This window comes from Varanus komodoensis, unplaced genomic scaffold, assembly GCF_004798865.1.
Source record: "Varanus komodoensis strain SLA01 unplaced genomic scaffold, ASM479886v1 scaffold11, whole genome shotgun sequence".
In the NCBI taxonomy this organism is placed as follows: Eukaryota; Metazoa; Chordata; class Lepidosauria; order Squamata; family Varanidae; genus Varanus; species Varanus komodoensis.
This window is the reverse complement of record NW_025335317.1, coordinates 33,865,952-34,006,646: the sequence shown is the minus strand read 5'-3', so window position 1 is coordinate 34,006,646 and position 140,695 is coordinate 33,865,952. Positions and strand designations below refer to the sequence as shown.

Genomic DNA, 140,695 nt, shown 5'->3' with positions numbered 1-140,695 from the left:
CAGATTTCCCTTGAAGTAAATTTTTCATGCATTTGTGAGTTTGTTTTTTTCATGCACAAGCAAAATGTACTTTCAGTTTTTCCTTTTGCCAGTTTAGGCTCTTTAAAATTTTATAAGAATATGAAAATTATGTTAAAGTAAAGGCAATTTGCATTTCAGCACATGCTTAGTGCCAGCTTGCCTCCTCCTAGTCAGAGCCCCTTTCCTAAAGAAAGATGGCTGCCGTCAAACAGAAGAGACTTACAACTGAAGTTAAAGGTAGGGGCATGCGAGAGTGAAGTGCTAGTGAGTTTGTATTTGTGTGTACTGCTGTGTGTGCGTTTGCAGAAGGAGTTTTTGTGAAGGGGCGAACTTGTGTGAAGTACCGATTGGCATCTGTTTGTGTGTATGCAAAAGGTGGATAGGGGCTCAGTGTTGGGGGGAGTTGTGAAGTACAGCCTGTGTGGTGTTTTTTTTGTGGTGGCGGGGGACTGGAGAGGCTTGTGCAAAGTATATGAGAAAGTGAATATTGATTTGTGTGTGTGTGTGTGTGTGTGTGTGTGTGTGAGAGAGAGAGAGAGAGAGAGAGAGAGAGAGAGAGAGAGAGAGAGAAGAAGATTCTTCTATAAAGTTAGGCCTCACATGACCAGGCCCAAATTACTCCAAGAGATCATGCTAGCAAGCGAGTAGTTGAGTAGACATAGACTGTCTAACACTTTACATATTGATTATTTATTCAAGGAAAGTTTTCCTGTAGAACATGATCTAATAGTTCATACTGGTTGCTTCTTTGGTTAATATCTACTGTACAACATACAGACTTAAAATGAAACGCCACACATATTTTGACAGAAAAAACAGTCTACAACTCCCAGCATGCTGCAACCAGCACAGGTGACTGGGGCATGCTGGGAGCTGTAGGCCTTTTTTTCCTATCTAAGCATCCTGGCCGATTTTTAAAAAATGTTTATCAGCAGTATCTTGTGACTCAACTGAGACTGGAAATGGATTTTTATCCAGATAGCTTCTGGAAAGCATGGAAAGAGTGAAATTAAAAGCTCAGGAAGCTGTCAGCATGTTGTACTGCATCTTTCCCCAGCCCAGATCCTCCAGATGTGTGCTAGACTACCACTCCCATAAATTTCCAGCCAGGCCAGACAGTGTTTAATATTCTTTCAGCTACAAGCCTCATCTGAAGATTAGGTCAGTGATACATATTTAATAATGACATGCTTTTAAATCACACACTCTTCATTCTGAGAGCCAACTTCTTTCATAGCCTATGCTAAGCTACAAAGCACAATCCTGTGGATGTTAAACTCAACTTGTCATTGTTAAACATTCTAAAACTTTAATTTGGACAACCAATCCCTTGCAATTTGCAAACATAAGTGTGTATTTCTGTGCATGCTTAGCAAAAAGTAAAGCAGAGCCATTCAAACTTTACATATCAGTCTTGCTTTGCTTATAGATGCAAAAGAATAAAAAAAATCAATTCATTTTAAGCAGAGCAAACTTATTGCAACAGCCAGTCCTATGCATATTTTGAAGTTTGGGACATATTTCCTCCTCTCTTATGCTGGCTGGGGAATGCAACGAGTTGTTGGGATTTTTTTTTTGGTATTTTAAGATTGCTGCTTTCATGATGGTTCGTACTCATATATGCCATTCCCGCTAATCCAAATAAAGCATAAAGGGAAGACAGAATTTCAGTGTACAGCTAGTCTGCCACTGCTCCAATAACTTTAGCACTCATGCAGCCTGCAATGAGAGAAAACTTAGGGAAAGTATTGCACTGAGACAGTTATATGTGAGTACATTGTGAAAGACTATATATTTACTTCTTACATGGGGCAGGTATTATGGCAGTGGTCTTAACAATGCCTAGCTAGACAAAAGACAATTACCAGTTGCATGAATGGCTCTACTGAAAGAGCCACTGTGGGTGACTTGATGTAGAGCAGAACGCTGGTGCTGGAGAAAGCGGCTTGGCACCTTTCTGCAATCCCAATCCTTACAACTTTTTTTTTTTTTTTTTTTTTTTTTTTTTTTTGGTGGCGAGGTCAATTTCAACTTTTGCAGGCTGAGGACATGAAGAAGACACTTTGGCTTGCTGGATCCGGGGAGTGGTGATTTAATTATAGCCTAAAGAGGTGGCCCTGTTGCTGTTAAGGGGAAAGTAGCATGACCACTAATGAATACACCCTCTCTAGATCCAGAGGTTTATAATAACTCCCATCTTAGGGCAAGTTAGCTACAAATGTTCTTGGAGGATTTCCATTTGGTGACAGCTACCTTCTGAAGTACATTAGGCCTTAGCACCGATGCATTTTAGGCATTTTTAAACAATGTATTTGTTTGCTTTAGTTTTCCCCCCAGCTATGAGGTGACCAACCTTATGATACTACTGTATTTGGGAAGTTTTCTGCTAGTGTTGTTCTTTATGCTTTTGGTAAGTCACTTCAGGGTTTATTTCAAACGAGCAGTATATAAAGACTTAATAAAGAAATACATTAAATTGTAAAGGAAAGCTCCCATTCATCTCAGTGCAAATTCCCTTTCCCAATACAAGCAGCATGTAAGTGTTCCCAGTGAGAACCATAGCAGGGAACAAAAAATTAAAACTTTCATAGTCCTCAATACCTGTTTACTCCCCCCTCCCCCGTAAAAGTGCCTTTTTAAAGACACATCTGCAATTAAATAAATGGAATCTAGTCTACTTCAGCCCTTCCAATTTCTGTGCTTTTTGGTGCACCAAAGTTCCTTTGGGAAGCACCTTAATTCTTAGGAATTAAGTGCTTCGATCCTAGAGTTCTTTGCTCTTCGCTGCAGACATAGAATTAAATTCCATTTCGGGGCTTATCTTTGAACCAGGATCTATACAGCCAGCAAAGCGGCACGGATCCATTCAAAGTGCTTATCTAAGTAAGGATTGGAGAGAGACGCCTCCTCCCCGCCGCACCCGCCTATTCTAACCAGGCGTGTCAGGAATTGGCACTGGTAGCAGCACATAGAACTAGCGCGCGAAAGAGGTGCAGTTTTTAAAGGCGCGCACACGCGGATGTGCGTCGATCGCTGCGCGTGCGTTCACGGGCGCGAGCGTTTCTGTCCGCTCGAGGGCCATTCCGCAGGCGCTGTAGGCTTGGTTTCTCTCGACAGCCTGATTGGCAGCCTGGTGCTGTAGGTGGGTCGCCGGGCGGGGCTGGTGGACGAAGCAGGGTTGCCGTGGAGACGAGAACGCGGTGGTTTGCTCGTGCTCCCAAGCTTTTGCAGGCACGCAGGCGGCTCCCGCGAGTTACGGGGGCGGAGCCTGTCCGGGGGCTCGGAGGAGCCTCGCGCGGATTGTCATGATGAGCAAGCCGGGGAAGAAAGACTCGCGCAACAGCAGCAAAACGCCCCCGGGTAGGGAGTGAACTGCCTATTTTAATTATGTTCGTGCACCAGTTTGGTATCCACAAAGATGCGGGGTGCTTGGAAAGCATTTTATTAAATCAATGTGCCACTGAACTGGGACGCATCGCGTTTAAAGTGGGCTCTGCACATCTTCGGATGCGACCTCTCTTGCAATTTAAAACATGTTCTAGAGTTGAATGATTTCTCTTTGCAGCTGGGGCTTTATGTTGGCAAATGTTTCAGGGAAGTTAGTACAGGGTAGATGGAGCACAGTACAGTGCGGGCAGCAACAGCAAGAGGGGAGGTGGTGAGAGCTTCACTGTGCCAGCCTGGGACAGGGGAAGAGGACAGGGGAAGTGGTGCTGGTGCCACTCTGAGGAGCCTTGGCCAGAGTGATCAGGAAAAGTGCATGCCCTTCTTGAAAATATTTGGTCGTAGGTTCAGGGTGGTCATAAAAAGCATTTCTTAATTCAAGCATCATTCACTTATGAAACTTACTGCCCCCAAATATCACTGGCTTAGATGGATTGATGAAGAGGGTAGACAAATGGGTGTCAGATAGGGCCATCCTATGTGACAATGAAATGAATCCTCCTGTTTCAGAAACAGTTTCTGAACACCAGCTGCTGAGGAGGAAGAGGGCCTTTGTCTTTATGCATGTGGTGTTGCTGGTAGCATCTGGTTGGCCACTTGGGAAGACCAGACTGGATGGTCTGATGACCCAGCAGAGTCCTTTCTTCTTTTGTTTGTTTGTTTGTTTGTTCTCTGTGAGAAGCTGTTAGCCTGAGGTGCTCAGAAGGGGGTAATTAAATTCACTGTGCCTGCAGGTCAGTTTGGAGGGGAGTTACATGAGCAACGCCCATATATTTGGCCCTTGCAACCCACATGTACTGGAGGCTTGCACGTTCCTGCCCATCCTTCTTACAAGCGGATTTGAGCCTGAAATCAACATAAGATTTTGTCATTTGTATGCCAGAATCCATGCTTTCAATAATGAGGCAGGATAGATGCAGTAGTTGTTTTTGTAAACCGTCTTGAGTGTTTGGCAGAAGGACGGGATCTAAATGCTTATAATAAATGAATGAATAAATAAATAAATATTTGATAGATCAATTTCCCATGCTGGTGGTTGTGAAGCATTGCACCAAACTGCTGCTATCAAAAACTGCTGCACAAATGTGCCCAGGGAGAGAACATGAAGCTGAAATAGCCTCGCATACTCGTTTCCTGTGGAACAGTAAACTAACTATGACCTGGTTTGCTCAGCATGACAAATCCTGAATGGGGTTGCAAATTCAAATGGTGGCTGCATGTGCCCTGCATGTGCTGGGGCCTCACTGTGGGTTAACTCACAGTGGGCTCTCATGTTATGCAAACCTCCCCCTTGTAAATACAGGCCAAATGTTAATTAATACATGGTTATGGAGAAGCTGAATTCTGGGCTTGTGAAGCAAAGAGGTGACACTGCAGTTAAATTTGATAAGAAGGGTATGCAGGTGTAGCATTGCAGATACATTATAATAAGAGGGGGGGGAGAGAAATGTTTTGATTATTAATGAGAAAGAGGGTGATGTGGGACTTATATCCAGACAGTATATGGAAAATTGTGCCTTTTTAATGCTCTGCAACAGGTACAGAAGCATAGCGCTAAACATTCAATGTCATGTAAAATTCACCATATCCTTGTTCAGAGATTGGGAACAGATTATGTGGAGGTTAGAACTGGACTTGCCTATCTGAGGGATGGTAGGTAGACCCAAAGGACATGTCAGCAGTGGCACTGACTTGTTGTGATGCCCTGTTGAAGGAAGTGTGCTTAATCCATCACAGTTTGCCTTCCAAGGTGTAGGAAAGTCATTTTGGCAGGCATTTCTTGGGATTATTTTTTTAAATTCAGAATATAATTGCTGCTGTCTGAAGGAAGCCTGATTTGATTCTGCTTTTTATTGTGATTCTTTGGTATTTATTGCTACAAATGTTCGTATAGAAAGGACCAAGTAGAAATGCTGAAATACTGGAGAGGATATAGTTTTTCTTAGTGATTTGCAACCTTTCCCAAATTTGGGTTCCCGGATGTTGTTGAGCTACAACCTATAATCTCCAGCCAGCATGACCAGTTGTCAGGGATAATGAAAGTTGTAGTCCAATAGCATCCGGAGACCTTAGGTTGGAAAAGCGACAGCTTTAGAGGATCTGGTTGTAGACAGGAAACTTGGATTCAGCAAGGGAAGTCATACATGAATGCTGCTTTCATGCTATGATTCCTTTCCTATCAAGGTATAGATTGGATCAAGAGTTGCATGTGTGAGGCAAGCAGAAGTGAGCCATCCAATACAGCCCCCATTTGTTCTATAACATCTGTGTATTTCCATCCGCCTTGTAATGCGGATAGGAACATGTGCTCAAACGTCCCATTTAAGTTGCAGATCCATTGTTGCATGCAACTATATTTGGATTGAAACCAAGCTGGTTTATGCTCAAATATTAAAAGCTGTTAGAAATCATTAGATTAATTTGTTTTAAGATATGGCATGTGCATGCTAAGACAGTATTTCTTGAGAATCCAGTGCTTTAGCTACTCTCCCAGGAAGCAAAGGATTAGTACCTTGCAGGATTTAAAATGATCAAAAGGAAAAGAAGAAGCAATTCACAACAATGAAAAAACTATGTTTCAGATAAGAAAAGAGCCAAACCATTTGAGCAGCCTTCCTCACCAGTTCAAGAGGAGCCAGAGCCTGTGAGCTGTGTACTGCAAGGAGATGAAATCCAGGCTCTAGCCATAAAGTTGGAAGACCTGGCAAAGGTGAGCATAATACATTGGCATCTTTTGCCAAAGCCAGAAAGGGCACAGGAGTCTCAAAACAAGCTTTCAGAGCAGTGGAGGCACAATCTGAGAGGGCTGCATCAGTGTGACCTTTTTTAGGATTCTTTGGAGCATTTAGATCCCACATTGGAAAGTCAGACAGTAAGTTTTGCAATCACAAGTATGTGGTTGCATTCTTGATCCCTGAATGCTTATCAACTCATTCATGAAAAGTTTCATTTGACCTCTTGGGTAAATTCTTTACCTCCTATTGTTTATCCACTTTTATCTGTAGGAAAATAAGAGATATGCTGGTAGCCTTTCTGTATGTGACTTTATTAAGAGTGTATTCTGTTTTGGTAGCTTCGTACTGCACATCTTGCTCAAGAAGAGAAAGAGAAACCTTCTGTGACCAAGAAGTTTATTGTTCGCAGATCCAGGCCCCAGGAGCATGGGAAAAAAGCACATTTCCTGGTTGCTTATCCAGCTCTCTCAGATGAATCCAAGAAAACATTGAATTATCCTGGTATAGTTATCAATAGCTTTTCCCTTACCTTTGCATGATCATGATATTCCAGAATGAGCATTCTGGATATTTAAGTCCCGTGAATAGTTTTCAAATTTTTATAATTCCTTGAGAGCTGACTTATCTAATAGGTGTGCTTTGTGATTTATTGAACTATGTTTTATTGCAGGTTTAGAAGGACCAGTAATTGATAACTATGGCTATATCCTCCCACACAGCATCTTAGGGACTCTCCAGGAATTCAAGCAAGAAGCCTTAAGAAGAGGGCACTCTCAGGTTGGTTTCATCTGCTATACGTAGTATTAATTTACAGCCACAGTTAGTGGAAGGAGATCAGCAATGCCTTTTGAAGCATATATGGTTAGGCAACAAGGGGTACTCTTGCAGGCTAGAATGCTTTGAAAATGCAGGCATGCAGTGGCCATGAAGACTGTAATCCAAACAGCCTTTTCCCCAGGAGATGCCTCCCTCTGCTGCCTGCCATCTTTATATCCTGTTTTGCTTTCTCTTAGGCTGTTGCCTCTGCGGTTAGCCATAGGCACTTCCTTTGGTTTATAGGCTGATCAGAGACACTTTCCTCTGTTTGTAGCCTCATTTTTAAAAGTGTTATTCTGGCTTACACACGCACACACACACACTTTTTTAAATGCCAGATGTTAAGTGAACATTTCTTTCACCTGCAAGGGAATGTATCCCACTCACTAGAATGTGGAGAGAAGATGAAGAAGAGCGACAGAGGTTTTTTTCCTTCCATGCTGTTCTTGTACTCCTTCCCAGTAAACTGTTTTAGAAAAGTTGCACAACAGTGTTCCACCTGAATCCCGCAAAAGGTGCAACGATACAATTAAATTTACTCATGTGTAGAATAATAAATTCGCATTTACTAATCCTGACAGGTTGCGTTGGGAATTCAGAGAGGAAATGTTGACTTGGGTCATCCAAGGAGCCTCTTTTGACTTCTCTTTTACAGTGTGGGACAGCTCTTCTAGCATGATTTAAGAAATGTCAGAAGCCCCAGGACATTACGGAGGGGGTCAACATTCCCAGACCAGAGTTGCCCCAGTTTCTGAGAAGGCAGTGCTGTGGTGGGAAAATGCCACCAGCCACAGCATGTCCTCCATGTTTCACATGGCGGGGGTCTTCTGCCATTACCCAGGTGGTGTGGGAAGAAGCTGTGCTGCATTGCAAAAAGATGTTGATGTGCTGGTGTCGCGGTGCTGCTTACTTGAGAGTAAACACAAAAGCACATTGCTGGAAGGGTGGAGGATGGATTGAAATGCTTCAATGAAGTATTAGTTTTCACTCAACAAGTGGGAGCACTAATTAGTGGCAATGCCTGTGACAGTGTAGACCGGATAAATAGAGTGAGAAATGGCTAGTGAATGCATACAGCCAGTACCTTACTGATTTGTGTTTGCCATATTCCTGAAGAGACTCCAAACCATGGTCTCTTTCAGACAGCACGACTGGTTCCTGATGAATCACAGCTGATGAGTGCGGTCCCTGTTTTCGGGAAGTATCGAGAGAAATATGAGCGAGAAAAGAAGATGGCCCAGACCCATTCATCACAGCACATGGCTCTTCAGAACTGGCATCGCAACATGGCACTCCGGAGGAAGCAGCAGAAAAAACTGTGTGGTGAATAAAGCCTGGGCAGGGCCACTGCCTCGTGGGCAGATCCGCTGTATGAGGGATGACCAGTCGTAAAATATTGGAGCAAGCACGTTGCAGGCATTTCTGCACACACTTTTATACCCAAGTGTTAGAAATGACTGACTGCACTTGCTCCAGCCAGTGTAGCTTTTGCTGAAGGGAAGATTAAGGCAAGTTTGGACGTGGAAGGTACAGTGTGTGGAGGGTAAAATGACATATATAGGTTTGATTTTCTGAGCCTCGTGGTTGCCTGTAGCACCAAACTGCACCTTGTTGGAGTCAAACTGTTTTCTTTGTTTGACCCTTTCTTTCTCAAGATTATCTTCAGAAATCAGAAAGTGAACTGCTGATGAACTTCTCAGAGAATTATAGGAGAATCCAAGAACAGCGGACTCTGATTGAGCGCAGCCTCCCAGCTCTGTATTTTGGAAAGGTGATATTTCCTCATAGTTTTGATTTACTTAAGGGAAACTTTGGGTAAGGCTTGTGCTTGGTGCCATGTTAGTGTAGATAATGTCACACATGCACCTGCATATTCACAACGGTGCTTGTTCCAAATTACACCAAGAATGGACCGCCGGTCTTGAGGCATACCACCGACTGCATGGATGCTTCTTCATAATTGAGAGCATCAGCTCTGAAAGCAGTGATGGGTTTGCAGGTTCTCGTGGGTATGGCATTGTTTGCTGTAGAAAAAGAGTCACAGAGGAAGTGTTCTTGAGAAGAATGTGGCACATTAGCAATGCTGCTCTATGCTCATGTGCCCCACTGAACTTAATGGGGCTTACGTCTAAGTATACAAGTATAGGGATACATCAGGGTGGGCAGCATGTGACTCTCCAGTGGTTTCACCTACAACTCCCATCAGCCCTAGCTAGCATAGCCAGTGCTGAAGGATGATGGGAAATGGAAGTGCACATACCTGAAGGGTCACAAGTTGCTCACCTTTGGATTACACTGTAAGGAATTATTGTCATTCACTGGACTGGTGCTAAGTACCACTGTTCTCAGGAAATTAAAGTGCTACTCTAATTACTGTCTCCTGAACATTCTTACAGTCCTGCTTTATAGGAGTATATTTAACATGGCTACTTTCAATAATTTTAAGGATATTTTAGCAATTTAATGACATACATCCTCAATTATTTAGTCTGTAGCTACTTGAAAGGAAAATGTTTGATTTTATAATTGATTTAATGAGAATTGCTCTGCTCAAATAGAGTTTACTGTCTGGCTGTGCAACTCAGAATGCTATAATGCATACAGCAGAGCTTTCAGATTGCCATTTTGTGGTGCAACCTTTTACTCATTACCAGAAGTCCTGGTCATGGTGTAGCAGTGAATCCACTGAGGATAGAATTATGGAGCCACAGAACCTTGGGGGGAAAGGGATCTGCAGAGAGACGAGTGTGAATCAGAACAAGGGTGATCTACTAGACCTTATGGGATCCAAGAATCCCTGCAGTGACAGTGCATGAGGTCATTCATGCAGCCTCCAACTGGCAGCCCCACAGGTGAGCTGGACTACAACCTCTGGAATCCCCAGCCAGGTTGGCTGCAGTTTATGAGAACTGTCATCCAACACATCTGGAGGGTGCCCAGTTGGGGAAAGCATCTTGGTGAGTTTCTCGATGGTCAGTGACTGTAGGCTGAGGGCCAGAATCAGAGGTTTTTGTTTTCTTAGACACCTTCGTGGAAGTCTGTGTGCAGCCTGAGGGTGGTCCACCTTCATTCCAATGGGAGGATTTGCTTCCTTTATTGAAATGGGTTGAATTCAATTATTAGGAAGAGATCCTTGGATAAAATCAATGATTTAAACCGAGTTTTTCATATTTTAATTTAAATTATTCCCTGAATGCCATGTATATAGTAATTGATTGTTGTAAAAATTGCAGGTCATTTTTATGAAACTATAAAGAGCCTTTGCCTAACCCTGAAGGAAATGGAAGTCTTTAGTTATATACACCCATGCCTTTTGCGCTACAGAACTTCTTTCTAGAAGTTTCTGGAAGCAAGGACTGAATGTGACTGGCAGTACAGTAGGATGGAAAGCAAATCTCCACATACTTTGGTTGGTGGCCCTAGATATTCATAATGTGAAACCTGAATCGTTTGCAAAGTCTTGAGGGAAGGCATGGAATAGGAGTACGAGATCGCTTGAGTGTCTTCAGTGGATGATATGGACAAGATACACTGGCGTCTCTTGAATCTGTAGCCTTTCACTTGGTGTGTGAACCTGCCCTATATTGAGTAGGACCAGGACTGGCCCAAAGACAAGATGGCACCTCACCACCTCCACCACAGGCCATTTACAGAAGCTGCCTGGACTAGCAGTTAAATTTTACGTCAGCACTGGCAACAGGACGGTCTCCTTCACTGTACCTGGGGGTAGCAGGCTAGCTTAGGGGGCTTTGCTCTGTCCTCCAGCAGTGGGGGTGGCTAGGACACTCAGGGAACTGCTGGGGAGCTGCTCCGTAGAATCAGCTACTTGAGGTGGTTGTCCCAGTCTGCCTAATGGCAGTGTCAGCCCCAAGCTGGATGATTCATCCATCTAGTCTTGTGATCTTTAGTGTGATTGGAAGCAGCTTTCCAAGGAAAGCCAGAGGCCTTTCCCGGTTCTGCTACCAGACATCCTTTGAACTGGAGGTGATCGGTGTGGAACCTAGGGCTTTCTGTGTGCAATACCAATGTGCTACTACTGTGCTCAGATAAAAGGTGACAGGTTCCATTTTAACAGATTACAAATGCAAACTTTTAACATGCTCATTCACAGTAAACTCAGGTTATATTTGAACCAGTTTTTATTAATGAGTAGCATTTAATTCAATGAATGAAAACAAAAACGGGAAATAAATAAACAAACCCCTTCTTTATTTTAGAATAGCCTAGCATAGCATAGAAATAGGGTTGGAAGGGGCCAGTATGGCCATTGAGTCCAACTTCCTGCTCCACTTGCACATTGTGGTCACCCCTCTGGCTGCAGGCCCATGCCTTTCCAGCTTCGCACAGGCGACTCAACATGCTAGCTCAAGGTAGCATGTGACCTGTTCGTACTAATTCAAAAGAACAAATCATTTTCATCGCTCGGGATGGGGAAACTGGCTGGAATTTTTCAGAAGGTGTGTGCAGCAGGCCCTGTTTTTTAGCTCTTCTGTCTTCACAATAAGAAGATTGGCAATAGCAAATGTGTAAGAACTAGGGAAGCTTCAAACATGTCATGAAATATATACAAAAATATATAATCGTGTAATCCTGTACATGTTTAGAGAAAAAGGTCCTAGAACTCCTGACCTGCCATAGCCAACCAAGCTGGCTGGCAGTTGCTGAAGCTGCAGGATTTTTTTTCTTTCTCGGATTGTGAGCTTAATGTTAGTCAACAATTATTCAATCATCATTTTTACATTCAACTTGATGTCTGTGTGCAGATATTTAATCTGCTATTATAGCTACACATAGCTACATAGACACTCGCAAGTAGTCTATGTTATTATTGTTGTTTAAATATTGTTTATGCACTTTTTATTTGCTTTTAATTTTGCAAGATACTTTGTTTTGAATGCTTAAAAATACCAAAGCAGAGTAATGCATACCTAGATATCAAAAAAGGGCTGGAAGAACTGGGTGAACTCTTGGTCCCATCTGTCTTCCAATGAAGCAGCCCCTGCTTCAGGGTTAGGTTCATAGAAACATTGAAACAGAGTGAGTCAGAAGGGGTCTCCCGGGCCATCTAGTCTGACCCCCGGCTCCAGCTGGCTCTGCTCACGACATGCCCGTCATGTGCATGTCCAGGTTCCATGGACTACGTCCAGCATTGTGCAAAGGATCATCTGCTCTTACAGAGGGACTGTGCCTATCCTCTCCTCCCCCCTCAGTCCTCAATCTGATCTAGAGAGTTAGTTCAAACAGAGTTTGGGGGCACATGGGGGGGTGCAAGGCTAGCTCACATGCAGCATAACATTGGATGTGGCCCATTGTGGTTACCTGCACATAGAATGGAGGAGTAAAGGGGTCATTTTCTTAAGTCCATGTTTTCTTTCTGCTCCTTGCATCATGCACCCTTACCCAATTTTATTGGATCTGCTTTATTCTGTTTCGCAAAAGCAATTGCACTCACATGAACGTTGCTTTTCGACCGCTAGGGCTTCCATGTAGGGAGTGAATTCTGGACCCAGCCTGTGCACATCGGGGATGAGCTCACTGGCCTGACGGTGACCCTGGGGCAGACCGAATGTGGCTTCCCAGAAGAAGTCACTCATGTTGGGAAACCTCGCAGCATCTGGATGGAGATGGGTGAGGCATCAAGTATGAGGCACTCCATAATGGATATGCTGAGGCTGAAGTAAAAGAGGCAAAATCACTTTCTGCTTGCTGTACACTACACACACATCTTCACAGTAAGTGGAGCATGTTTGGCAGTGGCAGGCCTTCGAAAGCTCACCTCTGCCTGCCATTGTATTTATTTAAAAGATTTTAATCCCATCTATTTCTGAAATGGATTTCAAGATGGCTCACAGAACCAAAAGCATAACATCAGATTAAACTATAATTTCAGTATATTAAAATATGCAGAACATCGATTTGATTTGATGTGCATAATGTCAGGATCCCCCATGACAACAAAAGTTAAGCCTTATTCAATACGTGCATGCAGTGGCCCTGCATCGTCCGGTTGTTTGTATGCTGCTCTTCCGCAAGAGATGGAGCCCAAGAAAGACTACCGCTTAAAATGTACTAGGAAAGAGGGTAACAATGGGAACAGCAGTGCAGAGCAACACATAAGAGTCCATCCATCAAAACTGTTAACGTTCATATGGGATCTTAAAGATACGTGTTCATTGTGAACCTCTCCACTTCACCAAAAGGCATTTTCACGTTGAATGTCCAACCAGTTATTTCTTAACTGCAGGATCGGTGTGCACCCAAGTCCAACTTGTCCCATATATTCCTTAACTTAGAAGGTCCCGCCGTACACTGGGCAGGGAGGCAAAGCAAATCCCACTGGAATCACTGCTCAGTCCGACTTGGTGTAAAAGATGTCGTCAGAAATCAGTTGTACCCTGAGCTGAAAGGAAAACCTGATCATGGGGTTGCTGCAGAACAAAACTATTTTAGTATATTTAATAGGTGTCACCACATTTAATGTCTTATTTCCAGTTCTTATTATCTCTGGTTTTTCAAACAAGGGGGTGGGATGAAAAACTGTATCCTCAAGCTGTTTAGGAGCTGGAATGTCTGTGAAGTTGAACTTAGATAACATTGAAAATGAGAGAGCTAAGCAGTATGATGTTAATGAGGGTTCTTTTGTGGAAAAATAAAGTTCTGCAAGGGACTAAAGTTACTGCACATGGTGGGAAATGCACATTTGGGTATTTTCACAGGAACGAGACCTCCGAAATACCTCCCTTTCCATCATGCATGGGAGAAGAGTCTCTTCCTTAAGCATCGTCGAAATGAGTTAAAGGAGATCTTAGAAAAGCTTGATTTTTATAACCCGGTATGATTATACACTTGTCTTTGTGCAATACTCTTATATAAAGTAAAAGCAGAGCCCTTGTAACACTTCCATCTTCCCTCCCAAAATGTTCTGGGTGATCCAAAATGGAGGGATTCTCTCACTACCAGTCCAAAGGTGTTATGCAGGAATTCTATCTACCTCCTTAAAGCATTTGTTCCCTGTTAAGAAAAAAAGATGGAAAGAGCAATAGGAGAGAGTTATGTTGTCTTTTGGACTCCCCATACAATTGTTTGAATAAATTTTGCAGTTGCCTGTTAAACGCCTCATCTGGAAGCATCCTATGATGTAACTCCAATTTAGGATGCAATCCTATGTAAGTTTGCATGAGAAAATCCTTTTTCTTTCAAACATGTGGGTCTGCACCCTTAGCCATTCTGAGTTCTCTGTTAAACAATGAAATCGCTTCAATTTCCCCTTTGAGTCCAGGACCTGGATGGGCTTGAAGTCATAGGCAGAAATCAGCCCTTCACCAGCGTGTCAGCAGAGAGGATCTCGCCCTGTGACGCAGACAAAGGAATTGTTGAAGAAGGAGAAATCCAGTAAGAAAGCTTGTGGTGGAACAAAGAATGTATTTATGAGGGAAACATGGGCTTTCCCTTGAAAGCCACTGGGAGGTATTTGTAGGGGAAATTCAGTGACTGGGACATGTGAGATGTCAGGTCATCCAACAAGGTTGTAAATTCGAAGATGGGGAAGGACTAGGAAGCCAGGGAGCCAGGGTAGTTTGAGGGTTCTGTGGGGAATGTTGTTGTGTGTGTTTTTTTCTTCTTATTAAAGTATGTGCCTTGAAAGCACTTGGGTAAGAGTCAGATCTGAGAGTGCGTGAGTTGTCTGCGGAGGTGCTTGCACATGCGCACAGACACCTTAGGTGGCCCTCTGACCTAAAGAAAGAAATGTGCACCCCTGCCTTTGATTTATTTGATAGGGACCCATTAGAAGCCTATCCAGATGTTTTCTTAGAACCAGTGTTGGGGCCATCTCTGAAGTTCTGTGGCGAACCTGCTCGCTGGATCAACACTACTTCTCATGTGGTAAGCTGGGTTTTCATGTTACGCTGTAGCCGTAAGTCTTCCTTTGCTCAGGGTGCAATCTTGTAGTGATGCCTAAGGATGGAACCAAAAGTGTCTTTCAAGGTGGCAAAAAGTAGCTTCTTTGTGTTTTGAGGATGTATGGGTATAGGAAGTTCTGTTATGCCCATTGGTCCTTTTAGCCTAGTTCTGTGGACACTGACTGGCAGCCATTGCTCTCCAGATTTTAAAGCAAGACTCTTTCTAAGTCCTGCCAGGAGAAGCTGGGGATTAAACCTGAGATTGTCTTCATCCCGAACGGGTCCTCTCCTGTTGAGCTATGACACCTTGTTCTGATGCTTTATACACTGAGTCTTGGTTTAACAAAAGAGATCTGTTGAGAATGGAAAACAGCACTATCCTTTCTCCCAGGGTCAAGGCAAAGATTTGCCATTGCACACTTGTATTTTGTTGTCTTTTATTCTTACAGGGTGAGGTTGGCATTGCTGCCCGTGTCACCTTTGAAATTCTGGTAGGTGAGAAAGCCGAATCTGTCCTCACAGTGAACAATGATGGCACAGCTGCCATCTGGTATGATTGGCGGAGGCTACCTCATCCCTTTACATTTCAAGAGAAAAAGGAGAAAAGGACACCGCATTTTTACTTTAACACCAGATCAGGTGTGTGGTGCATTTTTTTAAAAGTCAGTCCTGATTGCTTCATGTAAATACCAGATATGCCCAAGAAGGAGAACCTGCTTAGGAAACTGAATGGAATATAAAGGATCCAACCGTGAATGTACACTTAGCACTTTCATGCCCTCCCAGCACTTCCCAAATAATCTTAGGCAATCCTGCTCAGTGACATGGATCAGCTCCTTCCTTATTGCAGTTCTTTTATCAGGAGTCCAGGCAATACAGTACTGGGGGATAAATAAAAAAGAGCTGTCAGTAATAGTAGACCTGTCCTGCTGTGTTTCAACCAAATGCTTAAGATACTGTCTGGAGTAGAGTGTCAAGATGATGTGTTTTTCCAAAAGTCAGGCCATTGCTCACTGAAAAAGAGATGCTTCTGAAATCAACAAAATCTCCCACAATAACCGCCGTGAATGAGACAGAACTAATGGGGAGATGGGCCCTGAAGGGGGAAGATACGTGGAGCATGCCGGCAAAAGGAAATCAGTGCATTCCTTCCGTTCTTCCTTGGGCTGCACCACGCATTACCTGGGGACAAATGCATGCTTGCTGTATCCTCTATGCACGCCTGGCCCTGCTGGGGGCAGGGCAGTCACGACCCAGCAGGCAACTTACACAAACAGCAGATGTAAAAATAAATAAATAAAAATAAGTTGCCTTCTGGAGGGCAACAGTTCCCCCTTGCCCACCTCAGAGCAAGGCCTGCCTCTGTGCCAGGGCCTCGAGTTATGCCAGGAGTTAGATCAGGATCTGTTGGCATATTCTGGGGTAATTTCCAGTAGACTGGCAAGGGCATTTGATGCCCAAACATTCCGTATTAGCAACAACAAAATGGAATTTGCTCCCAGATTAAGCTGAAGTGCAGAATACTTGGGAGAACCAAGAAGAACCGTGAGCTCAGTTCAGATTTAGGACTGAAGACAAATTCCTAGGCTCAGAATGTGTCTGTAAGGGGCCTGTTCTTGAATTTCAAGTGCCTGTCTGTTGCACCTGCCTTTGATTGGTAGACCCGGTTTTAAAAAAGGCAAGCCCTACATGTAGTTAGTGTGGTATGTTCATCACACATGCTTCTTCATGATGGACACAGTGCAAACCATATGTATTGCAGCCCATGTTGCAGTCTTGCAAAAGCCAAGGACGTCTCCTTCACCTTCACTTTCACCTTCACCTGGAAATAAAACTAAAATAATAAGTTAAGAAAAATTGTTTCAACATTTGAAGTTGCCCCTGGAGGAGTTCTGCTGGGGGAAACGACAACATCCTTTCCCAGTATGTTCCTTCTGTCTCCCTTAGGAGTTATTCTACCTGGAGAAACCAGGAGGTTTTCCTTTATCTTCAAGTCATTGAATGCAGGCATCTTCCGGGAGTCCTGGGAGTTTGGTACCCACCCTATGTTATTAGGAGGTGCTGCCTTGCAAGTGACCCTGTGGGGAGTTGCTCTGTATGAAGATATCTCAGCTAAGATAAGGAAAGAGCTGGAGGTAATAAAACAGCTGGAGCAGGCAACTGTGAGCTTCATGCTTTAAATGAGTGACGGGGTAGAGTGGAACTCCATGTGGCTCTGAAAATGAAGGTTTGTGTGTGATGCAAACATTTCCTTGAATGCAACAGAAAAAATGAGAAAATGCCTTTCTGTTCATAGTCCACCATCCACTTCCATGATGTGAGTGAATAAATAGGTAGCACTTCAGTGGGGAGGAAACAGCTCCCCATGACATCATGCTGGCCACACTACCATGGGAACATCCTCAGGCAGCGCTGGCTCATGGTCTGAAATGGAGATGAGTGCCACCCCCGGTAGCCTTTTCAGCTAGCGGAGTAAAATCCACAGAGACGCCTTTCCTTTCCTACTTCCAAGCCATTACATTTGCATATATTTCTGCCTCATTTTTAGAACTGTTAGAGAATCAGAAAAAGAACCACAAAAAAGTGTGTGTGTGGAGGTGGGGTTGGAGTGTTGCAAAGGTGGAGGACATTGAAAATTGTCAGCTCTGCACTTAAAATTGGGTGGGTTACTTTGCTAAAGTTGGAGGTGTATCTCAGGATTTTTTCATGTACCAACTTTAGCTGCCTTTTTCTCTTTTACGGCTGCTTTTTAGTTGATAACTTGACATTTGGTCCCTGGCAGCTGTGAACAAATTAGGCTATATGTAGTCTATCTTCTCCACTTCACTGCTTCCTTTGACAGCTGAAACAAACAAGAAAATTGACTAGGCAAGACTGTTTAGGTCTGACAGTCATAACTATAAGAGCATATACATAGTGGCAAAATTGGCAAAATTGACAATAATAACTTTTAAAATTATCAATATGGTTGCACAATTTTCAGGCACTAATTTTCAAAAAGACAATGATGCTTCCAAAATAAACAAAACCATCCTCTATTGCAGGGCATTCAAGTAGTCTTCTGGGCCCTGCTAGTGGTTAAACAGGTTTTAAGATTTTTTTCAAGTTATGAGATATGTATACACACACAACACATATATCTGTTTTAAATTTGGGTTTAAATTTTGTACTGTAAACTTTTTATCATATGTTAAAATGTTTTAATATAGTGTTATTTTTAATGTGCAGTTGTGAACAGCCCAGGAAGCCTGACATGCAACCCTGCTCATTGTCTTCCAAAGTGGTTCACATCGACCAGAGAATATGATACAGGCTCTGCCCTCATGTTGACAGATCAGAAAACAAACAAACAAAAGCTAGTGGGAGGTGTGGAAAGGAAAACAGGGGAGGGAAATCCGTTTGGTGACCCAAACAGGAAGTTGTAAATTGGTCTCCAGGTGGTCCTCTTCAGAGGAAAGTAGCAGGATTGTGCACTACCTGACGTTCGTATAAGAATGCAGATACCAAACCTCACATTCAGTTTCCTTGGACTTGCAGAGAGAGCTAGAAGATCAGGAAATTGCTTTCATAGTGGAAGAGAATCTGAAGGACTTGCTTAATCGAATCCATACACCAGAGCGAGTACGGTCTCCTCTGGATGCGTATGTCACAGAGGAAGAGTTATTCTACAGAAAGAATCCAGAGGTACCATTTGTCCTTTGGAATGGAGTACTCTTGGGTCTTATGGGCCCAGAATGTGTCACTGCTGCCATTTTGGAATTCACATTCATATCTGCCACATAGAATCATAGAAGAGTAGAGTTGGAAGGGGTCCATAAGGCCATCAAGTCCAACCCCCTGCTGAATGCAGACTCCAAGTTAAAGCATCCCTGCCAGATGATTGTCCAGCTGCCTCTTGAATGCCTCAAGTGTGGGAGAGCCCATGAGCTCCTCAGCTAATTGGTTCCATTACTGTACTGCTCTAACAGTCAGGAAGTCTTTCCTGATGTCCAGCTGGGATCTGGCTTCCTCTAACTTAAGCCCATTCTGTTTTACACTCTGGGATGACTGAGAAGAAATCTCAGTACCCCTTCAAGCATTTGGAAAGTGCTATCATATCTCTTCTCCAGGCTAGACATGCCCAGTTCTTTCAATCTCTCCTCACGGGGCTTTCTTTCCAGAGCCCTGATCGTCCTTGTCACTCTCCTCTGAACCCCCTCCAGCTTGTCTACATCCTTCTTGAAGTGTGGTGCCCAGAAGTGGGCACGGTACTTTAACTGGGGTCTAACTAATGCCGAATGGAGGCAAACCAGTACCAGCGACATTACTGGAGCATCTACATGCATCAGGTTATTACTGAGAATGTAGGACCACACCAGTGTAGGACATTTAAACCAAAAAAGTGTATTTATTACTGAGAAAAATGGTACAGCTTGGAAAAGAATACAACTATTTTTGACTCCTCAATTCTGGCTCAGCACCGATGGAAATTTGTTGAGCTATGGCTGCAGACTCTGAAAGTTACTAGACTAGCAGTGCCAGCCTAAGCATGTTTATTCAGGAGTAGTGAGCTACGGACAGCACTGCACAAATCAATATTTATGTAATCATGGCTGAATTGGAGCTATGAGTGGCAGCATTTCCCCGAGATGGGTGACTTGTAGCCCTCTCCCCTTGGGCCAAAATTCCTGTTTTTTCAAAGGTACTCGCAGAGGCAGACTTTTGTTTGGGCGCTCCTGCCACGCTCGCCACGCTCAGTGGGACCGAATCCTTTGTGCAGGCTTCATCAGTCTCAGCGTCACTTAGAGATGTGGGGGCAGGCAAAGGGGAAGTCAGTTTTCATGTGCACCACATGATTGAGTTCTAGAAGCAAATGGGCACAGGAAAGGAACCGTCGTCTGGCAAGACAGGGACATTCTTCAGTGGAACCTCTGCGGTTCTGTTGCCTCGTCAGGCTAGCGAAGAGGAAATGCTCTGAGCTTGAGGAGGCAACAGCTTTTGAGTCTCTCTGTCCTCCTTGCTATTTCCTTTAAGAGACTTACCCAGCATGTTCCTCTGGGGTCCATTTTTATGTTTGGGTAGGTACTTACCCAAAAGGGGCTTTCTCCATCACAGATGTAAAAGATAGTTCCACAGATTTTGTGGAACTATCAGAAACTGTTCATTTGCCGATTTCTCATTGTGCATCTAAGTCTTCTTTGCCACCCCTTCTTATCTCCCTTTGTTGCAGTTGCACTACCATCACCAGGTGGTCAGGGGGCTGCATGAGCTGTGGAACAGACTCATGAATCCTGCTCCAGTGACGGAGTCATATGCCTTCGAGGGACTGATGAAGAGCACTGGCAGCGACTCCTCTCCGGCAAAGAGTGTTGCAGACTTGCCGAAAAGTCCTGAGGATACTAAGAATGCATACTCAACTGTTTCAGGAGAAAGAAAGTCTGTGTTAGAGGAGCTGACTGTCCAGCCAAGCAGCATAGAGGTGGAGGTGGTGACCCAAGTGGAGGACATGATCCGGGTGGAGTGGAATCTTTCCATTTGTGATTTTAAACAGGTGTGTGTCCAGTGTTCCGTTGTGTTCCTAGCCTTTGGAGCGTTCCTTTGTCCTCTTAGCAACATACCCAGAAGTTCCTGTTGGTGCAGCAGCTGGATTAAAAGGCAAATACTAGGCTCATGTTTGTGACTGAGCCCCTGGAATACATAGGTGTAAACACACTGGCTTGAGATGCTTGCATATGTACAAACTGAGTTAGAAACAGAAACAGAGCATGTCAGAAGGGGCCTCCCGGGCCACCTAGTCTGACCCCCGACTCTAGCCGGCTGCACTCATGACATGTTCAAGAGAATCACCTACCAGACCCAAAAATGCACATCTGGCCTGGAAATGCAAATGCATATTTTTACATGCACCATCTTTGAGACATGGATGCGGGCTTTGGAGTGGGTGCCATAGGAGGAGGCAAGTGTTGAGTAAATGCATAGTTAGTTCTTGCTGAAGACATTCAGTTCTCCCCATGGCAAGAAGAGTAAAGGGATGCTAGGAGCAGGGAGTATCTAAGGCTGCCTAATTTTACTAATTTTGTAGGTTGCAGTGAGGAGGGAGGCCATGTTGCCCATATTGCCTGTATAAGCCATGGTGAGATTGTACTGGCCACGGACAGCCAGGAATGTTGGAAGGTCTAAAGTGGGAAAAGGAGGTGCTTTTGTGTGTGATTTCTCTCTCAGACGGTGCTGACAGTTCCTGAGGAAGATGAACGAGAAGCTGCCCTGGCCCAGCTCAATAAAGCGGCATTGGAGCTTTGTGCCAAGCCAATGATACCTCAGGCTGACCTCCAGTACCAGATCTGGTGTGTGGTTGATGGGACTTATTTCTTATCGTTCTGGTTTGTCCAGCCACTGAAGCTCTCAGACTCACTCACAAAACAAGACTTAAAACCGTAAGATGCAAGAAAGGAAAGGAATATTTTATAAAAACCTTTAATAAATTCAAGCAACAGAGTAAAACTAGTGTAGGACCAGCAAGCACCTTACCTGGCCAGTGGGTGACATCAGTAGCACACTCTCTAAATCAAGCCCACTGCAGGTCAGGTCTGGGGCAGAGGCTTCCTGCAGATGGATGCATGCATGGGGGAGTACAGTATGAAATATTGACTCAGTCTGGGGAGCAGGAGTGATGGATTTACATCAGTAATTAGTTTTAAAATGTGCAGGGATCTTAAAAAACCAAGTAAGGTTGATTAGCCTGAAATAAAAGTGGATGTTCTTGTGTATGGTAATTTGCAGGGGAGCGTGGGAAAAGGAGCCTAGCCCCTTCTTGTGCTGGCCCTGTTAGGGTGAAGAGCTATACTTGTTTAGATAGAAAATGGTCCAGCGCCACTCGGCGTGCCCCAGCCAGTATTGCTGGCGGGCTGAGGCATGCTGGGAGTTCCTGGACTGCTTGCTGGCTAAACATGTATAGAATCGCACTGTTAGCTATTGTTGCTGGAAAGATAAAGGGAAGGCACCATTTGAGTAATATTGATTTAGCCAACATTAGGAAGAGGTGTGTGTGGGGTGTCTAGATTTCATTAACGCCCCCCGACATACACACTCCCACACAAGCACCCTTTCTGCATATGAGCTGAGCACTGAGGAACAGCCGTTCACAGAATGTGGGTGTACCAAGGGAGAATTGCTAGGCGAAGTGCTTTTATCGTGCTCTTCAGCTGGCAAGGCACAAAAATGTCATTAAAATAGCGGAATAGGAGAAGTATAAAGAAGTGAGGATGGTGGCAATGTGCTGTTTCTTCCACTCCTGCTCCTGTGGAGATGCATCTAATTGCCACCACCCAGAGGAAGCTGTTCGTTGCATCTGTGTGAGTCTCTGCTCTGGACTTGTCTCACTGTGACTCAGAGAGAGAGAGGGAGCAGGCTCCAATAAGGGCAAGTAATTCTGATTAAAAAGGCAGGGCCCAGATCATTAAAACAGGGAGCTCCATAGGGACCCAAGTCCCGTGTATTTCTTACCATGAACATAAAAAGCATGCTTTATGAGTTCAGGCTGGGGATAGTCAGACCCCTTGCTTGGGATGTCTGTATATAATATTGTTATCTTTTCCCCTTGTGTATGAAGGAATTAAATGCTTCTGGAGGGATGGGGTGAGGGATTCTGGCACTCTAAAAGTAATCCTACTCATGTGTCAAAGTACAATTTGCCTCCCATTTTAATTCAATCTAATTTTAAAAAACAGCGTCACAGACATTGGAAACGTGGGAAATACTGCCTTGGAGATTAGCTTTGCTAGATTTACTTGAAGCAGGAAAGGCTTCTGTTAGTTTTAGTCTTCCTTTGTTTATGGAGAAAAAGAATATGGTTAAAAAGGCAGATAGCAAAATTCTGGTTGCATATTTCTCCATTCCTTTCCATCCAGAAATAAAACCAGTTTTGTTTTGCATGACAGTTTTCAGCTGTGGCGTGAAGTCATAGATGGTTTGGTGAGCCGCTCACTAGGGCTCAGATCACTGCTTGGCATGCCCGAGAAGGACACTCACGTCGAGGTTATCCCAGAGGAAACAGGTAGCCTGTCATCTCAGCAGACCTTGTCTCTCTGGAGTGTTTGGGGCTTGGAAGAAGCTAGGGAGGTCGGGGCAGAGCCTGACTCATCGAGATACCAAGTCATTAGAAAATAGCCTTTTTAAATGGTATCTCAAGTTTTTCTGGCCTTTTTCCAGCTGAGTGCTGCCTACCAGTCAAAAGATGGCTTTACTGGCCAGACAGGGAAAGAATGGGCAGTTCTTTACCATAGATTGAACAGAATTCAGATGAATGGCTATGTTTTCTGTGCAGTTGAAGTAAAACCAGTTGTTGTAAAGCAAGGGAAAGAGGACCGGAAAGTTCAGAAAGAAGAAAAGAAGACTGCTCCGAGGGAAAAAGAAAAAGGGAAGGCAGTGAAAGAGGTATGTAACTGGGCTCTTCAAGACAAATCTTAGGAAATGGAGGACTTGCTTAGATAAAGTATTAATAGGATGCATTTTAAGGGTTTCTGAACTGCCCTGACTCTTTGCTGGAGAGCCTGTTGCCTTCACAAATGTTACTTGCTATGACATAATTGCAATGCTATGTGCATGATATATGTACTAGGGTACTTAGCTGACTGTCATCTCTCTTTCACATACTTGCATCTTTCTCAGCAGGAACGCCCGAACAGCAAGAAAAGCAAATTGAAAGAAGACAGAAAAACAAGAAGTATTGCAAAGGAGTCAAAGGAAGCAACACTTGTTTCAGTAGAAGTTATAGAAATAGAACCCCAAGAACTTCAGCAAGAGCAAGTGGATCCAATTTTGCAGGAAAAATACCATGAGAAACTTTATGTTGAAGTAAGTCTGTTCAGAACTGTTATCCTTGTCTGTTTGCTTATCATGTTGACTGCAGTTCTGAAGCTAAAATCACAAACCCTTCTGAATGAATGTTTCCAAGATGGAACATCCTGCTTCCATGTTGAATCCATCCACGTAGCATAAGATGGTTTATGTATCATTCTGCCCACTGTGAGATGTCAATGTCAGTTTAATCTGGACTCCTAAGACTGAAGTTACTTCTCTGGAATGAGTCCTTCCTGTATCACTTCTTACATGGGTACCTTCTCCAAGCCCGGAGGAACCCTTCAAATGGTTTAACTGCTTCCATCCAGGGCCGTCTTAACAGCATTGTGGGCCCCGGGCAAAGCAGTGTACTGGGGCCCCTACGACAACTACAACTACTGTTAATTTTGGAAGTTTTCCAATTTTCCAAGGGTTAACATACACAGATTAGTATGGGGCTCACAGGCAAGTGCCCATCAGGCCCATGCGTTAAGACGGCCCTGCTTCCATCAGTTGTGGTATGTGTGTTTTTAGTCCCAGACCACCCTAGCAAGTTTTTATTTTGCCATAATAGAGAAGCCAAACATGAGGGAAACAGAGTCTGTCTCAGTCAGTCCCTGAGTCTTGATGAACTCTGGGCAATCTCTTCTTTGCTGTGTTTCTCGGGCAGATTGGGACCCCTCAGAGACTTGAGTGATAATTACTTTCATTCTGTTAATAACACAGGACTAGATCAAGCACGGGGAGCCTGGTACCTCCAAATGTTGTAGACTTGCCAACTCCCATCAACCCCAACCAACTTGGCCAGGGAAAATAGGATTTATAGTTCATCAATATATAGAAGGCCACAAATTCCACATGCCTGGGCTAGACAGTAAGGCTGTGTAGGTGGACTCAGAATAATCTCAGCCAGAACCACATCATGTTAAAAGGAATAAGTTAAGAGGGGGAAAAGCAAAGAAAGTTAAAACATCTCTATGCAATCATTTGTATGTCAAAACTAAGTCTTGTGGAGCTCAAAGGGAGATCCTCCAGGAAAACATATTGCAGGATTGTAGCCAAATTTGCTTTGCTTCATACCCCTGATCTTTGTTAGAATGGGTGGCTGTGCTGGCACTTGATTGGCTGCATTATGGAAGGTAGCCCAGGCCCTGGCATGCCTTCTAGCAGACAAACTATCCTATCACCAGTCTCCCTCACGTAAGGGTTCCGGGGCGTCCTGGTTGCCTCTTCTTCAGCTGGCAGGTCACGCTAGGGAGCGTTCTGCTTGATGAGCCTGGGCCTACAACCTATGGAGTGCTGTGAGCAGTTTTGGGAAATGCTTACATTTACATGTCTCTTTCACTGCATCTCTAAATGCACAGCCCTCCTTTTCACTAGCATGATGCAAAGCAGTTATTCCCGTTGGTTGTCATGTCAGTCTTTTCTCTGCTCACTAAAAACAAAGATGATCATTTCACTATCATGGTGTGCCCAGTTAATATACATGTGTTTGATTATAGGCTCCTTGACTACCATGGTAATGAAGTAAAGTGGTTTTCAAAGGTATCTCAGTCACCTCAGATGAAGGGGCTCAGTAGCAGCATTGTAGAGAGACAAAAAAGGATGATGGTGATTGCAGTGGAAACGTTTTTATCCTTTAAGCACCGTTCAGCTTTGCTTGCACTGCCACAGGGAACTTGTGTAGGCCCAGGTTCCCCAGAGCCCTTGTCAGCTAACAAACAAATGATCCATGAAAATGTCTGCTTCAGAGCTACCAAAAATTTGAATTAAATAGGTGTAGTCATGTTTTCTCTGAAAGGCTTTTAAGGTATAGATTCTACAAAGTATATAAAACCTGCAAGTCCCATACACACTTACATGACCTCAGCAGAATTCGTTCCAGAGTAAAAATGGATCAGATTGTTTTATTTTTGTTATGGTTTGAAAGTTGAAATGCCTTCTCATACAGGCCAGTGTTTTGCTGCTGAAGCACATGTCACTGGACCTTAAGATCCCAACCTCAGGACGATTGACACTGGAAGAGCATTTGCATGGGATGGGCATGAGATCCCTCCTGGCCTGTTTGCATGCCATTTTGTGGGCTTAAAGGAGGCTGCTTGGCCCAGCAATGGGAGCAGATTTACATGGCTCATCCATTCTTGCAGGTGTAGCTTTCTGCTGTAGCCACAACACAGCAAACTTTCCCCCATCACCATGTCTAAAGCAGATTAAGTTTAAGTGTTTAGTCTGTACAACAAATTTGCTACCACCTCTGCCCAGACAATGCTTGTTATGGGATGCTGAAAAGATCTGGAGAAATACCTAGGCTTACTTTAGCCTTTCTCAAGCTGGTGCCCTCCGGATGGATTGGACTGAAACTTTTAGCATTCCCAGCTCACATGGTCATTGGCTATTCCCAACCATTGGCCAGGCTGACTGAGAATGAAAAATGGTTGCAGTCTGGGGCATCTGGTTTACTTGATCTTAAGAGAGCAGAAGATTTATTCATATATATAAAATAAAAATAAAATACTGAGAAGTTGATGTTCAGTTTTTGTTCTGAAAGCTTCTTTAAATTGACTCCTGCTTTTAGGTGTATGGATTGCTGAATTCAATGGTGGACAAAATGGTTTTCCTCTTTGAGGGGCTGAAGAAGGATGCTCCAGAGAAGAAGAATATAGTAGCTTTTGTTTAATTAGTACTGATTTCATAATGAAATAAAAAGCTGTATTTATATAAACCAAGTCAGAGCAGTATTCTTTTGCTTGTGGAACTGGCAATTGATAAGCAGATGGGGGCTAGCCTGTACAATTAGCTCCCAGCCTGCACCCATGTATATATCTGGCCTGTACCTTTTTTTCCTGCTGTACAACACAGCTGAGATTGTTTAGGTGTGTGATGAAGGGCAGTCATCAGCAGTGCTGCCAAGGTGTTGCTGTTATTGCTGTGTGCGATAATGCATGGCTTTCCACCACATGCCTAGCTCTGTGCCGTAACCACTACAGGGCTGGACCCATTGCTGCCGGATTTATGTTTCACTGGGATTGGTCATCAATCTGTTGGTTAAAAGAGATCTTGGTGGCTTTCTTCCACCTGCGTTACAGAGCACTAAACTAGAAATGCCAGTGCTTGTAGAGCTCCTTCTGTGTAGTGTTTACTGACCCTAACTTTTCAGAGGCTTGGAAGTGGTATTACTCAATTGAGATTGCTTGTGGTGAAAATTCTCCACTTCCCATCACAGTCTGCCATCAAATCAGCTTTGCAACATTTCAGACAAAAGCCTGAACTAGTTCCCATCCAGCCATTCTGTGAGAGATGTGTATATGTCTGCTGAAGGTATGTATGGGGGAGGGACTGAGAACATTGGTGATGATGGGCAACCCTTCCACAACCCATAAACCCACAACAGCCTATACAGACATATAAAACTGTAGTTTGCAGCATACTTCCAAGGGGGTAGTATGCCCTATGGAGTGCAATGTCGCTTCTGTGTAAGTATCCAGGACTGATTTGATACCGCTATAAAATAGGTGTGTTTGATTGCCTCTACATGAGTTCCCATGTAATTCTCTGAAAATCACAAAAACAATCAAATAAAAAATTGTACCAGGCTATTAGTTACAGCACAGCAAGTTTCAGATTTTTTAAAACTGTGTATGCCCCCTCTCCAGAACATTCATTCATTCATTCATTCGATTTGATTAAAACCACCCATTAGCATCATGCTCTCTGGGTAGCCAAATCTTCCATTTATAGTGAAATGAACTAGACTAAAATTTGTTTCTTGTGAGGGTTAGCCAATTTCATCACTCCTCTTTTGGTGAGTGTTAAGGAAGGGTAGCAGCTGGAAGCCTGGGGGTAAATCAAGCCCCCAAGGGCCTTCTGTCTGGTCCCCAGCACAGAAAACCTGTGGCCGGCCTGCCCAACACTATGAAGCATATTATCCACTGTCTTCCAAGATGAGAAATGGTGTGCCTTATCAGGTGTCCTCAGGTCTCTGGATGCTGCTTCCAAATGACTGTTGAGTCCAGAGCAAGACTTCCTTACCTCTGACTCAGTAGTGAAACAGCAGCTCAACTGGCGTGTATCAGCAAGACCTGGGTGGGCAGATGGGGAGGAGTTAGTCTCTCCTAGGTATGGCCACTGAGGTGCTTGATTCAGCATCAAGGAAGACCTGAGGACCAGGGAGGGGTAGTTGCTGTGGTCTGGAGGAATTCTCTCCCTCCCTCCAGGCTCCCCGTCTGTCTGACTCCTAGTCTGGAGTGTTTGCATCTGGTGTTGGACCAGCAGGACAGATTCGGGCTTCTGTTGATGTACTGCCCACCCTGCTGCTCAACAGATTCCCTACTTGAGCTGACAGTGGTGGTCTTGGTTGTGATGCTGGAGTTCTTGGACTCTTGGACTTGGGGGACGTTAACATCTGAACTGAGGCCACCTTATCTGCAGTAACTCAGGATTCCATGGCAAGCATGGGACGGTCCCATCATGTCACAGGCCCAGCACATGCAGTAGGACACACACCGGGTTTTTTTCAGGCGGGCATGGAGTTAATGATCTGATGGTGGAGGGCTTTGTATCAGTTCCTTTGTCATTGTCAGATCATTGCCTGCTGAGAGACCAACAGCCACTTTTCCCCTCTGGAAGGGTGGAAGCCTGATTAAGATGCTCTGTCCCTGAAGGTTCCAGAGGGTCCTTGGGGGTTTCCCTGCTGATGTGGCTGGTGGCTCTGTTGAATCCTGTGAGGTAGGTTAGGCTGAGAGGCTGTGATAGGACCAAAGTCTTCAGGCTGAGTGGGGACTAGAACCCGGATCTTCTGAGTCCCAGTCCCCCACTCTTAGCTACTATACCACACTGGCACCCAGATGGCCTCAGTTTCACGGAGTACCTTCTGTCAGCTTAGGCCGGCCGGCTGACAGCCTAGGCCCTAGGGGAAGATGGGGACAAAGAGCTATTTGCAAGTGTCTTGGCTGGCTTGCAAATGAATTAATGGGCACAGCTAGTGCTAAATGGCCCCTCAAACGTTAGCTGAAAATATGGCCTGTTAAAAATACACTGCCAGCTGGAGGGGCAAAAGGAAGCAACTCTGATGAGGAATCAGAAAAATGGAGCAAAAAGAGTTCTGCATATGGATGCCAGTGCTATGGGCTGAAGGCACTTGATGCAGCACCAAAGCCAGGCCTGGCTCTGCTAAGTGCCTGGAAAGGAACTAGGCTCCTGGGAACCCTTACTTACACTACCTGAGATCAGCTGAAATGTAGTATATGCCCACTTGCAAACCTTGCAGGGCCGTGGCTTACTGGCAGAACACCTGCTTTGCATGAAGAAGGGGCCAGATTCCATCCCCCGCTCCTGAAGGCAGGGCTGGCTGAACAACCTGTCCGAAAGCCTGCCACTCCATGTTGGCTGTATGATTTGCATCAGCGAGAGTCTATGTCCGAGTTCACTTCTGATACTTCCAAGCTCTGGAACTCCCTGCCAAGGGCTACTTGCTTGGCTTCCTCGTTGCAGTACTTTGAAATGCAAACTGGTCTGTTGCCAAAGTGGGTTCCAATGAGTTGGATGCTGTTTTTTATTTTTCTATTGTATTTTTGGATCTGTTTGTTTTTATGATTGCTTTAACCAATTTTATTTGAATCTTTCTTCATGGATGAGCAGGAATCATAAAAGAGCGGCCTCCTTCAAGGAAAGCTGTCATTTCTTATCCTCCTTCAAATAAATCCTGGAACCGCAGAGAGCTTTATTTGCACCGTCGAGCCTTCTGTGTCACATCCCACATTTCTAGCCATCCACTTAGGGGCATTCCGTCCTTTGCCAGTTTGTAGCACTGCAGGCATGATTAGGGGAAGAAAAACACAAACCACTTCCCTCTAGCAGGGCCAGCCCTTCTGGCTAGAGGAAGAGAAGCAGAAAAGATCTCCGTCGTCTTGTACAGGACGACATCCCTGTGCCCTTGAGGACTGTGAAAGTTACTCTGTAACTTGTAATGGTGTTCAAATCCCAGTTCCTGAAGTGGCTGACTCACCTTACTGCATTGAGCTATATCGGATGAACTGGATATTTGTTTGTTTAGTCCACCTAGTATTCTCTGCTTAGATGGGTAGACCCTCTCCACTGAAAGGTCACTTGCTATTTGGTGCTTTCCATAAGAGAGAATCAGCAGCTGAGAGCTGCTGTGGTATGAGGGAGACCAGAGTATGTGGCTGGGATGGAGGAGATCCATGTTAAAGTCTCCATTCAGCCATGAAGCTCATGGTATGATGTTGAGCCAGCCCCTGATACACAGCCTAACTTAACTGAGATCAGAAAACAATGTTGGAAGGAGCTGTTTAGGCAACAAGCCCAACCTCTGCTCAGTGCAGGAATCCAGTCTGAAGCATCCCTGCCCAGTCTCTGCTTGAATACCTCCAGTGATGCAGAGCCCCTCAGACCCCTGGGCAGTTGCCCGGCTGTTCTGGTTGTTGGGAAGTTTTCCCCGCTGTTCAGCTGAAATCTGCCTTCTTATAACTTAAGAACAGACAGACTGTGGCCCTCTTCTGTGTGGCAACCCTTTGGATACTTGAAACATGCCACACATCCAGAAGTTTTTCCTCAAGGCTAGACATACTTCAGTCTCTTAGCACATAGTTTCCTGATCCTTCCGTTGCATCGGAAACTGCAGTGTCCAGCACTGAGCACAGTATTTGAGTTTGACCAGTAGGGAGCAGCTACAGCGTTGTTGGGAAGATAAAATGGAGAGAAAGATGATCATGTGCACTGGCGTGGGTTACTTGGAGGAAAAGTCAGGATAGGACGGTAACCAAACTTAACCTGTTGCCTTCTGTCTGCAAAAGCCGGGCTGCGGGTCCTTCGGGCATCGCAGGGCTGCGCTGTGACACGTCCCGTCTGCATGAGCTCCTTGCAGAGAAGCCTCGTGCACTTTTCTGGCAGTGAACACAGGAGCTTTCTCAGCACCTGCTGATTTTACACAGTAGATGGGTGGGTGGTTAGTGGGAGCCAGTTCTCAGTTCCCTTCCAGCACAGAAGGAGGTGTATTTTTATTCTGAAGAACAGCAGGGCTATCAAATATAAACTCCGTGTGTGGGGTGTGTGCGTAGAATCTGTTGCCGATTCCACTATCGTACCGAGCGGCATTGGCTGGGCGAGTGGGGCTGGGCGGCAGCAACGTGGAGGGGGAGGAGAGGGAGGACAGCATGGGAGGAAAAAAGCATTCTGTCATGTCATCCGCTTGCTCACTGGCTCGCGGCTCTGTTCCCACGTGGGGCTGCTGTCCAAACCTTGCTGAAGGGACGAGTTTGGGGAAGGCATCACTAGAGGGCCCGGGCGGCGCGGGTGGGGGGAATAGATAAATAACTTGCCGCCCTGAGGCATGCACGAGTGCTGGCTATGCAAAAGCAAAACAACGGAACTCGGTGGCTTCGATCCAAAATAAGGACGCGGTGAGTGACAGACGAGCTGCGTTCTCTCCGTTTAACCCTTCCGCGCCCAGCCTGGTCACCGATCGCTCATTGCCGGCGACTGCCTCGGCGCGCTCGCTCGGTGCCCGAAGGAGTTAACGCACTGAGTCACGGCCTCTGCTTTCATAATCTCTTCTGGGCTACTACGTGAATCTCCCTCTCTGCAACTGGCATCCTAGTGAGGGCTCCGGGAGGCACGTCGGTCAGCGCGGTGGGCCTGAACCGACGAAGAGCTGTCCTCTGGTGCCCTGCTAACATTGAAGCGGACCTGCCCGGCGAGCTCGGCAACTTTTTCTCTCGCGAGCGGCTGAGGGGCAAGTTCCCCGCCTCGACCGCCCAGGCTCCACCGCAGGCGCGCATACGCGCCGCAGCAGCAGCCGCAGCCGCACCGCAGCGGGGCAACCGGGCGGCGCGGTCGCCTCTCCTCCTCTGCGCTCCGATCCGCTTGCGAGGTGGTGGCGAGGAGCAGAGGAGCAGCGGCGCGACGGTAGTACTTCGCCTTCGGACTGGATGGATTTCGGGAGCGCGGGCTTGGGCTGAGCCGGCGGCGCCTGCCTCCTCTCCGGGCTGCGGGAAACGCCGCCGCCGCCGCCGCCGCCTGCAGCCCGAGGGGCTACGAGAATGGCACCACCCGCACCAGCAGCCTGCGCCGCCGACTGCGGAAGCTGCCACTGAGACAGCAGAAGGAGACAGCAGGAATGGCCCAGGTAAGAGCCCTCCTCCTCTCCTCACCCCCGCCCCCCGTAGTGCGTGAGCTTCGCAGCATCTCTCGGGGAAACAAGCTGAGCCGTCCAGGATCACTTCCCTCCAAGGAGCAGCAGAGAAGGAGGGGGGGCGCCCGCAGCTGCAGGTATTACGAAGAAGCCTGCGAGGAGAGGCCCGGCTGGAAAGGTAGACCGTGGCGAGCTGAGCGAGGCTAGGCTCGGGGTGGTGGTGGGGGGGAGAGCTGTGGAGGAAAGTTCTGGACTCCGGGAGCTCGCCTGCCTGCAGTGAAGCCCGTTCTGATTGTCATCACTACTTTGGCAAAGCGGAGCAGGAGAAGCCGCCCCTCCCCCCATCTCCGGGCTGCCCGCAGTGCGCCGCCGGCTGAAGTTTCCCGACCCGCAGGGAGGCCGAGCGGAGGGAGGGCAGAGCTGCGGCGACCCTGCCCCGAGGTGCGTGCAAGTGCCAGACCCGTCCTTCCCGCGCCCTGCTGCCGGGTGCCGGGGCCTCGGCCAGCAGCCTCCTCCCTCCTCCCCTCCCCCCTCCCCTCCCTGCCCGCTCGGTGCCTGCCACCTGCCTGCCACGGGGCCCTGCCAAAGTCACTCAGCCGCAGCCGGCAGCGCCCGCCCCGCCCCCGCGCCGCCGAGGTTGCGATTGGATGGATCGCGCCCCTGCCGGGGAGCGGCCGCCGCTGCTGCTCCTGCCGCCGCCGCCGCCGCCGCCGCTGCCCCAACTCGGCCGGATTCCTCCGAGGTGAGCGCGTGTGCGTGTGAGCGGGAAGGCGGGCGCGTGTCTGCCGCCCGAACCCCACGCGCGGGCTCCCCCGCGCCGCCCGGTCCTTGCCGTTTGCCGGCGCCGCTCGCTCAGGTCGGGATCGCGGCGCAGCAGCAGCAGCAGCAGCAGGATTATGTAATGCCGGCTGCTCCGGCGAGCCGAGCCGAGCCGGGCTGCCTCCGGGGCGGGCGGGCGAGCGGGCGCGCGCCAGGGAGCGAGAAGCGGCGAGGGTAAGTGCTGGTTTAGTGGGGCGGGGGGGGGGGGCGCCATCAAGTTTTCTCTCCGGCGCGCCATCAAGTGCTTGGGGCTGCTCGCGGGTTCTGCCAGGGCAGGCACGGCTGTGGGTCAAAAGCCCAGAAGCAGCGCGGGGAGATGCGGGCGCCCACTGCAGCAGCGCGGGCTTCCCGCGTTTGAAAGCAAGTGCCGTGACCCGCATTCCCATCCAAGGAGGCACGTCCCCTCGCCCAGACCCGGAGCCTAGGATGACCCTTCTGCGCCGCTGGCCTTGCTTCCACCGGAAGGTGGTCGGCTTCGCTCATGCCGCCGGTGCCTGGTCGCCGGGGCGGGTGAGGGTAGCAACTCCGATTCTGGGGTAGTTTTTAAAGAAGGCGGAGAGCTGCATTAGTGCCGTGCATTCTCTGGGAAGAGCCACGAGAGTGTCCTTTTGCGTGATCCAAAACAAGAGATTCAAGAGTAAGAGAGAACAGGAACGAACAGGAAATCGGGGAGAAGTTTTGGGAGTGGGAGCATCTCTGGAAGTTTGTTCCAGATGGGGAAACTCCTCAGGAACTCAAGCCTGGGCGCAAAGAGCTATTTCACTGGGGAGGCAGCGTTAGCGAGGTCTGTTGGGGGCAGATGGCATGTACCTGCCCCCCCCCCCCGTGATGCTTTTATTTAGGGTGCTGCTCTTTGCTAGGGGTTGCATCACCTCCGCCCTCCACCCCACCTGTCTATTTGCTGCCCCGTTTTTCTTTTCTATGAGGACCAAGCAACCTAGCTTGCTTCTTTTCCTCCTTTACTTCAGGGAGCGGACAAATATGTGCCCTTCTAGATGTTGCTGGAGTGACCTCCCATCATCCTTCATCAATAGACATGCTGGAGGATGGGGATGATGGGAGTTGCAGACCAACAATACCTGGGGGGGGCACACATTTCCCACAACAAACCCTTATTTTACAGTGTTGTCAATACTTGTGCTTTATAGAGTTGCACAAGCAATTAAAAAATGCATTTGCCCTGAGGAGCTTACAGTGTTTAGACTCCCCTACTCCTGAGCAGGTGATGCAACAAAGGGGCGGGAAAAGGAAGGAAAGCAAGGGATAGACAGAGCTAATAATGGATCAGTAGGAGCAGATATTAGTGTCTTCTCCTATTTCACGTAATCCATCTTTCCTCCATTTATATTTTCCTCCCATTGTTAAATTAGTGCCAGAGCTGGGCAAGTCAGAAACAAGGGATGTTCCCTTTTGTCCTGGAGATACCAGGTAGTGGTGCATAAAGGTGTCTCATGAATGAAATCAAGGTGTTGTTTTAACCCAGAGATTATAGCAACCTCTCCCAACCCACTGCCCTTCTGATGCTTTGAACTACCACTCCCATTCCTGGCTATTGACCATGCTGGCTGGCACTCATGGTCACCAATGCCCAAAACATCTAGAGAGTACCAGGCTGGGGAAGATGGATTATGGGCACAATCCCCCAGGAAATTCTCCAGATTGTGCCCCCCCCCTTTTAAAGAGAGATGGAGTCATACAAAAGTGATGTCCTCCCTGGTTGCTGCAGGCAGTGAGTGGCCAAGGAAACGACATAGCAGTGCCTGGATCCCTGCTGCAAAGGAAGGTGGCAGCTCTTCCTTTGGACTGTGTCAGTTCACATCAAGAACTTTGGCCAGCCGCTGGCAACTGCCTCTCCGACTTGTCCTCAGTGCACCCTCTCCACCTGACAGCTCATTCCTTCAAGGTCACTGCAGTAATTTCAATATGTGGCTGGCTGGTGCCGCTGTCTTATCTACCACACAGTTTCTGTTTCCTTCTCTTTGTGTTCCTGGGGATATTAGGGTCGATAAAAACTTACTGCTTGGCAATGCTCCAGACACAAACACACTCTTCTCTCTTTTCCCTCTCCTCCTGCCCCCGCCTCCCATGCAGAAGTGAAAACTCTCGGGCTCATGCCGGCCTTGAGGGTGCCCTGCCCTGCCCTGCCCTGCCCTGGGAATGCTGCTTCCACCCATCCTTCGCCACCACATCTTGGATGTGCAGGGAGGACTGAGGGCAAGGCCCCTTTGCACATGCTCAAGGACACAAGAAGTGCTCCTAACTGCCCAGGATCAGGGCTATGCCTCGGCCTGTGTGAATCAAAAACAGGTTATTCAGCTAGGCAAGGTGAGCGGTGCCACACGAGGCCCTGCCTCCCAGCATTCGAGAAGTTTTCTTTCTTCACATGGTGAGGGAGCACCTGGGCACTTGGAAACGTGTGTCTTCCACAGCCTTAATTAACTCACTGCTGCCTGCAACTTCCTCCTGCAGGGGAAGGGCCTAGAAAGGAATTGCCTGTCCCAAGGGCCACACGTTCAGCCCCCCTGCAGTGATGCTGGGGGTTGGGGAGGTGTTTTAAGGGAGCAGAACGTTATCCCTAACCTTGTCAAAGCCTGAAGGAGAATGCCAATCTCTGGAGCGGGCACACATTTTGCTGCCTTGGGCTACGGGCCACTTGGTCACCCAGAGCTGGCTGTGCATGCCACTGGGGTTCCCTTCAGTCAGTGCCCTCCTCTTGCCAGCCCCTGCTGGCCACAGCTGTCTCTGACCCTTCCTCAGCTTGCAGCCTGGTTGCCGCTCCAACATCTTCAAGGTCCCTCGGGCTCTTTTGCTGCTCCCATCCCCGCCAGCCACTCCCCGAGCAAACTTCCCTGCCTTCCCACTTTCCTTCCTCCTTGCTTTCCCATTGTTGTTGTTATATCTTCTTGGATCCCTTAAAAAGACCAGGACTCAAGGTGACTTTCAACATAAAGCACACCAAAATTTAAACTGGCTAAACCCAGCCGTCTCCAAAATAGAATGGCTAAAGTGACACCGAGCGGAAAAAACTCTGAACCTGGCATCAAAAGAGGGCAGTGCTGGTGCCCAGTGGACTTCTGGTTCCATGATGCTCATCACGGTCCAGACACCCCACCCACATTCTACCCCAGCCCTTTGCGCCCCACTGGAGACCTCCCGGCTGCTCTGCTCGCTGTGCTTTGTTCCTTTGTTGGCAGGGAAGGGAGCTTCGGGGCGGAGCACCTGCTCTGCATGCAGGTTGTCCCAGACCCAAGAGCTGCCTCCCTGTGCTAACGGAAGGCAAAGGCGGCTGTGGGTACAGGAGACCTCTGGAGCCACTGCCAGTCAGTGCAGATTAACCTTCCCCAACGTGGTGCCCTCCAGATGGGTTGGGCTAGGCATCGGGCTGGCTGTGAGATGCCATGAGTTATAGTGCAAAACATCTAGAGGGAGCATGGCTGGATGAGGCAATCCTGGGCTAGATGGACAAATAGTTTCACAGGGTGCAAGGCAGTTTCCTGTGTAGGTGCACCTCGTGCCCAGCGATTTCCTGCCACCTTTTCGCTCTCCATGTTGCCTCCTTTTCTGGTGTGTCTTGGTCTGTTCTCTGTACCTCGCACCCATCAGCCTGGCCTGCCCCCTGGGGGTCTGTGCTTTTGCCCTGGTAGCCCCCCTGTCTTCCCTTCTTGGATTTTTTGGCCTAGCTGCAGCACTGCTTCCACCAGCATAGCTTTAGGCAGGACTGCAGTATGTTCCCGGAGGGGAACATAGGCAGTGAGCTGTAGGGCTGCCTTCTCCAACCTGGTGCCCTCCAAAAGTGGTGGACTAGCATCTTGGACCATTGGCCATGATAGCCGGGCCTGGTTAGGTGCTGAAGTGCAAAGCATCTGGAGGGCACCAGGCTGGGGAAAGCTGGGTTAAAGAGCCAGTGGGGTGCAGTGGTTAGGAGTGCGGGACTGGGGCTCAGGAGACCCGGGTTCAAGTCCCTGCTCGGCCATGGAGCCAACTGGGGGACTTTGGGCCAGGCACAGGCTCTCAGCCCAGCCTGCCTCACTGGGTGGTTGTTATGAGGATAGGATTGAAAAGCATCAGGAAGAGAATGGTTTAAGCTGCTCTGAGTTCTTTAAAAAGAAAAAGGCAGGATATGATGATGATGATGATGATGATGATGATGATGAAACGCATCTGAAAGGCTGAACAGTGGTCAGCTGAAGGTGAAGGTCAGCTTGGCCCAGGTTGCCTGAAGTGTTCTTTAGAAACCTCTTTTAAAAAGCAACAACAATGAAAGTATGCACCCGCCTGGACCCTTGTGTATGCATTTCTGTGCTTGGCTGCAGCTATTTTTCTGTGCATAACTTTGCTAGGATCCAAAAACAGTAAATGGGCTGGCTGGATTGTGTAAGAAATCAATACAGGAAATGTCTTTAGAGAAACTATGCAAGCGATGCTCATGCAGTTTCCAGGTTGTCTCCCTGACTCACTCTCAGGGATGCTTCCTGCCACCGGGTGGAGAAGGAGGCCTCATGCCACCCCTGGAAATGCAAAGGAGGTACATAGCCAGGTCATGCTCATTGCAAAGGGTGGAGTTGCCCTGGAGAGAATTAGGATCTGTGACTCATTTTGCTGGTTTGGGGAGTTGCACATTCTTCTCAGGTGCGTGTTTCATGGCCACCTCTTTCCAGTCATGAAGGAAATGAGTGGAGGTTTAATTCCAAGTCATTTAAAAAGGTAAAGGACAAAAGGATGAAGTAATGACATTTCTGGAAGAGTCCTGCAATCGCCTCTGGCGGTTTATCTTCTGGAGGTAAACAAACTTTCAACTGTACATCGGTCCATCCACACTTTACCCAGACACAATCCTTGGGAGCTTTCTTGAGTCTATTCACAAATAACTCTGTTAAACTGAGTCCATTTTCTAGATTTTCAGTACCACCTCCACCACCAGGTTTTACAAATCACTACTACTTCTTCAAATACATATTTTGGTGGCAGAATTCAAAGGCCAGTGATACAGAAGAAGGTCACACAGATGGAGGTCAGATGACATCACTTGCTATTTGGTGGCTGAAGATGCGGTTCTGCAATGAATACACTCATTATCTTCAACATCCAAATTCAGGTTGTGCTGATGGATCATAGGAGTGAAGAGAAGGTGGAGCCACCAATCAGCTGCTTGGCTTGGTTTACTTGCCGAGGACCTGATTTGTTCCCATACCTGCCTGCGACCAGGAAGGAAGTTTCCTTAGGTCCGATTGGAGATTTTGCTTTTCCTTGAGGCAAAGTGATAAGGTTTGAGTCTGTCTGTTTGAGCCAGATGGATTAGGGTTATGTCATGAATTAATATACATGTTTTTGGTATATACTTTTCCTAACATAATACATTTATATATTATTTTTGAAAATGTATGCATTTTTCTCTATTCTCTAATATACACATTTTATAGCTCCACTACAACATGTGTAGAAGTGCAAATTTCAGAGGGTAACTATGCTTCAAGTCATGTGATGGCTCAAAAGTGTGAGATTAGGTAAACTCGTCTTAAGACACAAGCAAAAATATTTCTCCTCCATCCTTAGATCTAGAGTAGCTCTGTTCATACTTCTCCTTTCAGGGGCTTATTGCCACATCAGTCTGTCCCCTGATGGCCCCCTGCACAATCTGAGGAGTCTGCCATCCAGTTGCATTGGTCTGCATGTCAACTGAGAATACACCTTGAAGACACTACAGGCTGTGCTGGGTCTGTATAATGAAGGAAAAGATTGGCAGTGGCCATCGGGTTGCATCTCAGCGAAGTTTGCCCCTCATTAACAATCTTGGCATAGAAGAGTCCCTGATAGATTCCCAAGACCTGTGTGCTTCCCTCAGATCACTGATCTCTAATCGAGGAGCCACAAAATGGAGGTTGACAAATGGTTCCACCACAAAATGGAGGAGGAGATGCTCAGTGCAGCTTTGCCTGACAGAGATCTATTTGCAGTGTGTGAAGTTGTCCCTGCAGTGGACCTAGTCGAGCTCATGTCCTCTTCCCATCGCTAGGGTTGTCTGTCTGGCAGTCTGGAGACCCATTGTCCAGACACCATGCTGTGATGGCTGACCGGGAGAGGAACGTCAAACTCTTACAAGACTGCCAGCATCCCTGGTGGATGGCCAATAGTGCCCATTGCATTCCACTAATGTCAGCAACCAGTTATCAGGCCTTGCATCAAAAGATGACATCCTTGGGCAGCTGCCAATGTCCCAGCAGAACAGGATGAGCCACCATGGATGTTTACCTGGGCTCCACTTTGAAAGCACCTGGTTTGCTGAAGACTGATCTCCATCTGGGGAACCCAGCAGGTGACTTTGGCAGCAGCAGTGCTCCAGATAGCACCAGAGCACTAACCTACCTACCTACCTACCAGAAGGGCCCCAATGTAGTGTTGCTCTGGTGCAGTGTGTGTAATGTGTGACACACACCTAGTTTGGTGCTGTTTGGAGTGCTACTCCTGCCAGCGCCTGGAAAACCTCAGATCCGCTCCCAGAGGAGATGCTCCTCCAAAGGACCTTTCTCACGCAACTGTCACTTGCTTGCCCTCCAGAAGGTATGCACCTGGGGAGAGCTAGCAGTGTGCTTCCCTGACTTCATACCCGCATAACATCTTCTTCCAATAAGGATGACGCCGCTTTCTGCTGCCGCAGCAGCAGTTTTGGAGTCCGCTGTGTCTCTGAAGGGGGAATAGAAAGTCTCCAGCAGACCCATCTGGTGGCCCTAGCTGCCTTGTGCAGGGCCTCTGAGATGAATCAGGACCGACTGTGCCTCTGCTTGAGTGAGTTAGACTCTGCTCATAAGAACTAGGCACCAAAGCGGGGTGGTGGGAATAGATGTATGTTTCTCAGGAATGCTGAGTCACAGGCAGTGATTCAGGCTTCCTTATCACTTGGATCAAATTGATATTTGCTTAAATTTCCTATAGATTTCCATAGAATTTCAGTATTATTTCCAAGCTCAGTTGACTTCAGAGAGAATTCAGTGTGCGGCGCATAACTGTGTGTGGGTTTGTGCAGGATTGTGCCTTCTCTATATACTGGGTTAGTCAGCCTTTCCCCCGCCTTCGCTGCCTTTTTTATTTATGGCTATTCATAAATCAACAAAGCAGAGAAAGAAGAAGAGGTGGGTAAGGTGAAGTCAGGTTGAAAATTGAGGGCTTGTGTTCCCATATGAAATTGGAATGAATCTCTCAAGTAGGGCACTGCTCGAGTGAAAGAGTGCTGAAGAAATAAAGGTGTAGGATGGGCAAGTTGTGACTCTGCAGATGGGTTGGCCAACAATTCCCAGCATCCTTCCCAATCTGTTATACTGCCTAGGACAGATGGGAGTTGTAGGCCAAAGCATGGGAAGGGGGTGGGGGTATTCCTGGTCAGTGCAAGCCCCTCTTTCCATCTCTTTCCTTATTCTTGCAATTATGCCAGACAGTCAAGTTAAGACTCTGGACCTTTGACAAGGAAATGTTTCTTTTGAAAAAGTCTTCTCTGTCACGTAATTATTTAGGCTCATTATAATTAAAATACAGTGATACAAATGTTGAAAAATAGCAGTTGTAATTGTATTGTATTTCAAGAAGTTCATATGAAGGTGTGGCATGATGTTCTTGCTTTTGTGGTGTACATATAAATGTAACCCATCATGAGCCTTTGAGAGAAAAACCCCTCTCATTAACTAACATTAAATACCAATTCTTTGTTTACAAGGTCGAAGCAAAGTTCTTTTAAAAACTGCACTGGAGAGATGCAATCACAAGTTTTTATTCTGGATATCTGAGACGGTTTTAGAAAGCAAAAGCAAGCTGCTGCTTATTCGATACGGAACAGTTGGGTGTGATGGATGTAGTCCAAACCTTGGTTATCAGCTATTTTGGATGCCTATCCTGTCACCTCATTCTGTAAAACTTGGAGCGGGAATCCTATCAGTTCCCATCACACTCTAGTGGTGCCTAGTGACAAAATGTGGATTTGCATCGCTGTAGCCAACCAAGGATCCAGTCAACCCAGAGGGGCTCGGAGGAGCATCGGTGCTCACCCACAACTGCGTGGCCTGCATCACACGGATGTCTACCTCTGTGCTTCGATGGGTCTTGCTGGACCAGCAGGGCAACTGTCTCCCTTTCAGGCAAGCCTGACAATAAGACCCCCCCACCCCCGGCCCACAGTAATTGTGTTGACTGTGATCTACAGACAATCCTGAACAGCTTGCCCTAAGTGGGAGCCCTCCAGAGTTTTTGGACTGCAACTCCCAGGGTTGCAATCAGATTTTCTAGCTGCTTAGCTACAGTGGCCAGTTGCAAGCCTGAAGTTGGGACCACTGATGGTGCTAGTTTTTGGACAACCTAGCCAATGAGGAGGGATGATGTGGGTTTCAGTCAAACAACATCTGGAGGGCCACACGTTACCTGCCCACCCCTGTTCCACGGGAATAATCCTAGAAAGAAACAAGCCATGGGTCTGCAGGGGAGCAAATCTAACTGGATTTTGACAAACTGGATACAGTGGAGCAGCTGAAATGCTTGAATTGATCAACAACCCTAATATATTTCTTGTCACTTGCTTTCTAGATCAATATACAAGTGGAAGAACTAGCACCCTTTTACTGATTGCACTGGAACTGTGATTCTTCTCCCAGGTTCCTGTCTGTTTTCCCTCCATTGCACCTCATTTCATTCTGCAAGGCAAAATTCCCCTGCAGGCTTCAGCCATGACCACCTCTGCCTTGCGCCGGCAGGTCAAAAACATTGTGCACAACTATTCAGAGGCAGAAATCAAGGTGCGCGAGGCCACCTCCAATGACCCCTGGGGTCCCCCAAGCTCCCTAATGTCTGAGATCGCAGACCTGACCTTCAACACAGTGGCTTTCGCGGAGGTCATGGGCATGATCTGGAGGCGGCTGAATGACAGTGGAAAGAACTGGCGACACGTCTACAAGGCGCTGACTCTTCTGGACTACCTCATCAAAACTGGCTCCGAGAAAGTGGCTCATCAGTGCCGGGAGAACTTGTACACCATCCAGACCTTAAAGGAATTCCAGTACATAGACCGCGATGGCAAGGACCAGGGCATCAACATTCGGGAGAAGGTGAAGCAGGTGATGAGCTTGCTGAAGGATGAGGAAAGGCTGAAGCAGGAGCGAGCCTACGCCCTGAAGACCAAGGAGCGGATGTCCCTGGAGGGCATGGGCATCAGCAGCAGCAACAGCCAGCAGCTGGCCTACGGGCGGCGGGCCTCGCAGTACGGCGAGGAGTACAGCAGGTCCAGGGGGTCCCCGTCGTCCTTCAACTGTGAGTAGCAGCACGGGCCGTTCTCTAACAGGTCCAGGCACGCACCTGTGCCGGGGGCCTGGATGAACACCGGATACCAGTGGTGGACACCCTCGGCTTCCCGGGGGAGGTGGGCAGGGAGGAGCTCCTCTCCTAATGTTCCACGGTCCCTTTGATCTTGTGGCTGGGGGAAGCACATGGGATGTTTTTCATTATGATGGGTTTTCAGAATGTGTTTTTGGCTCAGGGGTTTATCCACACCTCTCCCTGCAACCCCCAGTGACTGGAATAGGGGCAGGAGATGGAAGAACCCCTGCTAACAGTAGGGGTGGCAAATGGGGGGCAGGTGGGTGGGAGAGGAGGCAGTGCAAGTGGGTCTGTGTGGGAAAACAATGAGCTTCCTCTGCTTTCGAAGTTGTACGCACGATTTGCATGCAGGTTTTCAAGTTTCTTTCCATAAAGATGCAACACGAAGGGGAGAGGCAGGGGTGAAGGTGAGGGTGGAAAGGGATGAAACTGGATGGAGTGGAAGAAGGTCAGTCCTGTGTTAAAAGGCTGTAATAAGGACATTTCTTACTTGACACCTGGGTGGGCAACTTGTAGGCTGAGGCAACTGGAGGTCCACAGCCCAGAGGAGCCCTCACCATTGCTGATGCTGGCTAGGTCTGATTGTGCCTATACGTCCAACCATCTGGAGAGCCACGCTTCTTCCATTTGTGCAGTACAGAGTGCTTTAAAAGGAGGGTTTGCCATGAAAGTAACATGGAGAACTGTGTTAAATTGGATAAACACGCACACCATTCCCCACCAGCAAGTCTGCCTTGGCTTCAAGGGAGGGACAGACCATTAAGTCATAGATGCAGAGAACAGTGGAATCGGAAGGGGCCAGAAGGCCCTCCGCTCCATCCCCCTGCACGTGGGACAAGTGGGATTAGACTGCAGCTTTCCAAATGCGTACTTTGCACATGAGTAGTGGCCTTTTCAGTCTACACCATTTTAGTCTGTGCCAGCAGCATGCAACCTTTCAGGGCCTCTGGGCACAGTGGCCATCTGAGAGACTGTCCTGGGCACCATCACAATATGGCGGCATTGGGAGGCGTGGTTGGTCTCCAGAGTGCAAGGAAGGTCTGAGGGTGAGGTAGAGGTCTGGACCCCGAAACACTAAATAAAACTCAGCTGAACCCTGTTTCCAGGGCACTCCCCATGTCCTGCCCTGAAGGTGTCCTGGGTTCCCCAACTGACGTACTGCTGCCTTTGCCCAGCCATGGCTTTCCTTAGCTCGCCCCAACTTACCAGGCAGCAGTGATAAAGGATCCCTTTTGCATGCTTTCCTTCTTGGGGGCTGGACACCCCGCAGAGCAAGGCTTGGGCCTGCTGCACCCACCTCTTCATTTCCCAGGAGAGTCTCTGAGCTTTGTAGTGTAGCCCAGGGACATGTGTGGGAAACGAGGCTGGCAGCTGCCGGAGGCCCTCAGCTTGCTTCTGACCCACCCCAGAAGCGGGGCATTGAAATGGCTACTTAAAAGAATGTGGGAGGGTCAGGACACCCCAGCAAGTACCAAGAGAAGTGGCCAAGAGGGGAGGGAGCTACTGGGTGCCCTGGGACACCCAGCAGCCTAGTCCTGCTTAGTGGTTTCATGTTGATCCCTACAAACAGGTGCCTTCAGTTTAAGAATATTTAAAATTGTGAAATGGTGGCAAATGTTCCAGGGGCCAGTTGGGCAGAGGTGGAAATTCATGTGACTGGAGCACTTAATGCCATCAGCTCCTCCCTCCCTCCCTCCCTCCCTCTGTGGTGAGTTTAAGAATAAGACCAGGATAATTAGCATTTGCATTTTAATTGTCATTTGAATCAGAGTTATTGATGAGAACTCGGAGTTCTTGGAGTTTGCTGAGCTGCGGGGGGGTGGCCTTAGCTGGAATTTACTGAGCTGGATGGCTACTTAGGCCCCACAGTGTTCAGTGCTGCTTCTTCCCAGGCAGTGGATGCTGGTGGCTCTAATCTCAGTGGGTGGTGTATCCACTCTGGGCTTCAGCCTGAACTTTTAAGGAACTGACCATCATGCCGAACCCTTCTGGCATAAAGTTCAGACTGAAGCCCACCAGTCTCCACTGCCCAGAGGTAAGCTTGCTGCAGCCTCCTAAGTGTGCACTGCATTGCAGTCTTAAGGTTTGCAGTCCGAGGCACGTGCCCCTGAGCATGCTCCACTCAACATACTGGAACTCGCTTTCTGAGTAAACCTGCAGAGGATCGCATGGGAAAGTGAGTGTGAGAGAACATAGCCATCACCTCATCTTTGGGAGAAATTTCACACCACCAAGCCGCACAGGGCACTTCTCCAGGCACAGGAGTCTTATAATTTATTCAGTTCCTTGACCAAGGTTCTAGAACGCCGGGGATCTTCAGCAACGTGCTTTTGCTGGACTAGTGAACTGCAAAAAGAAAGATGTTGCTGTGGAAACACATGAGGATAGAAGTTCTTAAAATAAAATGCAATTGCACAAAATATTTTCTCTCCTCCTGCTTTTTTCCACCAACCTTCATGTGAAGACTTGGTCTAGTAGTTTAAAACTGTGGGGTGTCTCTTAAAATTAACATAAAAAGGTGAGTCAGCAGTAGGTAGGTGAAGAATGAGAAGGAGACCCCTTGATCCAGAAGATTATCGCAAAATCTTTTCCTAAGGTGGGGTGAGAATCTTCTTTTCTTCTAGGGCAACATTCCCTGGGGAGGATGCATGCCAGAAGTGGGTGCAGTCTGAGGCAGGAACGGGCTGGGGATGCCCCCTCGTGCTCTTTCTCCTATATTCTTTGCTCTCTCTCTTTCCCTCCTCTTCTCCATCGTGTGTGTGCGTGTGTGTGTGTGTGTGTGTGTGTGTGTGTGTGTGTGAAAGGCGACAAGCTGCTCTTGCCAGAGGTTTGAATTAATCTCTTACAACAAACAGGCTGTTGAAATTGGGTCCGAGAGCCACAGTGGCTCGACCCATTTTCTAGCAAATTCAGAAAGGCTGTGGGACCACAGGTGAGAGCTCCATCCCACGGGCATGGCCACAGTCATTCCTTTCTGTCTCGTGCTGCAGCTTCTTCCTCATCCCCTCGGTTCAACTCTGACCTGGAACAGGCAAGACCACAGACCACTGGAGAAGAGGAGCTGCAGCTCCAGCTTGCCCTGGCCATGAGTCGAGAAGAGGCAGAAAAGGTAATGTTTGGATTGTCTTCTAGATTTTGTAGTAGAGACCCAGTGGCTTGAAAGAGACTTCTGGACACCTTGAACAGCACCAGTACTGAGTGTGGTCCTGATTTTGTTATGGCTGCACTGTGTAAGCCTGAGTTACCCAAGATGTGATGATGGGTGGGGACTGATTGCTTTGCTGATGCACCTTTCTTATTCTGTGTGTATATAAAACCGTGATGGTAAATTTGACTATGCCTTAGATCAGTAAGGTAACCTATTGTAGACATAGCAATGGTTTACATGGACTTTCCTTCTTCATGATTAATGTTGTTGATGTTGCTCTGCAACCAAACAAGAAAGACTATGGTTAGAGGGACATAGGCAGAACTCGTGTGTGTGTGTGTGTGTGTGTGTGTGCGTGCGCGCGCGCAAGTGAAGGTCCCAGAAAACAGGATATGAAATCCAGGATTGTTCCAACTTCAAGAGTGCTCCACAGTAGAAAGTTTTCTTCCTCTCTTCCCCCTGCACCCTCCAAACACCTCCCAAAAGGGTCAGAAAGACCTACTGAACATTGTCAATTGAGTCTTACAGGGAAGGAGGAATAGGCAAAACTGAGAACCTCACTTGAGGTGTGCGGTATTCTTCCATCCAGTGTTGGGCAGTTCCACCCTGCCACTGCAGCCCTTTATGGCACAGCCAGGAATTGCTGTCAGTCTCCCGAAAGGCCTTTTGGGGAGCTGCAGGGGAAGAGGAAGTGAAGGGGCAGATCTGTTGTGGGAGCTGCTTTTCATTCATGCAGTACTGGATTTCACTCAGAGGCTGGATCCTGTTTCCGTTTGCTTGAGAGCAGAGTTGCACAGATCTCAGCAGGATGACCTCCTAAGCACGTGTAGCATTGCACTGTTCATTGGGCATCTGCATACCTGATCTGGGAGTAACACATCAGACACTGAGATGAATGGAGCCTGCGATCCTTTGGCAAATGTGGCAACACGGTGGTAGACCCGCCTCCTCTCCCCGCCCTGCATCTTTCGGAGCCGCATCTAAGAAATCACTGCTTGGTGCATTGTGCCAGTGGTCTTGTATATAAGGTTCCATTATTTTGATTTTAATAGTTTGAAATGTGCTCCAGATTGCTTCCATGGGTCCTAACAAGAAGAAACTACTTTCCATGTCATTTTAGGTTACGGTAATTGAAATAAAGCAAAGATCAGGTTCACGCGATCCAGTAATCCGCCCTAGGTGACAATGTCATGTTGTCCAGCTAGACTGTTTCTTGCAGGATGGTTTGTTTGAGAGCAATAAGCCATCTGGATAACCCATAGAATGCTCTAGGTGTTGTTTCACCCATGATGGGATGATGGGACGTGTGAACCTGGGCAACCATCTACAATGTGAGTGAAGGGAAAGAAGGGACAAGCAAGTCACTTGGCAAGAGCAGCAAAAAACGTCTCCCAAGCTTATCCCCCCGCCGCCCCCCACAACACACACACACACACACACACAAGTGCCTAGGCAGCACTCAGGGGCAGGTTTCACTGGCTTGCTGACTTTCCTGATGCAATCCTGAGCCATACGCAGACAGATATGCACTTGCGAAAGAACAGCAATGACCATAACAGTGTTTAAGCAAGTGTGAAAATATTGGCACACATTAAGGTGATGATGATGTTTGCAACCATGCACAGCCTATGCAAGGTGCTGCTTTGCCGCTCTGAGGAGGCTGTCAGTGGCTGTCAAAGGGAGGATCTCAAAAGCCAGCTGCCAAGCCAGAGATGATGAAAAGACTGAGGCGAGGCCAGGTTGTCTCACCATCGTGGCAGGGAGCAGGGAGACAAGTCCATCCTTCTGGGGTGTCCCCTGGGGTACCTGTGGGAGGACTGAAGGGAAAGGAAGGGGGTGAACAAGACATGGTGAGCCCAGTGGTCTCTTGGGCACATCATGGGTCGCTCACAGAAGATCCGAGCCAGTGTAGCTTATTACCAGGCTGGGTTGGTGTGCTGTGCAAATGAACCAGAAATGTTCTGTGTATGTTTTCTGGAGTTTAAGGGGAATCCAGGCTGCATTTTTGATGATATCAGAAAGTTTCCCACAAGTCAATATCGGAAACATCAGATGGGGAAAGAATGCCTATGCCCATGAAGTGGCACGTGTATTGCAGCATGTGTTTCTTGTTCCATGACAGAGAAAGTGAACTGAGGACTTTACAGTCCTCTGTGTCTGTGCAGCCAATCAAATGTTGTGCTTCCTCATTCAGTTTCCAGGGTGTCTTCCAATCTTCGAAGGGAAGCTTGCATAGGCTGCTTGCAGATTGTGTTCAGTGTCTGAACAAGAAGTGCTGGTAGCCAATTGTTGTAGAAAGGGTAGTTTTGGGTGTCTGAGCAGCCTTAACCCCTCTGGGCTGCTCTTGGATTTGCTTACTTTAAAATGACTTCCAGAGTCGCAGCGTAGTACTTTCTGGCCCTTGCAACATTTTCCAGCAGCAGCCTCCCTATCAGCAGATCTGCTTCTCCCTTTCCAGGTAGTTCAAGCTTTTGTTTACATGTGCAAACACAAGATTAACTTTGCCTTTCTTGTAACCAGTGACATTTGTGACATTGGAGATGCCTGAAGCCAGCACGGGAAAGAATGGCTTGTGTATTTCTATCCAAGATTTTCTTGGGTGCATTTCACCTGCATATTCTTGTGAAGGCCTGTTTCCTTCAACTAACACAGACACTTTCTTGCTATAATACCTTCTCTGTACCACACATTGATGAAAGCAGCTCACATCCTCACCCCATAAGGAGCTAACTATAACCTCCCTAGCTGCTTTACTTTGATTTTATCTTCTTCCAAGTACAAAAAAGTCGAAGGCCAGAACTGGGCTCTTCTTCAATGCTGCCTTAGCACTGCTAAGGGTAACACTTACTCCTGGATACTGGATTTCTTGTGCGAGGGGGCAGAACCTCAAGCCCAGGGACCAGATCCGGTGTTCTGGTGATCCCGGTGTGACCCTCAGAGGGTCCTATGCACTTTCCCCCACCATCTATTGTTTGATGGTACCCTGGCCTTTGCTCAGTTTTTTCCCTCTTTGTGAATGATTGAAATGCCTCCCCTAAGACTAACTTAATTCAACATTACTTTATCATGTCCTCCCTTTTAGCCACTGACATCACAGGCAGTGGCAGTGGATCCAAACAGGGTGTCCCATCCTTCATCTTGACATGAGCACGAAGGCAACCGCAGTATTTACTCCGTGCCAGGCCAAGACATTCTGCTGAGGAAGAGCTCCAAATGGACCCCCAGCATCCCCTCCTGCGACACAGTCCGTGCTATGGCCATGACAAGGTCTCCCTGCACCACTCAGGCATGGATTCGTCTCTTTCTTCTCTTTCTGCTTGCTTTGCCTTGTGGCTTGGTAGGGCCAGCCCAACTTCTCCTATTTCAAGAAAAAGAAGTCAAGTGTGCTGGGAAGCTTGGGTAGGGAACCAGAGACTGTTGGCTTATGGGCGTCCCAAGGGCATAGGCTCTCCACCCCTGTTGTGGACCAAGACTTGGGAAAGCAGACACAAGTACTGAGTGTCTCATTTGCATTCTTCAGCCATGTATCACTTAAAACTACTTTCTACTTCTTATGTCGACCAGAAAAATATCTATATCCACAGTGATCAAATTTTCCCTACTCAGGAGTCTGAAACTCCCTTCTTGGTTTAGAAACAGCGCTCCAGCCAGCCTAGATCAGAAGGACTGAATTCCAGGCAATCAGGGCATGTCTACCCCAATCACAACTATCTCAGGGAAGGTTGCTAGTGTTGGTTGCACGAAAGGAGACTTCTCAGTCCGGCTTAGGCCCCAGGAAAGCCCTTGGTTTCCTACCGTGTTCAGTGGCTCTTGAAACATATTCACTCTTATAACCAGTGCACATGACTTCAGCCTTCATGAGTGCCTTGGCTTTTATATTTGCAATATTTTCTCCAGACATTCAAACAATTTTTCAAAGCCTGGGTCACATGTAGTATTGTTTCCAGCCGTACCCATGATTGTGCATGCACAGTGGGAAGAAACAGATAACTTCCTTTAACCTGTAATTCTGCCAAGGACAAGGGTGCTTAGTAAAGAAAGAGAGAGGACTTGGCTCTCAGAAAATTCGCTACTGTAGAGAAGGCAGGTGGCAGAGGAGGGAAAGCTATTTGCGTCCTTTTAACAAACTCACATGGCCAATTGGAAGTGACAGCTTTTCGACCTACCTGGGTTGTTCTCTGTCACATGGAGTTACACTTTTCCCTGTTCCCTGGCTCAAAAGTTCTCAAGCCATGTTGAATTATGCCCAGAGCGTGCCCTTATGCTTGGATGCATCAGATGCCGCTTGTGCTTTCTGCCTTTCAGCAAAGGGCCATCTACGTACCTCTTAAAATGGGAGAAAGGTCTTCTGAGGAGGCCTGGGAATATGCTTTCCCCTCTCCAACCAGGGCAAATGCCTTCATTTGCACCCAGAGATGAGTCTCAGGGACCACAGGATACCTTATGCCAGCATCTCTTACTTCCTCCACATTGATCAGAGTTTGCTTGGCAGCCATGGTTGTAGCCCAGCAGGATGTCCACGGAGTGATACCTCACGTCATCCCCCTCTCCTTACAACATCTCACAGAAGATACTGTGTTCTGGTCTTAGTAATAACAAACAAATAAGCAAAAACTTCAGATCAGTTTCTTTATGGACTGCATAGCCAATCTGGTCTCTTAATCATTTGCCCACCCCATAGTCTATTTGTTTTTGGAAGAGGGGCAGAGAATGGCTAAAGCACCGAAAGACCCGCTGGAAGTTCTTCTGCCAAAGCAGCCGGGCATTTCTTTCAGATTTTAATCACTAAACAAACAAACAATACATGTTACATCTAAAATCCAAATAAACACCAGAACACAGTTTCTCCTCCTGACTGAAGGTCCCTTTGGGAGCAGAGTTTGCAAGCACCTCTGACCTGGGCAGCTCCTCTTCTGCCTGCCCTCAGGCACATGGGCCTTAAATAGCTTCTGTGGCCAGCTGAAGGCCTCTTCAGGAGCCTAGGGCTCTCGCTTCCTGGCCCAGGCCTTGTCTCACCTCGCCTCCCTTCTCCTCAACTTAGCAAATGAGAATAAGCCCTGCTATTTAGCAGTGCAGGGGAAGGAACAGGTCTTTGGGGGTTATTGTGGTCACAGCACAAGCTTACATATGTAGTCATATCCTTCTAATTATTTTAATTATTACATATAGAGTGGAAAACAGATCCATGATGCCTAATGATGGCTCTAGCCCTTCATTCTCCTACACAGCAATTCTATTTCCAGACTGGGTGTGACTAATTAAGCACCACTGTTTTTCTCTGCCCCTTTCCCTCTCCACTGAAGTGTACCAGTTTTGGCTCTATTTTAAGCCTTTCTGAAATAAGAACATCTCTTGTGCTTAAAAATTTGATAGGACAACAGCCAATTAGACAATTGCTTAACTTCTGAAATGGGGCTATGACATCTCTCCACTCATGGAAGGATGGCGCCATTTCCGCATGCAGGCCTGAAGAAGCCGCTTGTGCCAGGCCGAGAGAGTCAGGACAACCTGGGAAGGGAGAATGACACGATCTAGGTTTGGATGTCAACTCCTGACAGCCTCGGCTGCATGGTCAATGAGCAGGAACCCTAGCCACTCAAGTTTATATGCCCATTTTTTTTTCAAAAGCAAAATAAGAAAATCAAATCTGGCTAATGTACAACTTAAACCTTGCTGTCCTCTGACTGCTTTTCCATAGTCGACAGAAGCCAAGCTGAATTTGAGATGTTTTTCAACACATCCCACCTCAAATATTCAGGGTTTGGAAAGAGATGAGGCAATTCCCTAAATGTGAGAGGGCGGCCAAATGCAAAAGTGGGGTTTTGGGGCCTTCAACAATTGTGTAGAAAAGGCAATTTCTTGTACCCCTGCCCAGATTCTCTCTGACACAACAGTTAAAGGTGTAGCAGCCCTGTCCTCTTTGACCTCTGGCTTTCCTAATCAGTGTCCAGCTATCAGGTCAAAACAGGTGAATTAAAGTGCCATGGAGTATTCATGTCCTGGCATGATTTGTTTTCAGGACTTTTAATGGTGCCTCAAAATACAGTGTAGGCCTGCTAGAGCATCTCCTGGCAGCCCCAGTGGACATGTTAGGCAATGCCTCAGATGTCCTCCTGTCCTAGCTCTGGCTTTATCCATCTTTTCCATCTTGATTTGCTTTTTAAAAAAATATCAAAATTGTTACATGTGCATATCCAACCACTTCACCTCTCAGAGCAGTCTCTTCTCAACTTTTTAGTTTCTCCAGTTCTCAGGGTTTACACACCCCTGTGCATTTAATGGTATTTCAGTGAAGCCTTCTGAAAGGCCCATCCAGCACCCATTTTTAAAAAGCACAAAATCTGCCCCTTTCTTGCCACTAAATGGAAAAAAAGAGCTACATTGCTACAAATACAGAAAGCTCATGGCGTACTGAATTCAGGGCCGAGGCACGTAAGGCTCCCAGACTGCCTGGAAACATTCTGTGCTGAGCCCGCAATGAAACAATACATGAAAGGACGCGTTTCTAAGAATGTTTAATGGGGCAGACTTCCATCCTGTTGACACAGTCCAAGTCAGAAGGCTGGAGAACTGCAGGACTGGAGAAGGTGCCTCTTGGGATGGTCTAATAGCAATGGGGGTTTCCTCTGGGTCTCTTGAGCAAGGTTTGGATGCGATTCATCAGGGCTGGTGGGCAGTGGCAGACCTCCCCTGCCTGCATCCCTGGCCAGGATTGTACTCACATCTTTCTTTGGCATGCCCTGGACACTTCCATCCAGCCATCGCTCAGCCTGAGCTTTATGAGCTCAAGAAACGCACAGTAGCCTTCGAGCTGTTCTTGGAGCATCAGTCCAGTGGATGGAATGGTTGGCCTTTGATGATGATACATTTCCGGATGATAAAATGATGATGATTTCATTTCAGTCTTGCTCAATAGTCAAAGTTCTCTGGGAGGTTCACAACCATGTATACAAAAATTACAAATAAAACCCCAAAATAAAATAGAATCTGCAATATAAACAATTTGAAACAGGGTTTAAAACAATCTGAGCAGCTAAAAACAAATTCAGTGCTACTACACTAACATAACCCCCCCCCCCCGCTGCCCATTTTCCATTAAATGCCTTAGAGAAAAAAGTTAGTCTTAACTTGGCACTGAAATGATAATAAGGTTGGTGCCAGGTGGGCCTCACTGAAGCGATCATTTCATAATCTGGGGTCCACCACTAAGAAAGCCTTTTCCTTTGTTGGCATCCTCCGAACCTCCTTTGGAAGTGGCACTTGGGGGAAGTCCTCTGATCTTGGTTACTTACCCTGGGCAGATTCACATCTCAGGACAGGAGAGATGTCCCTCTGTTTGGCCCCACATCCTCCCTCCCAGGCACAGACTCAGGTCTAGGAGGGGACAAATCCCCTGTCAAAGTCTCTAACTGGGCAAGGTATTAGATGGAGTCTCCTGAACCCCCTGAAGAAGCTCCCCAGAAAGGGACAGCTCCCTTTGACATCTCCCTGTTTAGCACTGACACTGCTGGGGTGCCATCAACTTGTTCTGGATCCTTCCAGAGACAGACTGGCTCAAGTGGGCATTCGTCTTCCGCCCAGTGCAACTCGCTTTCCCTTGCACCGCTCTTCACCTGTAAATTGAAGAGCTCTCTGCCTCAGGGATTCTGGGGAGGCCAACCTGATGAATCTAGGAGGGGGCAGCAGCATTCGTCTGTGGTGCGCCTCACAGCTGAGGGCAAATATGGTGGCTCAGGGAGGGCATCCAGGTGCAAAGTGAACTCTGGCTCTCGCTGCTCAAACGGGTGTCAACAGGCGCCTGGAGGTGTGTCACCTTTTGCCTCAGGCTGCTGATTGGCTGGCTTGTTTGGGCATGGCGTTTGCTGCAAATGGTGATCTGCAGCAGCCTTGCCAGGAAGCACCTTTTGTGCTCAGAGGTCTAGTGGAAGCAGATCCGCAGCCGGGAAGCAGCACGCAACATTTTATGAATGGCAAGTGCAAGGTCAGTGCTGGCTACTGGTCAGAGCCCTTCCAGATGTGACCTGACGGGCAGCACATGGAAGTGTTGCTCCACTGCAATGGGGACCGTTGTTTGTCCTCCGACAAAAGTGCAGTTGTGCCTTTCCGCTATTAAGCTGACAATAAAACCGGTGCACCTGCAAGACCCACGGATTCTTTGCTTGTTGTTCAGCCTTGTTGCAGGAAACTGGGGTTGGGAACGATACTTGATAAGCTCTGGCTTGAAGAAAGGACAGGAGGGTCACCACAGCGGTCAGCTAGTCAGGCTCTCAGGTTGCATGAGCTCGGGAAGCCAGCCAGCTCACGCAAAGTGTGCAGCAAGCAAACAAACCCCCCACAGAGCCATAGGCGGGCACCAGGAAACACACAGAAAGCCACTGAGTGCAACACAACAAGGAAGTGGCAAGTTATTAACTGTAAACCATTCACTTGAAGTTGTGCTGGCTGGGGATGATGGGAGCTGCAGTCCAGCACACCTGGACAGCTCCGGGTTGGGAAGTCTGGTTACTGGATCATTGCTCACTCAGGCACCGCTGCTCTTGCTTGCTTGGATAAGCACCAGCTGTTTTCACCTGAGGAGGCAGAAAAGGTGTGTGGACAATCCTGGGAGAGAAGCAACCTTGTCTCTTCTACCCTACTGGAATAGCAGTTTGTCAGAGGCTGGCCAACGTGACGAGCAGTTTCTTAAGCACGTGGGAAAGTGTGTCCTTCTGCCTCAAAGGTTCTTCCCTGCCTAAATCCTTGGGCCTGATTTCCCCTAACTGTAGTTTAGTCTTTAATCTTGACCTATTGTAAAATTTCTTGGGAAAATTGAAGAATGTCTTTTCAAGAAGCAACAACACTATAATTTGCCATTTCTGGGCAAGGTATTGAGGAAAAGGGTGGTCAGAGAAATTCAGTTACTTTTGGAAGAAGCTGATTGTCTGGTTCAGGACAGAGATGGCCTTGGTGCCTGAGCAGAGAGCTGGCACACGTGGAATTTTACTTGGAGAAGTGACTCGGGGAACTGTCATGCTGAGCACTTGCACCTCAAAGCGTACCGACCCCCCTGCTTGCTTGCCTGGGATCCCGTCGCTCTTAGGCCATCCTCACAGGCTGTGGGCTGGAGGCATTTCCTGGTGGCTCTGCTCCTTCCTGGGGAACAGATTCCATCCTGCAGGGTTCAGTTTCAGCCCCTGTGCTTTCAAACACGAACATGAAACCACCAGGAGGTGGGATTCAGCCAAAGATCCAGGGTGAGGTGCCATCACGATGCTGATGACACTCAGCCCTTTTCTCATTTGTCTTGCATCCAGGTGAGATGGTGGATTTCCTGGTGGTAGATTAAATACGGGCAAATACATGGAATCTACATCCAGACAAGATGGAGCTGATGATGGGAGGGACTCAGTGGACAGCTGGCTGGGAAAATGTCTGCCTTGGATAGGACCACACTGACCCATAAGGGGTCAATTCAGAGTTCAGAGTTGCTCTTACAGCCAGCACTGGTCCTGGATACTTCATTTGGTGGCTGCTTGTTCATCAGCTGTACCCTTCACTGCTAGAAGACAGAGAGCTAGTAGCATCCACGCCCTGGGGTCCGTTGCATATGCTTAGATCCACAGTATTGTTCTATCATTTTATATTTGCGAGCTTGTTTATTGGGGCAGTATGGCCCATCGGTATTGTAAGCAAGTCAGGAAGAAAATGATGCATGCTAAAATTTGGGTGGATAGTAATAGAATAAAGAATAAATAAATAATAGAATAAAGGGAGAAAAAAGGTGGAAGAGTGGCAGGAGGGAGGGAGGGAGAAACTAGAAGCTTGGTGAAAGAAGAGAAAGCTTCTCTTATAGGGCAAATAGGTATATACTACGGGGCAAAAATAGTTGAATGAATACATGGCTGGATTCAAGGTCACGCAGGCCATTTGGTAATTGTCTTCATATTTTATGACTGAATTCCAATCTTGTTGAGTTTTCTCATGGTACCTGCTATGAATTGCTACAAACTGCTCAGAGAGCTTTGGCTGTTGGGGTGGTATAGAAAGGAAATAAAGAATAACACCAGCAAGAAGAAATTATGACAATTTAAAGTTATGACAGACTTGTTCTTTAATCATGAATGGGAAGAGGGGTTCAGACATTGACCCAGGATAGATGACTGCATTCAGAGCCCTGGCTTAGATTGAACTTTTACCCAATTCTCCTTCATTGTCGGCAGCCACTTCCTTCAGTCTCCAGCACAGATGAAGATCTGCAATTACAGATTGCCCTTACCTTGAGCAAACAGGAGCATGAGAAGGTATCGCACACCCCAGAGGTGAAAGGGCACAATCGCTTTCCTGTGATGGAATTCACTGTCTTTTTAACTGGGGCAGCTTTGGGCCTAGCTTTGCATCTTCTTCCTGAGGCAACCTGCTGTATCCAGGAGGGTCTAGAAATTCTGCACATCTTTTAGCTCTGGAAGTATTAATGTGGAGGAAAAATGGTCTACTCCACATAGTTATGAAGGAAACTCTGCATCATGTGGAAAGTAGTTTCGGAGACTCAGAAAGCTGAGAGTGGGTCTTACGGAGTCTCTTCCTCTCTTTCCATGACAAAACTGTGAAGTTCTGGAATTAGTTAAACAAAGTTTGACAGTCGAACCAGTGAGGCCTCTTGTGTTTTTTAGAGATCCAAGCACACCAGGCTGTTGTGTCCATTTATGACGCTCAGCTCTGTGCTCAGGAAGGCTTACCGGCTCTTTCCAGCTCTAACATATTTTCATATGTTAAACCCATCCTAGGCATATTAGCTTGACACTGAGCACAATGGAATTTGCTCCCAATAAAGTGTGCATAAGGGGCTCATTGTCCCAGAACTTGTGGGGCTCTTTTAGATGAGAGAATTCTAGACCCCCATCCTGGTCAGGACCCCCAGCTGCATCTTCTTCTTCTGCCTTCTGGTTCTCTTCTGGGTGCTAACTTTAACTCTCACAAGACTAACTATTCCTAACAGAGAGCACTTTATCATGGTTCTGTACATTTACAGCATGGGTTATATAGGTATAATCAAAAATTAAAACTGTAGTTGCCATTAAAAGTGCACACGGTGTTCCCTAAATGGTGGTCGTTGTCAGTGGGAAATGATCCTTTGTTCTTCTTGGCCTTGACTCAGACTTGGATTGTTTTTGACCGCAGGAGGTTAGGGCATGGCAGGGAGAAAACTCGCTCTTGCAGAGGGTGTTAGAAGAAAGTCACCTTGCTGTGGAGGAGGAAGATGATAAAACCAAGAAAAGTCAGGTATGTAGCACCGATTGGTCAGCTAATTGGTGGTGGACTGGGGTGGCCACTTCCAGAACACCAAAATAAGAGGAAATGCATCCTTTAAAAAAGGAGACAAAAGAGGAGACATATCTGCATAATGTTTGCACATATATAATACAGAAATTTGGAGATAATTGCTATGATTGGAATAGAAATAGTATACATCTCACCATGGTGGAGAAGACTGAGCCAGTGGCTGATGGGGCTGCTTGTCCCAGCACTAGCTGTGAGAGGGCAACTTCAAGAGCACAGCTGACTCTCCATGTAATTTGCTGACATCAAGCCAGACGTGGAGTGGGCAGCCCACTAAATACTTCAGATAAGAGAGGACTTCAGATGGACAACTGTCCTTTGTAAGAGTGGACATGCAGAAGCATCTCGCTTGGAGTGGGCAACCTTCTGTCCCTCCTTTGCTGTCTGCCCAGCCTTTCTCCGAAGTCTCCAAGACAGCTTCTACTTCAGGTGGAATTGCAGATATTGTAGCCTCATGCTGGAGGGTTCCCTGCTTACCACTGGCAATTTCTTTCCGCTTGCTCACGGAAAGATGTGTGATCTTCCCCGCTGCTTCTTTTCATGCCAGTGGCTAGGCAGAGTCTGCACTCAGGCGCAGCTTCCCCTCACCGTAGTCTCCCAGTGGTCTATGGCTGAGGATGAGTGGCTTCAGATTTCCTTTGGGTGCACAAGGGGGGCTTTTTGGAATCTCTAGCTGCAGCCCAGAGCACTGCCAGAAAAACAGCAAGAACCCTGAACTGTTTGAGCCTGCGGTGAAACTGATTTCGGGAAGACTTCACTGCTTCTCTGGACTGCATCCGCTGTATCGGCAGGTGAAATGCCAAGAGGGCGCACAGTCACCATTTCCTGGTTTCTTGGATATGTCCTTGAGTCCTAAGGGCACCACAGAGGGAGCATCAGCTGGAGGCCTGTCCCTCTCTGTATGGGGAGGTAAAGGAACCACGCATGTTCTGTTGCTCAGATTGTGTTTGTCAGAGATCCAAGCACACCTGGCATTCATGGCGCTCGACTCCTGCTATGCTCAGGATGGCTTATTGGCCCTTTCCAACTGTAACCATGTGAGCAACATCACGTGCCCATAGCCCATTCTCATATCGGTGGCCTGCATAGTGGGGTGTTGGAGGTGGAGCAAAAGACACAAATATCTGAGAATACTGGGAAGGAATATAATTATGCGTTTACATGTAACATCAATGTATAGTAATCCTGTGACATGAACATACAGCAGCAAACCAGTTGTTCAAGAAGACCTGCTTTAGATGGGTGTCTGGTATACTCCAGTTTTGAATCATCTTCTTCAAATAGTTATTCTGAATCACTTTAATTGAAAACAGCACAGGCAATGTCCATCTCTCAGAAGATTATTCAAGCCAAATGAGTGATACCAAGGACGGTATCCTACTTTCAGAAGATTTTTCAAAGTTTATGTCAAAAAACAAAAAGTTGTTGTCCTACCCATCCACTGAGACCTGGGAATGAGGTCCTTCTGAAAAAGTCATCCCGAAAGGAAGGAAAAGGGATGGCAATTAGAAGAAGGGCCTTCTCAGTGGCTGCCCCCCCACTCCTGCCACTGTGGAAGTGGCTTCTTAAAGAGGCCCACCTGGCAGCATCCCTATTTTCATTTTGACACCAGGTGAAAACTGTCCTCTTTTGAAGGTATTTCAGAACCTGATTTTAAGACCTGACTGCAAGAGCTCACTCTACCATCAGCAGGTTTCTCCTTTCCTCTCTTCCCTCCTGTACTTAGAATTGTACTGTTGGCCTGTTTTTAATGTTATAAGCCACTTAGAGGGCTATTCAGCGGCCTATAAATTTGAAAATAAATAAATAAGAATACCCCTAGTTATAATGATGTAGACAAACGGCAGCTTCAAATTGCCAAATGTGTCCATTGCATGTGTTAATTATATTTCCGGGGGGAAGATGAATCAAACAGAGGAGTTAAATACTTACAAATGTCCTGGGTGGATATTCTCTACCTTGTTAAGAAGTCTCCTGAAGCTCTGCATCACACCCACTTTACCTGCAAAGGCAAGCCAATGCAACATACAAGCATGGAGCTCAACTCAGCCAAGCACATGCAGCAGTATGCAAGGCATGGAAATTTGGCTCGAGTGTAAGCAAAATCTCCATAAGCTGCCACAGGTAACTTCTCATTGCTGGTCTTCCTCTCTCTAGATTGCACCAGGCTGAATGAGACCATGCATTATCTTATACAGGAAGGTAAACATTCTGACAGGTGGAAACTAAGACTGGGTTTATTGTGGACGACTTCTCCCGTCACCCTTGACTTTCGGCCATTCTGGCTGGGGCTGATGGGAGTTGGAGTTCAGCAACTTCTGAAGGCCACGTGCCCCCCATTCCTGCTGCAAACTATGGAATATTGTGCAGAATATTAATTCCTAAGAGTCTGAGGCTTGAGGAAGGAAGGCATTGCAACACTGTGCCTGGAGAGGGGGAAGACCCCCATCTTTGATAGCTTCCAAGCTTGTGGGTGGGTCGCGAAGCATTCACATTCCACGGATCTTGTGGACGCTAACCCATGTTGTGCCTCCGTCTCTTTCCAGTCTTCTGTGTTAGAGCTGGCAGACATTTTTGGACCCGCACCGGTCACCTCTGCCCACACTTCCGCTGATCCATGGGATATCCCAGGTGGGGGCACTCCTCAGTCTGTTGAGGTTTGGAACCAAGACACGGCCTTCTCTCCTCCTGCTCTGCCCCTGTCCAGTTCTTGGGAGCATAACAGTAAGGAGCTCTGCAGCTGCTCTCGCCTTTCTTCCATGCCGTGCACCCTTTTGGCCTGTGTGGGCAAATGTTTTGTTACTGTCTGCTGTTGCATGTTCTGCCTGTGGCTGCAGCATCTGGCTTGACTAACCAGCTTGAAGGTGCCGTCTAATGCATGTGGGGAAAGTGGGGAAAGTTCCACAATTCCCAGGGAATACGTCTGAGCCACCAAGGGATGTTCCGGGTGCCCAGACAGTGCTCAGATCTTGGAACTGGGAATTGGAACCTCAAGCCCTTCCCTCTCACAACTCTTGCAGAAAGAATGGGGCACTCGCTGCCTCTCTGAGGTCAAGGACACAACCTCAGGGAGGGAGCAACGGGGCTGCTTCTGTGGCTGGCAGAGGAACTGGGGAAGCCAGGAACTGAGCTAGTCTTGAATCTCTTCTGCTTCCTTCCCTCTCCCTTCAACATGCCCCAGTGAGAAGGGCAAATGATGCATATAGAGAAAACACAGAGTGGGAAAACAGGGACGTGAAGATCAGCTCTGCTCCTGCTCCCACCTGGCTGAGGATGGGCATAGCCTCCAAGGGATTAAAAGCATCTGGACAGAGAAAAATATGCTCTTATTAATCAGATGGGGAGTTTGTATTAATACAAAAGTAATCACAAGTGTTACATTAGAAGCACTTAGGAAAAAAATCCACGCGTGGCAGGGGCTATGCTGGGAGACCTATTTGCCCCTTAGGTCTCCCCAGAAAGGCTTATCCTGAGAGGGGTCTTTCTGGGTCATGCGATCATCTAGAAATAATTCCCCAGCCCCCTCCAGAAAGCATTCATGTGCAAACCTATGCAGTACAACCCAACAGAGATACCCATACGCCTCCCAACTCAGAGGATTATGGGCAACCTATGAAGAGCAAGAGGAGCAGAGTGGTCTCTTTGCCTCCATGTTCCTCCTGCCTGCCCCGCAAATCGGCTCAGAGGCCCATTTCGGCCATCCAGCTGCAAGGGGTTGGACCAGGAGGAAGGAAACTGGAGCACTGCCAGGATATGTTGCATCCTTGTGGACCCAGCCTCTTCCCCATGGTGCTCCCCAGAGAATGTCCTCTTTACCCCTTCGATGTGGCCACTGTTCCCATGCCCGGCACAAGGGAGGGAGGGGGCGCCAAGCATAGAGTCCCAGCTCTGAGGTTGGAGCACTTTCCCAACCCCATATAATCTGGGGACCCAAAGAATCCTAAAGCCCCCTCAGCACTATGTATGGACCACTCCATAGGTGTTCTTTAAGCAGGTGACATCTCTAATGCCATTCCCACTTATTTACCTGCTCTCGAACCTGCAAGTTTGTTCATTCTCTCTTTCTTCCCCACATCCGTTGCTTACAGCTATTTTGATTCACACCTCACTTCCCTGTCTGCTTGCTTCTTCCAGCTACCAAATCCACTGTGGAATCGGCAGGGACCTCTTGGGGTCCCACCACAGACCCTTGGGTACCTGTACCTTCAGGGGATGCTCTAAGCCAGACAACAGCATCTGCCAGTCAAGCTGCCGCCGTGCCCTGGGATCTTCCTCAGATCTCCTCCTCTGCCTCTTCCTCTGATCCTTGGGCGGTGAAGTCCCTGCCTGCCAGCATCTCACCCTCAGATCCCTGGGGAAAGTCCTCACCACCTGCTCTAGTCTCCGCAGGTGTCACTTCTGCCGCTGATCCTTGGGGAGGCCCTGCGGATAAGCCTTCTGCCACTGGTAAGAAAAGCCACTCGGGGAAGAATTCCCAGGTTTCCTTCCCCCTTTTTGTGGCCTTCATTTCCCCCCTGCATCATCATTCCTTCTAATTTCATTATCATCCTATCCCATTTCAGAGTTTCTCTATAGTCAAAGCTCTCTATACTTGTTAAGAAACAAACAACAAAACCCGTAACGAAGAATTAAAAGCAGCAACAACAAAAATGTAAACTTTTTTTTAAAAGGGATCAGCTAAAACATAGGAAAAGATACACCTTTGAAGACACCATTAAAAATGAAACAGTGGCAGAGCCCTACAACCCCCATAACACGAAAACCATATAAGGTCAGCTACATACACATGCTGCATAATACCCCATTTAAGCGCTCAGCTAGGGTGAGTAGCATTTATCTCCTGGTGACCACCTCAGTGGTAACATGCACCACGTGTTTATCTTTAGGGTCAAAATAGAGTTGGGACAGGTCACTGCCCTGCCTTATGAGCTGGTACATGCACCTCTCTCAGCCTCCCGTCCACCTTTAAGGCCTTCTGGCCCAGCAGAGACCCAGGAGTTCCATGGACACCTGCCTTATGTGCCTGCAGCACAGCTGTCTCTGCTCTTAGGCTTCAAAGTCCAAGGGATGAAGGCTGGGAGAGGACGGGCACACCTCTGTCGCCACTTTTCTAGGGCTCCCTGGGAAATCTGCTCAAGCTCTTGCTTCCATTGCCCTCCATGGGAAGGCGAAGCATGGAGAGTGCTCAATTATCCCTGGGAGGGGTGAGTGAGGAACAGAGAAGGAAGGGGGTGAATGGCAAGACCCTTGAGTCCCATGAAGGATTTGCCTGGCTTTCTGTCTTCATCTCTCCATAGGCAGTGTTCCATTCGACTTGTTTGCAAAACTACCAGAAGATACGGATCAGGCGGAACATGACAGCTCCCATGCCCCTGCCTCTGTGAAATCCAACAGCCCTGTTGGTAAGTAAAGATCGAATGCAGTTGTCCCCAGCTGCCATTTTTCCAGTTGTTTTGGATTCCAGCAGCCTGCAGACAGCATAACAACTAGTTAGGGAAGATGGGAGTCGTAAGCCATAACATGGGTAGGGACCCAGCTGATGTCGCCTGCTCTGCCGTATCCAGGGGGAGAGATGGTCATGAGAATGGTGTAGACGCCCACAGGAACTGACACCAGCTTTCCTTTGGCAGGTCCTCTAGCCATGTTTTCCCAGCATCATTTTGATCCCGTGATTTTGACAGCCACACACTGAAGTGGGGGATATCTTTTTGACCTACAATTCTTCCCCCACTGCTTTGATTTGTTTTTAAGGTTTCAAAGTTGATGATGCTATTCAAAAATTTCTCATTTGATTATAAGTCACCGTGGGGTCCTATAGTGGTGTGGTGGTGAGAGGCTGGAGTGGGGAGCTGCGAGATCTGGGTTCAAGTTTCCACCAGGCCATGAAGCTTGCTGGGTGACTTCAGGTCAGTCATGCACATTCAGCCTAACCTACCTCACAGGGTTGTTGTTGTTGTGAGGATGTAAGTCATCCTGGGTTTCTCACAAGAGGAAAATGGCAGGATGCAAATCCAATGTGGTGGTGGTGGTGATGATGTATTTATACTGAAAGAACACAATTCTTGTAGCATGTATCCCGCCAGGGATGCATATGGCTTTGCCCTGCTTTCACTTACCCTGTAGTGGCCTTTTGGTTTCAATGTTATCACCTTATATTAGCCTCTCTCGATCTGGTACCCTTCAGATGTTCTGGCGTATAATTCCAAGCAGTTCTGACCATTGCGTATGCTGGTTTGGGCCGAGGTGAGTTGAAGTCCAATGCACCTGGAGGGCACCAGGCTGGGGAGGATTGCTGTATGGTTTCCATCAAGCTCTAGTCTTCCAGTTGGAAGAGGCTGACAGCATTTGGAATCACAAGCAAGAATTTCCTTAGAGCAGGATATCCACAAGGTATTTTTGAGGACAATCCTGTTTTGCAGCAGAATTAGGTGAGGGAATCTTAGGGGAAGGGAGGTTGAAAATGAGATTAGAAAGATGACATGTGCTAAAGGAAGGCAGTGCTGAGAATAAAGACAATCATGTAACGACTACGCTATACCAAAATTTGTCTGTTGCTCCCCGATGGATTAGGCTTGGGGCAGCAGTGCCCAAAGTAGCGGTAGGCAACCTGGTGCCCTCCAGATGTTTTAAGTTTCTATCAGCCTCCCAGAATGCATTTATACTTAATCATGGTGAACTCACCCACACAGGGCAAGGAGAGAAGGCTACAGGCTGGTGAGGGGAGGCCTGGACCCTGCAGGTTGCCCATCATTACCTGCAGGGGCCTTTGGGTGTTAATATAATTAGCACCTGAAGCACTTCTTTAAATCCTTCCACTCTGCAAGACAGATGGGTGGCCATCCTGGTGCCTGCTTTTGGAATCCCCTGCTCAGGCGGTGAGGTGTGCCTGGTGCTTCCCCCGGTTTCATTCCAGTGCCAGCAGCAACCCTTTTCAGCTGTTTAGGCGTTTGTAGTTGTACCAGCTGTAGATGCATCTTTCAGCTGGAATTTAAGTGCTGCTTCATTTCCTTTTGTAGTATATTTCATTATATCTTCTGCTTTTGCTGCTCTGTTTTCAGATTGCACCTGAGGTTATACTCCTCTGGCCTTAGATATTGTTTTGGGGGCTCATAGTTTGGATGCCAAGGTATTATTCCAACTTGGGAGGTGGGAATCATAGCTCGAATCCCCTTCCTCCACCCTCTACAACCAGCAGAAAAAGAACCGCACTGGCTGCTCTTGAGGTTTGGGAAAGTGACCCTGGGGAGGTGTCAGAGGATGGGGTCTGGTACTGAGATAACCTAGTAGCACTGCAGCCTCCTCCCTCCCTCCCTCCCTCCCCCAAGATGAGGATGCTGTCGCCAGGTGGCCGGAAGTGTCCATGCAGCAACAGTGCAAAGTGGGGGGGGGGGAGTGCCTCCGCTGCCCCTTCCACTCTGTATTAAGCAGCTGAGCCGGTGGCTTACAGGCATCCCCACAGGATGGCACCCTAAACCAGCCAATGAGAACCCCAGGAGAACGTGGGACAAGCCTGGGAGCATCGACACAAACTGTTATTTGACCCACCCCCTTTGTTGTTGGCAGATGTGGACCTGTATAGTGACCTCATTTCAAGCACCAAGGAGAATGGAGTCAAGAATAAGGACGCTTTTGATATTACAGGCCTCGGAGACTCTCTTCCTGACCCAAAGAAGGAGAAGAAGGATAGCAAAACTCCAGAGACCTTTCTTGGCCCAAATGCCTCCTCCTTGGTTAATTTGGACTCTTTGGTTACAGCTCCCCAGAACCTGAAGTCTCGTAATCCATTCTTGGCAGGTAGGTCACGTAGGAAAGCCACTCAGGGGAAAGGAAAGCCCGTGGCAGATTGCTTGAGGGGCTGCAGGAGCTGCTGGCTTGTGCATTCATTCATTCATTCATTCATTCATGCATTCATGCATTCAGAATATTTATATGCTGTCCTGTCACAAAGGCCTCAGGACGGCTTACATAGATAAAATAATATAAAACATAACACAAATGAATTACAGATCCACACTGGCTGCAGTTAAAAACATATATAAACCAATATTAAAAGTTATTAAAATATTGCTGGAATAAAAAGACCCATGGACCCATGCCTGCCTTGACAGCGGTTTCCCAGTCCACAACCCTTTGCCTCGCCCTGCCACAGAGCCCCCACCTTTCCCGTCTAGTCCCCTTTTCATGGGGCTCATCTCTCCACAGGCATCAGAAAATCCAAACTGGCCTGAACTAAGAGCATGGATCCTTGCCACACACCAGAGCAGTGCTCATTTCTTCGTGGCTTATGACTCCTGCTTCCGCTGTGGATGCCAAGTGGTTCAGCCCCAGCAGCACTAGAAAACGTGGTGCAACGTGCAGTCCCTGGAACACAGACAGGGCTCACTCCCACTGCTGTCCTAATCAATGTTAAAGAGAGGAGGGGTTCTTGGTTGTGAAAGTTGCCACCATCTGGCACAGAATTTGAGGCCGTGGTAGTATCTGGTCTTGGACACACAACTCCTGGCGAAGTTATGCTGACAATGTCTTTTTCCTTCTCCCAGGGCTCAGCACACCTTCTCCCACCAACCCCTTCAATGTCCTCGACCAGCCCAAGCCAACCCTCAACCAGATGCGGACCAGCTCCCCGGGGCCCAGCGCAGCCATGGGAATGGGCGTGGGCGCCATGTCCTACAGCGCTTCTCTCCCTCTCCCACTCAGCAGCATCCCATCGGCGATGACCCTGCCAGCCTCCATGAGTGCCTTCCCTCAGGCTGGGGCAGGCCCTTTCCCAGAGCTTCCCAGCAACTTGCCTCAGCCTCTCCTACCGCTCTCTGGCTCAGTCCCGCCACCGCTACCTTCCCAAGGCAGTATGAACCCGTTCCTCTGAGAAGACTCTGTTGAAATTGCGTGGACTCTCTTGCTCCTTCCTGTGGCGTTTTGGAGAAACTCCTATGCCAATGCTTTCTGGGCGCATTTGTTTTGAAGGGAGGGACTGTCATCCTGGAAGCTCTTCTCCGATTTTCGGCCCAGGCCAAAGAGACCCAGTGACTCTCCTTACTTGGGGGCTTCAGAAGAACCAGCCCCTCCATGATGCTCAGCATTGCCTACAATCTGCCTCTGATCACAACCGGGATATGCCTGCCATCAACGGACGCTGCTCTGATGGGTGCAGAGATGATGGGAAGACCCCGAGGAAGGAGGGCATTAACTTTCAAGGGTCTCTGTTCTCCAATACCTTCCTGCTGGTATGGGCGGACTAAGATAAAACATCAAGAAAAGTCATGCATAAAGACGGTCTCTTCAGTGGGGAGGACAACGTATTTTGTACTCTGCATGGAAAACACAGCCCTTTTTGCCAAGGTCTGCAGCTCTGCTGTGTGCATGACAGGGCCACAGTCCCACTTCTGGAAATCAAGACAGCTCAGCAAGTATAGCATTGCTATGCGCAAGAGGCTGACATCCGAGTCCTTCCCCCTCCAGCCCCGAGTCACCTTCACTGGGTTGCTTGACTAAGCCAAATCTCCTCTACTGCTGTTTGGCACCCCATCACACCCCGGAAAGGTTCAAGTTAGAACTTGAAAACCCAACTTTCCCAGCTACAAAAAGAAGTACATAAGACACATATTTATTCCTGTGCATCCTTCAGTTGGCTTGTCAAGTTTTAGGTTTTGCGATTTAGTGTAAAGGACCAGTAAGGCAGTGGGATGAGGCAAGTGGAAGCCTGTGGGATGCAAGATCAAAAAGACTGGGCAGTTGAAATAAATGCCTGTCATTCAGGGGTATGTCTTACTAATGATGGGAAGGGAGGGCAGCAGAAGCATAACCTTCATCCCGCCCCTTGGAATTGTCTCACCAACCTACCTGGGCTTCTCCTCCTTTGCTCAGAGAACTGCACAAAGGTATACTGAGGAACTAGGCAGACTAGATACTAGCCTTTAAATAGCCCCCAAACTGAGACCCTGAAGAAGGCATCGTCCTTCATTCTAGGAGTCCACTGTTCCTGTTGCCACTCATACTTCAGGCCAGACATCCAAGTTCTCTGCCCTTGTGCTTCTGCCTACTTTGATTCAAATGGACTTTTCTTTTGATATCTTGGTACTTCTTGGGGAGGGGATCTGGATCCTCCCCTGTTGTCACCCTGGACCACTACATGCCTGACCACAAACTCTGCAGCTGTTCCCCAGTACCTACCTCTCAAGTCCTAATCGCCAAAATGCGAAACTCCTGAAACAGAGCTCCATCATCTAGAAACCCTTGAATGAGCCCCGCGAAGCTCATGCAGGCATTCTGGACAGCTTTACTGGAAGCAAATGCTGGGATGACCATTCTTCGAATGTGACTTTAGAAACCCTAAAACTTGCAAACCGTATTATTGTGCTTGATGGCCTCGGAGCATTTCACTGGTGTTTGGATTTGTTTAAACACTGAAAAAGACACCGATGGATGTGTGTTTTAGCCTCACTTTTTAGGCAACCTCTCCCTCCAAGATCCTTCCAGGGTATCAATGGACATGTTGAAAATCAGAGAGCCAGAATGGCAAAGGACTGTATGCACAGATGAAGTTAATATTCCAGTTATCAGCTGTGTCTTAACGAGGGTTGCATCTGCAGGATAGATGGCTGTGGAGCACTAATGGGGCTGACACAGCCTAGAAGGAGGATCAGAGCAAGGGCCGGGCACAGAAAGCAGTGGGTACAATCCCTGAGGCTTTATTGTCTATGCTTATGCACCACCACAGCAATCCCCATACCAATACAGACTTTTGGACTATAGTGGCACATGGGGGCGGCGGGGTGGGTAGGAAGAAGCAGTCAATAAAATATCCAAATGTGCTTGATGTTTTGCACTCTTCCTGATGAATTCCTCTTGTGTTTTAAATCTCCTGCTTTCCCTTCGGGTCTGGAGAAAGGGCGATGTAGGTGAAACCTCTGGGGGTGAAAGAGTGAGGGGTAGAAGCTACCCCTACTAGAAATTGCTTCAGAAGCATTCTTCATCCGAGTCATTTCAAGGTCTGGGCAAAGCTGCTTTTGTTCAGTCCAGACAACCACCAGGACACCATGGAACCAATCCAGTTTGGCTACAAGAAAAAAAATGAAGCCAGTTCAGAGTTATGGCAATACTTAAAGCCTTCATTCTCAATAAGCAAACACCTTGGTCCTTGTTTGCACTTCTCCTTCAGAAAAATCACTTAGAGGGGGTTATTTCTCTCAAATGGCAGGCGTGTTTCAAGAAAGCACTCCCCACTCCCTGCAGCATTTAGTGCCCCAGTTCTGACAACGGTGAACATCACAGCTGGCATTTTGGATTCGCCTGCCATTCACTTTAACCAGCATGGTCCGTGTTTAGGCATGCTGAGAACTGCAGACCAAAACATCTGGCAAGCACCTGAACAGGAAAGGATGCTCTGTATGTTTAAACCTTCCACAACACATCCCACTTCCCTGGGATGATGCAATATGCACATATCTGTGAAAAAGTCCCATTGAACAACATGGCTCTTATAGGACTGCATGGTATATCAGAAATTATTCCTGCAGTTCCGGCAACATGTTATGTCCTTAAACTTGCTAGAGATGGCAATGACTGCTTGACAGTTTTGCTGGGGAACCATCATTGGTCATCCATTTGAGTTTTGTACTCCTGCCCTAATCTTTCTATGGTTTTATTTTAGAAGGGTCTGATTTAAGTAATTCCAAAATAGTAATTCCAAAGTCGATACAAGAGTTATTGGTTGAGTACAGTTATAGAGCTTCTCAAGAAGAACATTTTCCTAAGAAAAAGGGGTTAAACCATTCATTCACATTATTTATGTCACAGTGGTTAATACATGTGTGAGGTTACCCATAATTCTTAGACGAGTCCCACATAAGTAATAGGAACTTCAGTTGGCTTAATATTGATCCGACCCATTAGTTGTGACCTACTCAAACTCTATTATGAAAAAGTTGCCTCACCTACATTTTCCAAGAACAGATTACCACCATCATACACTGGTACAACAGGACATCCATGTTCACAGAAAACGCAGTCTAGATGTAAGTCGAAATGTTTGCTATGAATTCAGCCATCAGAAAGGGAACAGCCATGGTGCACCTTACTTTTTACCAGTGAGTGAGTGATAATCAAGCCAAAGCAAGGGCAGGCGGCAGTGGGACGGACCTAATTCAGGTTGCTTCTTGCAGTGGGAATGGATTTCTTCTCTAGGGAGTGTTGTGACACTGAATGCTATTCTGAAAGCTTTTTAGCATAACTGTTGTTTGAGAAACACCATTCTTCCGTAAATTTTCCATCAACGGCAGCTTGGTAAGAACCAAATAAAACAAAATACCTCCCCACATGCTCTTCAGCTGGATGGACTGGATGAGATTATTTTAATCAACTCCCCTTTTGCCCAGACACCAGCAAACACATCCTAAATTCTCAGTTTGAAGCATTGGGGAACTGAAACCTGATGATTAAGATGTTAACATAGGAGTTCAGGGAAATGGATGCTGACTGGCTTGGCAGCTACACGGCTATTTAGCTTTGTTGCTTTTACAGCCCCACAATGTGTAAAGCCCAAGATACATGTCTCCTTTGATCCATCCCTTTCTAGGCTTCAGATAATGCTTCAAAATGTGACTCTGGCTGGTATTGGCATAATTACCTGGAAATGCCGACTTAACTGTTGAATTTTCTGCAACAAGATGTGTCAATGGCTGCCAAATTAGATGGTTTTAGACAAGAAACAGACGGAAATCCATGGAGAATGTCAATGCCCATTAGTCACAATGGAAATACGTTGCCTCCAGGATCAGATGCGGTATGCCTCTAAACACTATATTGCTACAAGCAGGAGGGTGGCATTGCCTTCGCATCCTGCTTAAAAGCATCCCAGAGGTACCTGATTGGCCCCTAAAAGGAGCTGGATGCTTCTGTTTTAGGTAAATGAAACTATATGGTATAGTTGCTGCCATATAACCAGTAGGGGGTGTTTGTTCTGCAAGGAGTTACAAAGTGCAGTTTTGTATGCTAGTGCAGAAACCTTTCTAGCTGTACTATTCCTACCCATCCAATTATTTAAAAAGGATGTATTTTCAACTTGTTACAACCCATCCATCAGCACTATTCTAAAGAGAACAATTATATCCTCAGGTGAATACAGACTGTAAAAACCCATAAAATTAAATAAAATTAAAAGAATAAAATCAATATTGATAAAAGCATCTTGCCTTGATCCAGAAGGAACCAGAAACAGGATTAAAACAAAGCAAGGCTGCAATCCCATGTGCCTTTACTACAGAGTAATCTCTACTGAATACAAGGAATGGCCTGAGTAAAGATGCACAGATAAGAAGTCCATCTCTTTAAAGCACATTTCAGGTATTCTGACTGGCTTCAGAGTAATCATCTCCACATTCCTTCAGAAAGGACAGGGTACTATTCCCACCTTCCAAGAGGAGGGGATAAGACAGAGAGAAGGGTAGTTTGCTACAGGGCATGCATGCCTGTCCTGAAGAGGGCGACCCTGGACCAGAGATAGCCACCAATTATAGGCCAGTGGCTAATATCCCATTTTTGGGCAAGGTGCTTGAGTGGGTGGTGGCCGGACAACTTCAGGCACGCTTGGAGGAAACTGACCATCTAGACCCATTTCAATCTGGTTTCAGACCTGGTTACAGTACTGAATCTGCCTTGGCCACCCTGTATGATGACCTGTGCAGGGAGAGGGACAGGGAGAGTGTGTCCCTGTTGGCTTTCCTGGACCTCTCAGCAGCTTTTGATCCCATCGACCACAATATCCTTTTGGACAGGCTGGCCAGGTTGGGAGTTGGAGGCACTGCTTTGCCTGTCTGGCCGATTCCAGAAGGTGGTGCTGGGGGATTACGGCTCTGCACCATGGCAGCTCTGCCACGGAGTTCCACAGGGGTCCATTTTATCCCCCATGCTTTTTAACATCTACATGAAACCGCTGGGAGAGGGCATCCGAGTGTTTGGGCTGCGGAGTCATCAGTACGCTGATGACACGCAGCTCTACCTCTCATTTACATCTGCTCCAGGTGAGGCGGTGGCTGTGCTGAACGGGTGCCTGGGCAGGGTGATGGGCTGGATGAGGGCTAATAAATTGAGGCTTGATCCAGATAAGATGGAGGTTCTGTTCTGGATGGGATTGCACTTCCCCTAAAGGACAGGGTGTGCAGTTTGGGAGTGCTCCTTAACACAGAGCTGTCACTGGAGACTCAGGTGGCAGCAGTGGTGAGGAGCGCTTTTCTTCCACTACGGCTGGTCTACCAACTGTGCCCTTAGCTGGATGAGCAGCGCCTGGCAACAGTGGCCCATGCTGTGGTAACTTCCTGGACTACTGTAATGCACTCTGCATGGGACTGCCCTTGAAGATGGTCCAGATACTTCAGTTGGTTCAGAATACAGCTGTCAGGATGTCAGTGGGGACCAGCAAGTATTCACACATAACACGAGTCCTCTGTCGGTTACACTGGCTGCCAATTGATGTCTGGCCCCAATTTAAGGTGCTGCTAATGTCCTATAAAGCCCTAAACATCTTGGGTCCTATATACCTGAAGGAGCACCTCCTTCTCTATGCGCCTTCCCACCTCTTAAGACTTATTTTATTTATTTGGATATTCCCCCCCCCCCCCGTCCTATACGTTGAGGGTCTCTGGACAGCTGATCTGAGGCAGAGGTCCTCTGGGGGCCCTTCTTGAAGGAGATTAGGAGGGTGGTTACCTGGAGAAGGGCCTCCCCACCAATTATGGAATACGCTCCCCAAAGAGGATAACCTGACGCCGATGCTTTATGCTTCTCGGTGCAGGGCAAAACCCTTTTTATTTTCCCATTATTTTAATGTTTACTTGGTTTTAAGGTGGGTTTTATTTATTGGAGATTGGATGCTGTGCTTTATTTTATTTTATTTTGTTCTGCTTTTATTGTAAAACTGTCCCAAGATGCTTATAGTGGATGGTATATAAAAACTTTCAACAAACAAGCAAGCAAACAAACAATTAAATGCAGTTCCAGGTTTACAGCAGAGACTGAGAGCTGATCTGAAAAACGCACCCCAGGCCTTTCTGATAGAATGCCACCCTGTGCATGCTTAGACTGAAAAACCCAGGCCTCCCAGCACGCCTCAGCCAGCATGCTGGGAGTTGCACAATGTTTTTCAGTTTAAGCATGCATAGGATTGTGCTCGTAGGCACTCACACCCCAGTTGCCAAAGTTTAAAGAACAATTTACAAAACCTGGATCATGTTTTATATGATCGGAATATATACCTGACAGGATCAGTCTAGGCTAGATCAACATTTTTCAAGAGAAGTGGAATCCCTTTTCATTTAAAAAAAAAAAAATTGGAATCCCATGTGTGAAAAACCAGCCAGGCTTCTAATTTGGGGTACAGTCTGTAATTTGCCCCAAATAACACAACAGTGACAAAGGACTAGAGATGCTGATTCTATTCCTACCTGTGGGCCAGCTGCTGTCTCAGCAACCCAGTTTATGCCTCCCCTTGAAATGTGCTTACACTTAATTTGCATTTTAGGGTAAAAATCAGGCTTTTGTCAGCTGCTCTTGTTCAGCAGAATGCATAATTAAGACTAGTCTCATTTCCTAGCCTTCTTCTTCCACCCAAAAGTCAACACCTAAGAAAAACAAGCATGTCCACCCCCTATAGGCAATCTTTTCACACCAGCTGCCTCAGCAACAATGTATTTTGTCTCCCACTGTCTTTGTGAAAAGTTACCTGTTTACTTTCACAGGCATCCTTTTTCTCAGCTGCACAAATAGAAAATCAATGCTCAAAAGTCAACAAGGCACAGGAGGAGGTTAATGCAGAGAAGCTCTGCTCTGCTCTTCTTTAGCATATGCTGGAAGGGACCAGGAGGTGGGAAGGAAGTAAAAAGTACCCATGCAGTGGCTTCAAGGCAGTGGTTGCTGAGCTGTTAATTGAAGAATCTGGTGGCTACAGAGTATGCCTGCAGTGGGATGAGCCTCTTGAATTAAGAGAATCTGTTTCTGAAAACAACACAAGGGGATGATGCTGTGAACTTACCTAGGCTTGTAATTTTTCCCCATCAGTGGAAAAATGTCTCCAACGCAGGAGCAGACCTCCAGACAGTGAGGAATTCCACACCAAGCAGCACTGGCAAGTGATGAGATGCAGGTTGGCAGACAATTCCATTGTGATTTTCATTCTGAGCTCCTGCACAATGAATATTTCATATGCCAAACCTTCTTCCCATGGCATATATTTTTGAACACCATTGCTGGACAGCAGTAACACTGTAGGCTTTGCTCCACATGGCTACACCTCTGGAAGGTGATCCTGGTCTGAGATTCCTTCCCCAGTAGATGCTGACTTAAAGTTTAATCCTAAAGGTACTTGCTCCAGTGGAAAGCAACCAGGGCCTTGATCCTGATGGGGCAGGCTGGGTTTAAGCTGGCTTTTTCTGCTGGAAGGGGACAATGTATTAAAGGGGAAGGCCCCATTAAAGGGGAAGGCCCATTGTTCACTTGTGGAGCACATGCTTTCCATGAGTTTGATCCCCCACATCTCTGGTAACAAAAATATTGGGTAGTAGCTGTGCTTAAGCATGACTGCCAGTAGAACTGGGACACCAGCCACAGCCCACCTGTGTTTCCAGTCCAACCATATGCAGCTCACCAGATCTTCCCATCCCTCAATCACTGAGTTCCCATCCCTATTCTAAAAAATTGAAATCTGAATTATCTATCTGAATAATTGCCTGTCTTAATTGTTGGCAGTAAGAGCTTTGTTTTCCTTTCTAAACAGGTGTGGGATTGCACCCTCATGCACACTGGGGTTTGGAGCATTCTGCCTCCAGCCCTTTTGCTTTTGGCCCTGCCCAGCACTGGAATGCCATCCTGTCCCCAGAGCTCCTCTGAAATCGATTCTGGCCCGGCGCTGAAGGGGAGTCTCCATCCTTGAAAGACCACAGTGGGGCAGAGGGGAAGGGCTGGCGCTCCAAGGTACGAAGTCCTTGAGTGCATTCGTGGGTTGAAAGGCAGGCTATAAATCAACTCAATAACTAAGAAAGGTACTAGGCAACTATTCCCAAACAAAAGCCTTTTCTAAACTCGAGTGTTGTTTCAGTCACAGACGGCCAAATGGTCCCACCCGTGCTCAGGCTGCTTCCTACACAGATCAGGTTCTTCGGCACATTGCGGCAATTTCCAGACATAGGAATGTTCCTTCGACAAGAAAAATATGCTCTGCATATGTTCAGAGAATCCTTGCCTTTGATAAGCGCTAATTCCCCGGGGGAGAAAGGAATTCCCGGTGCAGATACTTAAACGAGCTCAGGCCGAAATGGCAGAGTTTTGGAAAACCATCGCTGTCAAATCGTACTCCCGAAGCCTCTCGCATTCCTAGGGAACCTCCCCAGCTCTCCTGGGCCGAGGCATTTCATTTCAGAGAGTCGCCCGGAGAGCTGATCCCCGCACGCAGACACCGCGAGGATGCGGCTCCGCGGGATCGGGGCATCCTCCTCCCTTCGCCGAGCGACTCCGGGCAGAGCCACGGCCCTTCCCCCTGACCCCGCTGACGCGTGAACCGCCGCCGGCAGGCCCGGCCCGGCCCGGCTAAGCCCGGGCGGCTCCGCCTCCTCGTCCCGGACGAAGCTGCGCGGCTTCCTCTCGCCCCGACGGCTCGCTCGGGGGGCGCTCTTAGCACCGCCCCGCGGCGTTGACGGCCGGCGGCGGCGATGCTCCCCGCCCCCGTCGCGGTGCTGCGCCGCGCGGGATGCCGCCTGCTGCTCCGCCCGCTCGGCCCGGTCCGGCCCCCCTGGGCTCGCAGGTACACGAGGCCGCGCTGCCTCCGCTTCCCCGCCCGGCCGCCGGGAGCCCGGAACGGCGGGCCTCTGCGACTGCGGGGCCAGGCGGGTCACGTGCCGGCGGTGTTTACATGCGGGCGAGGCAGGGCGAGCGAGGGCTTGCCGCAGAGGGGAGCGAGGCCGCCGGGCCCCGCGGCGTTGCGCTGGCGTGCCCGCCTTGCTTCCCTGCCGCTCATCGGCACAGGTGTGCCATCGGTCGCTTCCCGAAGGAAGATCCCGTCCTCGGCCTGCTTCTAGTGGAAACGGAAACGGGTTGGTTGCCTCCTGCCCGAACGGGCCCTGTGGCGACAGGTTTGCGCCGGGGGACTGGATTTTTCTGCTTCAGCTAGTCCTCAGTGCGACGTGGTTTCACTTTGATCCGTAGGGTCGCAATCCTATGCCTAGAAAGAAAAATGGTCGCATGCTCCCTTCTGGGAACTATAGGGGTTGCTTTCCAGATTTAGCATACATAGGACTGCACTCTAAAGTAGCCTTCTGCAATCGAGTACACAGACAGGATGCAGTGGAGATGATGGGAGTGGTAGTCCAACCCATCTGGAGGGCATTAGATTGGAGAGGGTTGATCTAACTGAATGCCACCCCCAAGAAGCAAGGAAAAAAAAAAGTAAATGAAGCCACCTTGGCCAGAAGGAAAGTTCCAAAATCCACAAGTTCTTGCCCCTCTGCACCCCTCCAAACTTCACTTATTCACAGGCCCCCTTGCTTTAATGCATGGAGCTAGGCAATTCAGCTGTAATGTTTATCACATTAGCTTTTCTCCCCTTTAGTGTTTCTGCTGTTAATCCTTCTGCCCATTTTCTGTTGTTTGCTCTGCTCTAATGCAGGACTGTGCAGTCTGTTTATTCAACTTTAGAGAGAAAACTTTGGCTTATCATGTTACTGACAGTTGTTACATTTCATTGCATCCTTAGTAGCGTGTTCAGGATTCCTGCTGTTCCTCCATGTTTCCCTTGCTTTTTTCAGAGTGCCTGTAAGTGATGCCTTCATCTTGTGCCATACGAATGGCCTTGTTAGGCTGGTCCAAGATTCATGTCATTTGCATTAGCCCAAAATAGGGTGGCTAGACTGTTAACTGGGACTGGCCAACGTGATCGTATTTTGCCAATAATTCTCTGCTCTGGCTGCCAGTCTGTTTCTGGGCCCAGAGGAAAGCGCTGGTTTTATCCTTTAAGAGCCTTGACAGTATTTAGGGACAAGGTTACTTGATGTAATATCTCCTCCCATATTTTTATTCTTTGATATTAGGAGCATCATCCAAGGTGCTCTTGGGATGCTCCTGCCAGATGAAATGAAGTAGGTGGCACAAGAGAGATGGTCTGAAGTTGTGCGCTCTGTGTATGGAACACCTTCTCCACAGTGGCTCACCTAGCACACACATTTGTATCTTTTCAGGTCTGTTCACATCTCTTTTATTCTGGACAGGAGGGGGTTTTTTTTTTGGTCCTAATTTGGTATTTTACATTTTTTATGTATTGTGCACCACCCAGAGAATGTTGGCTATTGGGCTGCTTATGTATGATAAATAAATTCTACTTTGAATCATCTTTTTCCCCATCAAGGAAAAAAAAAATCTCACACATATTTACTCCAAAGTCAGCCCTGCTGATTTCAATAGGACATTCAACCCAAATTTATGATGCATTTGATTTTTCAATTTAGTAAATTGCTTAGAAATATTTTTTATATATGGTAAGTGATGGATTAAATGCGTTAATTTAATAATAATAACTGCATGTACCAGTCATAGTGGCATCCACTCTTATATGTCGTAGATGTACAAAAGTTAAAAGTGACTAGTTATGGAAAACTAATAGTATGTGATCAACATTTTTGTATAGCTCAGAGCCCCACAGGGGATCCCTCTGATAAGCCAACATTTCTTTATGGTTTTTGTTTTACTATTCTACATCTGATAGGGTTGAGACTGATAACATTTAAAATAAGACAAATCAATATAGCAGCCTCACAGATTACGTGTGATTGAAAAGGCTATTTTTTGTGCATGAACACACGACAGGAAGTTTTCCCAATCCTGGTTTTCTGTCACACGTTCGGATAAAATCTTGCATTTGTCAATTACACAAGTTACCCCTTTTGGTAAAACATTTGACAACTAAAACAAGAGCTGCGTAGCAACCTGAAGAGCCAGCGAAGCAGAGCTGGCGCTTCTCCAAAGTGGTCCTTGTGCCACCTTCTGCTTGGAATGTGAGTTCTGATTGGTAGAGACGAACCGCATCCCGGAATGTGGGTGGAGTCAGCATCATTTTGAAAATCCACAGCTCACGGGTAGGGTCGTTGGTATGGCTGCAACAGCCAGTGGACTTTAGGGAGGAGACACGAGGGGTTGGCCGATCCCAGTTTTAAATACCAGAGAGCTGTAAGGGGTCTTCTGCTTGACTGTGCTTGACTGAACGATGGTTGTTCCAAAATAAGCCGTTTAGCTTAGGTGAAGCTTTGATGCATAGAAATAATGGATATCTAGATAAAAGGGGCAGTAGGAAGAGTTAAAGAGAAGGCAGCTTGAGTTTATCTTCCAATTCTGTGGAGGGCCTTCTCTGTGTGCAGGTTTGGTTGACTGCAGAACATTCCTTCTCCCTAGGCCTCAACTGTAGATTCAAGAACTGAACCCCACATTTGTGGGCTTTCCACATCCCTTCCTAATTCCTTGTTATCACGTATGCACATGATTGTGAGCCATTCAGCAGGGGCTGTTTATCTTTTAATTTCTGCATAATGTTTAAAAATTTGGCCCTTAATAAATAACGATAAGTAACAGTGAGAAGTGCAACAGTAGATTAAACAATGCCTGGGTAGGATTGTGAACAGGATGGATACATTATATGGACACTTAATAAGCCAGAGATAGTGATTAACGGTTTAAAATGTATGTTAATGAAAGGACTGCAAATGATCAGGAGGTTGTGCTTGGAAGTAAGAAATGTATGTGTGGATGATAGTACAAATTAAGGTGGATATTACAGACATATCCGCAGGAGGAAGGACATATTGTTGAAGGTTGCACATATGTTATCTTCATAATGATGTTTAAAATTAGTTCCAGTGGTACCCTGCAGTTTTGACATGGTAATGTAATGTTCCAGATTATCATGTTCCTTATCTTTTATTTATTCCTTACTCTATATCCTTTGTTAGAAAGGCACTCAGAGCAGCTTACAGTAAAGTAGGCCAAAATATGAGCAAAACAATAAAACATGATAATAAAACAAGAAGAAAGAAAAAGAAACAACAGCACAAAACATAAAAGCAATTGGCTCCAGTAAAACAGTCAGGTTATAAAAGCCTTCCTAAAAAAGAAGAATCATAATGCTGTCATTGGCAATAACATTTGTAGTTTAAAATTCTAACTTCCTTTCTTGATATTTTGCATGTGACGTAAATAGTCGGGGTTGTATCCAGTCCTGGTCATCTGCCAGTGAAATGGAGACTGTGGGTGAGAGAGATTTTAGAGTCCTGCCCCTTGCAATCTGCCCCAGAAGACCGGGGAAAACTTCTGGACCAGATTTGCAAGGCCTGTGTGTGTTTGTGTAGCGCTTTGCAAGGGGAGGGGAACAAGGGGAAGTTCCAGGGAAAGTGGCAGTCTGTAGTGTTAGTCTACATCCCACATCGTCGGTGATCAGGTGTCCTCCTAGCTCATATTCTGTATAGTAATTGATATATAAATAGTTCTACAGACTTGACCTTCTAGGACTTTGTCCCCCAAAACTCTAAAGAGTTCCCAAATTTCAGCCTCCTCCTTTTTTTTTATGTTTTCTATGCTATAAACTAAAATGTGCCAGGGGCGCAAAATTTCCCCTGAATCTCCATATGAATAGTTATGTGGAACACTTTCATGGGTCCAAGCAATAGGCCCTGAAAAAGAAAAGAAAGTTCAATATAGAACTTTTAAAGACAAGATTCTTAGCAGGAAAATTGCGAACAAATAGAATTAAAATCTGTGGAGGGAAAGCTTTGCTATGATTTTTAAAACAAAGTAACAGTGAGAAGGCCAAACCATTGTTATAAAGAGAAAAGGTCAATGGGCCAAGCTTAGTTATGCAGGTTTTCTTGTTCTTCATAGCCTTTGGAAGTATTAAACCTTAAATTACGTGTACTTGTTGAAACCTCAAAGCCATTGTTAAGTTGAATGAAACCTCCTTCAGATGCTTTTCATATGAGGCACTTTTGTCTGGGGTCGAAAATGGCCCTAAATGCAACTAATGTTAGGGTCTTTTTTAGTGGACACAGGATGCCAACATATCTAGAAACTTTTGAGTGGTATATTGTGTGAATCTCAAGAGTCTGAGGCCCTGAACTCTCAGCGGGGCAGAGCTCCTGCGTAACGAGAAGGCTTGTTTCTATAAGCCCACCCAGGATGTTCCTCTCCAAGGAAGCCCCTGGTCCTGGATCACTGTACAGAACATAGCTCAGGTCTGTCAACAGCCCCCCCCCCCCGGTTTAGCTCAGCACGTCCATTTCCTTACTTGCCATCCTGGGCCTGCTTCATTTGTGAAACAGTGAACAGCAGTGTTTGCTCAGCAGCACACATTGGGGGTTGTTCTCAGCTGATCTCTCAGGGATGCGTGTGCTGGAACTAATCCAGATCTTAGTGCTTAGGAGATGAGCCAAGCTAACAGCCTTCTGTCTGTCTGTGTTCCCTGCTGTAGAACCATATTTCTGAGAACAGCCTTAGCCATGGCCACAGGAGGGAAGGGCGGCCACTCCAGCGGTGCTCTCTACACCAACCGCTTGATTCACGAGAAGTCTCCTTACCTCCTCCAGCATGCCCACAATCCCGTCGACTGGTAAGCGCAGCTTTCATTTACTAGGCAGCAGAGTGGGGCAGGATGACTGGGCTGGGGAGAAGCGTTGGAGGTTCATTGGCATGCTTCTTGAGGAAATGCAGCTTTTCCTCTACCAGCCAGGTCTCCCATTCTCTTAAACAACTCCAGCTGTTCTTTCTTCTGGCCTCAGATGCGCTTCTGTAATACTTACATGACATTTTCTCAGGAAAGGCGCCCCCCCGCCCACTCTTTTCCTGCTCTGGGATGGTAGCATTTTTATTGAGATAGGGCTTCAATGTGCAATTAACTGATGTTTTAATTGTCTTTTATGCTGCTTAATTTTTTTTGTTTTGTTTTACAACATGACAGTACTGACACAACTAGGGGGAATGCATATCATGTAATATCTATAGTTCATTAATATCTCTTTTGATACAGGGAGAAGAAAAAAAGAAATCATAGGGAAGTGGGGAAGGGTTAACATTTCCATTTTGAATATATATGCTAATATAAGCTAAACAAACTAGATAAGAGTCTGTATGACCTTGAGTGCTGTAGGAGATGTGCACAAATTATAGCAAGGTCTCCAGTCCACTGAGCGAGAGGTTGTGAGTGCTTTTCCTTCCAAGTTAGGTATGTAAGTTCCTTAGCAATTGTAAAGGCACCCAGTATACACTTTTGCTGTCTTTGATGCATGCCATTCAAAGTTACGCTTCCTGTCATTCCTGTATTCTAAAACGATGATCGTATAGTCATTTATCATGTACTATTTTGCTTACGTGGCTTTATTGCAGAAATGAAATGAGCAGATACATAAATAGCATGCAAGTAATTATTGAAGGAGTTTGGGGCATTGACGATGAGTTCGGGGCATCGATTCACTCCATATCCTGAGCTTAAAATGCTGGTATATGATAGACCCCAAGAGGGGAAGCAGGTCTGTGTTTTCTTTCAAAAGACTGATTCTCTCTCAGTGTTCCTTGGACTTGTGCTGGCCACACTGGCTGCCTCTGAGGTCACAGTGAGAGTCCTGCAACCTGCCATTTCCCAGCCAGACCCTCCAAGAGAGCTTGTGGAACAGAGCTGGGATGTTCAACACTGGGAAAGCTATTTCTAAATTGTGGTAGCTCTCAAGGGATTAAAATCAACAGCAACGATAGTAGTCCTGACTTCTCATTATGTGCACTCTGCTCCTAGCCTGTGTCGATGGAGCATCACACCTGCACACCAGCCCCACACATGCGCAGGCTAGCAGGTCACCCCGGGGAGTCGCTGTAGCGTCTGCCCAGCTCTTGCAAAGGGTCCTCTTCCCCACACAAATGGCTCGTGGTCTTGGCTGGAGTCAGGTGTGTTCCACCATCCTGGGGGGCTGTCCTGGCAGTGTTCCTGTCTGAGCGGGAGCGTGGCTCTCCACATCTGGGCTTGGGTGGGTCGTGCACGTCTTCTGTGGGCAGGTGCTCTCTAAAAGTCCCTGGCATATCGTGAAGAAGGGTCGGCGCTCTGCTTGAAGCCGGCTGTCTGCATTCAGCACAGGCAGGATGAACAGGGTGAGCCATTCTTCCTTTGTCTTCTTCTCAGGTACCCATGGGGCCAGGAAGCCTTTGATAAGGCAAGGAGAGAGGATAAACTGATATTTCTATCAGGTATCTGAAGAACAGCTCCTCCACATGCTGCTACATGTGCATGTTTACAGCAGATGCATGGTATCGATGTGGTATCCAAAGGAATGGATCCAGTGTTTGCTTGAGTGGGAGGCTGCCTGTGCAGTAGGGCTTGTGCAACCTGGCTCTTCTCCCCTGCTGCAGCCCTCTGCCCCATCCGCTCCAAAGAGTCCCCCAACCCTTTGGGGAAGATTTGGGGGAAATGTGGGGGACTGCAAAGGGAGAGAAAATCCATACCACCACCTGCCTGCCTTCTGCATGCGGGATGGTGCCACTGGCTGCAAGACTGTGCTGCATCTTTGTTTGAAAGGTGCTTCAGTCCAAGAGGATGCTTGGAATAAATATGATCCATATTAGGTCCTTGTTTACTGGGCACTAGCCTCTTTTCACCTTGCAGCCTTCTGGAGGAAGAAAGGGCAAGTTGCACCTTCTTGTCTCTCCTTCTGGAATGTTCTTATGCTACTGCATGAATGTGTGTGGCAAGGTGTTTACCTGTAAGCAAACAACCATGTCAGGATCATGCATCGGATTGCCTCTGAAGGGGGCTCCTTTATCAGAAGCAGAACTGCTGTCTGAAAAGGGCTGTGCTTCTTGTTTGGGGGAGGTAAGAACATTAGGGGAGCCCTGATGAATTCGACCATCCATCTAGTCCCGCATTCTGTTCACCCAGTGACCTGCAGGCTGCCCATGGGAAACCCACACACAGATGGGCGTTGAGAGTTGGACAGGGATGCAGGCTGCAAGAATGTTGGGTGTCTTGCATTTCTTTTTAATTAAACATGCTTTCATAATTCTGTCCCATGGATGTGCAGTGGATTAGAATCCAAAATAGCTTCTCATTCTTGTTGTTCTTTTATAAGCAGACACTGGGATCCATGGCCAGTGCTTCACCAAAGAGACACCATGAAAGATCCTCAGTCAAATTTCAAGGGCTTACCCAACTCATTTTGACTGATATGCTAGTTATTTGATCCCAGAAATAATCTTGCCACGGTCTTCCACAATTGCATTTATCTGTGGTTTGGACCTTCTGTGTAGTTTGCCAGCAACATTTATTCATGAAGAACTCTCTCTCTCCCCCCCGTCCCCCCCCCCCGTGTGTGTGTTTGTGGTGTGTGCATGCCACACACCATACACACATTCCTCACCCTGTTTTGCTGATCCCCATAAAGTATATATCCAGAGAGGGAGGTCATGGTGGGTTTTCTTCTGGGGTTCCCCATCTTCATCCTATTCTTTTGGATAAAAAATAATCTGTGAAGGTTGCATCTCCCTTGCCTAGTTTGTCCGTGGGGCTTTAATGGACAGTGTTTGTTTGCAGTGGGCTATTCGACCTGCCATTGGTGCCATGTGATGGAGCAGGAATCCTTCCAGAATGAAGAAATCGGTCAGATCCTGAATGACAACTTTGTCTGCATCAAGGTGGATCGTGAGGAGCGGCCAGATGTTGACAAAGTTTACATGACTTTTGTCCAGGTGGGGAGTTGGAACATGGCCCTGGCAGAACAGTTTGGAGAAAATTCTCCTCTGTGTGGATTTTGAGGAGAATCTGACAGGTCCTGTCACTTTTTCTGTAGGCGACCAGCAGTGGAGGCGGCTGGCCAATGAGCGTGTGGCTGACCCCTGATCTCAAGCCATTTGTAGGTGGGACCTATTTCCCCCCAGAGGATGGGATTTACCAAGTTGGATTTCGGACCGTTCTACTCCGCATCCTAGAGCAGGTACGGGGTTCAATATCCAGGATTATGTGATAGGCTGAGATTCCCACTGGACCAATACACCAGGGATCAAACCAAGTACCTTCTTGTGTCCGCCCTTACCTTTTATTTTGAAAGAAATATGAACTAATTTGGACATTCAGGTTTGGGACAGTGTGAATTAGGGAGAGACTAACTGTAGCATAATGAACAGGGAATTGTAATGTCACATGTGGTGCCACAGCAATAGGAATTTTGGGGGTAAAAATGATTCGCAATGTTCCCCTTCGTCTGTTTTTCGTCCTGGTGTCCCCCCCTGGGAGCACCTGGGAGCCCAGTGTGAATTCACACTATGTCCATGTTTTTTGGCTGTAGAACGGGTCTGCTGACCTTCCAGGCCCCGTGCTGATCTCAGGGCTGTGTGGGAGCTGCTGGGAGTGTTTTCTGGGAACAGCCAGGCAGAGGGCTCCCACCGCTGGCTGTCGCTCTGCTATCCTCTTCTCCATCATGGGCTTTTCACTTAGTGCAAAGAGGGAAGAAGTGGTGGGAAAAGGCAGGAAGTTTGTGGGGAGAGACATTGTCACTTGGAGCCCTTGTAAAAGTTCATGAGTGAGGCAGGCTGATGGCACGAGAAGAACCTCATCTGAAAGTATCGTCCCTGTGGTAATAGTAGCAGCAGTGGCTGGAATATCTGAGAGCCACTCGCTGGCTTGGGTCCCATTTTTGGATTCATATGTGGGAGGAAACCCTCTTCATGCTAAACCAGTGACCTTTTCTGAAGCATCCTAGCATGTTTTGCTTTGAATTCTGAAAGCTCCCTCAAAGCTCTGGGTGGGCCATTGGAATGCCCTTTTCTTTTAGGAGACCAAAAAGGATGTGGCAAAAGGCATAAGTGATTAAGAGTAACACTGTGACTTAGATGTCTTCTCCTTCTACCAGTGGAAACGGAATAAAACGGGTCTTTTGGAAAACAGCGAGAAAATCTTGTCTGCATTGTTAGCCAGGACGGATGTTGGTGCTCGAGGGGAAGAAGCCCCTCCATCTTCAAAGGAGGTGATGAGCAGGTGTTTCCAGCAGTTGTCAGAGTCTTATGATGAAGAATATGGTGGATTCTCTGAGTCTCCCAAATTCCCTACTCCAGGTTAGTCCAAGGTGGTCTCGTCAAGTCATTGCAGTGGAAGAGATGGGCAACTGATCTGGAATTGTTCTTTCGCTGTGTTCTTCTCTTGCAGTCAATCTCAGTTTCCTCTTCTCCTACTGGGCTCTTCATCGCTCAGCACCTGAAGGAGTTCGAGCACTTCAGATGGCACTACATACCCTCAAGATGATGGCATACGGTGGGATTCACGATCATATTGCCCAGGTAAGAAGGAACCAAACTTTGCACAGGCAGTTTCATCCAAAACATTTGTTTGGGACCTGCTATCTGGTCTCAGTTCCTGTACCCACCAGTTCCACCCCCTGCAAACATTAGTTTGTGACTCTTTTTCCCTTTGCCTTCCATTTTCAGAAGGTAAGAAAAGGAAAGCCAACCAATATATTGTTGTCCCGGAAGTATAGAAATGTTAACTGTATGTGTGAGCATTGCATTTTTAGAACGTCTAAGCTACATCAGAAGAAGAGATTCTTGAACAGCTTACAGACACTTTGTTGGATTAGCTCAGGGGTGGGCAACCCTCTTGCCCCTAAGAGTTGCCAGGTGCTTGCTGGCAGGTGTGGCCTGAGCCTCCACAGCATCTCCTCCCCCCACGGGTCCAACAAAAGATATTTTAATCTATTTTATCTGTCTCAGTGCACAGAGATAGTCAATCATGCAGTCGAAAATCAGGTGCAGGAGACCTAACTAGACTTTCAGCCAAGCAGAAACGATGTGGCACTTGCTTCTCCCCCTCTCCTGCAGGGGTTCCATCGCTACTCCACAGACCAGCGCTGGCATGTCCCTCACTTTGAAAAGATGCTGTATGATCAAGGGCAGCTGGCGGCCGCCTACGCCAAGGCCTATCAGGTATTCTCTCTGCTCGGTATCCTTCAGCCCGAGTTACACCGCAAAAGAACCGCGGGGCCTGGTGTGGCAGCCTGGGGAGACACTGGGGGGATTTCCGCTGTGGTGGGGAGCTGTGTTGTAACCACCTTCCACGCGTCTGCCTGGCGGGTCTCAGATAGACCAGGGAGGGGAAGTGTCAGGGTTCCCCAAGGCAAATAATACAGCCCTTCTTTTCCTGTGAATTCCCTGAACGTGGTTCGCTTTCCCCGTGTCTGGAAGTGGTCAGGCAGGTGTGCGGTGGTGGTGGTGGGGGCTCAGGCGGCTGCATCTGCGGACCATCTCTGTAGCAGCCTTGGAAGGCCAGAGCAAGGCCGAGGAGCCAGGGCCTGGGGTGGGGAGGGAGAAGTGCACCTGCCTCCCCATCTGGATCCTCCCGCTCAGCCCACAGCTTGAAAAAGGAGCTCTCATTGCCAGCTGGCCGAGAGAGGAGTTGACCCTCTTTAACCTCCTATTTTCCACTTGTCGCTGAGATGGCACCAAGGTAAGTGTGAATGGTTAGGTGAACGGAGGTGAGAGGCGACGCTATTACAGATGAGCACTTAGCCTCTCGAGCTCACTGCTCGAGTCCAGACCACGTGCTTGCAGGCACAGGGGAGGAGCGGGGCTGCAGGCTCTTTTCTGTGCTGCTCCTGGGCCACCTGTGGCAACCGAGGAAAATGGTGGCACAGTGTGCGAGGCTTCCTTCCTCCTCCTCCTCCCCGCAGTTCTTTTCAGCAGCCATGTGGCACCTCAGGAGTGTGAGGAAAACCGAGAGCAACACATAGGCCTTGTGCCATGTTGTGTGTCGTATGGAGAAGCTGGCAAGTGCAGAGCCTTGCTCGGCGGGGAGAGAGACGCGGAGCGGTTTGTTGGAGCAGAGGCTGCTGTGGTGGGTGTGCTCTGCCTTGGAGGGCATCCCCCCAGGACTGCTGCCAAAGCCGCCTTCCCTGGGCCAAGGCAGCTTAGAGGGCCTGCCTCTCCCAACTTCGCTCCTCACTCAGCGCCTCCCAGTGCCCTGAGCATCTCTGACTGCCACCGTGCAGTTCTTGCACAGCAGGGGCACCTGTGAGTGCTTCGGAGAGGGTGGGCCGCAGGGCAGGGAGATTTCGTTTCTGTTTCATCCAAAGGTGAACATAGAAACGAGGGAGTCAGAAGGGGCCTCCCGGGCCATCTCATCTGACCCCCGGCTCCAGCCGGCTCCGCTCACAACATGCCTGCCATGTGCATGTCCAGCCTATCCTTGAACACCCCCACCAATGAGGCCTCAACGACCTCCCGTGGAAGCCCATTCCACACCCTCGGGGTCCTAACGGTCAGGAAGTGCTTCCTGGCATCCAAATGGAACCTTGTTTCCCTGAGCTTGGCTCCATTGGAGCGCGTTCTGCCCTCCTCTGCAGGGGAGAACAGGTCTCTTCCCACCTCCGTATGACATCCCCTCACATACCTGTATGTCGCCAACAGATCCCCTCTGAGTCTCCTCCAGGCTGAAGAGACCCAGTTCCCTCAGTCTCGCCTCGTATCCTATCCCCTGCAAACCGGCCACCAACCTTGTGGCCCTGCGCTGCACCAACTTTAACCTGAATTGACTCCAGCCAGTGAAACTGCCTTAAATGGTGTCGCCCACCTTTCCCATCATGGCCGGGAGCCTTTGGAGGCTTTGGAGGCTTCAGGGGAGGAAGGACAGCCTTTCCCCTGACAGCTGCTCTGCGCAGCACAGGTTGCTCGCTTGTGTCTCTGCGGCTCTCTTGCTTCATTCATGACCACTGGAGTAATTTAAGAGCTTAAAAAATAATAACGGAGCTGCGCTGTGGAGCTTTTGAAAAGTCTGGAGACGGTTTAAAATGATGTTTTAAAGTTGGGCCAAGCTAAAAAGTATCTGGACTGTGTGGTGGCAATGGCAGAGCTTCAGAGTTTTTTGAAGAAATGCAGCTGCTGTATAACCAGATCCTGCAGCACCAACATTATAAGCGATTCCTGCTAATATGGGCTCTGCGACATGCCTGTTGAAGGTAGGGGTGCACCAGTGTTGTGAGTTGGCCGTCCCTAATTGAAACGGAAGAGGTGATGACCTTTCGTTACTGTCCTGCCTCCCTGGACTTATGTTAGAGGTGCTGAATCCCAGCCCAAGGGCCAAATCAGGCTGTCCAGGAGTCCCAAGTCAGCTAATCCTTGGGTGGCCCTTCTCCCGGCCTGGCCTCCTGGTGCCTGACTACCAATCACTTGCTGCTTTTCTAGCTTTTGCCTCCCCCACATTCTTTAAAACACTCTCTCCTGATATCAAAATCCCCCTCCTAAAGCTTAATTACTGACAATAAGAGCTTTAATCCAAAATAGGCTTGGTTTTTGTTTTTGTTTTCTCGCTCCTCATTTGCCTTCCACCTCCCCCACACTGGAATGAGCCCCCCAAGATTCCTCCAAAATTGTATTTGCTGCCCACCTGAACAGAGAAGGGCACAAGGCTACTGGCTTTTACCGTACTGCATGAATCCCTTCAGTGGCGGCCTGTGCCTGCCTCCAGTCCTCCTTCGTTTCTGTGGAAGGCAGGGCCTTCCCTGCCGCTCCCCTGCAAAGCACCTTCCTCAAAGCGTTCTGGTTTCTTCCACTGAAACCCTCCAGGGAGCTGTGGATAATTTTATTTCCCCGGGCTGTGTGGGGGCTAGGAATCGAGGCAGGCCTTGCTTTCTTTTGGACTCCCTGTTGCAGCCGTGTTCTCATGAGCTGCTTTGTTCTCCTCTGTCCCCCCCCCCCCCACCAGTGCAAAACGGTGTGTGCCTGAGTTTGGGTGCCAGTTGCTTGGAAGGCCCTTTTGAGGCAGAAGGCACATCCGGGGGATAAACGCCCGGGCAGAAACTAAGAGATCCCTCTCAGCGAGCGTCACAGCTAAGAGGGAGGAGCGTTGTTACGATGAGCGGCCATTCTTCTTTCCAACCCTCGTCTGAATTGCCAGTGCCAGGCTCCCAGGATGCAGTCCAAGGACCGGCACAGACTGGAGCAGTGCGGGAAGGGAAGGGGAGTGGAGTGTCGCTTGTGGGCAGGATGCACACACGATAGGACACGAGATCCTGCGTGTGTCCCCCGGTTTCGGGACCCTCAACGGCTGCACCCATGTGGCTGCCGCTCGTTCCCGCACTGACAGTGGGAAATGTGATTGCCTCCAAGGCACGGGACCAAGGAGAGGAAGCATGTCCCTGCAACTGGCACCTGTCCATTATTCCCTGGGCAGTGTCAGCACGCGGGGGGCTGAATGACCCGGGCGTGAACCGTCCTGGTGCTCCGCCGTTCCATTTTGGGGCACGCAAGGCATGTGACGACGTAAATTGAAGCCACAGCTAGGCCCTGTCGGCTCCCATTCTGGGTTGCCAGCCTCGCACCGGCATCCTCCCTTCCTGCACCACAGACACATTCATTGGCCCCTTAAATCAGAAGCCCTCAAGACAACATTGGCTTCCTGCAGCTTAGAAATGCGTAGGCCTGGGGACAAAACAGCACAAAGATCAGTGCATGTGTGGGGAAAAGTTCAACTCTCTTCTCCACGTGTTTTCTCCTGCTCTTTTTCCCATGGGGAAAATGTGCAAGGGGGGGGGGATCATATATCTCCAAGGTTTCCCACCCTGCACCATTTTCTCCCAAGCTTCCAACGTCTGTTCTAGGATTCCCCAATCTGGTACCCTCCAGAGTCCAGATATTTTGGACTTGCTCTCCCATCTGCCCCATGTAGCATGGTTAGGAGTCAGGAAGTTGTAATCTCAGTCAACCGGAGGCTGCCAAGTCGGGGAAGGATGGCCCGTTCCATTTTTCCTCTTCTGCTGTGCCGTCATCTTCGGAGTAAAATCCCCCTCGTGTCTTAAACAGATTTCTGGCGATGAATTATTTGCCGACGTTGCGGCAGACCTTCTGTGCTATGTCTCCCGGGACCTGAGTGACAAGGTAAGCCACCACCCCAAGTCCCCAAGTCTTGCTCGGCCGCCGTGAGGTGAAGGATGCCAAACCTCAGGCCTGGGGACTAGCTCCAGTTGGCTCCTTCCCCTGCCACTGAGGCTTTGGTGGCCCCCTGGCTCTTGCAGAATGTGCCCCTTTTGGAAAAGTTTGAAGTACTTCTAAGGATTGGTTATGGGCTTCAAGCTACCATATTTTGGTATTTGGGGACTGGCCCACTTTTCTTCTGGCTTCCCCCACCTCTGACACCCTAAGTGGAAATGTGGTGCTTAGACTCAGGCAGGTCCTGCGCACCTGCTTTACATCCTGGTTGGTCTATGAGTTGTCAGTTTCCAGCTGGCGAGGACGCACAGGAAGTCAGCTGGATCCTTGACTGTGCCTGTCTCCTTGGCTGGAAATAATATGACAGCAGCACCTCCTTCCACCAAGCAGCAAGTGCCTCTTCCTGTCACTCCTCCCCGTGCATTCAATATGGCACGGCAAAAGTCACAACTTGCGCACGTCTGCGCTGGAGCAAAGAAACTGAACTGGCTTTAAAGTTCAGCATCCATGAATGCTTTAAGGTACTTCAGAGATTTTACTGGCCGGGAGTACAGTTAGAACATGCAGCATAAAACGCGTTAACATTTTAAAATGTGAAAATGTGGTGCACCCTTTGCATGTAGGTACCTATAGAGTGAAGTGTACCTAAATGACTAGCACTTGCAACATTAAGAACGCCTCCCCAGCTATCTGAAACTTTGTCCAACTTCTTCAGTTTGATCTGATGGAGCTCGTGCTTTTTGCCACGCAGGCCTAGTCCCAGGTCTCACCTGCCCTTCTTTAGCAACTGGCATTTTCATGGGCTTTCCACATTTGGCAAAAATTAGTCTTGATCACAGTTACCACATACAAGATCAGCTCTCTGTCTTTATACGGCCATCTATTGTAAACATATGTCATTGGAATGATGATGGTGTGGAATAATTATGACCTCTCTTAGTAGTACTATTCTGTTTATGTATGAGGTATTCTATTTGCTATTTCTGTTTGCCTGACTTGGGGGGCATCTGAGACATGCGCACGACACAGAAACTGTTCTTTGTCCACTGTATGTTCCGTGGCCTTGGATCTGAGCAGACTTTTGAAGCTTTTCCTGGAATTTTTGAAATTGCTCCTTAAAGAAAAAGAAAAGGTTGGGTTGCAAGCTGGATTCCTTGCTGTGGGGCAGGAGTGCTACCCTCCAGCCTGGTTCCCAGCCAGGAGCCCTCTGTCTTGCTGACATCACCCTTTGCTGACGGAATGGGCCGGCGTCCTGGTGCTGAAGGGCATGCCTAACCGAGCTGCTTTCGTTTTCAGTCTGGGGGGTTTTACAGTGCAGAGGATGCAGATTCCTACCCCACTGTCCAGTCAGAAGAGAAGCAAGAAGGGGCGTTCTGTGTGTGGACCGCTGAGGAGATCCGGTGGCTCCTGCCAGACCCCATTGAAGGGATTCCAGAGAAAAAGACCATGGCAGATGTCTTCATGCATCACTTCGGCGTTAAGGAGGGTGGCAATGTGAATCCACTGAAGGTACAGCGGGGTGAGATGCGGCCGGGGTGGGGGAGCCGTGCCTCTCGTCGGCAAGGAAGTCACGGGCTCCGTCGGGGAGGTGCCTTCGATGTCTCTGCTTGGATTAGGGCTGCACTGCTTAGGCCCACTTCGGGGCCCTCCAGATGTGCCGGGCTGCAACTTGCAGCGCCCGCAGCCAGTCAGGTGGGAATCCTAGGTGGGACAGCTAGTAGGCATCCTGCTGGGGAAGGCTGCAGTGCTCCATCTGAGCACAACTGTGCTGAGAGGATGAGCGCACTGCCTGACTGCCAGGCGACTGCCTCCCGGAGAAGTTTACCAACGAAAACAGGACGGGCCTTTTAGAACTCTCCAGCTTACAAGCCACTTCCGGACCCGAATTTGTTTCACTCCAGGCAACACCCTGAGAATGTGTGAAGAGGCACGTTCCATTATGCAGGGGAGCCGAGGCTTTTGCTCACGGGAAAAGAGGACTTCCTGGCTCCAGTCAGAGCATTCTCCTATTTCTCCCCGCTGCTAACCCTGCTTCCATCTTTTACCCTGTGATCGGGCGTCCTGCCACGGCAAAGATAACATTAGCTTCACTTTAGATGAATAAGTCATTCATTAATCAAAACAACCAATAATGCCACAGACCTGTTAAAAGTTGCTTCTCCCTAGCCCTGCCCTGTCTTGGAACGCAAGCTCACCTGAGCATCTCTGCTTGCTTTGGCTCCAACCGCCAGGTGGGTTGCAGAAAAGACAGAAGGGCGAGGCTGCAGGCAGGCTGGTCATCAGGTCTCGGTTCAAGCTCCTACAAGCCTGCACTTTGACTCTTCGGCTTGCCCTGTCTTGATTCTCCTTGCTCCTGCCTGGTCTCTCTGCCCTTGGCATTCCACCAGATCCGGTTCTACCACCCACATCCAGGCTTGTCCCCTGGAGTGACACATAAGCTGGGAGGCAGATAGCCAGGCTTGAAGGTTAAATGGGGCTTGGAGGAAAATCCTCTTGCTTATCTGATCGTTTGAACAGAGGAAAGGGAAAAGACAATGGGTTTGGTTTTAGCACCAGTGCATTGCAGCTTGGGTTGTCGCAGCAAGCTGGGCCAGTGAGTGAGTCCAGGGTAGTCCAAATCACGGGCTCCTAGGAGGGGCCTAGAGAGGTGGTGGGCAACACTGGCCTACTTTCCTTCTGTGTTTTGTTTTGCTTCAGGACCCTCACAATGAGCTAAAGGGGAAAAACGTCCTGATCGTGCAGTATTCCCTGGAACTCACAGCTGCCCGGTTTGGGCTGGAGCTGGAACAGCTGAAGACGCTGCTCATTAAGAGCAGGGAGCGACTGTATAAGGCACGGGCCCTGCGGCCCCGGCCTCACCTGGACTCCAAGATGCTGGCCTCCTGGAACGGTGAGGCTTCTCTTGCGGGTCCCCTCGTGCCGAACTCTGCACTCTGTGCAGTGAGTGCATGTGTGGGACTCCGTGGGAGGCTGCCACATAGGCCTGGAGGCGGGTCAGGGTGGGCAAGGACAGCCGTGTAGCCCAGGCGGGCCCTTCCCTGACAGAGCTGTCAGAGGGAAATGACATCAGAATGGTTTCCCTGTTGCTGGAGGAACAGCCTCTGCCAGGACCAAGGTGCGCCACTGTTTTCTTCCTCATCCTCCTGCCCTTTATGTATTTTTCTGACTCTTGAAATACACTATTAGAGCAAAGCATTTTTTTTCCTCAAAGTGTTCCCTATTGCACCAGCAGGGGGCAGCAGCCCCTTTCTCCTGTTGTTCCTCACAGGCACTTTGGAGAGAATGCACCTTAACCTGTGCAGCTGAATGTCAGCTTGGTTTTCCCATTATATAAACACACGGGCTTGTCTGCCGCTACTGAGCGAGGACACCAAAGTGTGAAAAGCCTGGCCCTCTTGAGAATGCATTGCTTGGCAGATTGTTCTGGAATTTTTGGGAATTCTATCAGGAATGGTTGCAAGTGCCAGCTCCCCTTTAATAAATAGTGGGGGGAGGGGGTAGCATTTGTAGCCCATTGGGCTGTCCTTGGCTGAAGGCAAGCGATCCTTCCAGAAATGTAGTCACGGCTTCTACCATCCTGCCCCCAAGTTGTCGAGGAATAGTTCTGTGCCCGCCTTCTCTTTCCCTGGTGAAAAGTCTCCTCATCGGGGTAGGAGACTATGCCAGTGTGGGAGGTCCCCAGTGGCAAGGGATTCCGCCTCTCCTCGCCCTGCCTCTAGGGCGTTCCTGAGAGCTGTGCAGGATGCAGTCCTTTCTGTGGGGAGGGATGACCCAGTGCCGGCTGACTTGTCTCCTGTGTTGGCTGAACATTGAGAGAACGCAGCTTTTTCCTGAATGCTTCACGAATGTGAATCCCACAGAGCCCTGGCCAGCGCTTTCCCTCTCCCTCTCCCTCTCCTAGGCCTGATGATCTCCGGCTTTGCCCAGAGCGGAGCCATCTTGGGCAGGGAGGAGTACGTTGAGCGGGCTGCATGCGCGGCTCACTTCCTGCGGAACCACATGTTCAATGCCGACAGCGGGAAGCTGCTCAGGAGTTGCTACCGGGGCCAAGGCGACTCCGTGGAAAAGAGGTGAGCAGCCTGCCGGGCTGTGCAATGTGGGGGGGGGGGGAAGTGGGCTGGAGCTGGGGCAGGGCGGAGGGAGCGGTGGAGTGCTTGCTTCACGTGAGGGAGGTCCCAGTTCGGTCTCCATGGGAAGGTAGGAGGGGGCAGGAAAAGCCTTTTTCTGCCGACGTCCCGGGAGAGCTGCACCTAGCCAGGGTAGACAGGCACTGGGCTAGAATCTGGCCTAGGTGTTGGTAGCCTAAGGCTGGCAGGCCAGGTCTGGTTCCCCTGGAATCCTGGCTTCCTCTGTTCCTCAAAGGGCCAAGCCCCTTCTCGGGTGACCGCGGATTGCTTGGTGGCCTCCCAGCTTTTGTGCAGTTTTTCCTCTCGTTCCAAAAGATTGAAAAGCCTCTCTTAAAAGCTGTCGGCAAGGTTTGAGCTGAAAGACGCCGGTGCTTTTGGCCTTGCCCCTTCTTGCTTGTGGCTGTGCCACGCCTGAGATGTGGCCCCCGAGAGCTTTTCCCAAATGGAATTCAGTCCTTGGGCTGGAAGAGGCCCTGCTTCCCCAGCCAGGATCTTGCTGCAAGGTGGGCAGCTAGTTTGGCCTGGAAGGAGAGCAGCTTTCATGGTGCCCACAGAGAGGTGTGTGGCCCCACATTGCCCCCAGGGGAGCCACAGCCTTGCCATGTCTGGGCAGATGCAAAATGAAGCCAGGCACAGCAGCCAGCTGCATGCAGGGTGATAGCCTGTCCGTGGGCATCCTGTCACCCACACACAGCCGGCCGGCTGGCTGCGCATCTGGAGGAACATCTGCATTAAAAGTGAGGTCTGTACCGAAAGAGCCCATCACATGCACGCGCATGCGCAAACACACACGCACCTATTGCAGCGGGGCTGGGACCCTTTTAGCCGGAGGGCCAAATTCCATCCTGGAGAAGCTCTTGCTGGCTGTGTGCCCATGAAAGCTGGGTCCAGAGGCAAAAGGGACAGGGCCAAAAATGCCAGAGTGCTTGTTATTGCAACCAAGGCTTTCAACTTTTTAGAATGGGGTAGGGAGGAAAGCAAGCTATGCGAAACCCGGGGAACCACCAGACAGGTGCAAGGGGCTGAGGCCAGGCGAAGGGCATGTGCCCGGCTGGTGAACCCGGGCAGGCTGCCTCCAGGCCTGCAGCTTCGCACCTTTGCATTCCGGTTTACGCTACCGGAGTGGACACACGTGAGTGCACAGGCGCTGCAGTGGTGCCAGCCTTCACTGTCCCTATGAAGGGACAGCCCCTTGCACGAGGGAGGCTTCTGTATCTCCTGCTCTCCACGTCAGCCCAGTGGACGCTTCCTTGGCCCTGGCTGATTCTGCAGAGGTTAGTGGATGTCAGGCTTATGGCAGCAAACGCTTCAGAATCCCAGGCCAACCCTGGTCCTTGCCTAATTCCTTCTCAAAGTCAGCTCTTTGAACAAGCACAAATTAAGCTTGCGTCAACAACAATAAAGACAACCGGAAGAAGAAGCAGGGTGATTTTTCTGGCTGCTTAATGCTAGTGAGAGCTCTACAGCTGCCTCTTCCGTGTCGGGTCAAACTTTGCTTAAATAACTTAGGAATGTTAAGTGGTGGGAGAAAGGATGGAGGGAGGACCTGATGGCAGGGGCAGAGGAAGGTATCGGGAGGCAGCTTTTTAGGTTAAACTGACGTTTACAGCCTACTTTTTCAAGCAGGAATGCTCTGCTCCTGAGCTAACACCAGTAGTAAACTACTTCACTTATGCAGTGTTTGCATGGCTACTTTGGTGGCACTTGAAGTACTACTGTTCCTTTTTACCCCCACGTTTGGAAGAATATATTGGTCCTTGCCTTAAGTCAGAGTCTGTGGAGGTCTCTGTCTTTGAAAAGCGTGTCGCTACTTCACTCTTTCTGCCTAGAAAAGCAGAAACTCCTGCACTGTATCCTGCAGCTGCCCATTCTCTTTCAAGCAGCCCACAAGAAAGAAGAGTCAACTAATTCTTTCTTTCTTTATTTTTGAATATTAGACACTGCTTTTCCATTAAAAAGCCTCACAGCATCCAAAATTTATTAAACAGGATGGCTTTGTCCAGCATCAGACCCTGCACAGCTAGTTTCTGATGTTGGTGGAGGTCAGTTTCCAGAACAAACCCTGTTGCTCTCCCAAATCTCATTTTTACCATGACTTGAGAGAGAGCGAGCACCAAAATTGCAAGAGCCAAAGAGACAGATGTTCTACCTAGATATTGGAGGATGTATCCTTCTCTGTTGTTGGACTACATGTTGAACCAACCAGTCAATATACAGGAGCTTTTTCCAGATAGTTGACGATCCAGTGGGTGGGGACCCTGTCCTTCTGTAGGGCACATATGGAAGTTCTAATCCAGCACATCTGGAGGGCAGCACTTTGGAGAAGGCAGCTTGAACTCATGAACTCCATTTGTTTGTTTGTTTGTTTGTTTGTTTGAACATTTCTATGCCGCCCCTTGCCGAAGCCTCGGGGCGGCTTACAACACAATAAAATACAATAAAATACAAAAATAACAATATAAAATTAAAATTAACAATATAAAATAAATAAAAAATATAAAAGATATAAAAGAAGTTAAAAGAAAAGAAAAGAAAAGAAAAGAAAAGAAAAGAAAAGAAGTCGCCCTGGCCAGATAAAATGACCGTTTTATGACCGCGTTTCTTGCAGTTCAGTCCCCGTCCAGGGTTTCCTTGAGGATTATGTCTTCGTGATCCAAGCACTCTTCGATCTTTATGAGGCCTCGCTGGATTCGAGCTGGTTGGAGTGGGCTGTGCAGCTGCAGCACAAGCAGGACGAACTCTTCTGGGACCCAAAGGGCTTTGCCTACTTCTCCACGGTGGCTGCCGACCCTTCCTTGCTTCTGCGCATGAAGGATGGTACGCGTCCCTCAGAGGCAGGAGTGTTGGGCATCCGGGACTGGGAGCAGGGGGCAGCTTTAGCAAAGCTTCCTGTTTCAGTGCCACGCTATGTACTAGATTCAGGCATGCAACAGACTTTTGTGCCAAGTAACTGCTGGATGCGGAGATGCCTAGTGGCCCCTAGTGGGCACTGGTCTCTTGGTCCATGGGACCTGCGAACAGGCTCCTGTGCTGGTGCTTCGGGATCCTGCAGGGTTGCTTCTGAGACTGGCTCAGAAACAAACTCCCGGGGTTCCCAAAAGCCCACCTCAAAGAGGCAGCGCGCTTGCAGGATCCCTGATCTTGCTGGGATCAGGGTCTGCCTGAGAGGGCTCCCTGGATTCCCACCAGTTCCCGAAAGTACTCTTCCCATCACCTGTATTTAGCTCCAAGCAGGGAGGCCTCAATAGCAGGCTGAGGGGCGAAGGAAGCCTTTCCCTGGGCTGCTGGGAAGCCTGCAAGGCTCACACACTGCTCCTCTTTCCTCCCCTCCTGCTTGCCACTACTGATTTTGCTACCCTCCCATGCTTGGAGCTACGCAGGGAGAGCCACCGTCTTGATGGGCAGTTCAGGTTCCCTAGATGGCCATGTCCTCTTCCCCAGGAACAGACTGGCTGGTTTCTGATTTTTAGGTTGAACAGGTCTCTTCATTTCCCAAGCCAGCCCAAGAACTGCCAGTTTCAATTACTCTGAAATTCAGTGTCCACAGCAGGTCTGGTCCAGTGCCAAAGAGCACTGGTCTAAGAAATGGGTTGGCTAATAGGTTGAGGTTGAGTGGCGGACTGAAGGCAGGGCAGTGCGTTGGAAGGGAAGGAGAAGTTCTTCACCTGCTCCACTGTCACCCCAGAAATAGTCATGCTCCCCAGTCTTGAGGCCTTGAGCCATCCACCACATCCATCGCTGAGAGCAGGCGCCTGGTTCCCCGTTGCTCTTCTGCAGCCACAGGCACTGGGGAGAGATGTGGAAGCGCTGGCACTTTTTGCCACCCACATCAACCAACACATGCTTTGCATCTTTCTGCAACTGAATGGTTATTAAACCCAGAGGTCCCTGCCTGTAAGAAAGATGTCCTGAATGTTTTCCACCCAAGTTTTTTCCAGAGGGAAAATTGTATTGAAGAAAAGCATCAGTGGATGGATTTTCCTTATGAAGAACAACTGTTCTTTATTATTTATTTTTATTTATTAACAATATTTATACCCCGTCCTTTATGAGACATCCCAGGAGGGCTTACCACAATAAATAGCAACAACAACAAATCTTCTGTAAAGATTTGCACAGCAAATCATGGCTCAAAGGAGTTGTTTTGTGTGTTGCTCAGGGCAGTGGTTCAAGCTCCCAGGCATGCCCACGGGCCTGATAGAGTTGGAGAGCCGTTGCCCTTGGTGAGGTCTGTAGGTGTGGACCAGAGCACACTAGGTGCCCTCCAGGAGGGAAATGCTGGTGGGCCCTTTCCCAGCATGCTCCTCTCTTTCTCCACGCGGTGTCGCTGCAAGGGCCATCTTTTGAGGTGAATGTGTGGCGTCCGGCCGTTGGGAGAGGCCTGCCCAATCCCCAGCACCTCCCCTGCTCCAGTTTCCAGGCTTGACAGACGCAAGTGCCAGGATTGCTTGAGCCTGGCGTGAGGGCCCGCTGTGGGGACGTGAAGCGGGCAAGCTTCTCTTCTGGCTGAAGCAGACTGGCACACACGTGCTGGGGAGGCGGGCGGGTCTGGCTCTTCAGCAGGCCTGCCTTGCATGTGCATTTGTCACATGCGGTGCTTTAGGTCACATGAGCACATTCACAGCTTACAGGCTGTCAGGGTTTGACACTGAGTAGAATGCTGTGCTTTGCAGGAGGTTAGTATATGTACATGTGGTATGATGCTCTTTGACTCTTGGCGCGGTTGGGTGAGCTGCTTGGGAGCAGTTGGATGATAACAGAGAGAGATACGGGAGAGCATACAATTCAGGTCGAGAAGCAACTTTCTAACTTGGGCCATGATCCCTGGGTCCTGTCTTAGTCTTGTTTCCTGAGAAGTGAGCCTCTTTGAGTTTAGTAGGACTTATCCCCATATCTGTGCATAGGATTGCAGCTTTATTGATATCTAGGCACCATGGGTTTTGGAAAGAAAACTTGTGGATGCAAGTTACATGAAATATTTCCAAGTCAAGATGCCAACCTAAGATGCCATGGCCATGGGCAGGTGATCTTTGCCCTTGATGTTGTATGAATTTGCGGGGGGCAGGGGAATATGTCCCCTTGGTAGCAGAACAGGTGCTCCTGAACCTCAGTCTTCCCAGTGGGCAGCAGAGTATTCTTCCCTGTCCTCAAGGGAAGACAAGTCAGCCCTTTATTCTGGGCCCTTCTAGCTGGAGGATGTAGTCCTACTATTGCCATTGGTCTTGGAAGTTCTGTTGAACATTCGTCCTCTGTCTTCAGGTGAGGACCCTTTAATGGGCCAGTCTGTTTTTCCAGGACTGGTCAGCCTACATATGGCTTGGCTTTAGCTCCCTGCTGAGATAGCATCCTCCTATTGTCCCAGCAGGAGGGCGTTCTAGCCAACAGGAACCACTTGGAGCTATCTAAGGTCTTACTTGCTTCTTTCCTTGTTCTGACTGCTATCAGATGCCACTAGTTTCTCTTGTGAGACTCAAAGGACCACAGAACAGGACACTGACTGTTGGTTGTTTTACCCACTTTTAGATCAAGATGGTGCCGAGCCCAGTCCCAACTCCGTGGCTGCCACTAATTTGCTCCGGGCGGCCAGCTACACCGGCCACAAGGAATGGGTGAAGAAGGCTGGGCAGCTGTTGGCTGCCTTCTCAGAGAGGCTGCTGAAGATCCCCGTGGTTCTCCCAGAGATGGCCCGAGCCACTGCAGCCTTCCACCTGACACTCAAGCAGGTATTTTTGTGGGTTCAGTTCTCTTTCTTCATGTGGAGCCCTGAGACGGACAATGCTGCATGTGAGATGTTGACTTTAGATTGTTAAAAGAAGACGAGAAGCAAGGATGGGAGTTGCCATCTGTAGAGTTATTAGATCTCCATCTCTCTCAGTGATTTTCTTTACAGTTTTAATTGCTTTATCATCTTATGGTGACACCACTGGCACAGTGCCTTTGGGACCTTCTCATTCTCTGCTTCTGTTACCCAGAGCAAGAGTGCAGAACCTCAAGCCTGGAGGCTGCATCTGGCTTTCCAGGGTGCTCACTAGCCCTCACGGCTTCTCCAGAGTACCACAATCCCTTTTCCTGTGCAATCAATCATTTGGTGGTTTCCCCGATTCTGCCCCCTGATCCATTGTAAAAGTTTGAAATGCTTCTCTTAGGGCTTGGTGATGGGCATGACGGGCCTTAAGCCGAAGCATGCTGATATTTTGTCCCTGCCCCTTGGCTCCCTCTTGCTGCGTGTCCACAGTTGAATTTGGCCCCCAGGTTGAAAGAGGTTCGCCACCGATGGCTGGGAAGGTGACAGAACATGCCATTCCTTCGTGAGCTGCTAAAACGGTTCCAGAACTGGCATTCAGGATCCTGAGTTTGCCTCTACCCTTTGCATGTCCCCGACCTGCAGAGTGGTCGGTGGATATTCTTGAAGTGAGAGTCCTACAGGCCACCTGCAAGGCGGAGGAGAGGGCTGCCTCCCATTTGCGGTGGCGGAAGGTTGCCATTGTGGTTTTAGTATTTAGTATTCAGCCTTGCCTGAAGGGGAAGGGAGGGGCAGAGTTCCTTGATCTTTCCTAATAAGGGCATGTAATGGATCTGGTTCAGTCAATGAAGAAGCTCAACAGGTTCAGTCCAGAAAGGGCGCAGGCTCCTTGTGTGCACACGCTGAATCCCCTCTCGCATTCAGGCAGAATTTGGCTGGAACATTTCTCCCTTTGTTGAACTTTGCCTCTCTGGAAGGTTCTGGTTGTGTTTTGCTCTTTCTGGAAGACTCAAATTATGTCCCCCTTCTCTCTTATTCCCCGACCAGGTTGTTATCTGTGGTGATCCCACAGGAGAAGACACCAGAGAGCTGCTGCACTGTTACTATTCTACCTACACACCTCACAGGGTAAGCCCCACGCACGAGCACCAGGTCCTCCAGGCAGCAGGCACCACAAGGTCAGGCCTGAGGAGCAAACTGATGGATGGCTAGAGAAAGGCCGTGCCAGTAAAGGCAGGTATTCGCAGAGGACTGGGCAGAGGAGGCAGAAGCTCACATACATGGTGGCTTTTGTGCAAGGCTCATTTCCAAACAGACAGTCCTGGCAGCGGTGGGGGGTCGGGGGGGGGCAGTTGAATGAGGAGATCAGGGCACACCAAGAACTGGAGGCAGGCTCAAGATCTCAGGGATCAAGTAGGCATGCCAGGAATTGCCGGGAGATGCTGCTTGTGTTTCCTTGCTCAGTGGCGAGTTTTTTGTGGATGGGCAACTCTTCTTGTTGGCTAAAAAAAGGAGAGGTGATAGTGGGACAGTCCTATAAAGGTCTAGTTCTCTAGGTTGCCAACTAGAGGAGTAAGCAAGAGCCAACGCATGGAAAAGGATCGACACGTTCTGCTACTAGCGTGACATACAGCTAAGCGTAGTCTCTCTTGTATCCCTGGGGTAAGTGTGTGTGGCCCTTATTCAGATCAGGATCACTGCTGGCCTGGAGGGGAGGGTTTACCCTTCCCCACTTTCCCCCATGCAATTCCCCTCCCCATGGGGGCACTGTGTTAACAGAGAAGAGGAACAGAGCCTCCATGTGAAATGTTGGAGATTTTTTTCTTTCTTCAGCCCACCCACAAGTGGGGAGAGTTTGATGGGAATCGGTGCTGGTCCGGAAGGTCTGATTCCACCCTTCTGGGGCATGGTGGTCCTAGTCTGAGTCGAGGCCATGTACATGTATTTGTGTGCATGCCCATGTGCGTGCATGCACATCTATATCGCCTTGGTTCTATGCTCCATGTTGCAGTCTTGTGTTGCTTGACCCCGAGGCTGGCTTCTTGGCCTGGGCGCCCACCAGTGCTGCTCCTGCAGACCCACCTCTGAGGTGGAAAGCCCCTCCTGACACCCTGAAGGGGCTCTCCTTCCCTTTGTGGGAGACATTCCCTTTCTCGAGCATTCCCTTCCCTTCTGGCTTCCTCTCTTCCTCTTTTCCAAGGTGAAGGCTACAGCATCCCAGTGGGTGGGTCTCTGTGTCTAGCGAAAGCAATCCCAGCATCTTTCTCTTTTGAGCCCCTTCCTGGGAAATGGATGGTTCCGGAAGTTGCTCTCGAGCTCGTCTCTTCCTGCACAGGGCTCTCAACTCTCCCTCCCCTTTTGGGAGAAGCACTTGTTACGATGAATGGTGTTTGCCCAGCTGCCACCCTTGGACTGGCGAAGAATCTGCGTTTGTGGAGCTGACACAGATTCCATGTGGAAATGCTCTGTTTTCTGAGCAAAGCGAACTGTCTGGGTGACTGCAGGGAAAATGTTGACTGCAGCGTTTATTGAGCCCCTCTAGAGAGAAAGGGTGAGAGCTGCAGTTCAAATGCATCAGGCTAGGGGCTTACTCTGCATCAGCTTGTTGATCTAATTGTGGTTTGTATTAGCCAGGATCTGTCAGTTTTTCACTTCCTGCTGCACGTTTGCCACTGCACTGATTCCTTCTGTGCCAAAGAAAGAAAAGAAAAAGTTCAAATTTGGCTTGAAGGAATCTCTCCTCTGTATATTCTGTATATTGTCTGATTTGTCTGGAATGCAATAGCTGGCGTTTCTTATCATTCATTTTATTTTGCCAGCGATCTGTAGCAGGGGCAAGAGGAGGTGGTAAAGGCAAGAGGAGGTAGTAAAGGTAGTAAAGCTATTTGGGGTGATGCAGATGGGGTGGGATGGGAAGAGAAGCTGAGATCTGCCGAAAGGAAAGCGTTGAGTAGCTGGGTATTTTCAAGAGCCCCTCGTGTATCGAACTCTGTGTATGTGTGGAAAGGCATGTCCTGTTTCTTGGCTTCATAGGAGCTTTGCGCTCGGATATTCATTGTACTGAAATCCTCGCTGCAGTTCTGAAGCCTGGCACTTGTTCTCAAGGACTGGGTGGCATTTTCAGCAGAGTGCATCCCGCCACATCGCACAGGCTTCGAGGGAGCTGGTAATCCTCGGCAGTGAAGCGCCTGGAGAAATTATAGCTCGGAGAGGCATTGCAGCTGCCAGGCATATTTTGGAACTGGCACGCATATATGGGGGAATTAAATACGAGGCTTGCAAGGTTAGGCAGTTTGGCCCCCCGTGGGGCTTTCTGGCCAGTAGCACTGAGCTCCCCTGGCACAGGCAAGCAAGATGGAGTGAGTGGATGGGCAGCAATCCCGAAACTTTTGCACAGTGTGCTTTTCCATGAGGAATTGCAGACTAAGGGAGCATTGTATTTTGGATTCCTGATGCCTGAATCCTACTGGAGGATCGCCCACAGGCAGGCACCTTCCAGCATCCCTGTATGGCTTGGATGTTTTCTGCTAATTGTGGAAGTTTCTCCTGCCTCCTTTAAATATGTTGAGCCAGTCCCCAGAGCAAGAGCGGACAACTTGCAGCCTTCTGGATCCTTTGGCCTAGGACTCCCATGTTCCCCCACCATGGGTGATGGGAGTGGAGGCTCTCCGGATGCTTTGGCCCGCAAGTTGCCTCCCCTTGCCCTAGCACTGGCTGTCCTGTCAGTTTAGTGTCCCTGAGTGTTGGTCCTTCCCTCTAGAGAGAAGCAGCATTCCTGGGGGTTCTCCCAAAGGCCTGGCTGTGGGGAGGGAGAGGCTGCAGTTGCTCAGCTTGTCTGGCTGCTGGAGAGGGGGTCTCTTGGAAGGCAGTGTGTGTTCGCAGCGTGGCGGCTGCCTCCCTCGGAAGCTGTGTCGCTTGGTAGGCTGCCTCCACCTGCCATTGGCTCTCAGCTTGCTTACTGGAGAGGAGGCCCAGTTGATTGAAGCTGGGAGGGAGAATGAGGGAGGAAGCCGGTGGCTGAGGATGCCTCTCCGAAGTATATCGCCAAAGGTCTGGGCTCCGCAAGCAAGCTGCAGGAGCCCATGGCCCTGCCTGTTCGGGTCCCGTCGTGTCAGTCAGACAGATCTATTCATGGCATTGGAGGCATGTCCTTCCAAGGCACTGTGTCAGGAGCCTTTGCACCCCACCTCCGTGCGGAGCAGTATCCTGACAAACATGCTTTTGCTCCTTTCTCTGGGGCTGCCTTGCATGTGTGTGTCAAAATTTTCAGCAGGCAGGAGAATGAAGTTTAAGGTGCGTCTGTAGCTGGTGAACCACCCACCTTTCTGGTTGCTGTCTCATTGAGATCAAGACCCATTACTAGTGCAAACAGGTCAAATCAGCCCCCATTGAAGGGAGAACTTCATCCGGCTTCTTCTTGTGCCAGCTGTACTCTCTCAGCCTAATCTACCTCTTGGGCTTGGTGTGAGGATAAAGCAGGATAAGCTTTGAAGTGTGTGTGTGTGGTGGGGGGAGAGTGGAAGAGAGAGAGATCAGAACTCGCCTACACTGTGTTGCAACTGGAACTTTTCTCCTGAGTCCACCTGGGATGTGTGTGGGAGGGATCCTTCTTGTAGGGCCGGCCTGGCTAACCCTTCCCATCACCATCCAGGGTGGGCCTGATAAAAATTCTCCCTCATCCCAGTGTAACAGAGAAGATCTGTTAAACACCTTTGCTAGCGCCCCCACCGATGTTGTATGCGGCTAGGCCTTAAGAATGCTGCACTGGACTAGATCTGCAAGGGTTTGGCAGGAGCTGTCCAGCTGGAAGGAAGGTGGGGCTTGCAGCAGCTGCTCTGGTGATGAAGGTTGCGCCTGCAAGCATCCGCTGGGTGGAGGGTGTACATCTGGCAGCTTCTGGACGTGCTTCAGCAGTGCCCTGCCCCGTACCTGGAGGTGCCTGCTGCTCCTTCGGTACCTGCGTCCCTCGCCGCTTCACCCCCATCTCCCTCTCCCTGTCTCCCCCTGCCTCTCGTAGTGGAATAAAGGCAGTGACCCACTTTGCAACTCTCGAAAGCACCGTGTTGGCAGCGGGGAGTCGCCTCTGCTGGTGCCGGCGTTAATGAATTACTCTGCTCCCAACAGCTATATCAGCTTTTTTGTTCTCTGCAACCTAGACATGTTCTAGGGAGTGCCTCCCCCCCACCCCCCCAGTAAACCAGCCTGGAGAAGGGAGCATGATCAAATCAAACAGCATGGAAATTAAATTCCATTCTCACAGTTTAATTCAATTTTCTCTTAACTGCAGCAAGGAGCTTGGGAAGAAAAGCTGTGATTGTCAAAAAGGAAAAAATAAAAGATGGTCACGGAAGAGGTCTAGGATGGCTAGGAACTTGGGGGCAGTGGAATGAGGAGGCTGTGATAAGTTGGTGCCTGGAATTCTCTCCCTATTTCTCTGGTCTAAAATCAGTAACTAGAAGGAAATCCCTGTACTTCTTTTCAAGACCTGTGAGTTTACACCACTAGCCTCATTACTCCTTTGGCTGAATGCATCTCCAACATGTTGCCACCATCTGCTGGCCATTTAGAGGAGCAGCGGGCATGGCTTGGCAGTGAAGGAAACCTCAAGCTGGGATCTGCCAGAAGTGACCAACAGGAATGGGTTAGTCCTGTCGTTCCCCTTGATTGACAAGCCGCATTGCTGCCGGCATCTATAACGAGGTGCTGAACTCATGTAGCACTGAGGCGTTCCTATCACTTTCGCAAGGTTAAGAATGAAGCTTGGACTGTAGCAGGTCATTCCTATTGCTTATGTGTGTGGGGAAGGTATGTGTAGATCCAAGCCTCTGCAGCAGGGGTGCAGAACTTCAAGGCCATGGGCCTAACGTGGCTTTCTGGGGCTCCCCATATGGCCAGGCCACCCTTCGTCTGATCACAGATCATTCCCTGTTTCCCCAGTCCCTGCTCCTCCTCTCCAATTTTAAAAGGTTGAATGCCTTTTCTAAGGCTTAATGACTCACAGTAAGGGTTTTAAGATACAATAGGCTGGTCTTTTGACCTTCCTCCTTTGTCTCTGGACCTCAGACCATTTCCATCAGAGGTCCAGCATCCATGCATTAAAGGGACAAATGGATTATACCACGTGGAGTAGTGGTGACTGCCATTCCGCTTGCCTTTGTCATGGGACTGGTATAGGTGCCCATCCTGTGCACCTCGGAGTCAGCCAGCTGGTCACAGACCTGAATCCGCTGTCTCTTGGCACTGTGCTCTCCTGCAGTGGACGCAAGAGCACCCCCCCCCCCGCCCCCTCTTTCGGCGGCCCCCCCCCCCCCCGCTTGCACGTGCCCAGATTGGCTCCACTAATGCAGTCACTATTGCCCACAGAGGATGCTCCCCCCACCGCCACTCTGTTCCCGTCTTCTTGTAGCAACTTGCTGAAGCACAGTCAACATCGTAGCACGAGGAAAGAGAGAACCAGGCCATGGATTCCTTCAGGGGAAGAGCAATCTAGTTCTAAGTAATCGGGGTAAAGGCTTGGCTCAGAATGGAATCCCAGGACATTTTTGCACATTGCACACCCAGCCCTTCACCTGGGCTTTTGGTGCTGCTTTCGTGTTGTGGAAATTCAGTAAGTGAAGGACACGGAACAATAGCAGGGTGTCAGGCACTGTACGTTGCTAACTACCCATGTGCCGCGCTTCACGCACAAACAGTGGAAATAAATACACAAAGTTTTGAGGAATGTGATGGAATTCAGGAGCAGTGCCAGAGCACATAAAAAATCCAGTTGGACAACTGGAGCAAAAGAGGAGCTGGTCTGAGAGTACGTGAGCCGGGGGGTAGATGCTTAACGAAGGCCAGGCAGTGGCGATTTTCACTGCCAAGCCTGTGGGCCAGACGGGTGGATGGGCCTTTCTGAGGCGAGGCACATCACACGAAGAGGCCGTGACGTGGTGCCATTGGCTGCCTGGCTTTGGAAGAGCCCAAACCCTGAATGGCACCCAGGCCTGCTGTGCACAAAAGGAGATGTCTTCATTCCATTTCCTCTTTGCAGCTCCTGTTTTCCATCCATTGATCTTCTCTCCTGTAGGTGATGAAACAGCCCTGACTCACTTTCTCTGGAGATGGGCTTGCTGAGCAGACAAGCCAAATAGCAAGGCTTCTCTAAAGAAAACATCAACCACGTCACTTGACATTCCTCTTCGCACTGTGGGGGGGAAATGCTGGTAGCAAAACCTGCCAGGGTGCACCTAATTAATTTGGTCATTCCAGTAATTAATTCCTCACAGAACCATGTAGAGACATTCTGCATGGAGTGAAGAGAAGAAAACAAAACAACATTTTAAGGTAGAAAGAGAAGGCAGCTTTACTTCATGTAGGAAGCATGGAAAACCTGTATTGGGAGCGATTTTTCCTTGCTGAGGCAGCAGGTGAGGACAAAACTACTCGGCACGCCTCTACCCAGTCTCCTGAAAGCTGACTGCTGTGTCTCTGTAAATTGAGGCCAGGGGGGCATATTTTCTACTCCACGGAGTAGTGGGTGCATAGCTTCTTCCCCACCCTGACACTTCCGTCCCCCACTTTGCAACAAATTGTATTCAGCGGGCCCTAACTTGAGGTTGAGAAATAGCAGCCCAAAACTGAAGACACAAACCTGTGTACTTTGACCCAGAGATGTTGGCCAAGAATGCTGTGATCTTACATTTTGATGGCTGAGCATAGATGGTTAAGGTGTATATATTTCATACAAAACTATAACAGCAAAAATTGGAATGAAAATGTTATATGTGACCTGGTCACTTCTAGAGCTTGAGAAGAATATACATTCTGTATGTTCAAAATAATTTTTTGCATGATTGCATAGTACCAATGCAGATAAAACATGTTTGTCAAGTCAACTACATCCTTTGCTGACATGATGGACTAGAACTCTCTTTTACCTGGTTGTGTTGACATGTCCCAGTTGGTCTGATGGCTACAAGTAATACGGAGCAGAGAGGGGCTGAGGGGCTGTTTCTCAAGTTTCCTTTCTCGTGTTGCGCATCCTCCATTTTTCTATTCCGTGAATAGGAAGCAGGGACTCTTGCAGAGCCAGGGGGGAAAGTATGTGACTTTTAAAAGTTCTGAGCCAAAATCTCAGGGGCTACCAGAACTAGAACCCAGAACAATGATGTGCAGTGTGTTGGGCTGAGAACTTTATCTCCCCATGAGTGATAAAATCTTATGCCCTGGACTGACTATGTCCAGTTAAGTTCACCACAGGGCCTTCCTGGACAGGAAGAGCTGCAGCTTGCTTCTTGTTCGGACTGGGGCCTGTCCTGAGAAACAAGGTCCTCCTGCCTCTGGCTTGTTCTGCTGCATCCTTTGACTCCAACTCCCTGGTTGACCTTGTCTCTCTGCAGGGTCCTCAAGGGAGTTGGTGTGAAGCAGTCACACTCACTGGAAGTGCAAGGCAGAATCAGCTCCAGTGATGCAGAGTCAAGTCCAGCTTTGTGGGATGGCAGGGCAGTGCCAGAGCTGGCAGGGTCTCTCAGGACCCTGGACAGATCCAAAGGCCGGCTGGAGCTCACTCAGGAAGTGCTGTTGTCCCAGCAATATGCAAATATTCTCTGTGGCTTCCTGAAGCTGACTGAGCTGGGCCTGCTGTTAACCTCATCCTCTCTGAGAAGTTTTCTCTCTCTTAAAGGGCCTTTGCTTATTTCTGCAGTTGCTACTCCTCTCACAGGGGGGTAGTGAGGACCCCACTGGGGGGATGCCTTTTGGAGCCTGCAGGATCCAGTAAAGTTACGTTCTGTGGCTTGAAATTCTCATGGTACAGATGGTGTTCACTGGAATTCTTCCTCAGCCTTGGACTCCCTCCCTGAGTCAGAGTGGGGGATCAAGGCCAAAAGCTATGACACATCTTCTAGTTCCTGGCTCCCCTCTGACAGCTGCCTACGCCTCAGTCTTGACACAAAGCAGCATACCTTGTTTTTGATGAAATTTGCCTCCCATTTTGGGTCATTTTCAGGTCTCCGTGCAAAAGAAATTCATACTGTGTCTTTGCTGTTCTTATCGGTGCTTTCCCGTTCTTTTCCTCACAGCCCATGGCCTCATTTGCTCTCACTGCCATATAATTCTGCTTCTTGTGGCAGCTGAAGATGGAAGAGACTGGATAATCCCTGTGGATACTCACAAACAAAATTACTAGCCCATCCCAGCCAATCAGATTAATTATCAGTGTGACCGCAAATGAGGCTGGGGCAATGAGGGCTAAAAAGGCGGGAAATGGCACTGAGAAGAAACAGGAGTGAAGGACAGAAAAGGATGATGAGCAGGGTTGAAACGATGTCCATATGCCACTTGAGGGGTGCTTAGTTGAATTGTGCATGCCCCTTCAAAGGAGAGTACCGTATATGGCGGCATATACAGTACCCCTGAAACTGGAAATAGTGAGGCAAAAATCGGGGGTTGTCTTACATGCCAGGTGAAAAAAATTCATATTATATTAATCAGTTTTAAAGGATAGATAGTAACAATTGTATTTACAAGCTCATTTTTAGTAATAATTTAAAAAACTGGCACTGGGGGAGCTCTTCCTGTGCTGTGTTGCAAGCCTTGCATGCAGCTATGGACTCAGTCCCACGCCCACGTGTGGCCCGGGTGCCAGCAGTCCTCGCCAGCCGACCCCAGCCAGCAGCTCCTTTGCAGGCTGTCATCGGCCTCCAGATTGGAGCAGTAACATGAGTATCAGCTAGAATACGGTAACATCACAAGAATCTGGAAGCTTCCGGATGAAATGTACTTGTATACCCTGGCACATAAGAGCCCCTTGAAGCCTGAAAACGGCAAAGCAGAAATTGGGGCCCATATAATGCACTGGATATATGGCAAGCAGCAGAAAAACCGCCCCAGATATTGGCCCCATCTTATATGCAAGCCACTTTATATGCCAGTATACATGGAATTGAAACTGGAGTACCTTCAGTTGTCCTGGCACCTGGGTGTGATGTTTCCCTCACAGCCACAAACTTGGAAGTCCCACTGAGGCATTCTGCCCTGTTCTGGCACAGAGTCAAAGAGCAATGGGGAGAGATGGCGGGAGGACTGGGGCCAGAGCTTGCTTCCTGGTTTATTATTCCCTGCCCTGCTAATGGCCTAAGGGTAATTATGAAGGATTTCATTATCTCCTTTGTCCACTGAGTGCTAATGCTCTGGCTTTCCTTTATCCTGCCTGAGCAAGAGGACCTAAGGGAGGCTGCACAAAACGAATTAATGAATTTCAGGTTGGACATGAATTGGTAATTAATCACTCCTGGAATTCAAGATAAAGCCAACCAGAGTGGATGACAGACCAAAGAAAGAAAGAAAGAAAGAAAAGGGAACGGTGTAAGCAGTGGGGGTGGGGTGGGGGGGGGTGGGGTGGGGGGTGCTGCTCTCTGGTCGAAATGTGTGGGCACAGTGGATGCGGTGCAGGCGCCTTCCTCCTGGCCCTGGGTGAAATGGAGGGGCTGAATGGGAGGGGAGGGGAGGGGGGCGCTGCTGGGGCCGGGAGCACGGGGACTTGCCCACCCAGCAGGGCAGTCGATACTGGCAGTTGTCTCGGGTCAGGCGCCTGATAGTGGATCTGAGGAAAACATAATGGGAGAACAAAGAGGGAGTGGTTGGGTGGCCACTGGGGAGGGACAAGAGCAGCAGAGCTTATAGGGAAATCTTTGGCACACAAGGCGTACGCCCTTGATAGCCGTGGTTTCTGCCTTCCGCAAAAGATGCACCGGGCTGTGTGTAGGGCAGGTGCTGGGTGGAAATGGAGGATGTTTTGATCCGTAGAGCCACTGGTTGCTGGGATAAAGGGAAGGCTTTCTGTGAACATGGGTTGCTGCAACGTGTGCGGTGCCTGACTTTGGGAGTGAAGAGTGTGTGGGCAGACACACTGTGTGGGTTATGTCCTTCCTATGAACCGAGCTGGCATCTTCTATGGCATGTGCTGTCATCCAGTGATGCTGCTTGTGGCTAGGCAGTTATACGCGCGAGTGAAGCAGAGCTTGTGTCTGTTGGTGAGCTCCGTATGACACGCTGGTGGTGTTTGAGGATGTTTCCCAAGGACAATTTTTGCATTTGGGTTCATTCACACAAAAATATAACGCGTGCTTCCTGACTTCCTGCCACTTTCACTCTTTCTAGCCACTTTCCTCAGCTTGAGCTACATGCTTCGCTGCCACTGTCGGGGAGGGAGCATTATGCATGTTCCCCCCTTATTTATTGTCCATCTGACACACAAGGCTCTCTAGCAATCGTTGGATGCTCAGGCTCCAGGGCAGGAAGAAGTTCCTTGGGCAAGAGGAAGGCTGGAAGATGCAATCTGAAGTGATGAAAAGCCGATAGTTCTGGGACCTCTCAGTGATGAGGGCTCAACATGAGGGAAACCAGCAGCTCTTGGAGCTTTAGAACAAGCCGTGCCCCCATAATGTCCCTCTGCCTTCCCAGGCCAGGAGGATTGTGGGCTGCGGTATGGATGCTCCGGTTGGAGCTGTCTGTGGTGCCCCCTCTGGCCAGCATCCCTGGTGACACAGAAGCTGGCTTCTAGGAGAGCTGGCTTCCAGTTCTGGTTCGTTTGGTGGTGCTTCACCCCTACCTCTCCCAGGCACTGATGTGAGGGATGTAATTTCCTGACAGGATGTTTGAGTGCCATTTGTGGAATGCCCTCTGCCTCTTTGATGCATCGCATGTATGTGAGGAGTGAGAATGGGAGTACAGGTTCTCTCCTCCCCATCTCTCTCTCACGCGCATGCGCGCACACGCATTCACTGCAGAGCTGTCTTTGATTTCATGGGAGGTAGCCGTGGGGTGCATTTGGTGCTAGTGATTCCCTTTGCTGTTCACTTCCCTCTGCCCTCATAAAGCAGCCTCTGTGCAAGCATGCCAGAGAAAGGATCTTTGTCCTGTAACGACAGAAGTACTTAGTGTATCTTCCATGCGCTTTGCCTTCAGCCTGGCTCGCCCTGTTTACACCTTGAGCAGAGGTAGATGATCCGTACTCCTGACAGGTTTCATCCCAGTGCACTTTCCATTAACATCCTGGGCCCAGGGGAGCTAATAATAATTTCTGTATTGTAAAAATTAATTAGCACCGCGGCCGTTCATTTCTCAGGCATGATTAGAGCATTTCTAGCAGGGGTGACCTGATGACTCTGCGGCAGGAGCCACTGCAGCTTTGATCTGGCCTAGAAAACACCCCAAAGGCCCCAGCTCGAAATTTCTGTGGAGCGGAAGAGCAGAGCTGGAAAGCAGGATGCACGTGTTTTCCAGGGTGCAATAAAACTGGGAATATAGCAAAAGGGAAGTATCTGTGAGAAGAGAGGCTATCAAGCAGTTGGATAGGTTTGCACAAGGGAAAGGGTATTTAGAGAAGCAGTGAGGTGTAGTTCAATTACAGATCACATAATTAAAGGGACAAGATGTTGGGGAAGGAAGGAAAACACAGAGGCATTTAGAGCTGACAGACAGAGACAGTCTGTGGACAGAGAGGTGCGTGTTGAGCAGGCAGGAAATGTGTGTAGGAAGAAGATGCTCAGGGAAGAGCCACTGGAGAGCTTATGGGCAGCGAGTGGGCGAGTCAGACTGGATGCTGGAGAAGTGGATTCAAATGAGGTCAGATTTCTATGAACCAAACTTGCAGGTTCTGAAGCCGACTGGCTTTTTCCCAGTCATACGTGTTCTGCAGAGTTGTGGAGCTTGAAAAAAATGGGGGGGGGGGTGTATGTGCTAATGCAAGTGTGCTAATGCATATTAGTATGAGTGTATAGTGTAAATTGCAACAGCAGGGGGTGGGACCCAATGGCCTTTATGACCCGTTCCAGCTCTTCTATGAAGCGCAAATTAGTACTAATGCTTATTAATTAGCACAAGTGGAATGAAATTCTTGTACATTCTTGAAAAATACAGTTCCATTAACAAGCAGATGATGGAGTGGAAGGCACCTGATGATACTTGAAACACAGATGGAACAAAATCTGCACATCTCTAGTACAATCTTTGGAAGGAAGCTGCCCTGTTCTCTTCCAAAGGCTGGATGGGGTATGAGCTCAGTAGTGATAGAACCTCACTGCTGAGCCAGTGGGTGAGCCTTGGAGCCTCTTGCCATGCTAACTCACCCTTTCCAGAGGTTTTTGCTGTATCTTCGCATAGCAGTGGTGGAATGGATGTGATTTGAGCACATTAATGCACATTTAAGGCATACTGTGGCACATTTAGCCCATGGGTTTGTACCAGTGGCCCAGCACCACGGACTGAAATACTGGGAAGAGGCAATTGCGGCACAGGGAATTACGTCAGACCCTTTGTGTTTCAAAGGGAGGTGGAGAGGGAGCACCCCGGTACATGCGATTTATGGCTGGCTGGTGGCAGCATGTCTGCCCACTTCTTGCTCTTCACTGGTATGTTTCGGTCACTCTGGCCCACTTCCTGTGTTTGGCTGTTTGAAGGAAGGCACAGAGGAGTTGATGCAGGATTGAGAGAGAGCCCGGTTCCTCCAGTCCACTTCCACTTCTGTACCACAGTAGCTTTGCTCTGTTCGTTGTATGTCCCCTTTGCACTATTAGTGAATGGTAATTCCTCCTGTGTCTTTAGTGTGGGCAAGAAAAGGTCCCTACTTGCATGCAGGTCTTCCACTGAATTTGGGCACCCTGGTTGGCGCATACAGCTCATTTCTCTCCCTTGCGCAGTGTGTGCCTCCACTGGGAAGCACGGCCAGAGGTTGCATTCCTGTAGGAGGGGCCCTCTGGCCTGGATTCTCCCTTCCATGCTCTTTGGCTACACAGTGGAGCGGCAGGTGCAGGGAGGCCATACAAGCATCCCTGCTGTGTTTGTAGCAGACACACACATGCTACAAGCGCAGTGTATGCTGGATGCATACGTCCGGGCAAGCAGAAGGTCCAGGAGTTCAACTGTGTAACGTCTGATGTCAGTTTGGCATCCAGTTCCTCATGTGATCTGGGAGCAACCCAACATCAGGCGAGCCATTCTGGCCAGAACTTGGGCTAGGCCTGTGTGCAGGAAGTGGCGATGCTGAGAAGGTGACTAATGCCGTTTGAGTGCAATTAGAGTGGTGTGTTGGAAGCCTGCTGGGCAGGTGGGGGTGGCGACAGCTTGATTCTGTTGATCACAACTCAGCCGGGGTGGCACAGATGGGGCTGGAGGGGAAAGGGTGGCAGGCAGATGGAAGGGGGGGAATGCTGACTCCGTTCCCCCAGCTGCTTCATGGAGCATCATGCAGCCCCAGATCACGAGCAGCAGGGCATGGACAAATAGACGCATGCTCGAATGAGTCACATCTGCCCATCTCCTTGTGTCCAGGTCCTCCTATTGGTGAGCATCGAAGCAGAAGTATACTGTGAGCTTGTTTACACAGTTGGGCTACTGGGTTGTTGCAGAGGTTATTTCCAGTTTCCTAAGCTGAATCATGATCTCCTCATGCTTCATTTCATGTATCAAGTTTGTCACCACAGATCTGGGCTTGACAGGTCTGGAGACACCGAGCACCTGAAGTAGGGGATCTCCCACATGTTGAACCTCCCGTATTACAGTCACGATGTCCCACCTTTCCCCTTTCGGCCAGGCTTGCTGAGAGAGTCTCTTGTGTGGCTCACACTGCACACTTGCTTGAGATGACAACAGAACAGATGAAGTCGAGCCTGGTTGTCCAAGAAATGCCTAGAAAGGGCTTGGAAGGCATCTGGTCAAAATGCCTGCACAGAGGCAGAGTTCTCTGTCCCAATTATCTGTGCACAAACTTTTTAATGAAAACTCCGTATGTTGTTGCAAACTCATAGCACTGCAGTATGATGTCTGGCTTTCTTACTCTTTTCAAGCATGTGTGTGTGTGTGATGTGTGTGTATGTTTTTCACTTCAGCTGCAGTTGCAATGCCACCTTATTCAGTGTGAGCAGCCAAAGCACTATTGAGATTTGTCAGGGCTACTGAACCTTTAGTTAAACATTTCCTCTCTGTACCTGTTGTCTCCAATTGCTTTCTTTTCACCACTTCAGTTAGATTACTAATGGATTGGCTGCTAGTTAATTCTTGTTCTCTGCAGCAGGCGGTGGCTTTAATTACTGATACCCCTTTCTTTTTCCTTTCTTAATTCTGAAAAGACACTATTTTGCAATGAACAAATGTAATGCAATGAAACCAGCCAGGGTGGGAGTGAACCTGTGGTCCCCAGATGTTGTGGAGGCATAGGATAGCTTGGATTCCCAGCTCTGAAGTCAGAGGCAACACTCCACCTTCAGAGCTAGGAATCAGCGCTCCAGTCTCCCACCCCTTCCCTCTCACAACCAGCATTGAAAGAACCATACTAGCCTCTCTCTGAGGTCAAATAAGCAACTTTGGAGAACAGTCTTAGAAGAGGGGAGGGTTGGAAATGAAGGTGGACAGGCTCTAAGGTATCCTGCTCCTGAAGCTGCTCCACCCTCTCCTCTTCTTTGAATTAATTTCACAAAAAACAGAGCTTGAGATGTGGGGAATTGAATTTTGTCCCTGCTGCTCCTCACACCCTGCACTGGATCCCCATGAGCGTCTGGGTTCAGAGGCTTATGGGCACCCCCATAGGATTGTGCTGTAAAAGTAGATTGGTTGATAGATGTTGCAAAATATATAAAACTGGTATCGACTAACTAAGAGACAATTAAGCAGGAGTGCTGCTAGTATTCTGAACAGGAAACAGTTTGAGATAGAAGTTACAAAAAGAAGCTTTTAATTAAAGCGGCAGAGAATTTTTGTTGAATAGCACTTCCGAAGCAACATTGTGGAAAATAGTTAGCATTGTGGATTATATAGTGCTAAATCAAGTGCTGTTGGGAACTGCATTTTAATTCTGCTTTCAGCTGATTGTGGGAGTTCATCAATGACGAGAGTGGCAGTGTAGAAGTGATGCAGGCAAAGGGATACATTAAAGGTTACAGTGCAATCCATCAGGGAGTAGGGAAGGCCATGGTGATGTTTCCAAGGTGCCACTGGAACAATTGTGGTGGTGGTGGGGAGCCTCTGAAGAGTTAACCCAGTGGTGCTTTTTGCCGTGAGGAAAATGAGAAAATTCCACAGCTAATTGGACACTTCAGTGGATATTAGTGCTTAGAGAGGGAACACACTGTATCCTAGCCATTGTCTTAGCCTGGACTCTTATGTATTTTAGTTTTGTGGTTATCGAGTTTTATTACTTCCAAGACATTCTTCCTTGTTTCTTTCCATGTCAGGTGCTGATTCTTGCTGATGGGGATACAACCGGATTCTTGTACCGTCACCTGGGCTTCCTCTCCTCTCTGGAGAAGAAAGATGGAAAAGCCACTGCTTATCTGTGTGAAAACTTTGCCTGCTCTTTGCCTGTCACCTCCAGCCAGGACCTCCGCCGCTTGCTGTTGCCCTGAGCTGTCATCCATGGTAGCTGTCGCATCTCAATGGACATGAGACGAGAGAGCCCAGAATTTAACCAGACAGTGCTAGCTGCTTGGACATCACAATAAAGTTGCCTTCAGAATAGCCGGGTTGCAGCCATTTCTGTCTACCTGTTTCTGCTTTGATACCACCTTCCCCATGTTCAGCAGCCCATCGCTGGGGAGAAATGACTGTCCACCAGTATGTAAAGTCTGAATTTTAGCCCCATCTTCAGAGCCCCGAGCAGTGAAATTTTTTGTTTAAGGTGGCATGATTTCTGTATCATTGGAATTCCTGTTTCAGCCCTGGAGAGATGGTCATTATCATGTTTTGCAGGAATCTTATTGTTTAGCAACATCTCAAGATCTCTCACCTTCTAAGCCAAGGTTAAGGTTTCCTTCTTCCTCTGACCTTTATGTTTTGTAAAGGAAGTCAAGTCAGGCCCTTGAGGCAGGCACTGTCTCCAGGGCATAAGCATGAGGCAGAAAGGCTTCTGGAGCGAGGCAAGCCTGGGCCCCATGTGACCCCTTGGCATCATCCCAGCATGGAAGAAAGATGGGATACAGATGTAATAAATCAAAGTTTTGTGGGTGAGGACCATCCCTTTCCTGAAAATGAATGATATTCCTGTCAAATGATTTTTGTGATAACCGCAGGCTACATTCTTTAACTAGATCTCCACCTGTCATCTGCCTGTCTCCCAAACTGCATTGGATGACATATTTTATATACAATTATAATTGGCTGTTAATGATCAAGGCTAAAAGTAGATAGTCTTCCTAGTGAGAGAGCCTGTGGCTGTAGTAAATATAGGCGACAAACCACCGAGGATGAACTACTGTCTTCCTCCTGCCATGTTTATTTGTTTTATTTATTTAACGGATTTCTATACTGTTCAATTAGATGAGCTCTCAGAACAGTTTATAGAATGTACTTTAAAAATCAATAACAATCAATTGAAAAGCAAATTTAAAACAACCTTGCCTGTAATAGAATAACAACATAACAATAAAATTTGACAGGCCATGATAAAACAATGACAAAACAATGTATAATAACATAATAACCATCCCACCTGTACCAAAGAGTTTAAAACCAATACAATCAAAACAGTTAAAGTGGCAAGAAAATAAGAATGGCACCAGAACGTAAACAATCTGGCACCAGAACATACACAACCTTGGTGCCTGGCATATTTCCCTGGAGATCTGATCCCACAGAAGGGGTGCCACAACCAAGAAGGCCCTTCCCTTGTAGCCACCTCTTTACTTCCTTTAGGGGTGGCTAATGGAGAAGGACTCCCATAGATGACCTAGGGGTCTGGGTTGGTGTATATGGGAGAAGACACTCCTTCGATATCCAGGCCCTAAGCCATTTGTGGCTTTATAAGTTAGTATAAGCCCCTTAAATGGGTCTGGACTTCAACTGGTAACCAGTGCAGATGGTATAGCACTAGGCTGATATGCTCGTTTCTACTTGTTCCCATCAGGAAATGAGCTGTCCGATTTTGTACCCACTGAAGTTTCCAGACCGTTTTCAAGGGCAGCCCCATGTGGAACACATTATAGTAGCCTACATGTGAGGTTACCAGCACATGTATTACTATTGCTAGGTTCTGCCTGTCCAGATAGAGATGCAGTTGGTAAATCAACTGAAGTTTGTGGAAGGTGCTCCTTGGCCACAGATGCCACCTGAAACTCCAGGGACAACTCTGGGTTCAGGAGAACCCCCAGGCACCTCACTCTGCCCTTTAGGGGGAGTGCAGCCCCATCCAGGACAGGGCAGATAGCACCCCCCTGGATCAGGGTTGCCCCTACCAATAGCACCTCCATCTTGTCTGGATTATGCCTCAATTTATTAGCCCTCCTCCAGCCCATCACCCCGACAGACATTGGTTCAGCATCTCAACCACCTCACCTGGACTGGATGTTAAAGAGAGGTAGAGCTGTGTGTCATCGGCGTACTGACGACACTTTGATCCAAACCTCCAGATAACCTCGCCCAGGGGTTTCATGCACATGTTGAACAGCATGGGGAGTAGGATGGAGCTGGGTGGCACGTCGTGGCGTGAAAGGCATGGGGCCAAGGTGCTATCCACCAGTGACACCTCCTTGAATTGGCTGGTCAGGTGGGAATGGAACCTCTGCAGGGCAGTGCCTCCAACTCCCAACCCAAACAGCTCATCCAGATACCATGTTCAATGGTATCAAAAGCTGCTGAGCGGTCCAGAAGAATCAACAAGGATGCACTTCCCCATCTTTCTCCCAACAAAGGTCCTTCCACAGGGCAACCATGGCAGTTCACTCCCAAAACTTGTCCTGAAGCCGGACTAAAATGGATTTAGATCATCTGTTTCCCCCAAGAGTCCCTGGAGCTATGAGTTTCTGGGAGCATGTGACTCCCCATTCTTGGGCACAGATTATTGGGCTTGGTGGATGTTTATTCCTAAGCTCTACTTTCTTGAATTGATAAACTGTGTGCCTTGTGAGTAGAAACATGAGTAGAAAGAGGTGAGTAGAAACATCCTTCCTGTGAGTCAGGTGGGGTGAGTTTCACCAAAAATCAGGGCCAATAATTACCTTTTCATGCAGTCAGGAAGTGGCAGTCTTCAAATAGCATCATTAATGATTCTCTTTTTCTCCCAGGAAGTTAACCTTCCTTTTTCCGTTCCTTTCCTCTGGTTTAAACCTTGAACCTCTGTATCTCTGATGGCTTGATGTGCACTGGCTTATACAGTTCAGGAAGGTGCCTCCGTGTTGGCTGCTGGGAAAGGTGAAGACTGCGGGAAGTGTGGGTGTCATTTTTAGCATAACAAGCTAATTGACTCTAATGAAAAGCCACTTCATTATGCCTTTTGGACAAGCAGTTCTCCAAAGTACTGCAGCAGCCCTTGCAAGTTGCCAGCTCCCCAGTGGTGACAGCAGAGACATTTTCAGCCTAGAATCGTGGCAAACAGAGCCTGAAGGGGCTGACACATGAAGCCAAGGTGTTTACTTCCATGCTGAACGGCACTTACTCCTCTCCGGCCACCGCTCTCACCTATCACAAGGCTATCACTGCTGCGCCCTTTAATTCTCCTGTTTCAGGTATGCAGGAGTCGCCAGGGGCCCGTCTCTGTGCTTGTGCCAAATAAAGGCGGGCATGGATGGGAGTGAGGGACCTGAATGTGACTCTCTGGAGTGAAAGGAGGAAGGCTATTTTAGGATGTTTTCAGGCCATGCAAAATGGCTGCATGTTAGCTCTGCTTCTTGTAAACATGAAGTTCATCTGAGTTAATTTCCCACGGTTTGTAGGGGTCTTTTCATAGCTGCTCAGCTAGTAGGCCTAAAGCTACATCAACCCACCATTTGAGGAAATGACTATATAAGACAGATAAGCTTAATGCTGAGAACTGCAGTGGTTAAAACGAGCTAATTGCCACCTGAAAGGTTACATAGCTGTGAGGACGTTGGACTTGGCCTAAAGATCCTTTTGCGGATTGGGTGTTGCAGTTACAGGTGATCCATGGATGGAGATGTAACCATCTGTGCATGAAGTCTTCTGACTTAAGCAGTGTTGTAGCAGAAATAGGACTCACAGGAATGCAGCTGGAACTGTTTGGATTAGCAGAGACACTGGGGTCATCTGCCACCCCCTCAGAATTCCCTGTTCCCTCTTAATTTAGCTACAATTCTCGCAGTAGCTGAGGGGAATTCTTTTTCCCAGCAACAGAATATTGCTCCCTGTTAATGCAAAGTATTTTGGGGTAGCTCGAACTTGAGTGGGCATTTAACCATAGCTTTTCCAAGGCTTAGTGTGGATTGCTGATGCAAATTAACACAACTGCCCAACCTTTGGGATTATGCTCAGGGATCCGGCTGTGGTCACCATCAGCATGAGTCCCTGTACTTCAAAAGGCACTACTTTGGATGGGACGGCTGGATGCCCTGCTGGGACTGGGCACCTAATGCATTTGTGCCCGGGACTCTGTTTTACAGGCAGTTGGCACAGGATTATTGTAGCGATACAGGTGCAGAATGGCTGGAATTTGGGTGATCACGGGTGTAGGACAGTCTTGGAAATTAGTGGAGCTGGCCTGTTCCTGAAACCATGTCAAATTTGGGGAGAGGTTTTTAAAAAATGGAGTGCTGGATATTTGGTCCATTTCCAGCTGGAGCTCTGCCAGTCCTGTAATCCTTTCTGTTGCTCTGAACTCTGCCAGTATCGGCAGGTACTGGGCTCCCAGCCAGGAGGTGCCAGAGGAGCTTTTGCATGGGACAGAAAGGTCCCCGAGAACAAGGAGCGTGTGATTCTGTGGAGCAGAAGTGTTGGCTGTGCTGCAACAGTGATGGATAGATTTAGTTATGGGGTCTCCTGACCCTGCTGCTGTTCCTAGCAGTAAATTAGATAATGGCATTCCCAGACCTGATAGGAACAGTTCCATTCTCTGCAGTGCTGCTTCCCTCATTAGTTTTGCTTTGAGTTGAGCGGATCAAACCCAAGCGGAGGCTCTGGGCTCGCTTCTGCCTCTCTACACCTGCCCTGCCTTGGGGCTGGATGACATGTGGCATAGGGGGAAGGGGTCAGCCTGCACTGTCTGATCCTCAGGGCCGCCAGAAAGCACCAGAAGGCCTCAAAAGCCATGTGGTGCGCACCACAAGAAAAGGTTCTGGTTTGGTTTGTGGTGTGGCAAGCAGCAAGCATTTTGACCTGTTGCAAATGTGAGCCTTTCTTTTCATTCATTCATTCATTCATTCATTCATTCATTCATTCATTCATTTTGGTGGATGAAACTCAGAAAGAAAAGGTCCATACTCAAGCACAGAGGCACCAGGTAGGGGATAGGAAATTGCTAAAAGATTTCTTCCCCCCACATTGAGAACTGGTGTGGTGCAGGGCTCAAGAGTGTGGGACTAGGACTCAAGAGATCTGGGTTCTAGTCTCTGCTCAGCCATGGTGCTAACTAGGTCACTCGGAGCCAATCACAGACTCTTAGTCCAACCTACTTCACAGGGTTGCAGTTGAGAGGATAAGATTGAGAGGGTGTAGAGAATTATGTAAGCTGTCTTGAGTTCCTTGGAAGGAAAAAAGTTGGGGTATAAATATAATAAATAAATTTTAAAAATCTCAGACTCTTTAGAGCAGTATCCTGTACATGCAACAACAGTGGGGGGGGGGGGGACATACAGCTGGGCATTCCCGTGTGAGGGCTATGAATGTGGCAGGATGAAGATCCAGAAGCACGTGGCCACCCTCTGCATGGATCTCTGGAGGCAGTTCTCCTTGCATTCCGGAGGGCTTCCTCCTGCATATACAGGGTGTCCCAAAATTTTTGACATCATTGTCTATGTTACTAGACTACGAATGATGCCGAATTTTTTGGGGCATCCTATACATTCGTAGGACATTGCTGCCTCCACTGCCTCAAAGCCGAGGCAGAGCACGCAATGCAATTTATTCCTAAGTCTGACTAGACGCTGCACATTCAGGTCTGTTTCCATTCTATTTTCCTGTCTTGGAAATGAAAAACCCAATTCGCAGAGGTTTATTAGGCAGATTCTTGGCTACAGTTTGCTGTGCATGTCACCCATCAGCCCATCAGGCTAATCAGCACAATCCCTGAAGGCAGAGAGGGTCAAAAAGCAATCTCATTAGCCCAGTACACTAATGGGAGGCACTCCCAGGGTGTCCTCATGCTTGCAAGTGGCGATGGGAATATAGTGAGGCAGAGAGCCTCACTTCCTTCAGAGGAAGCACCCTTGCCTGGCACGTGCAAGTCCCCAGGTCCAGTCCCCAGCATCTCCAGGTAAGAGGATGTTAGGCATCAGGCCAGAGAAAGACGAACGCTTCAGTGAGCCCCTGGCAGACAGAATAAAGCCTGGGCTGGCCAGGCAAACAGATCGGTCTACACAGGAAAGCAACTTCGCATGTGGACCAATCAACATTTGGACTTGCAAGTGTGCCCACACAGAAAGCATTTTCTAGTTTCAGGGCTACTGGCACAGTCCTCTCAAACCACTTACAATTGGGGTTATACATACATGGAGGTACCAGAACAAGTCTTTATTTTAATGGTTGCCTCCTTTTCCAGACCGGAAGGAATGCTATGCATGCTCCTTGTTAAAGTTTCACAGCTCCACAGAACTTGAGGGATGCTGTCTATTTCCGTTGTCTTGGTGTCACATTTTCTCGTGAAGTTTTGATCTAACCCTTCTGGTTATGCTTGTGGAAGCTCCCCAGGCTGTTTTCACAGAAGAACACACTGGACCAGACAGAAGCTTGTTTTTCCCTGAGAAGCTTAGCCCAATTATAATTAAGCCATTCAATATATTTGTCTCTGCCACTGATTTTAAGACCCCACTCCCCTTTTCTATTTTCTTCCCACTATGAAATGTGTTTCATCAGCATGTCAGTTTTCTTCAGTGAGCAAAAATCCATTGGAAATCAAGTGAGGTAGTTTTGTTCATTTTACTTGAATAGCCAGTATGTTTCTTAAACATGAAATAATGAAGAAGGGATAGGAGGGATACATCCTGCACGGTGGAACAAACAATAGTAAACTATTGAAAAAGAGGGTCCTGGGTGTGACCTGCACATCCTCAATTTTAGCAAGGCCATTTTGGCTGGAGAGTCTTCTGTGTGTGTTGGTTGTGGAAGAAGGAAGAAATGCTCTGGGAATCCAATCCTTCCGGATAGATAAATACATGAGGACATGCGCGCGCGCGCACACACACAGACAGACAGACAGACAGAGAGAGAGAGCACATTTATGACACATAAAAGCTTCAGGCCCAGGGTCCTAATATGACTCTCCAGGAACCACATGCCTTTCCCCCAGCCACCAATCATTGGGTGGTTTAACATCTTTTGTGCACCAGGTTCTGGATGCATAAGGGTTTTTTGCATCTTCCTTGCATCCTAAAGAGGAGTGATGTCTCTCCTAAGGCTTAGTTGCTTGCAGGAAGAACGTGAAGCTAAAATAGGCTGGCATTTTTACTCTCTTAGACTTGCCTTTTTTGCCTTTGGCCTTGGCCCGCACTGAAATATGCCCTCCTCCCAACCCCAGAACTTCTCTGGAAGGAATCTGGCCCTTGGGCTAAAAGAAATTATCTATTCCTGGCATGGAATATACAAATAGAGCAGCTGAGTTTTTAAAGAGCTGGCTGGACTTGGCTACCTGTTGGTAAAATGATTCAGTGTGGACTCAAGAGGAAGTCACAAGGCCCAGCACCTATGGCAGCCTAAGGGTGCCCTCCAGATGTGTCAGACTACAACTCCCATTATTCCAGCCAGCATTGCTATGCTGGCTTCCAAAGATGCAAGTGGTACTCAAACATATCTTGAAGACCACTAGGTTGGGGGAGGCACATCACCTCGCCAAGCAGCTGCTGAAATGAAATGGGTGCACAGGCCAGAGATGTTCCAGTGAGATGGGGATGCTGCACCACTGAGAATCCCAGGTGCTCTGATGCATGGCAGTGCAGGTAGCCCAGTCATCTCTGGGAGCGTTGCCATTCCTCAGGCGATGCTCCGCATCCACCCTGGCTGGGTCCGCGTGGCACAGCGCACAACCAGCATGGTATCCATAGAGGGTGGATTTTTGCCTGAACTTGCCGGTCAGGCAATCCCATAGCTACCTTGGCATGGCCAATAACAAGAACATGTCAGGGCAATTGAGGAGTGGCATGGTTTTTCTAAAGACGCTCTTTTTCTCTACCACAAAAAGCAACCATCCAATCAAATATTTGTGTACTTCCAGTGCCACTTAAATAATCTTACTTCTAGGCTTTCCCCACAATCCTGAAATGTTCGTGATGTTCTGAATCAGACTTAGGATTTCAGCAGAGACACTGGACTCAGAGCTTGGACTAGCGGGACTACCCAGAAAAGGCATCATATTTCCCAGGAAAAGAGCAACTTTTTTGCATGACAAGAGGGGAGTGGGGTGGGGAGAAGAGGAAGAGGGAGGGAGGGAGGGAGCAATCTTATGTTGTCATTCCAGTTATTTTTATTTCATGAAGACTGGGAAAGCAATTTCACTTCATATGGCATCTTTTCCCCATCTGGTCAAAAGCTGAAATAGTATTTCCAATGACAGCAGAGCCCTATAGTTGGATTTATTTATTTAAGTGCCTTGGTATCTCTCTGATTGTCTCAGGTTCCACTTGGGAAAAGCCTGTGAAAAACACCCCTCCCCAAACACGCGCGCGCGCGCGCACACACACACACACACACATTACCAGCCTTAATGGATGGCTGTTGCAACCTGGCTGGGAGCTTGGGAGGCGCATTTTGTAACGAGTGCTGCCAGCTGGTCTTCCCCTGAGCTCCCCAAGGGGATGCTCCAGGAATCAAATGCAGCCAGGACAAATGCCTTTGGAGTGGCGAAGGAATTTTGCAGCTCATCTTTGTCAGTGCATCCACTTGGCTGCTAAAGGGGGAGCGCCGCGGTGGAGGAGGGAGGGGGCAAGGGGACTGTGTTCCGGGGTTTTACCTCAGTCATTCAGGAACGCTTGTGCCGAGTGGAAGGAGGCTCTTTTGCAGCGCCACCACACTTTCCTAACGGCTTCTTCTTGCAGGACCACACTGCAGCTGCGATCAGTGGTGGAGTCGCAGTTGGAAGGCGCTGCTGAATGTTGGGAAGGGACGAGGCGGTTGTTCTTGGTGCGCGTTTCAAGGCAAGGGCGATTCAGACTCTTCAGAGAGGGAGGAGGGGGAGGCCCGGGAAACGGGCCCTCCAGATTTCGAGATGGAAGAGGCGGGAGGGCTTATCTCAAGGCTGCCCTGCCTAGGTGTTCCGGTGGACCTGAGAATAGCCGCAGTCTGCAACTCCAGCAGGGGGCATGAAGCGGGAGCCAGATGAACCTGCTATGATCCTTGACCCCACGATGCAGCCTCAGTAGAGAAGGGCCATCCTACCAGAGGGGCAGCATGCAGCCAAGAGGCCGCATCGTCTCCTGGGGGGCCCTCCCAGAGGGGTGAGGCCCAGGGGCACTCAAAAGGAGGGTTCTCAGAGGTACTTCCTAGAGTGGGTTCAACAAACTGCCCTGTGCATGCTCAGAGACTCTTCCTTTGCTGATTATGCTTTGCTGGATGTACACTGGAGAATAAAGAGCCATTGCCAAAGAATGGTCTGCTGTTTAGAAAGGGCAAAGGGGAAACTCAGCTGCTGACACGGAATGGCTCATTGAAATGATACTTTGACACCATTCATTTGGAATGGCGTTGATGATTTGTGAAGAATCATACTTCCCACTTTGGATTCTTGGTTCCCCTTAATGGACTTCAGAGGGATTTCTCATGACTCATGCCTACTTTTGGAGGGACCCCACTGCCTTTGTGTGAGAGAGCATGTGGCAAAGCGGTGTACAGTCCTCAGAGGGAGGCAAGGAGATGTGATCGAAGGCTGGGCTCAAAGAACCATTTTCATTAGAGCAAAATGTATGAGATCTGATCCTGAAAGAAAGGCTTCATGGTTCTTAACTCCACAAGGAACCGCTGAACATCGACCTCACTGAGAAAGCCCCTTTGAATCTGCTCACGGGCTGTGATTTTTTTAAAAGTTGCAGGATTGTTGTTGCTGCTGCTTTAAATTGGATTATATTTGAAGCCTTTTGTGGGTAGATTGAGTGAGACATCAACATGATGGTTTGATAAGACAAAAGTTCATTGGGTAGCCTTGGGCAAGTCAGAACCTCTCTCTCTCTTTTAGGACTTTATCTGTAATATCACAGTGCTGGCCTAATGAGCAAGACTGTTGTAAAGGTTACTGAGATAATTATATGTACATTACTTATATGCCACTTTTTCTTCAGGCACATTAAGAAAAAGTGGCATATAAACTATATTTTTATTTTTATTTTCAGGGGATGAAAATATAAAACATCTTTGGTATTTCTTTCCCAGAGTCAGAAAAAAGGTTGTTCTCCATAGTCAGTCTGGCTATCTGGAAATAGTCCTCAGACAAGTACACTGAAGTTGCAAAATATGGGATGGAGTCAAAGAAAAGGGCACCACATGGCAAAAGGTGTGACTTGCAGGGGCAGAACCACAGAGCCTTTCTGAGGAGCAGGCCATCTCCTCTTGTGTGTATATGAGGTGGCGGGAGATACCTGTCCGGTGGACCGTGTGCCCTCCTTTACAGAGGGCAGTCCTTGCTTCCAGGGGTTGCCAGAGTACTGTCCCATGTGTTGACAGTGTCCTCGATCGGAAAGGCTGGCCAGTCCACATCCTGTATAAAGAGAAAGAGGCATCAGAAGGCAGAGCAGGGAGAATTGTGACTTTGGCATCAACAGCACCTGGACAGCAGACTGAGCAAGGCACGCGGGCCAGCTGGCCACCATCTGCAACACTCTGGCGAGAAGCATTCTTTCCCCATTTGAATTAGGAGAATTCTTTCTAAACTTGCATCTCTATTTATAAATCATCTTATGCAATTTGAATGCAAATATTTGTCCTCTTTTTCAGTGATGTATCTCCTTTTTTGTCAGTTCACAAGTGGCTAATCTAGTCAGATGGCCTATGAGAAGTGTGGAATGGAGAAGTCGAGGCTGGTGAGCAGAAGATAATAATGAGGAAGGGGTAGCCAGCAGGAGGCTCTGCTAGCCCAGAGGACTGGAGACAGCGGGGCAGTACAGGTTAAGGTCCAGGGAAATACCAAAGGATCGCTGGTACTTGCCCGCACCTGTCCTGTCTACCTCAGCAGGGACTTCTGCCCACCCCCTCTCCAGCAGGGGACCAGGAAGCAGGTGCAAACAGGAAGTGAGCATCAGTGTCCTTCCTGATTGTTGGTCTTGTGCTTGGCGGCTGTGTGGAGAGGGTCGCAGGTCAGGAGCTAAGCAGCAGGGGCAGAGAAGCTGGTCCCAGAAGGAGGTGCTTAGCATCCCTTTCCAAAAATAGTTTCTCCCTGGAAACTGAACTGCTGTGTCCTCTCTGTTTGCATCCTGTTGTGTACTCCGTGCATACTCACGCTGCCACCATAAACAAGCTGTCAGTTTTAATTGGATTGAGCTGTGGAGGAAAAAAATACTTTGATAAAGAAAGAAAGGGGATGGTGGCACTTAATGTCCTTGTAGGAAACATGCTTTTCCAAGCTCATTCTCAGAAGCTGAATAAAAGAGAATTTTTCAGGGCATTTGCTCACATAGCACACCGATGTTTTTGCATCCCCCTGCACTCTGTTCTCGCTTAGGAGCAAATCAAGCTGCCTAAAGTGTCCCCTAGTCAAAGTGTAGGAGACATTGTGTGTTGCCAAGTAATTTAGAAGGAAGGGATGCCTAGATCCTAATCCAGACACTATCTGAAACAACCAGGTTCCATAAAATGGTTGACCAGACATGACAGGCCCAAATACAACTGGGAGAAGTTTGGATCCAAACTTGATATGTAGTTCTTCTTAAGAGTTCACTGCGCACAGACCCCATGACCTGAATGAGGCCAAGCCACGTGAAGGGTATAGATGCCTCCCCACGTGACCCCTGCTTCGGCCGCATAGCCCTTACTCAGCAGGAGCTGGGTTTGTGGTGCGTATTGCTCCTTCACCTCTGGGGTCCCATGGTATGGTCCGAAGGGCCATGACACAGCAACCAGGCTGAAGCAAGGTGGACCGACATGGTCACTGCCTAGACAAGGGATGCTGTCTTGAGTTCCGTGGAATAAAGGTGGAATAAAAGAAAAATTATGGGTACAATCTTACTGGGATAGCATGAAAGAGCATCTAGTTATTTCAATTACTGATGCTTTATGTGTGTTCTATTGCTGTTCTTGCTATTTGTCATCAAGTTGCCTCTACCTGAAGGCCACCCCGTGAATGAAAGCCCTCCGAAACGTCCTGTGCATGGCAGCTCCATCCAGCCCTTCCAAGTTCAAGGCTGTGGCTTCCTTTGTGGAGTCACCCCATCTCAGTTTTGGCCTTCCCTTTTGTCTTCTGACTTCCCCTCACATGATTGTCTTCTCCACGAGTCCTGCCTTCTCATGATGCATCCAAAGTAGGACAGCCTCAGTTCTGTCATATTTTCTTCTACAAGAGAGTTCTGGCTTAATGAGATCTAGGACCCTCTTGTTTGTCTGTCTGTTGCTCCAGGGTATTCACAAAGCTCTCCCACAGTACCATGTTTTGAACACATCTATTTTCTTCCTGTCAGCTTTCTTCACTGTCCAGCTTCCATACCCATCCATTGTGATTGGGAATACAGTGGTTTGGATGATCTTGACCTTGGTCTCCAGTGAATCATCCGTATACTTGTTGATCTTTTCCAGATGCTTCTCTGCTGCCCTTCCAAGTCTCAGCCTTCTTTGACTTTCTTGGCTGCAGCCTCCCTCTGAATTGATGACACAGCTGAGGTATGTAAAACCTTTCACAAGTTCGATTTCTTCATTATTAAAAGTAAAGTTCTGTAATACTTCTGCGGGATGGTTTTTGTTTTCTTAATGATTTTCTGCCACAGGCGCCAAAATAAATTGACTGGCCTTGGATATGATGCATCTTGACTTGGGGTGGGCAATTAATGGACACCATTTGCTGCTCGGCCTGATTTTCATTGCGAAGGACTGCCTCTTCCCATGTTGCCTCTGAGTCTGTCACCAGATGTATCTTTGAATGAGTTCCCTTCATCCAGGCCTATGTAGCCTTCCAAAAAACTTAGTTCCCCTTACATCAGAATCAGTGGCTTTGACTCTGTGTCCTTGGGTGCATGCAAAAGAGAAAGGTTGGGCCTGGATCTACTGGAAGATTCCCCTTTCCTGCAAGAGTTCCTGTGAAAACAGATTAGAACAGGATCCTGAAGAAACTGGACTGTGTGGTTATTTGGGTGTGCATTCTAAGTGCTAATGACAAAGATGCCTCCCTCCAGCTGTAGAAATAATGAAAAGAAGGGCATTGAATGACTTACCTTCCCAGAGCCCTCAGGACAGAAGAATTGTGCAAGACTGTGACATATGCTCAGAACACAAGGGGTAGCTGAATGCTTGCTCAGTCTAACATATAGGGGAAGTTTCAGCAAGAATCCCCAGAGAAATGTGCTCTTTTAAAAGCAATGAAGCCACTGTCAATGCATAGAAATAAGGTTTATCTGGAAAAGGGTGTCTTGACATGGGGATGGGGAAGGGAGACAGCAAGCACACACGTTCGAGAAAAAGAAAGTAAATCTTATACATATCAATGGAGACATAATTTCTATGGAGTTCAACTGAGTTTGCTCCAAGGTATAATACACACGGTGGGCATGTCGTGAGCGGAGCTGGTTGGAGTCGGGGGTCAGACTAGATGGCCCAAGAGGCCCCTTCTGACTCTCTCTGTTTCTATGTATAAGTCATGGAATTGCAGCCTAGACTACTTACTATTGGGTGTTAAAACACATGCAAAATTGTCTACAGAAAACATAGTCTGAGCAAGTAGTTAACCTTTTGCAGAACATCTTTAGTTACCTGATTCAGACAGTAACAAAGGAGATAAAAAATGTGGACTGTACTCCATATATTTATAGACTAATGAGAGATAACTTCCTTCCTCAGCTGGGGTGTAGTTTGGACCAAAAGTGAAATAAAAACCATCTCTGATCAAGGTATTCAATTAGAAATTTATGCACAGGAGGTTTTCACCTTCTGAACAGGCTTGAACCTCCATGATAAAAGAACTTAGCTCAGTTGACTATTGTAAAAAAAGGGTTAAACAGAAAGTAGACTGGATCTAAAACCAAGGATATTGGTTCCCAGCAAGGATCCAGAATCCCATGCACTCAGGATCAGCTTCATTGAACCCTGCACCCTCCAAACATATCTGACTACAACCCCCATAATCCTGCTCAAGCATGGCTGCTGGGGAAGATGGGTCAGGCAGCTTTGAACGCTTGAAGGGATCCAGGCTGGGATTAACAGGGGCAAGAGAACCATCACTGCAAAAGTCTCCTTGCACTATTCTCAGTTTTGACTTGGCATTGGCTCCTATTTCTGGTGACACGAGACATCTTTGAATCCAGGCCCTTCTGTGTAAAGGGAGGCTATCTTGTCTTCATCCCAAGCTGTAGCAGCAGGCCTGGTGAGAAGATCGGCACAGGGGTTTGTGTGCTCCATGCCAATGGGTAGCAGCAGAAGCTTTTGGTTGCACGGCTGAAGAGAAAAGGAGTCCCTGAAGTGAATGGGCCATCGGGATGAACTTTTGGGATGGCAGCTGCATCATGGCGTTTCCTCACGCTCGGGGTGAGCTCATTTGGCAATTGGCTGATTGCTGTCCAGCCTCAGAAGGGCAATGCATGTTAAGTGGGCTGCGTGGGCATGTTGATCACAAGCACAAGCACAATTTCATACTTTAGGGAGAATGTGGTGGTTAGAAAAGATACAGTTTGTACTTACAAAAGGAACAGCTCTGGTGGCTGGTTCACATGACCTGAAGACAAACAAGCTTACCACTGGTGCAAGGATTGCCCAAATTGACACTAACACGCTCTTTTCTCTCTTTCTGCTGCAAGTAGATTTTGTGTTCTCTTCCTTTCTGCCCAGAAACGAACACCAAATAAGTCCCCACTGAGTTGGCAAGCTTAAACTCTTCCTTGTCCAGGGCAGGAACATATTCCTTTGATGGGTTGCAAAACCAGGGAAATGTGAGTCCCCAGATCCCCAAAATGAGCTCAGTATGTAGCTCAAGGGAGGTGATCTGAGAGCCCAGAAATCTGAATTTAATCCTCTCACATCTTGTTGAGGTTCTGCCCTCAACACATCTATCCAAAAGCACCACGTCTACATGGTCGGGGTGCACAAAACACAGAATCATAGAGTCAGGGGAGGGCCTTGGAGTTAGTCCTCTAGTCTAACCTCCGGTTCGGTACAGGAAATCCAGAGTTAGAACATTCCTATCAGATGGCCAGCCAAGTACAAGATCTGGCAAAAACAGCAGCTGGTGTTTTAACGAAGTAATCCAGTGGCTGAGCTCTCCTCCTCGCTCCACTTGCGCCTATAGGCCTCCTCTGTGGAACAACAGGATTCCAGGAGCCTCTGCCCTGTTTAGGACAGCTCTGTATGCCGCTCCATTATTCCCTGTATGCTGTGCTGGTTGTTACTGTGTAATGACCCTGGAGTAGGAGCTGACAAAACACTGCAGCATTTGGGATGGGGAACTGGCTCCTCCAGCCCAAGTCAGAGCTGCACCATGTGCCTCTGCCCCCCCACCCCCCGCCACCCCGCAAGCCTTCGCCAGATGCCAGTCCGTAGCTGCAGTTCAGGAAGAGAAAAAGTTCTCACCTCCAGAAGTCCCAGCAAGTGAATTGTGGAGCAAACATCTGAGTGACAAGACTGATCTGACTACTCCCCCCTACTGCAGTGCAGAGGTTTCCACTTAAATTTTAATTGCTTTTGCAGATTTGAAAAGAAAAGAAATGTAGGTTAAGACAGAAGACGGTTCCCAGCTCTCTCTCTCTCACACATTCTCATTGCACTGGAGCAAAACTTCTATTTAAAGGGAAAAGGCTGAGCCGTGCAGGATATGCCAAGTGGAAAGGAGAACACATGCAGGAGGAAAAATATTATCCAGCCTAGGAAATGGAGGGTCTAGCTTAAATCCCTCCAAAGAAAGGAATCAATCTACTGGGGCCTCTGGGGATGTAACGCCTTGCTTCAGCTCTGTTGTATAACATGCTTGGTTGTTTTTCCTCCTCCTCCAAACAGAGAAGAAAAAAGGCACTCCTGTGCTGGCAGCGGCAAGGGTAACCTTGAGCGAGAGCCACGGCAGCTCCCAAAGGCATGCCACGGGGTGGGGAGCCACGGGGAAAGGCCAGAGAAGCACTGCTGGTGCTAAAGAGAGGGCGGTTTCCCCCAGGGCTCCATGCTGCAGCCGTGACGAGACACGTTGCTGCCCCCAGAAAACGTGGGCGCATTATGAACCGAAAGGAACAGCATCGCCAAGGGAAGAGGACCCCCCCGCAGAGAAAACACTCTTTACCTTGCTGCATAGACACCACACGTGCTAATGCATACGTAGAAACGTGGATTGAGAAATTATTCCTGCAACCGAAATGAAAATACAATACATCTCCCCGTGGTGGGAAGGATCTGACCCGGTGACTGGAGTACCCTTGGACTGGACGTGGGCCAGGCAGCCCTTCAGGCAGAGGACTGCCCTTGGAAAAGAAGGGCCCCTGGCCCCTGTGCATGTCTGTGTGGGTCGCAGCTGTGGGGTCCGCAGGGCACATGTTGTGCAGAAGCACAGGTCCCACTCCCTTTCCTTGGGAAGTTCTCCCTGCTAGGGGGCTACACAGAGTTAAAGTGTGAGAAGAGAGGGGGCGGTCGCTGGGCACCGCGTGGCCGCAGCTGGCTCTGCTAGTAGCCGAGCAGCCGTGCCCCTCGTGGTGAGCCAGGAGGTGGCAAACCGTCCCGCTGTCGAGCCTGGCTGTCAGCTTTGGATGCGTGGCACAACGGGGAGGAGAACCCCAGAGAGCCGCAACCCGAGAAGCTCCGAACGCGCCAGCCATTAAAGCCCCTTCTGTCCTCATTACATTTCCTGCCAGTAACTCACCCATTTCCCTGCAAATTACCTTGATTTGCTGAAACTGTTGTTTTCTACCCCTTGCTTGTCTGCACAATTAAATTAAAGTTTTGTTGACAGCCACAGTGCGCAGACATGACAAGACGCAGCCATGTGAAAAGTTTCCGCTTGGTGACTCACATGCCAATTGTGCTCTGTGTTTAATGGGCCTCCGTTTCCGCCTCCTGGGATCTGTGGTCACAGTGTCAAAGTGTCCAGCATATGGTGCAAGGGAGCTGTGGCTGCTGGTAGGAGTGGCACAGAGGCAAACCTAATGTCATGACTCTCACTCTCCCCCCCTCCCTCCCTCCCCCACCAGTCCCAAAAGGCCTGAGCCATGCATGAACCAAGCACATTTGATCAGTGACCATGCCAGATCATTTAAAAATTTAACAATTACATAACGGGTAAATCATGATATTTCGGTGAATTGTATGATGTGGATTCCTTGAAGGCTCAGCTCAATGCAGGGGTGCTGCCAAAGTTGGACCTCTGGGCCAACCTGGGGAAGGGGGCAAGTGATCCCCCTAGACGGCGGCAGCTGGGGGAAGCAGCAAAGGGCAGGCACAACTTTGGTCCCTGGTCTGAGCAAATTGCTGCATCTTTCCTTACTTTTTTTAAAAAAAATTGTAGTCAGCACAGCCAATTGGGCACATGCATGTTTACAGATGCTTTTGTTTTCTGCTTAATTTTTAAGCATAGAATACCTTTTTCTGCAACAAAATAACAGCAGGGGAGAGGAGAAGATAAATGCTTGCCGTGTGTTTCATTGGTGCCAGGCTGAAGGCTGCGGTGCTGGTTCAGTGATTCTCAAGCGCTCTGCAGCAGCAACCCGGTAATGGAATGTTTTGGAGTCAAACGTCAGTTTTGCATCTCAGTGAATTCTGCATTATCCCTGATAGTTGTCAGAGAGCTATGGTGGCCATGCTAGAAGGCTTCCACAAATGGCGATCGCAAGATTTCTCTGCTGCCGGTGTCACCACTAGAGGTCTGCAGGAATCCACCAGTGAAGTCTCTTTGGAATCCTAATTTGCCCACGTAAGACTTCTTGCAGCCGTTCTGGCCCTGCTCTCTGCTCCTCACATCGTGCCAGCCAGTTACCTCTGGGCAGAGATCAGGCTACTGGGAGAGTCCAGCTGCGTTGCCACACTTGTTTCTAATAAGGTGTTTCCTCCCCGTTCCGTCCTTTCTGGTAAGCATGAAATGGGGTGGAGATTACTGAGTAGCAGAACAACCACAAAACCACATGCTCCACAAAATTACAATAAAGACAAGCTTTTACTTAATACCTGGAAATAGACCAAAAACCACACACAAAAACATCTCTTTTAACAGTATCTGAGCAAGGAGGGGGACATAAAAAGCAGAATACACATTCCCTCCAGGGCTCGCTTTGCTACATACCTGGTGATGTCAAAGGATCAGTCTTACCTCGCCTTGGCTTGCAATATTTCAGTGCAGCTTTTCTACATAGATCAAGCTGAATCATAAAGACAGGGGTCCAAGTTAGACACGCCACTCAGTCCCCTGCGGAGTGCAAGGAATCCAGAGCTGCAGCATTGCCCTAAGATGCTTGTCTGTTTCTGCTGGAAGGCTCTGGCAAAGGAGAACCTCCCCACGCCAGGGCTTCCACTGTCAAACTGCTTCTGCCATTGAGATGTGTCTCCTAATGTCCACCCCAAATCCACCTCCTATAATGCAAGCCCATTCGATCCAGTTGTGCCCCCGGGACAGTTGCTCTCTTCTGTGTGGCTGGCCTCCGGTGCCATCATTCGGTGCCCCTCTTGGACTCTCTTTGCCAGAGTAAGCGTGTGCAAGTCATCCAACCTTTCCTCTGGCACTTGTCTTCTCTGCCCTTGACTATCTTTACTCACCTCCTGGGAAGGCAGTCCAATTCCTCTGCAGCAGGGATGTGGAACTTCTTCAAGGCTGTAGACCAAATTCAGTTTTAGGGAAGCGGTTCAGGGCTGCATTCTGCTGGGCCACAAAATGCCATCGTTGTTTCAGCTTGAAGCTCTTCCTTCCACTAACTCAGCCTTTGCAGAGGCATCTCACCCTTTTAGAACAGAGAATAATGTGCAAAAGATAGGAAGCTACCCAAAGATTGGTCAAGGCAGGAGAAGTGGCTGTGCCCATCTGGGTGATCCCAGAAGGTCATTTTGCCTTGCACCCAGAGTGGATTTGGTTCATGGGCCAGAGGTTTTGCACCCTTGGTCTATGTCCTACGCCAGCCTTCTCCAACCTAGTGCCCCCAGCTGTTTTGGACTACAATACTCATTTCACTGATCATTGGTTTCTGAGGCTGCTGGGTGGTATGGTCCAAAATATCTGGGGGCCACCACATTGGGAAAGGCTTCCTTAGGACAAAAATGGGTGTGGCACTCTGCAACTACACCCAATACTCCAGATGGAGTTGGGAAGTCCAGAAGGATGCAGTCAAGCTCCAGAAAAACACTGTGCTTGTTCCAGACAATAACGAACAGCAGGAACATTCATTAATTCAGTTATCCCGACAGTTTTTGGATCAGATTTGGCTGGGGAAATGCCCATAACCACTACTGAATAAATGAGCAGATCCTTCTCCGAGTGTAAGAAATTCGCTTTATGGAGCTTTCTCCCAATTGTTGGGAAATGGGTTCAAAGTGTGTCCTTTGTTGTCCTTCAAATAACATTCAGGGCCCTGATAACAGCAACTGAGTCCTGAAATGGGTCTGATGGAGCTCTGCTTATCTACAGCGTGGCTCTGCCTTGGCCTCTCGGGCTGGTTGCAATAATGAAGCTTTGCGTCTAATTCACCAATTAATATTCCCTGGAAAAGCCGACACGGCCTGATCAACAGCTGGTTCTGGGAATCTTGGCTTTTCATCTTGCTTGTATTGATGTTACATCAATGGGAAATGGGGACTTTGAAATCTGTTTGTGATGTTGGAGCCACGGGGGATAGCGAATAAAGCAAGAAGAGAGAACACAATAAGCGAGGAAACCGAGCAGAGTAAATCTCATGGAAAACATGGATGTAGTGATGGAAATGTTTAGGCACCATGTTTTACCTCATTAGACTGGCCTTCTCTGTGAAATGAATGAGCCAGCTCATAAGTACTGCAGCTGTTCTGACAAATGCTTTCCTTTCTAATACATACCTGAAAAAAATATTTATGGGTTTATGATCTTGCTTCGTTCTATGGAACAAAATCACCTGCGGTATCAATATACGCTGAGGACTTAAGCCACACTTCCCATGTCTTGCCTCCTAAGCAGTCTGTTACAGGAAAATAGGTCAGATTTGCCAATATATGCAGTTACTGATGCTCTCTTCTCTGTAGCCTCTGGGAAAGTTATACTGCATCCTGGGATATTGCCTGGGATTAGCCCCCCACACACTCACACTCACGCTAACACTCCACCACCAAGAATCTGCCTCAGGTGCTGCAGGAGAGCAAAAGGAAAATGTTCCGCTCAACATACAAAGCCTTATGCAAGCAGGCAGACCTCATTCATGCGATTCTTCCCGCTCCAGATGTGCAGGTAGGTGTGTGGGCAGGGACAGAGCGCCTCAAGCCTGTGAGCGAGGAGGCAAGGCCTCTCGGCAGAAGACGCTGCAGCTTCTTGACTGAGAACCTTCAGCTAGGAACACCCATTGCAGGGAAGGCAAACTGTGATGTTGGGAGAAACAAACATTTTACTGCACCCAGTAAAAATATGCCCCACAACAAGTAAAACAAGGAACTCACCTTTCCACCCCTCAAAAAAGGCAAAATACATTCCACAGGCAAAACACCTACTTGTACCACTGGGTGCTCCCTGTTAGCCCAAGCTTATCCGCCTCCCCCCCCCCCAGCCTCTCTTTTCTCCCCCAAGGTGGTTAGATAAGCTTCAAAACAAAACTGTGCCCAAACCAGGTGGCATCCGCCCCCAATTTACTCTCAGAGAGCCCTGAAATGTTCTTGGCCATCAACATGGTGCTGGAGGTCAGTGCTTGCTTTGCAGTGTGCCAGCCTTCAGCCAATTCTGAAGCAAGCCGGAGAGGGGGTGTTAAAAAATCAGGGGGAGCAGGGGCTGGGCAAGTGCAAAGAAAGAGACCCACGTCTTAGAGAAAGGGTGGAACAGAACTGATCGACTGCGTAATCTCATATTCTACCCACTTTTAATGGATGATTACTCTATTTGTTTTAAAAGCAAGTCAGATACATTTATTGAGATAGTTCAAAGGGCTATTTTTCAATCTGATATCTCCATAGTGTTCTACTTGGGAAATTTTTGGTTTTTTTTATATCATCATCATCATCATCATCATCATCATCATCATCATCATCACTATGAGTTTGGAGGTCCCAGAGATGGTGACAACTGAAGTTCTCAGGCCCTACCATTAGATAGAAAGGGGCAGTTGCCTCAGGCACTGGATGGCAGGTGACAACATCAAGGTGTGGAGGAAAGACCTGCACACCAGGCAGGGTGCTGTGAGCCCCCGGAGCCTGCTGCCTTCTGCTGCAGTGCCGGGTGCTGTCATGTCATCAGCAATGAAGATGCTGCACCATCTTGTTCTTCCCTCCAGGAATATCTTGAGCTAGCCCAGGAAGTTGGGTGATGGGAAGGTTAGTAGGCATGTGACGTACCGCCAAAGGGAGCACAAAGAGAGCCTGTGCTTTTCATTGAAACAGGTTTGCTTCCTGGCATATCCTGTTAAAAGGTTTAGATAGCAGTTGGTGGAAAGACCTCTATGGAAAGCTGGTACCAGAGTAGAGAATAGACTCAGTGGACAATGCCTGGGAGGATGGACAAAGACACAGAAACATAGATAGAAACACTGAGTTAGAAGGGTTCTCCTGAACCATCTAGTCTGACCCCCAGCTCCAACCGGCTCCATTCAATACATACCTACCATGTGCATGTCCAGCCTATCCTTGAACACCCTCACCAATGGGGCTTCAACCACCTCCCGTGGAAGCCCATTCCATACCCTTGGGGTCCTAACTGTCTGGAAGTACTTCCTGGCATCCAAATTCAACCTTGGTTCCCTGAGCTTTACTCCATTGGAAGACGTCCTGCCCTTCTCTGCAGGGGAGAACAGGTCTCTACCTATCTCCATGTGACACCCCCTCACATACCTGTATGTTGCCAACAGATCCCCTCTGAGTCTCCTCCAGGCTGAAAAGACCCAGCTCCCTCAGTCTCGCCTCGTACGACTTTCCCTGCAATTCAGCCACCATCCTTGTGGCCCTACATTGCACCAATTCCAGACTGGCTATATCGTTCCTGTTGTGTGGAGCCCAGAACTGAACATGGTACTCTAGTTGTGGGTGCACCAGAGTACTATAGAGTGGCAGTAATACCTTTCTCGATCTAGAAGCCACACTTCTGGCTATGCAACCAAGGGTGGCATTCACCCTCTTGACCACTGCATCACACTGCTGACTCATGTTTAGCCTGCAGTCAACCAGCACCCCGAGGTCCCTTTCACAAGTGCTGCTCTCCAGCCACTTGTCCCCTAACCTGTACTTAAGACACCCATTCCTATGCCCCAAGTGCAAGACCTTGCACTTATCCACATTGAACGCCATCCTGTTGTCTCCTGCCCGCTTCCATAGTCTGTCCAGATCCTTCTGGATCTGGAGTACCTGCTCCTCGGTTGTGACCACTGCCCCCATTTCAGTATTCTCTACAAATTTGACCAGCAGACTGGTCATCCCCTCTTCCAGATCATTGAGGAAAAGCTTGAACAGGATCGGTCCTAGGAGGGAGCTCTGGGGGACCCTGTTCGTCACTGGCTGCCATCCCAATGATTCCCCTGGCGGGAGGCCACTTGCAATATAATGAACAGGAGTAACTTTTATGTATTATATTTATATTCCACCTTGTTTCCTGAAAGAAACCCAAGTTTGCTTACTCATCCTTTCCATTTTACCTTCATGCCAACATCTCTGTGAAGTGTGGTAGACTGAGAGTCAGTGCCTGGCCCAAAGCCACCCAGTTTGCTTCACGGCTGAGCGGGGGTGAGAACCTGGAGCTCCCACACTGCAGTGCAGCTTCCCCCTCCACACCACACTGGGTTCTGTCTCCACAGGTGGAAGAAGAGTCTGATCTGATCCTTCCACTTGAGATGCATGGGGAGTTGGTGGGCCTTCCTGTGCACAGAAACAGAGAAACAGAGCAAGTCGGAAGGTGCCTCCCAGGCCATCTGGTCTGACCCCCGGCTCCAGCCGGCTCTGCTCACGACATGCCCACCATGTGCATGTCCAGCCTATCCTTGAACACCCCCACTGATGGGGCCTCAGCCACCTCCCGTGGAAGCCCGTTCCATACCCTCGGGGTCCTAACTGTCAGGAAGTGCTTCCTGGCATCCCAATTGAACCTTGGTTCCCTGAGCTTGGCCCCGTTAGAGCATGTCTGGCCTTCCTCAGGTGTATAATGCACCTGACACTCCTGGACCTGTTGACTGGAGGCCACGGTTGCTGCAGCCCCTCTCACTGAGCAGGGTTCCCTGCCTGCCTGTCACACAGGGATAACCGTCCTTGCTCCAGAAGCAGACAGCAGCTTGTGTCCCCGCAGTTACCCCATCTTCCTAGTGAGCCAAGCACAGGTCCTACACACGAAGCCCAAGGCCAGACAGCTTCTGCCCCCAGACGGGGGTGAAGAAAAGGCACAGGCGGCCCCAAGCAAGATGTAAGGCCAAAGAATCTCTGCCCAAGGAAGCCCATCACTCAATGAGTGCTCCCTTTTGCCGTCTCCCTCCTGGAGTTGCTGTCATTGCTACGCAACCGGACGAGAGAGGCAGAGAGAGTCCCGAGAGCCTCCTGGGAGCGCTGGCGAGGCTGGAAGGGAGGAGGTCGCAAACAGTGGATCCCTCTGTTGACTTTTTCGCTGCACTGGGCTGATCACAGCTCTGCTGCGTGAAGGCTGGCAGCTTGCTTCTTTCATTTTCCAGCCTCATGGTCCGTCTTTCCCCTCGTCACACAGAGTTCCCTGGCATGGCTTTGGAGCTGAATGTTCTTCCCAGCGAGGGAAGGCTGTGCTGCGAAGCCTTCCCCAGGCCTGTCCCGCCTCTGCATTTGGTGCCAGATCCCGTATAATGGGGGAAACATTTGCTATGAGCAGAGAAAGACACCCCCCCCACCGCCACACACACACTGCCATGACTTGTCTTATTTTCCATGATTTTACAGCGGCTAGCACATGTTACCCCGCATATTTCCAGAATGCATTGTGGGAGAGAGCTAAAGCACTTTCAAACTACCTTGTACTGCTGTTCATTGATGCATTGTCTGACTTGTGATGCTTTAATTAGTGCTTTTAATGGGCTTTTGTGGCTTAGAACTGCAATAGTAAACAAGCCCTTCTCTCAAATCAAGCAGTGCAGGATAAACACTCTATTAGCCCTGTTGTAAACAGCAACTGGAGACACTTTTATTGGTGAGGGGAGGAAATTTTGCCTCATTTCTCACCATGTTTCTAACTGGGAGTCACAGGAAGGAAGACCCTAGCAGCAATAAGGTCATTTGCAACCCTTATTTAACTTTTCCCCTGTGACATTCCATAATTATTTAGGTTGCAAAATACACCTAGAATGACCCAGGACAGGAACTCATGGACTAGGGTTTTGTGATAGGCTCAGTGGCCACTGGGCCAATCAGCTGTGGCAGCTAGATGGAGCTTCCTTGCAGAGAGACAGTCTACCTTCAAATGCTGCCTCTTTGAGGCAACTGGCAGGAGAAGGCTGCCTCTTCCAAGCTCTGCCACTCATGCACTTCCCAGAGGGGCCTGGCTGGCTGTTGCTGTTGCAGAGCAGAGCAGAAAGTTGGATCTGGCAAACCCTGGTCTGATCCAGCAAGGCAGAGCTTATGTTCTTACACCATTTGTGTGGTGGGCGAGGGGATGAGTACATGGAAAAATAAGGAGGCCACTTGGCTACCCAGCATCAAAGACCATCTTGCACAGGGTTTTTTTTTTTTTTTCAGATTGTTCCTGGCAAAAAGGACAAGATCTGAAAAAATACACACAACTTTATTATAGCCCTTCCTCTACAGCCTCTACCCTTCTTTCTATACTTTCCCTTCTTGTTTTTTCTTTCCTGTTTCTTCCCCTGTACAAAGCAGGAAATTAACCCTTAGGCCAGACTACAGAAGCTTTAAACGGGCAAACTTCCAAATGAATGAATGAATTGTATGATAATACAAGATGGGCTTTGTTTGCAAAAGCATTTTATTTTGCAAATTCCCCTCTCCCACCTCCCTGCAAATCTCTGTATCCAAGGAGATGCATTAAAGACTTCCATCAAGGTTTTCTTGCTCATTTTAGGGGAGCCCCATCACAGGACAAGGCCAAACATTTTTTCATTGTTTTTCAACCACTGAAAACGTGTTTCATGCTTTGGAAACGATTTCTTTGCTCTACACACACACACAAACACCTTGCGTGCCTCTTTGGAGCAGTGTCGTAGCTCATCCATCGAAAGAATTTTTACCTCAATTTTTGGTCAAAAAGACTCCCCAAAACAGCTTACAGCATCATAAAAATAGGCCAGTCCCTTCCCAAAAGTTTACAGAGTATAATTCAGGACACAAAAGGAAGAAAACAAGCCAACTCCAGTAGCATCCTATTGATCCTGGGTACTAATGGAAGAATTATCTTCTGTAAAGGGACTTTGGGCTTTTAAAACTAACCTGGAAGAGGCAGACATGCTTGTTTGCAGGATGAGGCAGGTAAGGGTGCTCACAGAAAGGTGCTCCTCTAAACTGTTCTGATCTGGAAGGTGTGCTTCTGTTAATTCCATGTACGATGAAAGCTCAGTTGTACAAGGCAGTGCTTCTATCAGCACCATCGAACCACGGAGGAAAAACGTCTCCTTCGGATACTTTCCCCAGGAGCCATTTTTTATTCTGAGCAATTCTTAGAACCACTGGCTGCTGTGGAAATGTGGAAACACATTAAAAACAGGCCTTGGTGGCCATGGGAGCACTAACACATGAGAACCCCGCCATTGCTACGCATAAGGGGAGGGGGGGGGCTACGCTTGACTACACCTGTTGTTCTTGACCGAGCAGGAGGCGATTGGTGGTGCTCGGGAGTCCTTTGCTTCATTGTCGAGGGCAAGCTTGGGAACCAGCATGGTGCAGTGGTGAAGAGCGTGGGACAGGGACGTGGGAGAGCCCGGTTCTAGTCCTCACTCGACACGGAGCCCACTGGGTGACTTTGGCCCAGTTGCAGGCTCTCAGCCCAGCCCACCTCACAGGGTTGTTGTTGTTGTGAGGGCAAGATTGGGAGGAGCTGGAGGATTATGTAAGCTACCTCAAATTCCTTGAAAGGATAAAAGGTGGGGTAGAAATATAGTAAATAAAAAAATAAATAAAGCGAGCAAGCTGCTTCCTGGAGAAATTCAGGCACGGTAGCAGAGGTGGTAGACCAGAGAGGCTGCTCTGCCCAGAGGGGCTTGTGGGATTCAGGGGATCCCTGAGCGCCCTCAAG

The 140,695-nt window shown here is 48.4% G+C and overlaps 3 protein-coding genes and 1 long non-coding RNA gene across 13 annotated transcripts in view; 3 read left to right on the top strand and 1 right to left on the bottom strand.

The window, feature by feature from the left end:
* LOC123018152 (MYCBP associated protein) overlaps positions 1–26,431 on the top strand; it is a 34,640-nt gene extending 8,209 nt beyond the window's left edge. Inside the window, exons 2-20 of the mRNA XM_044419997.1 lie at positions 160–258; positions 6,048–6,175; positions 6,539–6,701; positions 6,871–6,977; positions 8,159–8,339; positions 8,672–8,787; positions 12,494–12,644; positions 13,733–13,848; positions 14,296–14,408; positions 14,795–14,900; positions 15,367–15,556; positions 16,865–17,052; positions 18,455–18,601; positions 20,127–20,447; positions 21,119–21,330; positions 22,834–22,949; positions 23,220–23,329; positions 23,564–23,749; positions 26,310–26,431. Of these exons, the coding sequence (XP_044275932.1) occupies positions 216–258; positions 6,048–6,175; positions 6,539–6,701; positions 6,871–6,977; positions 8,159–8,339; positions 8,672–8,787; positions 12,494–12,644; positions 13,733–13,848; positions 14,296–14,408; positions 14,795–14,900; positions 15,367–15,556; positions 16,865–17,052; positions 18,455–18,601; positions 20,127–20,447; positions 21,119–21,330; positions 22,834–22,949; positions 23,220–23,329; positions 23,564–23,749; positions 26,310–26,411 (2,796 nt within the window). The 5' untranslated portion in view covers positions 160–215 and the 3' untranslated portion in view covers positions 26,412–26,431. The remainder of the gene's footprint in view (positions 1–159; positions 259–6,047; positions 6,176–6,538; positions 6,702–6,870; positions 6,978–8,158; positions 8,340–8,671; positions 8,788–12,493; positions 12,645–13,732; positions 13,849–14,295; positions 14,409–14,794; positions 14,901–15,366; positions 15,557–16,864; positions 17,053–18,454; positions 18,602–20,126; positions 20,448–21,118; positions 21,331–22,833; positions 22,950–23,219; positions 23,330–23,563; positions 23,750–26,309) is intronic.
* A 4,660-nt stretch (positions 26,432–31,091) lies between these two features.
* Positions 31,092–67,328, top strand: EPN3 (epsin 3). Of its 7 annotated transcripts, XR_006413730.1 has the most exons (11): positions 31,092–31,877; positions 41,268–41,987; positions 45,044–45,162; positions 55,401–55,481; positions 56,359–56,460; positions 59,064–59,241; positions 60,652–60,963; positions 61,815–61,919; positions 62,702–62,760; positions 63,576–63,643; positions 64,081–64,167. XR_006413730.1 is itself a non-coding variant. In XM_044419996.1 (10 exons), the coding sequence occupies exons 2-10, from the start codon at positions 41,408–41,410 to the stop codon at positions 65,381–65,383; spliced, it is 1,941 nt and encodes a 646-aa protein (XP_044275931.1). In that variant the 5' UTR covers positions 31,095–31,877; positions 41,268–41,407; the 3' UTR covers positions 65,384–67,328. The 7 variants fall into 7 exon arrangements, 4 of the variants coding, with proteins under 4 accessions (XP_044275931.1, XP_044275928.1, XP_044275927.1 ...); XR_006413731.1 differs by lacking the exon at positions 62,702–62,760; XR_006413729.1 differs by having other exon boundaries at positions 62,702–63,643.
* On the bottom strand, positions 67,178–74,064 carry LOC123018151. The gene is made up of 2 exons (XR_006413732.1): positions 72,542–74,064; positions 67,178–67,573 (listed from the first exon to the last, which is right to left on the bottom strand). It is a non-coding gene; the product is annotated as an uncharacterized LOC123018151 (long non-coding RNA).
* Positions 74,065–74,198: 134 nt separating this feature from the next.
* On the top strand, positions 74,199–114,846 carry SPATA20 (spermatogenesis associated 20). 4 transcript variants are annotated; one of them, XM_044419991.1, is made up of 17 exons: positions 74,466–74,633; positions 75,588–75,734; positions 79,007–79,144; positions 80,702–80,766; positions 82,106–82,260; positions 82,362–82,505; positions 83,421–83,622; positions 83,714–83,844; positions 84,382–84,486; positions 88,357–88,431; positions 89,779–89,991; positions 91,180–91,372; positions 92,384–92,552; positions 95,218–95,426; positions 98,133–98,332; positions 99,400–99,480; positions 114,564–114,846. In XM_044419991.1, the coding sequence occupies exons 3-17, from the start codon at positions 79,035–79,037 to the stop codon at positions 114,732–114,734; spliced, it is 2,223 nt and encodes a 740-aa protein (XP_044275926.1). In that variant the 5' UTR covers positions 74,466–74,633; positions 75,588–75,734; positions 79,007–79,034; the 3' UTR covers positions 114,735–114,846. The 4 variants fall into 4 exon arrangements, with proteins under 4 accessions (XP_044275923.1, XP_044275926.1, XP_044275925.1 ...); XM_044419988.1 differs by lacking the exons at positions 74,466–74,633; positions 75,588–75,734 and adding an exon at positions 74,199–74,305; XM_044419990.1 differs by lacking the exon at positions 75,588–75,734 and having other exon boundaries at positions 74,466–74,594.
* Positions 114,847–140,695: the final 25,849 nt, after the last annotated feature.

Bases quoted from the DNA above. Each gene is read 5' to 3' on its own strand.
- EPN3 (XM_044419992.1), top strand. From the start codon at position 41,408: ATGACCACCTCTGCCTTGCGCCGGCAGGTCAAAAACATTGTGCACAAC. The intron at 41,988-45,043 runs GTGAGTAGCAGC...CTCGTGCTGCAG, and splicing joins GTCCCCGTCGTCCTTCAACT to CTTCTTCCTCATCCCCTCGG. The intron at 61,920-64,080 runs GTAAGTAAAGAT...TGTTGTTGGCAG, and splicing joins GAAATCCAACAGCCCTGTTG to ATGTGGACCTGTATAGTGAC.
- SPATA20 (XM_044419988.1), top strand. From the start codon at position 74,214: ATGCTCCCCGCCCCCGTCGCGGTGCTGCGCCGCGCGGGATGCCGCCTG. The intron at 83,845-84,381 runs GTAAGAAGGAAC...CCTCTCCTGCAG, and splicing joins TTCACGATCATATTGCCCAG to GGGTTCCATCGCTACTCCAC. The intron at 95,427-98,132 runs GTACGCGTCCCT...ACCCACTTTTAG, and splicing joins GCTTCTGCGCATGAAGGATG to ATCAAGATGGTGCCGAGCCC.